This window comes from Sphaerodactylus townsendi, linkage group LG03 (genome assembly GCF_021028975.2).
Source record: "Sphaerodactylus townsendi isolate TG3544 linkage group LG03, MPM_Stown_v2.3, whole genome shotgun sequence".
In the NCBI taxonomy this organism is placed as follows: Eukaryota; Metazoa; Chordata; class Lepidosauria; order Squamata; family Sphaerodactylidae; genus Sphaerodactylus; species Sphaerodactylus townsendi.
The window spans coordinates 105,721,851-105,866,029 of NC_059427.1; the positions used below are offsets into that span (position 1 = coordinate 105,721,851).

General features: G+C 41.1%; 4 protein-coding genes across 6 annotated transcripts; 1 reads left to right on the forward strand and 3 right to left on the reverse strand.

Annotated features, from left to right (window-relative positions):
- Positions 1-23,372: 23,372 nt before the first annotated feature.
- MAT2B (methionine adenosyltransferase 2B) lies at positions 23,373-36,788 on the reverse strand. Of its 2 annotated transcripts, none has more exons than XM_048490674.1 (7): positions 36,601-36,788; positions 33,250-33,444; positions 32,165-32,279; positions 31,695-31,847; positions 27,053-27,246; positions 24,812-24,925; positions 23,373-24,280 (listed from the first exon to the last, which is right to left on the reverse strand). In XM_048490674.1, the coding sequence occupies exons 1-7, from the start codon at positions 36,628-36,630 to the stop codon at positions 24,110-24,112; spliced, it is 972 nt and encodes a 323-aa protein (XP_048346631.1). In that variant the 5' UTR covers positions 36,631-36,788; the 3' UTR covers positions 23,373-24,109. The 2 variants fall into 2 exon arrangements, with proteins under 2 accessions (XP_048346631.1, XP_048346630.1); XM_048490673.1 differs by lacking the exon at positions 36,601-36,788 and adding an exon at positions 35,689-35,866.
- A 7,336-nt stretch (positions 36,789-44,124) lies between these two features.
- Positions 44,125-77,465, reverse strand: HMMR (hyaluronan mediated motility receptor). Of its 2 annotated transcripts, XM_048490475.1 has the most exons (18): positions 77,345-77,465; positions 72,990-73,088; positions 68,017-68,105; positions 64,749-64,829; positions 63,627-63,815; positions 63,018-63,101; positions 61,197-61,297; positions 59,525-59,596; positions 56,448-56,626; positions 54,952-55,070; positions 51,856-52,070; positions 50,856-50,972; positions 47,979-48,137; positions 47,303-47,449; positions 47,073-47,172; positions 46,618-46,794; positions 44,837-44,999; positions 44,125-44,695 (listed from the first exon to the last, which is right to left on the reverse strand). In XM_048490475.1, the coding sequence occupies exons 1-18, from the start codon at positions 77,388-77,390 to the stop codon at positions 44,676-44,678; spliced, it is 2,157 nt and encodes a 718-aa protein (XP_048346432.1). In that variant the 5' UTR covers positions 77,391-77,465; the 3' UTR covers positions 44,125-44,675. The 2 variants fall into 2 exon arrangements, with proteins under 2 accessions (XP_048346432.1, XP_048346433.1); XM_048490476.1 differs by lacking the exon at positions 72,990-73,088.
- Positions 77,466-78,145: 680 nt separating this feature from the next.
- NUDCD2 (NudC domain containing 2) lies at positions 78,146-86,654 on the forward strand. The gene is made up of 4 exons (XM_048491742.1): positions 78,146-78,389; positions 79,995-80,043; positions 81,216-81,367; positions 84,509-86,654. The coding sequence occupies exons 1-4, from the start codon at positions 78,201-78,203 to the stop codon at positions 84,590-84,592; spliced, it is 474 nt and encodes a 157-aa protein (XP_048347699.1). The 5' UTR covers positions 78,146-78,200; the 3' UTR covers positions 84,593-86,654.
- A 1,269-nt stretch (positions 86,655-87,923) lies between these two features.
- Positions 87,924-99,012, reverse strand: CCNG1 (cyclin G1). The gene is made up of 7 exons (XM_048487342.1): positions 98,526-99,012; positions 96,460-96,723; positions 92,072-92,325; positions 91,452-91,530; positions 91,267-91,362; positions 90,462-90,656; positions 87,924-89,887 (listed from the first exon to the last, which is right to left on the reverse strand). Exons 2-6 carry the CDS (start codon positions 96,721-96,723, stop codon positions 90,465-90,467), a joined length of 885 nt encoding a protein of 294 aa, XP_048343299.1. The 5' UTR covers positions 98,526-99,012; the 3' UTR covers positions 87,924-89,887; positions 90,462-90,464.
- Between the last annotated feature and the right edge of the window lie 45,167 nt (positions 99,013-144,179).

Below are 144,179 nucleotides of genomic sequence, written 5' to 3' on the forward strand. Positions count from 1 at the left end.
TGGAAACAAGCAAGAAATTGAACCATGCAAGTTTAAGGCAGAAAGGAAAGGAAAGGAAGAAAACAGCTATACAATCTCTTTAGCAGAACTAAAAATATTTAATGCCTGACACGTTGTGTTTAATAAAAATAATGTGTAAAGTTGTATGCGTCATAAGAGTTAGTATTAGAATAGCACATGTAGTGTTCAAAGTGTTTCATATCGATCAACAATGCTTACCATAGCCCTGTCTGGAAGGCCATTTTTATTCCTATGCTTCAGAAGAGAGCTGAGGCCAAGAGACTGGCTTGCTTGAGGCCACCTGATGAGTTTATATCTAGTATAAAATTTGAACCAGTAACTTCCTGGATTATATCTCACCCTTTTAACCTCTGTGACATAAACTCAAAATATAAGGAGCAACTTAACCTCAACATATAAGTAGAAGGAGCAACTTAACCTCAAGAACAATGATTTACAGCACAATCTTATGCAAAGCTCCAACTATATATTGTAGAGATTCCAGCCTCCAAATAGGACCCTGGGGATTCCCTGGAATCACAGCTCATATCCTGACTACAGAGATAACCTCCTCTGGAGAAAATGGATGCTTTGAAGAGTGGACTCTATGGCATTGTACTCCATTGAGGTCCCTGTCCTCCCCAGGCTCAATCTTCAAATCTCAGAAGTTTCCCAAAATGAATCTGCAAAGCCTACCCTCCCATTTGCTGATACATTGCTAGGCATACTGGGAGAAAATGGCGCCCAGAGACATCCATTCTCCAGGCACAAACCCCCTACACCGGGGCGGGGCCCACCCCTGGTCCCATCCTCGAGCACTGTCCCCTCCTGACTGCCAGCTCCAAGCTGGCAGCTGGCAGTCCCTTCTGCCCTCTCCTCACGCTCCCTGCGCTTATAAAAGCAAAGGCCCTAGCACGGAGCCTTCCAGTTGCTTCTGTCCTCCCCAAAGAGAAAGGTATAAGGGACTGCCAGCTGCTGGCTCAGAGCCAGCAGCCGGGAGGGGACAGGGTTTTGGGGGACATGGGAGGGGGGGCGAGGCTTGGGGGGGTCCTCTGGCTTCCTTGGCCCCACCCATGTCAATGACAACATCGGTGCCAGAAGATGACAAGGCAGCAGGACTTCCTGCTGCCTTGCCATCTTCCTAGTCATGTGGGGAGGTGATTTTGCACCCCTCCACATGACCAGATTTGTGGCACCCAGGGACAGAGGGTACCCCCTGTCCCTAGGCAAATATGCCACTGAGTCAGAGGCCCTTTTCCCACTTACCTTAAGCCCTGCGCTACTCTCCTCAAGTAGCACGGGGTCCAGCTGCACTCCCCACTTCAGGGGAGGTGAGAACGCAGCCGCCCCAACGTTGCCTCTCTCTCGCCCCCTCAGTGCACATAATTCCTGGCGCCTTTTGAAATGGCGCCTTTTGATGACCCCGCGCAGAGCACTGGGTCATGGAGAAGCCGGGGCGCGTGCCAGGAATTGCGCGCGCTGGGAATTGCGCACAGCAACCTTCGGACAAAGGTAAGTGGGGAAAGGGCCAGAAGCATATCAGGGGGAAATGGCACCTGGAGACAGCACTTCTCTGAGCTCCCTCTCCACCTCCCTGCAGGCTGACTTCTGCCATCCCCAGGGCCTGGGGAGGGCAAAACCTGTGATCAACAACAAATAAATAATTGGGTGCAATGTACCTGATCAGGAAGATAAAGAACGCATTGCACTCCTGCTGCCCCCACAATTTAATACATGCAAAAGAGCAAACCAATATAACATGAAAAACTACATATATACTTATCCATCAACTGATTGCAAAGTGAATATGCAAAGAACAAAATGCACAATCACATAAGCACAACCACAATGTCTCTAAAGTTCACTGTACTGGCAAACAGTCCCGTGAAATTTCTGCATGTAACAATGCTGGTTGCTTGTGAAGCCTTCACATATTTCTTAAAGGGGAAATTCCCCAAGAGTTTCTTAAAGGGAAATGATTTTGAACTGAGTTGGAGATGATATTTGAGGTTGTTATGAGCAAGTGTAAGGACAAACCCAATGTCTCTAAAGTTCGCTGAGCAAGCAAACAGTCCCATGAAAGTCCTGCATGTAACAATGCTGGTCTCTTGTGTAGCCTTCAAGTATTTCTTAAAGATGCAATTCCCCAAAGATTGCTTAAAGGGGAAAGGACTGAAACTCAGTTTGAAGTCCTTTCCCCTTTAAGCAATCTTTGGGGAATTGCCCCTTTAAGAAATACATGAAGGCTTCATAAGAGACCAGTGTTGTTACATGCAGGATTTTCACAGGACTGTTTGCTGAACTTTCTTTGCATATTCACTTTGCACTCAGTTGATAGATAGGTATATGTGTAGTGTTTCATGTTATATTTGTTTGCACTTTAGCCAATTATTCAATTGTGGTGGCAGCAGATGTGCAACATGTTCTTTATCTTCCTGAGGGCAAAAGCCAGCCTGCACAGAGGCCGGGGGAAGAGGGAGGCGGAGGAGAGAGGGCAACAGCAGCCGGGCCAGCAACCTGCCAGGCGACCCCCCACCCCCATGACCGAAAGGCATGCACCTGGAGACATGGGCAGTATGCCTCTGCACTGTGTCATAGTGATCATTAGCAACCTGTGTTTGTGCTGCTGGCCAGCCAGCCATTCAGAAATTTAATAATACATATTTGTCTCTTTCCCTCTCCCCTTCAGATTATTCTTGCATTACTCCCTTCAGAAAACTTTGATTTCATTCTACCCAGATCTCAATTTTTCTTCCAACCCTTGTCACTTGGTCAAAGAACTCTTACAACCATTGTATGGACCACTGTCCAGATTGTAGGCCCTTTCCCCACTTACCTTAAGCCCCGCGCTACTCTCTTCAAGTAGCGCAGGGTCCCCCGGCACTCCCCACTACAGGGGCGGCGACAACGCAGCTGCCCCGACGCTGCTGCTCTTGCGCCTCCTCAGCGCGCGGCATCCCTGGCACTCCTCAAAACGGCGCCTTTTGATGACCCCGCGCAGAGCGCGGGGGTCGTGGGGATGCCCAGGCGATGCTGGGGACGCCAGAGATGCTGCACACTGAGAGTAGTGCTCAGCAAAGGGCAGCAAAGGTAAGTGGGGAAACATCCATAGACTTAGTTTAGAGATTTACAAGAGCTCCCTTAGTTAAGAAGAAAGATAGGAGTGCTCTCTCTATCTGATACAGATTAGGGTTTACAGTAGATTATATTCACAATTACACATAAAGGGTCATGTCTTTTCCAACTACACATGGCAATAATACTGTAGTGGGTTGACTGTACTTTGATTTATACATCTAGCTGGGACAGCACTGCCATCACATATTGCCAAAGTGATCTAAGGTTCTCCTTTCCCCCATGCAGGTATATTCTGCTGTGAACCAGGATGTTTACATGAAACGGCCAGTTCATATGATCCTTTTTTCACAAAGAAATAGAAAAATACCACACAAACTGATCCCCTGTACAATCAGATGTTCATGTGGAAGGCTTCATCTGCAGCAAGACCATCTGTGAGGAAAAAGTGAGGTGGGTTGTACTGCTGCTTGACCATTCTATTTCAGCAACAGGTGAATGTATAAACTGGGGCTTAACCTTTACCTTCAGCCTTCATTTCACTGAATTACCTTGGGTAATTTTCTTAACTCTGAGCCTCATGTACTTCATATGGCCGCTGTGGGAACAAAGTTGGATTAACCCAAAGCATGCTACTCTCAGCTGTTTAGTGAACGGATGGGCTCCATGGGGTTCAAGGTGACTTACACATCATCATTTAAAACATCACCATTTCAAACCACAAAATAAAATCTCACAAATACATAGGAAAACTTTGTCAGAATTTTTATTTATTAAGCACATGTGTTAGCAGATCTATTTAATTGTGTCTGGAAATCTTACAAATGTATACAATAAATCCTTTCTATGGTGCATCAAAATGTGGTTGCAAAAGAAGTCCATCAATAGCAGCTGCACTTGTTTACAAGGATTGTTCTTTCAGAATTCTACTAACCCTCAAATACAAATTTTTTTAAAAAAAAACTTTTGCCAAAGGTCTGCTCTCAATTGTATCTCTCGCTGAGCCCAGAGAATAGTCAAAGCAATAGTATACAGGGGGGGAAGGGAAGTAGACCAAATATTTCCTGAATAAAATGCTGGAAAATGTAAAGAAAATAGCCCTTAAAAGCATCTGGCAATCTTTCTTGATATCTTCGTGCACGCCACTCTAGCATCCATAAATCGCAAAGAAATGGCAGAGGATTTAGCCTTGTATCACTTAAGCTGCAGTCACAAAAACTATGCTTAAGCCCAGATCTTTCCATTTCTTTCTCAAATACTTGTTGTCATAGCTCAGAAAGATGGTTTCTGAGAGTAGCTGTGTTGGTCTGCAGAAAAACTGCTGGAGTCAAGTCCCACAAGATAAGCTTTTGAGAGCCAAATCTCTCTTTATCAAATGTGAAAAATGGTTACCCTTATTGTGACTTTCCCCTCCACTGAGGTTTAAAGCAGCCAGTGGGATATTCTGGATCAGGTACTAGAGCTGGGTAGGCTTATTACTCCCCATCCTGCAGCACCATGGCCCTGACCTATACTTCACCACCGCTCACCCACTCAAATGACAGCTTTTTAGGATACAATAAAATATCTGCTATTTGAACCCAAAAGCTGTCAGTTCTAAAAGTTTCTTAAGTTTATCAAGCATTTGGATGATTTGACAGCACACATTTTTAAAAAGAAAGGCACTATGTAAAAGTAATCTCAATCTCCACACACCATTTTTCATTTAAATTACTCCTATTCCAAACATCTACAATATCTTTTAATGTCAAGAAGCACATTTCAAAAATGGCTTGGATCCAGAAGATGCTTCCTTTGATGGGATGAATTTCCATCAACATATTGCAACTTTCTAACCTCCCTCTCCTGCTGCAACCAAAAAATGCTATTTCTGGTGACAGGGACCCCCACCCAGAATAAAATGAAGGAATATCATCAGTCAGTATCTGGAAGGAAGATCTGCCAAAAAATCGCACACACCATTCCATTAATGAAAATCATTGCTGGATCCAACCATAATGTGTGTGACCAACACCTCTTGGATAAACTACGGCTAGTACAACAACACAAAGTATATTACAAAAATCAAAACAGGAAAAATGCATGGCTATAAGGCAGAGAAAAAAGGAACATAGATTTGAAATGAGGGCTCTGATAATGAAGATTGATTTAAAATGCTGTCTAAAAGAATAAACCACTTACCAGATGTGGAAGACTAATGAATAAAGGAAAATGGCCATAATACAAGTTGCAAAATAGTTGTGTAGCACAACCCCTATTAATTTTTAGAATACCATTGTGTCATGACTGTTGTAACTTGGTCAGTTCCCAGTTTTCACATGTAAAAGTATCTTGGAACAGGATTAGAAATTGGAACTGGAGATGATATTTGGTATGGACTGTGCAAGCTAGTACATATTAAAGGAAACCGCAGACCAATTGTCCAGTGCAGACATAACTTAACTCAGATGTTTAGTGCTGAAAAGTCAAGCTGCATAGCCTGAGTCATTTCAAGCTCCATTCAGTGTTGATGGCATTTTAAAATATCTGCAACGCTCAGCTATGATATTCTGTACAAATACAGTCGATGTCAAAATGGTAATTTATGGATGCAATTACCATAACACTATAAACAACTAGGGTGAAGTGCACATGATGTAAAATATGGGCACATTTCAGAAAGAAAAGGCTGAATAAATTTGAGAGGTGCTCCTGTAAGCTGCAATTTGCAGCCCGGCACTCTAAAATGAGCCTTTTCACTGATTTGAAAACCATTGATTAATTTGAGTCCGATGACCTTGTTCCTTTAACACAACCAAAGTTTAATTTAGCTCATTCCAAGTGCCTTGAATGTGTCTTGCAGTGTCACGAAATAAGTGGCAGCGGGTACTGGATGTTTTGAAAGTGTCATCTGTTTTAATGAATACAAACACAATACAATGAGACATATCAAGAGAGGCTGGTTCTGAATGGTCAAAACTGCATCCTTGAGCAATGAAGAAGAGAAATGAATATTCTTCCTCAAGGCACTATAGACAGAGTGTGATAACAACTGTGCCTGTTTCAGTGCCCTGTTGTTCCTACTAACAGATTCTAGCGACAGAGCACTCCAGAGCACACACCATCATTACCTCATAACTAATTGGTGACAGAAGGAAACAGACAAGTGACAGCCTGACCAGGGCAGTGCAGAGGAATGTCACAATTATTAGCAGCTTGTAATCTCAAGGTTGCAAAGGTAAACTCAGCACCGCTGTGATAGAGGCGGGACACCTTCTCACTGAAAATTGCTGATTCCACTCCTTAGCATCATACCGCTGCTGTCTTTACCGCTCACTCTGACTTCCACTTGCTGCAGGGTGCAGCAGGAACTGCACACTCCAGCTCTGCCATTAGCAGGTGAGAGGAGAGGATAAAACAACAGTAACTATAGCAACACCAGCACAAGATTGGCTGTGTGTGCATTCAAGGCATCACAGATGGTTTAGGAGATGGTGACCTCCTTGACATATTAGGGGGAGGCTCCTAAAAGAGTGTGCAGGCTACACTTACCGGAATCAGCTAATAATCTCACACAACTGGATCTCACCTGAAGTCAAACACAAAAATGTCCATAGCACTGAACTGGATAGATCATCATTTCATTCAATGCATTAAGCTACACAATTTGTCAAGGCAGGATTGGTCCTACTCCAACATTACACATTTTTATGTGGGGGAAAACCCTTAGACATTCTTTTTTTCCATTAAAACTGTGTCATGGTGTCCTACTGTTTAATATTTCTACACCAGATTATGAATGTTTTTCCATTAAGTTTGGAAAGAGGTGACCTGAAGAGTCTCTAAAAATTATTCACTTGCAAGAATGTTTGCCAAATGACTGCCATGATTGTATGTAGTGAAACAAACAATCCACACATGTTACATTTTGCAAAGCTGAAATGAATTCTAGTGTTCAAAAATAAAGTGTGACCTTTTTTTTCTACCAGATTTAAGCATGATTCTAATGAGGCATAAACAGTCACCTAGCATCTCCGTTAAATGGGGCTGATGCCTGTACAAAGAAACAATTTGTGCTTAGCACACCAGAGGTGAAGAGTCCAGGAAAATGTTGTGTTAGTATGCTAACTGAGCATATGTAGCTGGCTTGGAATGGGTGGCAATGCAGTTTAAATGAAACTCACAGGAGCAAGTTCTTTTGACTCTCCAGCATCTTGTTTAAATCAGGCCTAATGTTCACTTTAATAAAAGCACATCAAACGTAAAAGGAAAGCAAGAGAGACTTACTAATTCTGAGCACCTGCAACAAAAATTGGCTTTATGAATTAGTTGGTTTTTTAAAGTTTGAGTATAAATTAAGAACAAAACATGGGTCCCTGAGCATGGTATGTTTTACAGACAATTTCCTCAATGGAAATAGAATGATTTGGGTAACAGCATATAAGATATGCATGGCCTTGAACTATGTTTGAGCATGTCCATAAAATCTAAAATATAGTCACTGGGTTTCTCCCTGGATGCTCTTTATGTGTTCACACCTAATGAGATCTTCTGCTCTTAAAAAGAAGGCTTCTGGACCAGGAATACCAATTGCTTTTGAGTCTGGCAAAAAAAAATCTAGTTCTCCTCTCCATCATAACATTTGACCAGATGGCTAAATATCTTGACCTTCTGACCAAGCCCTCAGCCCAGGGTCTTGTTAAGAGTAAGATGTAATGTTTTTCCATCCCCTGAATCTTAGGGATGCTATATATCGATTCCTCTTCAAGACAGAATTTGTCCATACTGTCAGATGCAGGTTAAGACAATCAATGATATTATTTTTGTATATCCGAAGTATGCAAATTATAGAGGTCTTTTGTGGCAATTGGTTTCCACTAACTCCTTTGATGGCCCAAATAATCTGAAAGTTGTATTTCTTTTAAACAACAATGATGTTGAAGTACTTGAAAAAAAACTGCAAAATTCATTTTGTGTACTCTGTTCCTGTGCTAATGCTATTTAGTTACTTGTACATTCTTTCTTGCTCTGTCTATAATCATACTTTGGTTTTTATATGCCTAATAAAGGTGTTTGTCTGTTCATTTGAGCATGTCCAAGAGCCATTTGAAATTCTTCATTGACTTCACAGGTAAAAAATTCTGCTCTTGATATTGATATCATTCTTATCTGATTCAATAAAATATTGTCGAAGGCTTTCACGGCCGGAATCACTGGGGTGCTGTGTGATTTCCGGGCTGTATGGCCGTGTTCTAGCAGCATTCTCTCCTGACATTTCACATCAGATCCTCTGAAGATGCCAGCCACAGATGCAGGCGAAACGTCAGGAGAGAATGCTGCTAGGACATGGCCATACAGCCCGGAAACCACTTAGCACCCCAAATAAAATATTCATGCATTTCTTTACTTGGAAGTTTTGTGCCATGTCTTTCTATCACTGAAATGACACTCAATATGACATGAACTTTTAAAAATAAAAATTTGAAGAATACATAACAAATCTGAAACAATGATCAGAACATCTAATCAACAGCAGCATACAAAAAGACACCAGTGGCACCTTTAAGACCAACAAAGTTTTATTCTTGGTACAAGCTTGCATGTGCATGCACACTTCTTCAGTTACTTCTTCAACATGGATATCCACAATAAATTAAAACCAGTAAAAAGAATACAACTGCCTACTGAAAAGAAGGGGTTAACTTCCCATTCTCCTGACCAAGAGAAGGAAAATGAAAGCTCAGCTCATAATATTTTTTCAAATCATTTGCCAAATAAATTGAAAAATAAAACCACAACTGCAGTCATATTTGTTTTCAATGTTAAACTATATATTTCTTGATAAATGTTTACAGACACACTTGTGGAAATGTCAGACAAGAAAAAAAATTAGGCACATGTCAAAGGGTAAATATATGTGGACATTCATGCTAACTGAAAAGGGCAGCCCCAATCAGGTGCCAAGCTGCAGCCCCATGGTTGCACCCAACCATTGCCCCCAGAGAGGCTTCCCAATGGTGTGGGGAAGGCAAAAAGTCGCCCCATCTCCGAGAAGCCTCAATGGGTTACACCACACTTAATGCCAGCTAAAAGGCTAGTCTAAGTGTGGGCTGCAGCCTGCTGATGTAATGCTGGCAAGGGTTGGGAGGGAGCCAACTAATGTCAGCTCCTCTCCCAACCCCACCCTACCCCCAGTATGTCAGCGATGGTGATGCTGGGATGTTGATGTGGCATCCAGCATTGCATACTAGCACCAGGGGCAGTGGCTGCACACTGACAGGATCACCCCTTCACTGAGGTAAATGCCCCACAAGGGCAAATCTGCCATTGTGGCTAGGGTGCTGCTCCCAGAGTGGATCCCCCCCCCCTTTGGATGGAGCTGAGAGTCAAATATGCAATTTTCCCATTATTTTCTGTAAACATTTGATGTCTTCAGCGGCTTACTGCCAAAAAAAATTTTTTTTTAAGTCAAAATTGAACTAAAATTCGAGTTTATTTAGCACAGAATTCCCAATATTTAAAAAGCCACAGAAATCAAATGTTATACGTGTAACATAAACATTTAATATATGAAAGCCTTTGGGTTGCAAACACAAAATAAGTCTTGATTTTTTTTTTGTACAATCTCTAAACATCTCACTATCAAAAACAGGGAAAGGGGAAGAAAGTAATCCCATTTATATATCATCCTTTGTGAAATAGTAGCTAATACCTCGCTGGTAGCTGCTTTGAATTTTAAAGTCCACTGCATGTGATTTCAGATTCATCAAATCTGGTAAATCTGGTATACACCAGTGCACAGTGCTTGCTTAGAGCAATGTCACACTTTCCATTTTCTGCTATGCAAGAAACCTCATGCAAGCTGGGCATATTGCCAGCAACAGAATGCTGAATATTCTGGGAGGGTGAGTGGCAACATTTATGTAATTGGAATCCATTTAGAGAGCAATACTGTGCCACTTCCTTCTTCAGGTTACATGAAAATCCCAGAAATGTGTTACACAATATTTAAGTCAAAGCAAGAAGCACCCAGCTTGGCTCTCTCATATCTCGGACTTTCAAATTCTTAAATTTGCCCTTTACTGAAAAAAAGTCAATGATTTCCCCAAGAAAGTTTGATTAGTTTCTTTTACTTTCTGTAATGAAGTGCCATCCTTTTTACACTTGAAAGGATCTTTGTAATAATGCAACATTGATCTTTGGAATACAGATGAGCTAACCTAGATAATCACGTTTGGTACTCAAAAGATGGGACACAAGCATATATGTAAGGTTCCAGTGCCATCAAGAGGATTTGCTGGACAAAGCAACTAGTCATTGTGAAAATGTCCTTCTAACAGTGCTCCCTCCCTCCTCTCTTTTATATTTTAGTTGATCTTTTCAATTCAAGGAACAGTGTTTATGATGTGACTGAAGATTTAAACACACTAATCCCTGCCAGTATTGAAATGAGCTACCAGCATGTACCTACTTTATGAACTAAAGATTAATATGGCATTTGAAAACATTGCTGGGTTTTTTAGTCTTATGCCACAGCCTCATGCCTAAAATTGTAATAATTTTTCCTGAACGATAATAAAATATTCAAAGAGGAGAACAATGGATATACTTTCATAAACTAGTCTATATAAGCAAAATGAGATGTAAAATTATTTTCCTAATTATATTTCTACTCCTTCGTGGTCTTTCATCCAAATGCTTGCCAGGATCAAGGTGGAGAGTGTATAACTGGCCCAAGGTCACCCAGTTACCTTCCATTGTGGAGTAGGAATTTGAATCTTGGTTCTGCAGATCCTAGTCTGAAACTTAAACCACTACACCACACTGACTCTCAAACAGAATCATAGAGTTGGAAGGTCCATACAGACCATCTAGTCCAACTTCCCACTTAGTGAATGATCAGCCTAAAGCATCCCTCACAAGTGTTCATCCAACCACTGCTTGAAGGCTGCCTAAAGAATCTCACCTTCCAAATTTCTTACTTCCTGTAATCTTCATTATTTCTTCCTTACTATATTCTTACTTCCAGAGCTACTACAAAGATGGGAATTGACATGTGAATGAACTATCCATCCAGTGGTATCGTTAGGTCATTTTAGACTCTGGTTTAAATTTTCCTATTCCTACCCTGCCCCCACCACAAAAGAGAAACTACAGCCTGCTTATTAGGGTTAATGCCCCCAAATCTGTCTCTGGTGGTGCCATTGTATCTATTACAGTTTTGTCCCACCTTCTATGGTGGAACTCAGGACAGCACTCATGTTCTCTCCTTCCTTCCCCTTACACATTTCCTGTAAGGGAGATTGGACTGAGAGAAAGTGACAGCCAGTATCTTCCAGTGTCTATCATTGCTGTGTCGTAATTTGAACATGAGTTGCCCAGGTGTTACTTTGACAGCCCCATTACACCACACCAGCTGTCCTCCCTTCCTAGTAACAGAATGGGTCTAATTTTTCACAGTAATATAGCAAATTCATATGGAGAGCTAAATTTTGACTCCTTCCCTCATAGTATACAGATTATCATGGCAAAGGAAAATGTGCTCCAAAACAAGAAAAGTATCTCAAGGTAAAGTGTAGTATTGTACAAATAAACTCTTATTTTTCTTTCATTCTGAAAAGTGTTTGTTATGACCCTGGTTTGTGTTCCAAAATTGATTTCTTTTATGCCCTCTGTGAGGGAGGGAGGCTGTAAAGGCTATGTATAGGTTGGCCTTCCCTCCCCCAAGATAGTCGGCAATAAAAGGAAGAAAGAAGAGCATGGCAGCAGTGGAAGTGATGCTCCCCTTTATTCCGCCTTCTCCTTCTCAACTTCTCTCCTCTCTAGTTCTCCCCTTCTCAGACTATCTTTGCTCTTTCTTCCCCTACCCTTATCCAACAACCTAGTCCTAGTCCATCTTTCTTTTGCCGCCCACCCCTATTCTACCAATCTATCCCTCTCCTTTTCTATCAACCTACCCCATTCTTACCACACCAGTCATGGCGGCTGTGGTGTCAGGAAGCTGTTCCAGGCATGGAGTGGCTTCCCTGTTCCAGGCCTCATAGCCCTACTGCAGGGATAATGGAGTCTGGGAGCTGCTTCCAGGCCTGAAGAGTCTCCCAGTCATCACCACTGTAGCTGCAATCAGAGAGATTCCCAGCATTTGCTGCCACCTCTGCCAGACCCAGAGTAACTCCCAGCAACCTTCACTACAGCCAGACCTGGAGCAGTTCCTAGCCCAGGGGTAGAACCCTTCGGCTCTCCAGATGTTCAGGAACTACAATTCCCATCAGCCTCTGTCAGCATGGCCAATTGGCCATGCTGGTGGGGGCTGATGGGAATTGTAGTTCCTGAACATCTGGAGAGACGCAGGTTCCCTACCCCTGTCCTAGCCTATGCCACTGACCTGGAGCAGCTCCTGGTGTTTTCTGCAAACAAGCCTGCAGCACCTCACTGCAGCTGCAGCTGCTTCAGGGCCCTGGCTGATTCTCTGCAGCAGCCACTGCCAAGTAAATGTGCTGTCAGCACATGTGTGAACAATACTTTTTAATTTGGAGGGAATTTAAAACTCCCTGTATATTTCTTTTTAACATTACACATTTTTCTGTAAGCCTGTGGGGTCCCCCAAGTTTGAAGAAAAAAAATTAGCATTAGTATGGGCCAAATCAAGGATTTAGACAAAGATGGGCCAGACTTCACTGTTAGATATATAGATGATAGGTTCAGTGTTATATAATATATACTATCAATAAACAAAATCCTGCCTTTAATGATGGACATCCTGTCCAGCTTCCCGATAGAGAAATAACACTCATATCTGTAGAAACCTGTAAACTTTGGACACTTTTGCCAAAATATAGGATTAAAGAACCTTCTGCAAAGTATCTTTATTAAATTGTAGCTTCCAGTGTCTTTACATTCCATACATGATGAACAAAGGTTAATTAATTATCTTCTGTTAAAGAATTAATCTAAGGTGTTAATTTTGGTCCCAAATTCATACATTAATGCCCATTTAAGATCCCCTTAATTGCAAAATCAAGGGGAATTCATTAGCCTCTCCAAATTGCTGGTCACGTGGGTTCATCCATATCTGAGATACATTGTCCTGGGCAGGAGGAGAAAGTTGTTATCCTACTGTTTGTGGCAAATGAGACAAAGAAGCAGAAAGGCTAAGGAGATTTCAGTTCCCATGAAGGATTGTCATCAAGACAAAATTACTGTTTGTGGGCCTGTCTTCTGATAGCATACTTGGAAGCCAGGATTACAAAGATTGCATATTTTGGTTCCTGAAATTCACTTGAAAACTGCACAATGTGATGTAAAAACACTGATATATTTTTTAAAAAAATTAAACATAGATTATTGCAAAGTCTCATGTGATCCTTCTTATCAACTGAATTATGTAATACAGTAGTAGTAAAGCCTACTGTAGGGTAAGAAATATAGTGGGCCTAGTTAGGGCAGTGGTTGAGGGCAGGTAGGGGCCAGGAGGGCTTGCTGGTGGTGAGGAGGAGGGAAAGGGGGCTTTTGGAGCTCCAGAGCAGTGGCGGCAATGTGCCACTGCTCCAGGGCAAGGACAGAATGTCCAACAAACTCTCCACCAATAAGTGTGTGAGTCGTGCTCCCTTATTGGTGAAGGGTTTGTCGTTGAACATTCCATTCCTTCGTGTTTTATTATTGGTAAGATGGGCAAGGCGCTAAAATATGAATGGCAGGGACTCTTAAGCAATTCCTACCTAACTTTCCACATAATTTAAGTGTAAACAATTTTTGTGACATTTGTAGTTGTTTATCCCTTATTCTGTAATTGTTTTATCAGACCCAAAACCAATCATCTACTCAGAGTATCATTTGTCAATCAAAATGGCAAATGAAGATAAATCACCTGTTTTGCTACTTCCATCAATATAAACCCACAAAGAAATAACATACAATATAAAATTTTAACTACCTGTCTAGTTCTACCTGCAAAGATGAAATTCCCTTGTGTTTTAATAAACGAAAAATATACCCAATGTAGTCTAACAAATGAGCTGTCTGTTCTGTGGCAGAGAAAAGAACAAATGCTTTGTGAGGCAAGACTGACCCCTTGTGGTACAGATAAAAAATAACTTCACAACAAGTGATAGTCTGCTTACACATTCTTTTTATATTTGTGATGCTTGTTCCTAATTTGTTTAAAACACAGTTATTATAGCTAACTTCCAAAATATAATATGGAGAAAGCTGATCAAAAATAAACACATACCCTAAGAAAATTTCTCTGCACATTTCTCTTTAATCATTGTTGCACTTGCCATGTTTTCAGTACCCAGAGACCTGTCAGTTTGGAGTTTATTCAAGTGTATCATGTTTTCTAGCATCTGTCTGAGACATGAAAGGTAGGATAGAAGCCCCTGACTTTCTAAAACAAAATGGATACCGTCCTAATAGAAGGAGAATTCACGGGAGGAAGCATCGATCACTGTTTGCTGTGTAATTTTAGAAAATAACATTTTCGAGGCGTTCACCAAGTTTCATTAAGATCTCTGAGTAAAGTTAGAAAATAATGGATTTCTAATTTCCCCTACTATTAATTCATATTTTGATCTCAAACGCCTCCTGCCATGAAATAATTAATTATTTAATTACCTGAAGCTGCTGTGGGTTCATGCTCAGAAGAACAAAATCAAACTCCCAGCCATGTGAAACCTTATCATGAAAGCATTCAAATTAGTCAAAGAAAAATACAGAGCAAAAATTCACCTAAAATGAGTGTATATTAAATAGCAACCCAATAAATGGAATGAATCCGCCAATGAAACTAGTAAAACCATGGCCCCATTTAACAGCATGCCCACTCCCAGGCCCCCTCTGCCACTTTGCAGTTTAAAGGTTTATCTTGATTCTCCATTTTTTTCTCCTGTATCTTCAATACGAAAATAGAGCTACTTGTTGGTTAGGAGCTTGTCTCCTTTCCATCTTTCACTTCTCAGAAATTTATTATACTACACTAGGGTTTATGTATCCAACAGAATAAAACAATCCCTTTTTGCCCCAGAATTCATGTTCTTGTTATCTACTTGCAGGGTGCTTTACATCTGGCAGACCTTGAAATGGGGGCTTATTTGGGTAACAACCCAGATTCTCCTTGGCATACAATCACTTTTTATTAGGCAGCTTTTTATTAAAAAGGCCTATTTAATCAATGTTTTGCTGGAATTCTCAATACTGACCTTTATTCACAGTAGCCTCTGGTTGCTTTGACTGATAGAATACTATTTTTGGTAGCCTCTGCTGTAGAATAGCAAGAGCCCTGAGCAATCTGGTGAAGAGTCCGAATTATGAAGGGTGTGTGTGTGAAACAATGTACAGGTAAAAGCACATAGTAAAGTATTTCCCTAAATACCTCAAAAACTGCCATAATGAAAACAGGAAATATTGCCCAATATTTTCAAAGCAGACCTTTCCTGTTGTGAAAAACTAAAAGAGTAGTTGTACTGTAGAACTATTGTTTGTTTAAAACATCTATGTTGCCTTTCCACCCAATTCAGGGTCTCCAAGACAGTGAACACTGCGTTTTAATGTTTTGTTCTTTTGTTCTTTTTTTGTAAAGAAAAAAATAATAACAATAAAAACAGTCAAGAGGTGTTCATCATAGAAGGATCTTCCTTTATGCCAAAATGCCATCAGTTAGTATAATCCGAGCTGACCAGTGTTGTTAGACATATGAGCTTACCAGTCAGGTGATTAGCTAGACATTTGAGCATGTATTTGGCAGTTGCAGATACAATTAAGCAACCACCTTCCACGATCCAGGGCCCATGCGCTAGTGAGATGGAATGCGGTGGCAAAACTCCCTCCAAGTTCTCTGGCCTGAAGCTCTTAGGATGCATGATCTTCTCTCCTGATCTCTCTCTCTCTGAAATGTCAGCAGTTCATTTACTTCTCAGAAAGATGCCTTCCATAATTTTTACTAGGACTGAAGCTAGGCTCAGCCAGTTTCTTGACATGTGTGTATGTTTGAGAGGAAAGACAACAGAGTATAGCCTGATATTGTCAGATTTCAAAAGCTAAGCAGGATCAGAACTTGGATGGAAGACCACCAATGAAGACTCTGCAGAGGAAGGCAATGGCAAACTACATACACTTCTCAATTGCCTTAGAAACCCTTTGCTGGGGTTGTCATGAGTCAGCTGTGACTTGATGGGACTTAACATGACAATTTCAGTTATGTCCTCAAATCAATAATATGTCTAATCAACCCATAGGTTGTTCTGATTATGTGTAGAGAGCCTTCCCACAGGTGATTTGAGATAGGAGTCTGTTTTGTGTCTATCATTCAAAATTTGCTCAAGCCTAATAGTGAGAGACATTACATCAGAAGAACAATTTATTGCAAATTCAAAATACAGCCCAGGGATTGTTGTTAACATTTTAACAAACTGCTCCCCTCCAGATAATGGTTCACCACTAACCTTTTAGAAACAGTTTCGTCTGTTGCTGCTGAATCTCCCTTCATTTATCTTTCTAAGCTTTTTCCCTTTTGGCTATCCTTGACCAAATGCAACTTCCATGTAGTCATCAGGCCTATAACCAGACAACTAAAGTAAGTGGTTTCCTAGCAGTTCAGCTATGTATCCCTCCCTACTCTCCCAAGTGCACTTAATGAGATCTCAGAACCAATACCAAAGACAGAAAGTAGACAAAAGGTCAGGTTTCTTACTTGAGTCAATGAGTAAGCTTCTGTGTAGCCTAAGGTCAGATTTCACATAGAGATCAACAACTGCCAATCACTTTTAGAGGAGGAAAAAGGCTATATTGGCTTGTTGTGCAGTAGTGAAATACTCTGGTAAACTTCAGCAGAAAGTGTATAAGAGTTTGCAGAAAGTATCAAAAATAAGTTGTACTCTAATCCAGTGTCTTTCAGGAACAGATGCACATTTTATATATTAACTAAAACTTCTGGGTTTGAAATCTCAGCCACATGTTATCTCCTGGACAAGATTCAAACCAAATCTTTGAAAAAGTTATTTTATCACTGTAGCTGAACAAAATTCTTATTAGACGGTAAAGTGCTTTTATGCTTCAGTGCTTTTTAAAATGGCCAGATTTTCTCAAATGATTAGTTTTTGAAAAACATTTTCATTGAACTCACAAGGATCCAACTTTCTGAGAAATTGGTAGAAGTTATTCCTTCATGACTTGGAGCTTGAACATTCAGAAATGGGTTTGGGTCTTTTCCCTTGATGCTGTTCTTGGTTTATCAGCTGTCAGCCATGAAGCAATTGGAACATATCCATATTGCTTAGGTTAAGCTATTACAATGTGGGCCAGTTCAAACTGACTTCTTTTCAAGAGCTTCAAGCTAAGCAATAAAGTGGAGAGATTGTGCAATTGGCTTTGAAAGAAAGGGAAAAAAGCCAAGGCCACCTGTGCTTTATCAGTAGATTTGTGAAAAGTACTGATACAAAGGGCATAAATTTGTAGCTCGGGCTATTATAACCACTAGATTAAACTACTCTTCCAATAAAACTGCCAAGATCTTATTACAGAGCAGAGAGAAAGTAGGTGCTAAGTAAGAATTAACATGTAATTTAATGAAGCTAAACTTTTATTTCTGTAATCTAAATGCATCAGAACAGATATAATACTGAAATATAAAGCAATTTGAGAACTTGTGCACCCAGATATTATCCATAATCATTTTTCCTTGCAAAAATTTCCTACCTGCCTCCAAATAAACAAATAACCAATAGATCTTCACTGTCTATAAAGAGTCTGTAAAAATTGCACTTAGGTACAAATGGTACTTGTACAGCAATTTTTTTTTGTGTGGGCTGGGGAATAGGATTGCACTTACCTGTGAGACACGATTGCACTTACCTGTAATTGATGTTCATCGAGGTCTTCTGTGCAGGCACATATTGAGACTACTCAAATGCAGGCCAGCCTTCAGATACTCTAGAGCTTCAACAATAGAGGGCACTCATGCTGCCGTTGGTCTCATGCACATTCTCTCTCAAACAGCACTTGACCAATGGCTACCATCCTCTCCCCTCAGTTCTGCCTAAGCCGCCACAAGATCTACCATCAAAACCTGTAGTGAGTCAGGAGGGAGGGAATGTGTACCTGCTCAGAGGATATCAATGAACATCAATTACAGGTAAGTGTAACCCTCTCTTCATCACTGGATTTCTCTGCATTCCCACATTGGTATTTTAGCACACTTACCAGTTACACCGGGGGACGATAGAGTTTACTTAAACACCGACTGTAGCACTGGCTTTCCCACAGTTGCTTCTTTTGTCTCTTCCAAATCCAGTGAATAATGTCAAACAGAAATGTCTACAGACAACCATGTAACTGCCACCACACCTCTTGAAGAGGAACCATTCCATGAAACACTGCAGATGAATGTATTGTTGAAGGTTTTCATAGTCAGATTCAACTGGTTGTTGTGCGTTTTCCAGGCTGTGTGGCTGTGGTCCGGTAGATCTTGTTCCTAACGTTTTGTCTGCATCTGTGGCTGGCATCTTCAGAGGTGTATCATGGAGAGAAGTCTGTTACACTCTGTGTCACTAGAGGGGGGTATCAAGGGGGTCAAAGGCCTGGATGAATGAGAAGGTTTTTGCCAGATGCTGAAACTCATAAAGGTTTAGTGTCTGGCAAATTTCAATGGGAAGACTGTTCCATAGACTGAGGTCAGCCACAGGGAGAGCCCTACATACTTCCTGCCCCTGCACCTTGGTGAGGGAAGGAACCACCAGGCGAGCTCCCCCACTCAACCTCAGTGTTTGAGCAAGTTCACATTAGTGTAGGTCAGTGGTGGCAAACCTTTGGCACTCCAGATGTTATGGATTACAATTCCCACCAGTCCCTGCCAGCATGGCCAGCTCCAGTTTCCAGGCCATCTTCAAGGGAAGCTCCATATAAAATGCATTGCAGAAGCCCAGACAGAAGATTACCAGAAGCACCATGGATGAAAGTAGAGCTGCTGGTAGGCATCCCTCGCCACTGCTGCCACCTGTGATTCCAAGGACAGGACAGAGTCCAGGAGCAATTCCAGATCTCATACCCAGTTGTTGGGGGCAACATCTCCCCATCCAGCAACAGGTGCCCCATGATCTCCTGGACTCAGGGGCCTGCTATCTACAGCACTTCTGTCTTATCTGGATCCAGCTTCAGTTTATTGGTCCTTATCCAATCTGTCACCAGGCAAGTGTCTAGTACCTGAAGTACCTCTCCTGACTCAAATGGAATACAGAGATAGAGCTGGGTGCCATCAGCATACTGATGCCACCCAACTCCAAAACTCCTAATGACCTCACCTAGCAGTTTCACATAAATATTAAATGGCAGGTCAGATAGTACTGAGCCCTGAGGCTCCTTGCAATGAAGCTCTCAGGGCTGACAGCATGAACCCCTCCATTGACACTCTCTGGAGCCTGTCCTGGAGAAAGGAAGAGAGCCACTGATGAACAGTGCCCCCCAGACCCAATCCCCAGAGCCATTCCAGAAACCATGGTGGATGATATCGAAAGCCACAGATAGATCCAGGGGAACCAAGAGAGAGGCATCCCCTGCCCCATTTAGAAGAAAAAGAAGAGTTTAGATGTATACCCCCTTTCTCTCCTGTAAGGAGACTCAAAGTGGCTTACAAACTCTTTTCCTTTCCTCTCTCCACAGCAGACACCTTGTGAGGTAGATGGGACTGAGGCAGCTCAAAGAGAACTGTTATTAGCCCAAGGTCACCCAGCAGGAATATAGGAGTGAGGAAACACATCTTACCATGACATGCCACTGAAGTTGCCAGCCATAGATGCAAGTGGAGCATCAGAAGCTAGATAGAACTACCAGACCACAGCCACACAATCTGGAAAACTCACAACAGCCAGCTGATTCTGGTTATGAAAGCTTTTTTAAAGTACCCTTGGATGCAATTCATTCGGTCCTGGGTATTTATATACTACCCTTATGCCTGTCCTAGGATGACGCTCCCTTTTCTCTTCTTGAGTTCTCTTTCTGCCAGGTTGAGCACCATTTTCTTTGCAAGAGAAAACTAAGGCAAAGTCAGAACTCAGTTCTGCCCTCTAACACATGTTAAAATTTCACTTTCCTGTCCCCAGATTGTTCTTACTCTCAACATAACTAAAGGCCCATTTTCTTTTCTGTTTAGCGTGCCGCACTAGACTAAGATCATACTGATCAATTATTTATTTATTTATTTATTTATTTATTTATTTATTTATATATTTATTATTTCGACTTTTATACCGCCCGATCCCCGGAGGGCTCCGGGCGGTGCACAACAAAAGATCAGAGACAACAGGAGCAAAACACACATACAATATAAATACATAGGCTCCATCTCATGTCAACACTAAAAATAACCTAAAACCAGCGTAAACAGATTAATACATAAAAAGCAGGCGTCCAACCTCAAATTTAAAACCTACCCCCAGAAGAGGGGGGGGGGGGACGGTAGGCCCCTCAATATGAGGGGACCCTGATGTAACAGCCCCAAAGAAACAAAGGCGCGGCAATAAGGAGCAGTGAGGGGAGCACCACATCAGCGGCCGGACACTCCAAAGAGCCCGGTGGAACAACACAGTCTTACAGGCCCTGGCGGAATCCTCACCCAGGTCCCGTGAGGGCCCGGGCAGCTGGAGGAAGGGTGTTCCTACCAGGCCGGGGCCAGTGCTGTAAAGTCCTGGCCCACGTGGAGGCCAGCCGCATCATCGAGAGGCCAGGGGTCACCAGCAGAGTGCTGGCCTCTGCTGATGCGCAGAGGCCGAATAGGGACGTCTGGGGTGATCGCGGTCCCGAAGGTATCCGCAGGTCCCAGGTCAAGCAAGAAGGCCTTAAAGGTCAAAACCCCACACCCTTTGAAGATGATTCGGAATTTCCGACCGGAAGCCAGTGCAGCTGGCTAACACACAGGCTGAATATGTTCTCCTAAAGGCCCCTCCTGTAGGAGAGCAAACGAGCCGCCGGTGATGCTGGACCAACGCTTTAACTTCCGAATCAAACGCGCTAGGGAAGGCCCGCAAAGCGAGTTAGAATGGTCTGGCCTGGAGGTGACCGTTGCATGGATGACAGTGGCCAGGGCCGTTTGGGAGAGAAGGGGCCAGCCGCCGTTGCCTGGCGAAAATGGAAGAACGCAGTCCGGGTTGTGCAAGGGCCACCTGGGTCTCCATTGAAAGAGACGAATCCAGGTGGACCCCCAGACTGCAGACGGAGGAGGTCGGCGCCAATGAGACCCCTCCTCACACCGGGCGCTGGAAATCCCCAGCCTCTCCCTTACGGCGGCCCAGCCAGAGGTTTGTACCTCCGTCTTCGATGGATTCAGCAGTTGCAGCCTGCTCTGTTTCAACCAACCAGCTACCGCCTCCAAACAATGCTGGAGAGCCACAGGGGCGGCAACCGCTCCCCCCCTCCATCAACAGAATGAGCTGAGTGTCATCAGCATACTGGTGACAGATCAGCCCAAAGCTCCGTACCAGCTGAGCAAGTGGTCGCATATAGATGTTAAATAACAGCGGGGATAACAGCGCCCCCTGAGGTACTCCGCAATGAAGCGGGCACCTCCGGGAGGCTTCATCCCCGCACCACACTTGCTGGCTCCGGCCCCGGAGAAATGAGGCAATCCAATGAAGGACAGTGCCCCGCACAATTATGCACAATGTACTTGCTGCGTGATGGGGGTGAATGTCTGTCGCAGCAGGATTTCTTCTATGGACCTGTTTGTGGAGCCCTGCTTTCACTTTCCATTTTCTCCTCAGCAAGCAAGACCACTTCTAGAATGACTTTTAATTTGCTTCGCTGCCAGAGCAGACAGATTTGCCAATGAGCACAGCTTTGACCTCGACATTTTCCCTCCTCCTACAGCCAGCCTTCTTGCTCCCTTGCGTTGCCCACCTTTCCCCTTGCCCCCACTCCCAAGTTGCTGGCTCCTTCCTGCTTCTCTTAAGTATTCATATTGAGATATGAACTTCCCTACCGGGGCCAGCACCAGCCCTTCCAAGCTCCCTCCAACCCTTCCCCATCCCAAAAGCCAAGCCAGCCCAGCAAGTCTGGCCTCAGCCCTCCAAAGCCCCCCTCCCACCACCCCAGACTCTGCAGGACAGTGGCAATGGCCTCCCCACTGGGCTGTGCCAAGCCATATTATTAGTTGTATGGATAAGCAGGAAGGGATAATTATTTGCGTGCTTTATGAATTTGCATGCTTGATGAAGCACAAACAAAAGGTTGTGCTTCTAAACTTTTCATCACATCCTGGATGCACATACCTGGTAGACAAAATATCTGTTACCTGAACTGGTGGTCTGCCTCCTAATAATTAATTTACCTCAAACGACTATAATGCTATAAACTTCACCCCCCAAAGCAGTTATTTTCTCCATGGTGGTCTAGAGCCGTGGTGGCGAACCTATGGCACTCCACATGTTCATGGACTACAATTCCCAATTGGCAATGCTGGCAGGGGCTGATGGGAATTGTAGTCCATGAACATCTGGAGTGCCATAGGTTTGCCACCACTGGTCTAGAGTATGTCTCTCTCATTGGAATCCCCCCCCCCCCCCAAATCTCATTACTAGATTATTTGGCTCTGATTTCCCTAGCATGCATTGGTCTAAAAAGTTGCTAAATGAACTAGGGCCTAGGCAATTACTGTTTTAAATACCAAAGTGGTTGTTTTTAGAAAAACACCTGGGAAGCTTTGATGGAATATCTATCCCCTAAAGCAAACTAGTACCTTTAAATACCTGGGAGTAATTTTCTGTGAGACTCTAAGATGGTCAACTGGCAACTATTAGATCTTCAGTCTTAAAGATGATGGGGTATCCTGAGGTTCTATTTTACCAAAGGAGGATTTTTAACAGATTTACAAGTAAGACTATTCCACGACTCCTTTACTGTGCTGAGGCGTGGGGCTGGAATATTCTACAGAATCCAGGGGAAAGGGTTCTGATTGGTATCTGTGATGATACCTGGTTAAGGAATCTTGTTTGAAAAAAATAAATGCACTTTCTCACACGCTCCTATAATTGAGGCTGTGTGTAGAAAGTAGTTCACAGTACTCCAGTCAGAGGGACTTATTAAATAGTAGTACAAATAAAAAGTATAAAGTGAAAAGCCTGAATCAGGAGTTAACAATAACCCTATGTAGTACTTCATAAACTGGATCTCTAGTCTCTTTGCACCATAGGAAGATGTTATATATCTTTTCCTGGTTGTGTGCATTGTGATGATTTAATTGTCACAAGACCACTTGCACAACAACTAAGAACCACGTAGGATAGTTCTATTGTCACCACTCTCCTCCCGGTGGAACAATGAAGATTACTATACCATGTGTTAACAAGTTCTTTATTGAGACCTCTCTGGTTCCTACAAGATACAAGCATCTAATGTAAACATAAGAAAAATGGAGGGAAAATGTACATAAAAGTATGCATTTCATGCCTCTGTCACAACAAAATAAAGGAACCTTGCTCTTCAGATCAATAAGTGTATATAAGCATGCACATGATAGAGAGGTATGTGTTGTGTACAAATATAAAGAAAGCTGTAAGAGTTTTGGAATTCAGAATAGGAATCAAAATTACACTTTACCTGCAAAAATAAAGCATTGCTTTAGGACACTTTGATCATAGCTCAAGCAAAACAAAGGACACTCCTGAGTTTCAATCACATTAGCATACTTTAAAAATGGTGACAAAACCCTGTGCTTTTGGCAATTAGGGAGACAGATTTCAAGGGAAATTCTGAATAGCAGAGGCAAATATACAAGCATCAACTCTATTTTTTAGCTATGAGGAAATACATCTTCATCTCAACAGTTACTGATGGCTGGAACAGTCATTGGTCACTGACTTCTTATGTCAAACCAGTAACAAATATGAAAAAAATCACCTCAAACAATGCTTTTTTTAGCCAGTTAGCATCTTAACCATTTCACTAGTGCAAGACCTTAGTTTTACCTGATTGAATTAAACTGGAAACATAGAACATTCAATACAAAACTATTATTTCCCGAACCCCTTTTTAAAAAGTGCCTCATTCCATAATACACTAAACTATTTACAAACTAATGGAAGACAGTCTGTCTCCACCTCTTGTCAGTAAGGAAAGGCCAAAGAGATTCCTTGATTCCAATTCGAAATGGAGTTTGTTGTCCAATGCCCAACATCTGTAGTCTAGAACAGTCAAGCTGAGCATTCCTGGGACGAAGAGTACCCACTACTGGACTATCAGTGACCTTAAAAATAAAGGACAAAGACAGAGTGAGACAGATACCCATATCTTTAATTAGAGCTTCTGGAAACAGCTCGCAATTACTTCATAGTATTTTCGAAGCACTGTGAACATTCTGCAACTCTAAAGAACCAACCATACATGGAGGTCTCTGCAAGCTCTTGTTCAGAGAAAAAGGCAGTTTCCAAAAATCACTGTACTCTTATGAGCATGAATATGCAAAAACAACAGTTAGAAGAAAATGCCACTTCTTGTGTGCACAGGTTAATTGAATACATACCCAATACATCAGTTCACATAACTGTAGGGATACATTTACAAGTACTAAAGTAAACGTTTAGGATCAATCTAAACTTGTAGAAAGAAACTCCAGTACACTATTTATCAACCCATCTGATGTAGAAAGTTCTCAGTTGACATGATACATTTTCAAACGGTCGTATTTTACAATAAGAGATGGAATACATGCAATATGTTCACCATTTGCAATTTTACTTTCTTTGTGTGTAAGAAAAGGATTTACATTCTTACTTACGGGTCTCAGGTGGCTACTGGGAAGATTGAAAACATCCGCCATAGCACACGCCATTTCATATTTAGTCATCTGTTCATTACCAGACCAATGGAATATTCCTTTTATGGATGGATCCTACAAAAATATATATATATAGATATATATATATTAAAAGATGCTTAGAACACTCTATATGTCTAAAGCATGCAGAGAGAAATGATATCCCAAAGCAATGCTGGAGAGCATTTCTTTACACTTAAAGTTCAAAGTAATTTCAAAACTGAGTCTCGAAGATGATCTTAAGTCGGGCAAGGTTATATGAAGTCCTTCAGATATCTTGGCTGAAAGCCACTCATGATGTGGTGATTATACTGCATGTATGAACAACTCATGAGCATCATTAACAATAGCATTAATGGGCATTAAGTTGTTTTTTAACAGGAAAAATGATGCAGCAGACAAGATGTTCCACATCACCTTTAAGCTTTCCGCTATGTGGAACTACATACTAATACTGGATATAAAAAGGGGTTTCAGTTCAGTTCCAAGCAAACACTATACACATTAAAAGTTACCCCTCCACATAGAAGGAAATAATTACAGTGCTACCTCGAAAATCGATGCCTTTGATAATTGTCGATTTCAGTAATCGATGATTGCCAGGCGCCGATTTCCGTACTCGAAAATTGTCGGCCGCCTCGATTGCACTTTCAGCGGCCGTGAGGGTACGCAAATGCCATTGCGCGTACGCAAACATTGTTGCACGTGCACAAACGGCGTTCGCGCATGCGCAAACAGCGTCCCTCGAAATATGCCGGTTTTGGAAATCGCTGATAATCTCCGAACGGAGTATTGGCGATTTTCGAGGTGCCACTGTATATTGCTGGCTCCATGAAAGACCCATCTATAGCCCAATATCTGTTATGGAGTATCACAGCTTAACTACCACTGAAGTCCCACAATGTATTGTAAGAAAACTGAGAACAGTTTTCTGCCATTACAAAAGTCAATTTCATATATTATTGCTCTGCGAATATACAGGAAAAGATCACCTAGAGTGTTGACTGTGACAGAATTTGTGGCCATTCTAATTTCTTGTGAATAAACAACACATAGGAGATGGCTTTCTAAGCATCTTTGATGCAACTGGAATTTATCAATCCAAGATAGCATCAGCATGACAAAAAAGTCACCAACCCCCCCCCCCCCATAAATGTCTTTTTATCAGTGCTGGAAAGAATAAAAAATGCTGAGTTCTCCTGCTTACTTATATTCAGTTTAACAGGAGGACTACAAACACAGAATGAACTACAGACCTTACTCATTTTGCTGAGGATTCAAAAATACTGCATCTCTGAACATTAATTTTTAAAACCTGATAAACTTGTTAATGTGATGAGAACTAAGGTTTCCAAAGCAAAGGACGGCAGCTATTACCCTTCACCTTGAAAGCAGTGGGTATAAGTAAGGAATTCCAAGTGAGGCAAACTGTACTACATGGGGGCAGGGGAAGAGAACTCTCAGAAGGACTGGCCTTTTGGTGGTGGTCCAATAGAGCAGGGGTCTTCAAACTATGGCCCTCCAGATGTTCATGGATGACAATTTCCATCAGCCCCTGCCAGCATGGCCAAGGGGCAGGGCTGATGGAAGAGTGGCCAGTTCCTCTGAAACATCTGAAGAACCATGGTTGAAAGAACTCACTGGCTTTCTGCAATAGAGTGTAGGCTGTGTACTCAGAAAGATAGGATGACTGCAGTCTCACATTCTCCACTGCTATCTAATTCTGTCCATTAACATTAATTCCCAACTAACAAAATTAACATTAATTCCCAACTGACTGTCAACACATCTAGTGCCTTGAAAGAAAGATGTGATCCAATGTCTGATCAAAAATTTCAATCCACAGATAGTTACCAATATACAAAGGCTTTCACGGCTGGATTCAACTGGTTGTTGTGGGTTTTCTGGGCTATGTGTCCATGGTTTGGTAGATCTTGTTCCCAACATTTTACCTGCATCTGTGGCTGGCGTCTTCAGGGTGTATCACAGAGAGAAGTCTACCAGACCACGGTCATACAGCCTGGAAAACTCACACCAACCAGTATTTCATAAGACATAATTTGACCATAATTTGATGTAACATGAAAACATGGTTCTTGGAGGTGTAACTGGTAATGAATGATATGTTGTGCTAATACATGTCCACTAGTAATATATAGTCTATAAAAACATTCAAAAGAATTAATTCACACACGTTCTCACCTCCATTCTTCTCTCTGCTAGTAGTCGGCAAACACTAGCTACATCCTTAACGTAGGTAGGAAACCTCTGCTGCCAGTGGTCCATGTTGGCTGACTTGTTATTGAACTGCACTTTATCAAACATAACTGTCACAGCACTCTCATCCAAGCTTTCAATCTCTCCATATAAAACAGGAACTCTAAGCACAGCAGCATCTAAAAGATTAGAAAAGCTTTAAATACACAGAAGTAGGTATTAAGAGATATGATGAATTTCTAAAGCCTAACTCTGAAGGGAAACAGAAATAAAATGTATTTGAGCTATGACAATACATATCACTCAGTAAGCATTGGTGAAGTGCACTTTCAGTTCATGTGGATGGAGACTGAACTAAAAAGTTCAGAATTATAAGTAATCAATCAGTTCTGAATTACACTGAAAAGTACCTCACAGTTTAACAGGAAAGATACTCAAAACAGCGCCCAGAGTCGTTTATGCCATGACAAAATTTGGTACAAAAATTGTATTACAGTCAAAGATACTCTTGAAATGAACCTACAGCCAATTAAATAACAAAGATATTATATGGGGATAGAGTTATACCCTCTGAAAATGTTAAATGTCACATTCCCCACAAAATGGATAATTACTGTCCTTTGGAAATGCAGAATAATTTGTGAAAAATAAGCAGAAATGTAGTAGTAATTGAAGACCAACATTTAAGGCTATTTTGAAAATTTTACATCCACTGTTCCCTCTGAGCAAGTAGATCCTGGAATAAGTTTGCACAGATTCATCCAGCACATTTTTTGCAATATTTTCATAAGTATAAAAAATGTAGACAAACAGGCTTGCTCAGGGGGAGAAGCATAGTTTTGCCAAGGAAGGTCTCAAAATCCTTCGACAACATCAGCAAAAGTACAGACAAGAATGATACAATAAATAGTATGGATTGGATCCAGACACTGCTGACCTTTTCTTTGTTCCCTTCCTCAGAGCTGGGGGGGGGGTGGGGATGGGGAGAGGAGGACCACAGGGCATGCAGTATACAGGATCATGAGGCCGCCCCGAGGAGGAAGGCATTTAAATCACCCCCTCCCTTCTTATCAGTTCAGGTCTGATGGTATGGCTCGACTCTTTGATGTCATGAATCCTACAACTGTGAGAATCAACTTTCTGGGGCTGGAAAAGAATGTTGAGAGGAGGCAGGAAAGGGAAACATTTGCATCCGTCAGTGCCTTCCATCAATGGATGCAATCTACCCAATCCTACTTGGATTTTACAGTCTGGAGGAAGATTACATCTAATTTCAATGCATCTCAAACATCAAAACAAAACAAATATTATAGCAATATATGTACAAATGTGCAATTCCCCTCTCTCCTCCCCAAAATTCAGCCCAGAATATAATTATGATGTGGCTGTTTGTTTTGGCTTGGATTACCACAATAGCTAATATTTTGATATTGCAGGTAGCAAGATAGAAAAGAACAAAATAATGGAGAAAGACTATGGCCGTTTCCCCACGGCCTCCTATTAACCTCCATACCGGCAAGGAATTCCGCCCGGCGTGGTAAGGCCATTCCGCGTACACGCATGCGGGCGGCCTCTCAGAGGCCGGCAACCGACAAGCGGCGAAATCACGCACAGAACCGCCTCTTCCCCCTACCCCGTCCCACTCACCTTGTCCCCGTAAAATTAAGCCTGCTGGCGATCGAAGCCCCACCGCCGCTGCCCTCCGATACTCCAGAGGTCGAAGGACGGCATGGTAATTCGGCATTTCAACTGCGCGTAGGCGACGACTAAGCTAAGTAAAGGGGCAACGAGACTGCGTGCATTCCAGCCCGATGCGGTTAAGCACAGCATCGCCGGGAAGACGCTTTCCCCCCCCAACAACAACCCTTTAAAGGGCTGTTGTTTAGGGCGGCCTGACGCCGCCCTGGGGGAGGGGGAGCGCAGTCAGGTGCGAACGGCAGCCTGGGGGCGGCGTTTTTACCGCCCCCAGGCCGTCGTTTTTGGCCCATGCGGAAAGGGCCCATGTGTATGCCATGCTCTTTGTAAATGTTATTGCTTCATTTTCCTGCACTGAGCCTCTCATTCTGTTCTACAATAACACCATACATTGCTGGAAGCCTGGGGTAAGACATAATTCTTACTATTCGATTAAAAAAATACCAAACAATTGGCCAACATACTTTTGTTTAAAATCACAACGCACTGAAAGTCTACATTTTAATAAGGAAACCACATCCTAAATGGCATGGTACAGCTTGTCTTGACTGATTGCATGAACAAATAAATGCACTGATTTCTCGATTGGATACATATGTAACAATGCTTCCAAGATTATGCTGTTACCATAACTGTTTCCAGTGATACCATGGTGACACAGTAGCACTCTGGATTAATTTAAAGAACGATCGTCAGCATGCTCATTTCATTGACCCCTTTATATTCCCAAAAAACATCTACGTACAGTATTTTTGGAACAACTTCAACAACCACATTTTACACCTTTGTTAGACCTGTTTTGCCAGCACATTCAATTTTGCTAACTTTCCCAGCTACTACAATCCTACAACAGATATTCTAAAGCATAAGAATCACCATGCTAGCTTAGACTAAAGAATTATCTACTCCAGTTACTCTATTTCCAACCGAGACCGTTTAAGGCCTCAAGAAAACCCACAAGGAGGCAACAGCCTTTCTCTCTTGTTTGACTCCAATATCTTGTTCTTCAAGGCACACCTATTCTGGAAATAAAAATTCCATCTAGCCATCTTTGATAACAGTCATTGATAACTCGTCTGACATAAATCCATCTAATCCCCTTTTAAACTGATAAGCTGGTAGCCATCAGATCTTGTACAGCAAATTCTGAAAATAGCTTATATTGTCAATTACTTTCTTTTAATCTGTCCCAAATACATTGCCAATCAATTTCAATCAATGTACTGTTATTTTCCCCCAATATAAAATGTATAACCTATATCATATCTCACTTTCATTGCTAACCTTTTTCCTAAACTAACAACCCATGCACACACTTTACCCTTTTCTTGTAGGAAATGTGCTCCATTGCCCTGGTCATTTCGATTGCCTTTTATATTCTTTCCATCTTAACGTTATTTAAACAGCAGCATTATTGAACTGGTTATTTTGTATCCAATTCCTTTCATTTCATTAACTGTTTATTATGGACATTTCCTATTGTTTTCAAAAATTAACTTTGCAGTGTATTTTAATTTTATTAACTCCTTCCTGGAAAGTAGGCAGTACATTTCTCACCCTAAAATTCTAACATGAGAGAGCAAAGAACAACAGAGGAAGGAGGGAGAAATTGAATCCTAAGTATTTTTTGTAAATCCTTAGGCTTGGATCCCACCTGTTTCCAAGGGCATAAGGATTTCCTCCAACTAAATGCAACTTTTCTACCTCCCCTTCCTACCTGATGTGCATCCCAAATCCTATTCCTAGGGATCCTTTCTCTCCAAGGAAGGGGTCATTTCAAGCAGTAGGAAAACTGCATTTAATGTGCAGAAATCCTTGAACTTGCAGAAATGTCTAAATTATAACAGACTCTACACACACATATACGTATGTTTCATTTTATAGCCGTCTAGTCAGTTGCGCCTGTCTTGGGCACAACAGATGATTAAATCAAAATCTGTCTCTTCTTGTCAGTTTCACAATTACCTGCTGCAAAACAAAATCATACACAGTCGTCAATAAATTTATTGTAGACATAAACGTTCATTTACCCAAATCAGACTGATGTCAGTTAAAGTCCCCATTATCACAACAATTTCTCCTCTAGTTACGTCCTACATTTTCAGCCATCTCAAGTTCTCCTTCAGACTTCTGGTCAGGGAGGTATATCTTTAGTTTAATACGATTTTTCAGGAGCTGATATTTCGATAAAAAGTCATACTGTGGAAGAATGCACTCCTCTAAGATTTTAGTGATCCTTGACATACTCAACAGCATGGAGTCCACTATACCTTTCCTACAGATTTTATATATTTGCACTTTACTTATTTTTCACTGCTTCAAGAAATGTGATCATTAAGAGCATATCTTAGAGCTCTCTAGGTTCATAGAGTTCACATTCTCTTGTTGTGATCTATCCCCACCACCACCCTTACACACATCAATCCCTCCTCTTACAGTTACCCAAGCCTCTGTCCCTCAGATGCGTTTTTTTTCTGCTGTTCCCCTTCTTAATTCAGCCTACTCAAATGACACCATCTCTCCAATTATCCAAGCAGCTTCTGCTCCTGCTCTGCTCTTTTAAACCAAATAATCATTAATAAGTTTTTAGTCGCTTACTATTTTCATTGGATTTTCCCTTGCGTGACAACATAATTTTTATAAATAAGGAACTGAGGTTGAAAGACTGATATTCAACAGTAAAGTGAATCCATAGCAAATACAGGACTCGTTCTCTGGGTTTTTTGGGGAAATTAATCCAAAACACTTCAGTTACTAAACATCTGCCTGTCCCTTGCTGGACAGACAACTCTCCTTTCAGCAGGAAGACTCAAAAGCAAGGCAGAAAACTTACTGATTTTTTCCCCCTGATGAAGTAATTTTAATCTGAAACACGAACTGGTCTCTTAAACCACACATGGAAAAATCTTTGCACCTACAAATATACACTTACCATCATTGTTTGCAAGAACTGCTTTTTCACCTTCCAGCTTAGTTTTTCCATAGAGATTTAGGGGATTTGGTATATCATTTTCTTTATAGGGAGGATTGGTTCCATCAAATACATAATCTGTACTTATGTAGATCAAAAATGCTCCTATTTTGGCTAGAATAAAAAAGTATTAAAAATATTTAAAGAAGCATAAATTCACAGTAATTAATCTCTCATCTTCAATTAGCCCATACAAAATTAATGCCTTCATGGATCAAACTAAGACCCATTTAGCTCAGAATTTTATCTGTGTGTGGCCTACCATCCATCTTCATATAAATACTACCCATCTTCAGCCCATATTTACATAGTTAAGTGATACATGTTTCTTCAAGAGAACATCTTCAAACAGAATTAGGGGAGCTGCTCATATTTGTAATTGCACACAAAATAATGATGCATCCTGATACGAGTATACATGTATATTTTACCTGCTTCTTTTGCTATGTTCCCTGAAGCAGCCACATTGAGCTGAGAAGCAGCATCTGGCTGACTGTCGACAATGTCTGGCCTTCTCTCAGCTGCACAATGTACTATCACATGAGGCTGAAAATTAAAACACCCATTTTGAATGAGAATCGAAAAAGCAAGAACTTGTACCACCTTGATATTCATCAACATTGTACAACTGAGGTGATATTTAAATGTGCATTGAACCATGTTAATTATGATCTATGAAAACTATATTGTCTTGCACTAAGTTGCTAGTTTATCTAAGATGAGCTCTGGCTAGGAGTTTCATATGGAGACCCTTCTGATCATTTTCATTAACACAAGAGACCCTTCTGACCATTTTCTGGTTAAAAATCTTGCAGCATTATTTTAAGAAAGTCATCCCAAATTTGATTTACAAGCAGTACTAACTGAAGGAACAGGTTTTTCCCACTAGTGTACACATATACTCCTCCTTTATCAACCAAATAAAACTTTTAAAATGGGCAAAGTGGGGTTTGTACATATAATGTTAGCCACCCTGAGCCAGGTTTAGGTCAGAGAGGGAGGGATATCAAATAAAATAAACAAACATGGTCAAGGAATGTTTAACTGATATGACTATTTTGCTGTATGAATTGTATAAAAGTTAGACAAGTAATCAAACATGCAAATGAAACACTGCTAAATAATAGCATAGAAATATACATTTAGATGTTTTATTTATAGCCCATCTTTCTCCTGAATTGGGACCCAGAATGGTTACATAGCTCTCCTCCCCTTCACTTTATTCCCATAACAAACCTGTGAGGTATGGTAGGCTGAGAACACACCATTAGCCTAAAGAAACCAACAAGTTCCCATGGAAGAGTAGTCATTTGAACCTGGTTTTACAAGATCCTAGACCAACAGTCTAACCACTATATCACGTGTGCTCTGCAGGAAGATGAACGTTATCTCACCAAAACAAGTTAATAAATATTAGAGAAACTTGATTACAAAGAGAAACAAAGCTAGTGAAGAAAGGGAGATACCAAGTCAACATAGATCTTACCCACTTTCCCTTTCATTTCACAATTCTTACCTGAAAATCCTGAATGAGATTATGAACAGCTGCAACATCCAGGAGATTAACTTTTTCAAACCTGGGTCGAGCTCTAGTGTACCCACAGCCAACAGCATGCCACGTATTTGCTTTGAATTCCTTATATACAGCTCTGCCAAGGAGCCCAGTGGCACCAGTAATCAGAGTACGTCTATTTGGGATATCAATTGCATCCTGTAAAAAAGAAAATCCATTAACTAATGCTTCTGTTTTCAAAAACATAATGGTCATAAAGTGACAAGTCCAACAGTACATATGGGTGGAAGGAACGTTGGGTTGATTTTCACTAATACTCCCCAGTGGCAGATCTGTCACTCCTGCCTACTGCTCTTCTTGCAAAGTTCTCTGTTCACTTGAAGGAGTATTTCAGGGGGATATTTTCAGCAGCAGGGGAAGAACTCATGCTCTGCAAATGAAAATCCCTTCCATCAGTGGAAGTTACCAATGTATACAAGCCATAGTATTGAAGATAACATACTGAATAACTGCAAAAATAGATACCTTGGCATATTATTAACAGCCAACATTTTGACTTCCAGCATCTACAAAGTAGAGTCCAGTCCTCAAACACTCATACATTATGTACTTTAAAAAGCACTAATAAACATGTTAAACTATAAACGGACATATCTGAAAAAGACTAAGCCATCTAACTACACCCTTCTGACTACAAACAGTATGTTTCTGAGGAAGGGTTTTAAGTCTCAAAATGAAAGGCTGAAATCTTTTTCATTAAAAAAAGTCTACTAGAAAAATCACCTTGAGCAACCATGCTGTTCTGCATGCTACAGTCTATATCAGCAGTTCTCAACCTGTCGAACGACCCTTTCACAGGGGCCACCTAAGGCTCTCTGCATCAGTGTTCTCCATCTGTAAAATGGATAAATGTTAGGGTTGGGGGTCACCACAACACGAGGAACTGTATTAAAGGGTCACGGCATTAGGAAGGTTGAGAACCACTGGTCTATATTCAAGTGGGTCTACTCATAAGCTGAATGAAACAGCAGAATCACCTCCTGTTTCAAGAAGCAAACTTGCTACAGCAATTTTCTTGAGATGTTAATCTTTAAGGAAATGTTTGCTTTCCAACAAGAAAATCCTGAAAGATGTTTTAAGGTGGGACAATACCTATAATTGGGGCCTACACAGTGCTGCTGCTGTTCCTTGGCCATATCCTGAAGAACAGCTATTGCAGGTACATTCCAAGCAGCATACTCTACAGAAGATAATATGAATCCTGAGTTCAAAATTCCAATTCCATATCAAAAATCAATTCAGACTTACAAAACTTGTAACAATCCTGTAACAATCTAAAAATTCATCCGATACTCCTCTGAATTCTTCATGTCTGCCTTTTTGGAGAATGAAGCCTTACGAGCAATGTGAATATTCAGGGATGATAAATGAGCCACAGTTCTTCAAATTAAAGGAATAAAACATCTAACAATATTGTGTTTTTCAAAGTCACTTGTATAACATGAACTGCTTTTAACAAAGCAGCACAATCACAGCCAAACTAGGAAGGAATACCCATGCTACACTTTCATCAAAGAGATTAACTCAGAAGCTAGCAAAACTAAATTATAAATTTATACAACAAAATAAAAAGAGACTTGTTGGAACTCAGTAATGGTCCATCTAGTCCAGTATCCTGTTTCACACAGCAGCCAAATATCAAAATTGATGGGGGTTGGGGGGGAGAGAAGGAGAGAGCGCCCAAAACAGTGTCTGTACTACTGCAACTGGGTAGGGCTAGCGAGGAAAGATATAAGCTAATTTTTTTTTAAAAAAGTAACCAACTACCTCACCTTTAGGTAAACAAAAATTAAAATATTATCCTGAAATATTTACTGCCTTGCCCCTCAACCATCCGGACTGATGAAAAAAAAAAGTTCTGAAGAACGTGAAAATTTGCCCCCTAGGGCACGAAGTTGCAGGTTATAACCGTGATCAATGGGCTGCCAATTATGAGGTGAGGTTCAAAACGTCGTTGTCAGCCTTTTTCCCACCCGCAAAGCAATCCACAAGTCACGTGGCCCTTGAAAGATAAACAAGCGACAGCAGGAAGTCGGCGGAGGTGCACAAACACGGGGCAGAGCCGACGAGGGCTGACAGACTGCTTCCTGGTCCGTTACCTCCGCAGTCAGCTCTGCGGCGCTTACTTCCGCGGCCAATTAGCAGAGAAGTACGGCGCCCCTAATTTCTCCCTTCCTCGAACTGACGCACTCATTTAGCGCAACTCTGGCTCGGGGAAATTCCCAGAAGAAAAAAAGGGCACGTGCAAAGTTGTCCTAACTGCGATTGAGGAGACGGGGCAGGGGAAGGGAAAGAGAAACGCGAGAAGGGGGCGTGGCCACCGTTTGTTTACCACGGACCAAGAGGGGAAACAGCGGAGGGCACGAGGGTCGCTCGCCTCACCTCCTCGAGCCAGCAACTGCCCGGCATGAAGCGGATCCGCAGCTCGTTCTCCCATCCGACCATCCCTTCGCCCCGTTAGCCACCGACTCTCCCCCTGAAGTATTAACTCCGGCAGCAGCAGCCTTCCCAAACCACGCCCACTCGGCGGCCGCAGCAACCTTTCAACCCGAGCGAGCTCATTGGCTCGTCCGCCTTGGAAGGCGAGGTTCAGGCGTGCGCGCTCATGGAGGCGGGTGTTAAAACCGTTATGATCAGTCGCTCATTGGCTGCGGTGGGAGCGTTGCTGAGGGTACGCTCACGCGCGAGCCCTGGGTTCTTAAAGGGGCTGTATGCTCATTGTATCACCGGGGTGTGGTTGTGAAAAAAAAGGCTAGTTTGGCGTTTGTGGGTGGGTCCTGGGGGAAGATTTTGTGTATGTTTTTGCCCCTTCTCAGCTGAAGTTCCTTTGTTCGAGCGTAACAGTAGCGTTTCAAAGGGATATTTTGTACACATATAGCTATGTCAACTTCAAAAGTACTTCCTAGTAAATGCGCACTAGCACCGCTGCTTTCACTTGTAAATACGCAGGCTCATCTATACCAGCATTTAAAAGATACCTCATTCATATTCACTCCAAATGTCAGTCTGACTCACGAAAAACACGGAGGGGAAAGAAGGTTGAGAGAGAGAAATGCACTTTCCGTGTTTTCCAGTGAGTAATCGCACTTTCCGCTTATATTCGTTTCATTCTATTCCAAGATATCAAAAGAGCTTTCGATGGTTTTTTAACGTATGCCACTTTTTTAAAAGGCCAACAACCCTGAATGACAGAAACCCCCTTGTTCACGTATTTAATGCGGCGCATTTGGAACTGGTGAAAATAACTTACGTCTTAGACTTTTAAAATATAGTCTAAATATATTTTAAACTTACCCAATTTCCTTGGAGCACTATCTCGGGCATTGTCACCGAGCCTCACGAAGCAACGCTGCAAGAGCCACAAATCTTGCTCGGGCTTTTTCTCTTCGTTTTGTTTCCAAAAGAGCCCAGGCGATGGCAAAGAAACAACGGTGCCTTTGTCGTCAAAATGCTAATTGAGACAGCAGGTCACGTGCATTTCTGGGGGTCTCCTGAGCAGCTTCTCGAATAGATATTTAGAGGGAAGGGGCTTTGATACCGGAAGTATGTCAGCGCCCTCTGCCTTTCGTTCATCCCTCCTCCATTTTCTTCTCCAGAAGCAGCACCGTATTGAAAGGATCAGGAATTAATAGTAAGACTGTGGGGTTCTTATTAGTTCCGGTAGTTTACATTTGCATCTTAGTTTTCAAACCCACCCCCAATCTTGCAACTTTTGGCTTCACTAATTTAAAAATGGTTGAGGGTTATGTGTTCTCAAGTTGCTTCCAGCTATAGCACCCCATGAATTAATGGCTTTCCTCAGGTCTTGCAAATAGTGCACTTGGCTACTGTGCTAGCTAATTGAATGCCATCCAACCTGGTCTTTCAGCACTATATCTTTTTTCCCATTTTGGACTGTTTCATCACAGGGTTTTCAAGTTATGAGATCATCAGAAGTAGTTTCCTATTGCCATTTTTTACTCAATCCTAACTACTGTTAGCTGAGGTGTCACTGCCATTACCTGTGATAGATCCTCTTCTAGTGTTTCTTTACACTACTATTGCTGCCCAATAGCTACCCTTCAAGTATTCTTGCACCTCCATCAGAATTGGAACCATCTGTCCTCTTTTGTTGATGTGGCCCTGCATTCCTGAAGGGGGTTGATGCATCTTAGCCTGGTGTCTAAACTGGGACCATTCTGCCTTGAGTGACTGCTAGTTTAACTTTTTGACAGTTCTTATAACTTATATTACTTTCAACACACACAGTCCCCATCACCAAAGGGCAAGAGGGTGGGCTATGTCTCAGAAGTACACATACATTTTTATATGTAACTATTTCCCTACCACTTTTAGAAGCTTGTACAACCACTGTGAGAGAGACCATGCCTCAGGATTAGAGCCTCTGCTCAGCCTTCAGGTCCCAGATTCATTGGTCCTGTATGAACTCAGGCCACTCTTTAAATATGTGCCTGCAGGGCCCTTCAGAACATATCATGATATGTAGATGTAGTTGTTACGGCCTTAACAGGGGTAAGGATTTTATTAAAGGGATTCTCCACCAGCTGCTAAAAGTGTAAACAGCACACATAGGATTTTAAAAGTAGCAAAGGGGAATGAACGCTCACGTTGGCAGCGAGAGGGGCCGAGAGGGGATCCTTTAGACTGTGTCTACGGGGAAGGAATTCTAGCAATGGATATTCCACAGAGAAGCAAGAGTCCAAATTGAATTTTAAAGTAGCATAATATAAATTTGTTTAAAACCTACGCCCAGTAAGACACAAGGGCAGCACACATACATTCAAGTTCCTAAGATATAGAAAGGTGTTAAAAATATAGATTGGAGATAGAAATGGAGGGGGGTTTTCAGGGAAATACTTTACCTAACGATTCTTAGGAGGGTAGAAGTAGAAGAGCAGGGATTCCATGCCAGCCTGAGGAACCTTAATGAAGGAGCGAATCCATGTCTCAACACTACAACAAGAGCACATGTAATAGCATGTTAGGGTGATTTGATCTTTTATACTCTTTTGCCCAGGAAGAGGCGGGGAACAAGTGAGTTTTTAAGTTTCCTTTTTTCTAAATTCTCACGGTTTTCCCATGCTGAAGCACTTGCTGGGTGAGCTAGTGGCGACTTTCTTCTATTGTTCTACAGGACAATAAGGAGTCAATTGATTACCTAGATGGAGTCAGGACTGGCTTTAGGCAAAGTAACTCTTACAGTCTCTGCCTTCGGTATTCAGATTTGAATGAACTTGATTGATTCAGGATGAGGTAAGTGGTTTTAAGGACGATCATGACAAGGAGGAGGAAATGCAGAGAAAGCAACCGCTTTGTTGCTTAGCAGCTTCCAGAAGAGATAAGGAAATGCTGAAATCTGATGCTGAGGTGGCTTTCCATATTCTTTGTTAACAGTATCTTTGCAAGGTGAGGTAATCAAGCATTCTAGTTACTCAAATGAGACCTCCAAGTTATGCTGGAGTAACTCATTATCTTAGCTTTTGTTAAAGTAGTTTTGACCTTTTGGCTGTGGTCGGAGAGTGATCATACAGCTTCCTACAGGCCTAAAATATCTCAACTAGGATTGGTCAGAGGGCTTACATAGTAGTGACTGCTGCTGTGCTGTGGAAAACCCTGTCCCTTGAAGCCCATTTTGGCATATCATTTGTATCATTTTGAAGGCATGCCAAAACTTTGGATATAGAGTTCAAGCTCTAAAATTGTTCTTAATAGTGATACTACTTTGTCTGTTTTAAATGGTTAATGATTCAGGTTATTGACTATACATTAATTGTTGTAAGCTTCTTAGCTACAATGTAATCTTCATGAATACATCTAAGATGTGTTCTGCAACTTGCACTGTATGACAATAAACATAATTTATAGTATAACATTTTTATTAAATCATGATATAACAGTGCAACTGAGACAAACTACAAGAGTTTAGATTTATACCCCACTTTTCTCTCATATAGGGAGTGTCAAAGCGGCTTACAAATTCCTTCCCTTTCCCCACCTGAGGTAACAAACCTCTTAACTAGGGAGGGAGGTAAAATATAAGAAACGCTTATCTCTTTTTAGAGAGGATTTATTTGCTAGATTTATATCCCATCTTTCTTAATCAAAATCCAAAACAGTTTACATCATTCTCTGTTTTTATCCTTATAACCATGTGCGGTAGGCTTTAAGGCAACACTTCTCAAACTTTAGCAACCAAGTTCCCACCATTTTGATTTGAACATTTTCAGACCTAGAGGTCCTCCTCCCCCTCTGGTACCCTCCCAGAAATCAACAGCCTCCTTATCACAGAACTGGAAGAGGTGGGAAGAGGTGGGAGAACTGCCAAATAATGAATTCCCAGTCTTTCACACATTGCTTGCAGCAAGATGTGAAGGCTCAATGAAGCTGGAGGCCTCGTCTCCCATTGTATACCATGGTGGTTGCATTCTAAAGACAAGGGATGTTTTTCTCCTCACCTATCCTTGGAGGATATTTGATTCTTAGTTCAGGGACATCTGGAATGCTCTTAGATACCCCATTCTGGAAAAAAAATGTCAAGGTGCTGTTTTCCTTTACCTCTCCTTTTTTATGAATGATGCAGTAAAGTACTTTAAAACTAATTTAGCAACAACCCAGTTGTGTCAAATTAGGTTGGCCCAAAGAAAAATCTGGAAAACTAGGCAAACCATCACCCCAGCACTTGAGTCTGAATTTTAACCAAGAACTTTTTTCCTTGATTCTATCTCACTGGTAAACAGCACCTTACATACAACTGTCCACAAGGATGTAACAGCCCATGCAGCTAGAAGGCCAGGAATCCCTGAAAGACTCCAAGCTTGGGAAGCATTCAGTACTTAACTGACTTTAAAAATGGAAGGATACACAACATGTGGAGGATGCAAGACTATTAACAGTATCAGCTGCATCAACTGCAACTTTATTATGGCATGAAGGACATACTAGATGGCAACAGAAGGGGACCGACAAATCTTATGGGGAAAAAGTTAGTTTTGATGCCTGCTCTTGGGTGCAGCATGCTCATCCTGAGAAGGTAGGGCCAACTACTTCTGTTGTAAACTGCTCTGAGCCATTTGGGGGTAGAGCAATCAATCAAGTCAAATAAATAATAATAACCACCAAAGCAGGACCTCTGAAGATGACCACAGTTGTCAAATAGGATCATAAGGAAGTAGGTAGTCCTTCAGCTACATTGGTCCCAAACCAAACTTAAAGGTCAACACCAGTGCCTTGAGTTGTGACAAAATACACAGCGGGAGACACTGTAGAGCAGGGGTCCCCAAACTTTTTAAACCGGGGGCCAGTTCACTGTCCCTCAGACTGTTGGAGGGCCGGACTAAAAAAAACTATGAACAAATTCCTATGCACAAATGATTGTAAAATGTTAGATTCTCTTACACCTTTTCAGCCTTTGCTGTCTTGATATTGGTCTATTTTTAGAACAACAGTGACCAGAAGTATATGTCCAGAAGTATAGGGTGGGCTCCAAATATCCTTACATTTAAAGGAGGCTGTAGCGAGAAGCACCTTCCCCTGTAAAAAAAAAAAAAAGCAGAACTTTCCCAATGAAACATTCCATCTAACCCAGGATCAGGTATCTTCCTGGGTTCTTTCCTGCCTAGCAGCCAGCGAAGCGATTAAACGCCAGCCTACCAGCTGGCTGATGCCAATGGGATGGTGGTGTGAACAGAAAAGCCTGCTGAGGAAGCAACACATAGAGAGTAGCTGGGAGGAGGAGGGAAGTGCTGAGGCAGGCGTTGCCACATGTAAGGTTTCCAACTCTGGGTCAGAAAATTCATGGAGATTTGGGGGTGTCATCATGTAACTGCAATCAACAGCCGTTGGGGCCGGTTCCTCCTCTCCCTCGAGCCCCCACTGCACATGAATGGAGCCATCGCCACCATGGCTGGCGGGCCGGATAAATGCCTTCAGGGGGCCACATTTGGCCCCCGGGCCGTAGTTTGGGGACCCCTGCTGTAGAGGGACCAAGAAAGGAATGATATTGTCCTATCATTCCACTCCTGTTAACACCCTGTCTGCAGTATTCTGCACCAACTGAAGTTTCTGAATACTTCTTAAGGGCAGCCCCATGAGGAGCACACTGCAGTAATCTAATTTTGATATAACCAGAGCACATACCACAGTGGCTAGATCTTTTCTGTCCAGGAAAGGCCACAATTGGTAAAAAGCTGGTAAAAAGGTATTGCTGGTCAAACTGTCACTTGCCTATCCAGCAGTAGGCTTTGATACAAGAATATCCTTACCATGGACTTGTTCCTTCACATACAGTGCAACCCCATCCAGAAAATGTGATAATTTAAATCCCAGATCAGACCTTACACCACCAGTAACACTTCCATCTTTTCAGGCTTATTAGTCTGCATCAACTGCACTGCCTCCAGCTACCAGTTCAGGTTTCTAATGCCTCCCTGTGATTAGCTGGAAGTGAGAGATAGAGCCAAGTATCATCCACATATTGGTGAAACCAGGCTAACTCTCCTGATGAACTCTTCCAAAAGTTTCCTGTGGATGTTAAAGAACATAGAGGATAAGATGGAACCTTGCAGGACCCCACAGGACAATAAGCAGCAGACACCCAGCACCACCTTCTGAAGCCTGCTGTAACCACCACAGAACAGCATGATCTGAGACCAGTTGTAGAGCAAGAGGAACTCCCTGCCACTGCGTGGATTCTGATTTGATTGGCACGAAGTACTCAGAGCCGATATTAAAAAAATTCTGAATTTTATTGAGAGGTGCACGTTCCTCAACAATTCCATCCCCGGGGAAAGGTTTAGCTAGAGCTTGCCATCTAAGTTGTTTTAACTGTTTTAACTTTTATTATGTTTTGATGTTGTATTATGGTTTATACACAGCCCAGAGCCCTTCGGGGGCGAGGCGGTATATTAAATATGATAAATAAATAAATAAAACATCAGATCCTCTGAAGATCCCAGCCACAGATGCAGGCGAAACATCAGGAGAGAATGCTGCTAGAACACAGCCATACAGCCCGGAAACCACACAGCACACCAAATAAAACAGCATTTGCAAAGAGAGCATATGGTCAGCCAATATATAATCAATACCACCAAAATCAAGGCTGACCATAACTTAATAGCCTTAAATGGTTAGTGATGGTAGTGTTAGCTTTGTTTCTTAAGAAGCAAGCAACAACAAATAAATTTATCTGAAGCCTAACTTTGTTACCTTGCAAACTAAACAAAGTAACTCTTTTATATGTAGTTAGTTTATTGGTTTCATATTCTAAGTTCAAGCAGAACAGTGAACAATCTCTACTGACATAAATACATGCATGCATAGAGAGAGCTTCTAGTCAACCCATATATTGTGAGGTCTAAATTCAACTGTTTTACTTGTCGCAGATAGAATGTTCACTCTCTGAAAATTTCTCCCAGCTTGCAATAATCAGGTGCAAATGATTTCAAAGGATCATTGGAATGAGCTACTGTTAGGCTTTTCTCCAGTCATAAGACTACATTTGTGAGGACAATTTCTCCTACAAGGGATGCAAGCTTCAGGCATTTTCTCCATGATATTGCGCTGTTCCACAATGTTCAGTCCAATTTTGGTGAGATACATTGGATGAGCTACAAGTTTCTTAGGATCTTGCCATAACACAGGAATACCTGAGGAAAATATATCAGTTGCCCCCAAAGAATGTACGCAGTTCTGTGACAGAATGTGTGGTTTGGCTAAAGGACCACAATGGAGTAAATTTAGAGCAAAACATGGCTCAGTGCAGAGCTAATTAAGGCTCTTTAAAATGCAAAGGAAAATCTGTAAAATACACTGGGAGTATAGCTGGGATGCTAGAACATCCAATATGTGAAGGTAATTACAATCAAAAATGTTAAAAGTACTTCTTAGTACTTTTAGTACTTAGTACTAAAAAGTACTTTAGTACTTAGTACTTAGAACAGTTGCCAAAAAGTCAAATGTGAATCATGAACAGAGTTATACTAGAGTATTTAAATAATCATAGCATCATAGTTGGATGGGAACATACAGGCCATCTAATCCAACCTCCTGCTCAAAGCCAGATTGGCTAATAGTATCCTGACAGGTGTTCATCATGAAAGGTACTTGTTACTTAATTGTGACATCCCGTGTGCAACTTCTTGAAAGAGGATTCACAACAAGTGTTTGGCTTGTCTTTACTTAATAACGAAGAAAAAGAGTTGGTTTTTGTATCCTGTTTTTCTCTACCATAAGGTATTTCAAATACCATAAGGTATTTCAAAGTGGCTTACAATCACCTTCCCTTCTCCCCACAACAGGCATACATTGTGAGATGTGGGGAGGGTTTTGTGTCTGAGGCTCATTCCACACATGCAGAATAATGCACTTTCAAACTGCTTTCAGTGCTCTTTGAAGCTGTGCGGAATAGCAAAATCCACTTGCAAACAGTTGTGAAAGTGGTTTGAAAACGCATTATTTTGCGTGTGCGGAAGGGGCCTGAGGGTGTGTTCTGAGAGAACTGACTTAGCCCAAGTTAATCCAGCAGGCTTCACATGGTGTAGTAGGAAATCAAACCCAGTTCTTCAGATAGAAGTCCACTCATCTTCACCACTATACCACACTGGCTTATACACATGGGCTTTCTTATATCTTATATTGACACTTTAATGATTGACACTGGCAAATTGAATTTTGACATAGTTTGGCTCTAATTGCACAAGGCTGAAGATACCTTGACTTTATAGAATAGCTATATAATTTTCCTTTCCCTATAGAACAGATAAGAACTGAAGCACTCTTAATGTTTTCAGAATTTTAAAAATCCATGATAAATACCAGTTTTTATTTTCATTTTCATTTTATTTTAATTATACACTTAAAATTTTTATTTGATTTAATCTTGTGTTAACAGTATATAAGCCAAGTAATGTAACAGAACTACAGGTTAGAGCTAGTTTTAAATCCCATAATAAAACTTAAGATGTTAGTGAAAAGATTGATCTATAATACAGCCTGTTCTTTATAATAAAAAAGCTCCATGTACCCTTGTTCTTAATTATTTACTAATGAAATAGCAAACCTGTTGACTACTAGCATTTAGCATCACCAAAATTAAACTGTGACTTAAGATTTCCACTAGTCCCTGCTACTAAAAGAAACAGAAAACATTTTTAAAAAATAGAAAGCAAAATTAGCTGGTTTTACTGCTCCAAGAAGGTTTTGTTAGGACAGGAACACCAGTCAGCTGAATATAGAAATCTTCATATACATACTGTCAAGTTCCCATACAGTGTGGTATCACAACAAGGGACTTTCTTCTTACATAATGGGTCTTGAAGCCTGCATGGCAGCATCTCAAGTGCGTTGATTCCAGTTCAGCACAGAGCACCTTAACTATTATTTCTATTACCTGTTACCAAGAAAGACTACAGTAAGTTGCCTGAAAATATGTGTCTCTTTATGATTGCTAAGGCGGAAGAACACATTTGAAAGAACATTTTAGCATTGAAAAGAACCACATCTATGCAGTATGTTTGTAGCCTTCACTCACTTTCTTTGAAAGGTGTTTTGGGATCAACATTTTCCTTAGTGGAATGCTGAAAAGCTTTAGAAGGATCAAATCGCTTGATACCCTGAATCCTATTCAGTTGCTCGTGGAGGCCTCCTTGTATTTGTTTTTCCTTTGCTAGCTGAGTACGCAGTTTTGATACCTCCTAAAGGAAAAAAAGCCCTTGACATTAAACTCCATGTAATCATGACAAAAATGGGTCCCAAATAAAAATCTACTTCATCTCATTCAACTGAAACTAAACTAGAAACATCACACTGAATTAGTTTATTAAGTAGCTGTTTGTGCAAAAGTTAATTGGTTAAAAGCATAGCCTAGCACCACCCCAACTCTGAACTTTATAGAATACTAGGAGGCATGCTGAATCCTTTAAAAAATTCTTAACAGTGATGAACAAGGCTGTAGACAGTTTTAAGCATGCTTAGGGGATCAAAATCTGGGTTCCTTATGCTGTTCCTCATCTTTCTCTTGTAAGTTCAGAAACTGCCTGTCACAAATTTGTTATCACAAATATTGCACAGCTCAGCCCATAGAGACATAATTTTCCTATTAGAGATTCTGGTTTATCTAATTGTACTTTCAGTAAGAAATTCTATGCCCCACATCCTTGTTTTTAAGAAAAAAGAAACTAGATCACATCAGAAAGTGTAAAACATTATTGCTTCTAACCTCTTCCTCACAGCATTAGCTGATTATATACTTCAAATCAGTAGATGTGACATTGCAGTCATGAGCTCTGAAGTCAGATGAAATTGTTAAAAACTTTTGAACAGCCTGAATAAAATTTTCTGCCATTATAGTACATAACTCAGGGAAATGGATTGAACTCTACTCCTAGCAACGTAATGCAAGCTTCCTACTCATCTTACCAACAATAAAGCACGAAGGGATGGAATCTCAGCCAATGAACCCTCCACCAATAAGGCAGCAGGACTCACTCCCATATAGATGGAGGGTTCGTCATTGGACATCCCATCCCCACCCTGGAGCCGCTGCTATTCTGGGATTCCAAAAAGCCCCCCCACCCTCCCTCCCACCCCAGCAAGTCATCCTGCCCCCTCTTGCGTCCCCCCACCCCCAGCAAGCCCTCCCATCCTCTCTTACCCCTGACCTGGGACAGTGGCACATTGCCACTGCTGCAGGGCTCCACAAGCCCCCTCGCCCTCCCCCCACCCCCAGCAAGCCCTCCCAACCCCTACCTACCCTCACCCCCCGTCCTATATACTCATATTTCTTACTTTATAGCAGACTTTATTGCTAGTAAGAACATAAGATGCCCATAGATGCCCTGCTGCATCAGACCAATGGTACTTCTAGTCCAGCATTCTGTCTTACACAGTGGCCTACTAGTTACTCTGGAAGACAAGCAACAGGGCATAAAGACCAAGGCCTTCCTGCTTTTGCCACTGTTGCCCACGCAATTTGTGGAGATCCTCCTGGAGCTCTTCACTGTTGGCTTTAGTATTCATCATCCTGAATCATTTTATGTCATCTCCAAACTTGACCACTGTAGTGCTTGCTTCTATTTCAGAACCACTTATCAACAATTGTACTTCTCTCCAATGGGAGAATTGTTCATATATTCATACTTTCTGCTTCAGGACATTTAACCAATTTTTAACCCATAAGAGGACCTATCCTCTTATCTCTTGAGTGCTGACTGCCAAGTTCACTTGGGAATCTTTGGTGAGGTACCTTTGGAAAATTCATCATGGGATATACTAAGTAAATAATGATAAAATGCTTAATCTATCAACACAAACCTGTCTCATCTGTGCATTTTCTTCTTTCAGCTTCATCACATGCTTGATTTTCTGCTTCTGATTCTGATGGCCTAGAAGCTTAGCATATGCGTCACTAAGTTTGTTTAACTCTTCTTGGGCAGCACCATGTTCATTCAAAAGTGCATTCTTCTCTGCCTCAAATGCATCAAGTTGTTGCTGAAACAGAACACTGAACGTATTGGACCACAATGACAACCAAAAAATTCTCAGTGCCTCTCCAGATTCTCCCTGCTTTTTATTAAGCATCATTAAAGACTGATGGAACTCCAGGGGAGGATGACTAATAAATCCAATGTATAAATTAATAGACTGTGTAATGCTACTAATGTTACAGGGAAACAGGAGAGGTCACCATTCCAGTTTAATTTTTCTTAATCATCGGAAGTCCTGAAGATTCCAGACTTAGAAGAAATGTGTGCTCAACATACACTAACCTGAAATGGTTTCACTTTATTATATAGTTCCTCATATAGCATACGCCAGGTTTTTATGTTCTCTCGGTAATCAGCTTCTGCTTTTTCTGCAATGGCTTTCCTAAAAAATAAAAAGCTTAAAATAGTTTTCCTAAATATCAAGATTTGTTTTAAGTAACTCGATCATCTTATTGTAGCTTCAGAAATATTTTGATCTTTGAAGACCCACACTATCACTAGTTAAGCCTCACCTTTCTAGTTCTAGTTGCTTCTTGAAGTCTTCATTTTGATCTTTTAGTCTTGCTTCTAAGGTGGCAATTTGTGCAATGCTTGATTCGTTTATTGCTTTAACTTCTGCTTCCCTTAAAGCTAATTTGGTCTGGGCATCCAACAGCATCCTGGGCAGCAGATGTGGGGGCGGGGGTTGGGGGGGAAACACACATTTTCATGTGATGGTTTTGCAAACCTCAAGACACACGAAATGCATTTCAGAAGGAAAAGCAACATCTCTTCTATAGCTGTATACATATTTTTGTGGCAACAGATTTCTAGTTCAACAGGATAGCCTTCAGTATGCAACTCATGGAACATAAGAGAGACTTCAATCGGCGAGATGAACTTTCGATTCTCAGCAAGCATAGAAGCTCATTTTCAATGGGCTAAGAATCAAGATTATTCATCCACACCTTTTGTTCCTTAGGTAGCTTACACTGTTTAAATGAACTGTAGCAAGCTGAACTAGCTCTTTGTCATAATGTGATATCATTATGAAATTAAATTAGCCTGACCTAAGCAGTCAGAAAAAACACACAGGAATATCATCTAGCATTGTGTTCATTTTTTCATTATCAAGGTTTGTCTCATCTTGAGCCAAGAGGAATGATGGGGTATAAATCAATAGAAGACAGCCCTGAACACCAGACATACCTTGCATATTCTTCCTGTGCCTTTTCTTTACCACGCTGTACCTCTTGCATCATCTGCATTGTGTGCTGAGCTGATTTGTTCATTTCAGCTAACTGGTCCTGCAGAGAAGTCTTCTCTTTTCTGAGGAATGCACATTCTTCAGACACAGAAGCTTTGTAACTAAAGAGAATGACAATATGTGCATTTCTAGTTGAAAATGTTGTGCTTTAGTAGTTGTCTAGCATTGTGGGAACGTTATTTGCTTCCCACTTTCTTTATGCTACATCCTCTCCTTGAGCACCCTGTCCCTCAGTATTAACTCCCCTTTCTGTCCCCTCTGGGCTTTCTTGAAGGAGAGGACAAAACACAACTGATTTCATCAAATTTCCATCATCTTTTTACCTTAAACTTTCATATTCTCTGGGTGAGGTTCTGATTAGCAAGGGTCTGACTTTTTATATACCCTTTTATATTTGGTTGGAGTATATGTAGAGCAAGTATGTGCAGAGCAAGTAACAGCCAACCAGGGCACATGGAACTTTGGGGTACTAGATGGAAGAAGGGAAGAGTAAAACAATTGGTTCAACTGCCAGTGGTGGCATTTAGGAAATCCCAGTTTGACTACTGCTGGAGAGGCAGGCTAATAAAATGAGGTTGTGGGGGAAAGTTAAAACTTAAAATCAAGTCTCTTTGTTCATGATAAAACAAAAGGGTCATACTAGGTGTCTGTTAAATGGTCACTAGAAATCCTAAATAAGGACCTAGGGAATGAAGAATGAACCAGGAGAACAATTTCTTGGGTTGTTTGAAAGTCTGTGTTCAAGGGTTGAAGTCTGTTCCATTGCTAAAAAAATGGTCTTTGTTACGCTTTCAATTCTTATATCCATTCCTGAAAAGGAATGCTGAGATATCACTCTGTAAGTAGAGTTTGGATAATCATTTCTCTTTTAATTTCCAGTAGTCTGTAATATAGTTAGCTGGGTTCTGATTTATTTCCCATTTACCTGTGCTTTATGTTAAGAGTTATGCTTAGTTATTAAAGACCTGTTCTCTTAAAGTACTGTTGGTGTGATCTGGTTGCTTTTCAATCTCATGTGTTGCCTGAGACACTTTACTGAACAAAACATCAGGTATTGAATGAATAGTGCTGGCTGGGGGATGGCTGCTCATACACTCTCACTCACGTAAACTTTAGCAGACCAGAACACCAGGGGAACAAAAGGGGGAGGACTCTAGTTGGTGGCATACTAATAAAGTATTAACTTCCAAGACCTACCAATTAAGAAAGCAAGAGTGTTCTTGGCAAAGTTAAAAAATACCATAGGCCAAACTCTCTCAGTTACTGTGGGCCAGGGAGGAAAGAAGGGGGTTGGGTCAGAGGGCAATTTATGACACTGCCAACCTCTTTACTTACATTCAGTTATTGGGATGACAAAGTATTTACAAAAGTATAACCAAGGCACTATAGCAGCAGATAGATCTCTAATACACAATCAATAGCTTACGGAACTATCAAATTAACCTTTGAAGGTTCCCTCAGGTATATCTACCATTAGAAGCCACTGAGTTTAGTCTATTGGAAAAGGGGTTAGTGACAATAGCAAATCAACTCCATATCACATTATTCTATTTACATATAATTTCAAAATCCCCTCTGCAAAGGGGCAATGTAATTTCAGAGCTTTGCATTGTAGGACTATAAACTACAAATAGTTCACCCTGGATTTATACAAATATTCCAAGTGGTGGTTCAAGGACAGTATGTTGATTTAAGCTGCAAGGCCAAAACATTTCTAGCAGTCATGATTAATTTGCCAGATTCACGCAGACCTCCATGAACGGTGTTCTCCAATGACCTTTCTATTTCCTGAGCAATATACAAAGGTTAAATGGGAAAGCTGGTGCTTTAGCCAGATAACACACTTACAGTGAAAACAACACCACCCAAAGAAATGAAGCACCATTTCCTTTTGCTGCAATAAATAAATTTTGCTTTCCAATAGAAATTAAAATATTTCATTATTCTAAATTTTAGAACAACTACTGATTGGCATGTGAACACAAGACATGCCATTAGCTGACCCATGGGTGGACTGGGAGGCAAAAATGGCCTTGGAAAAGAGCCCCAACTCACACACATGATAAAGGAGAAGCAGATATTTGTCTTCTGTGTGCAGGGGCTGCTGCCCCATGCAGCTTTGTCCACTGGTTTGAACCCACCCACACTTGATAGGGGTTGCTGGCTTATGGTGGCCCCCATCTGTCTTTCTTGGGACAATGACTCCCCTCACTTGGGACTGGGATGGCCACCCAGGGGAAGCAGCTCCCCCAGGCCATCAGCCTCATCCCCACCCCAAATGTTACCTTGTGTCTGAATAGCAAAACTGTACCTGAGCTAATTCAGGACTAATAGATGTTATCTGCCCTCTCCACTATGAAGAGAAATCTGGATTATTTTGATTGCCAGGAACAACAGGTACTGCAAATCAGCTTAAGACATACGTTTGATAATTGCTTCCTCACTGAAAAAGGTGCCTTGCTCTTTCAATCTTACCTCATATAAAGTGTCATTTTCTGTTTTCCCAGCCCTCTTCTGTTTTCTTGGTTTGCAACATTTTGACATTCAAATTATGTAAACCATTCAAAGTGCTAAACAAATAAGTTTTCTGTCCTACTAGAGGCAGCTTCTGTCAAGTCTTCAAGCAAACAAAACTCTTGCTATCTAAAACAAGGTGAAAAGGCTTATAGCATTAGTCTTTACAAAGTGCTAGATATCAAGATATCCAAACATAATAATTCTGCAATAGTCAATGGATGGAACCGAATGCCATGTATATTATTCAAGGAAGAGTGGAACAGAAGTTCAATCTGCTTTTTTCCATATAAAGCCTTACATACGTTTCAAATTCAGTGATAATCTCTCCAAGTTTGCACAATGTGTTGCTGTGCTCTTCTTTCACCAGTGCAATAGCAATTTTGTGCACCTCAGACATATTCGCTAACTCTGTGTTTTTCCTAAGAGGGGAGCAGGAAAAGGCAACATTAATTCAATTTAAAACTCTCCAAATTAGCAGGTAACAGCTCAATATTTCTTTCGGTTCTGAAAATTAATGCTTTCTAGTGCTGGCCTCTAGATCCCATACAGCTCTTCAAAGTTTAAGTACCACATTCCTCTTTCAATATAATAAAAATTTGATATGTATGCTGATAAGACAGGTACTTATCCTCAGTTTAGATGTTGTTTGTGTATCAGACAAGCTGTACCTAAAATCAAGCCTTTTAGGTACTATGTAAACGCTTGTTTGCACAAAGAGAAGGTAGAATTAAAGTAAGAAAAAAATCTAATCTACTAACAGGATCATGTCAGGTACATGTCTTGTAGAAAAAGAAAACACTAAATTCATAGTATGAAAAGTATTATTTAGATTTCAGTGAACACCTTTATTATTAATTATATAATAAACATAACATCTATAATTCAGTAGCACCATCCAAATGGAAATTCATTGTAACTTAAAGTTAAGAAAAACTGAAGATATAAAACTTGTGCACCTTATTAATAAAATAACTGCCAGAATGTGTATTTCAGCTCATAAGCTATTATATTGATTATACACAGTCCTTTTCACGTAAGAAACATTTAAACTTTTCTACAAATTACTTCTAATGCAACTTCAGTTTGTGGAACTGTGTGACTGAATGCTCCTTGCTTAGATTCCTTGTACACAGGAAGCTAGATGAAAAGAAGAAATGGTTCTACCATAGACTTCCACTCACAAATTTTGTGTGTGTAGGAATTTTTATTTTTGTGGGAAGCATCCCATCAGCAGCCTAAAAGGATACAACCCAGATTGATTAATTTACTGCTTACAAGAACAATTGAATCCAAGTTACAAACCCTTGTAGTTTTGCTCGTAGCTGTACTAGCTGCTCAGTCTGAGATTTGTTCTCTTGTTCCAGGTGCTTCAGCATCTTCTCAGCTTTACCTTCTTTAGTGTGCAGTTTATCCAGCTCATCCATAGTTTCCCTTAGTTCTCTCTCTAGAATTTGCTTCTCTTTAGTCACCTCTTCTTGGAATTCAAGCAGCTTCTGATGCGTTGCTGCAGTAAGATCCTGAAGTGAAATCAACAACACAGCAATATGATCAAGTTTTCCCATCTGTAGTAATAATCCATTGTCAACCCTTTTATCCAGAATAAACCATTCAGCACAATCCAAAAACATCAGCATCAACAGAAATCCTCATTGGACACTTCAAGAATCATTATAAATTTGACTGAACAGCAACTTTCCAGTGACAAAACATCCATCCTGGCCAAGGGAGGCAATTTTGCTGTTACTCCTACCAGAGTTCCCGTGGAAGACATCATTACTAATGTAGAATCAGCCATTCGGCATCTTCCAGAAGAGGAAGCAGAGAAACTAAGAGGAGAAACAGCAGAGGTATTAAGAAAAGCAAAACTTCCCTCCAGCAACATTACACGAAAAGAAAGAAATGCCATTAGGAATCTCAGCTCAGATCCAGAAATCATCATACTTCCAGCGGACTAGGGAAATGCCACAGTAATCATGAAAACTGAACAATATAAGGGAAAAAAATCAGAGAACCCCTGGATTCCATAACATACAAAAACAAGATTCAACCAGGAAAATCACTCGCCAAACTGTCACACTGATTAAGAACTCCTCCATTCAACCAAACACACACCAACTACTCTGCAAGTCAGAAGCTTTTCCACCCTGGTTATATGGTCTCCCAAAAATTCACAAAAACTCCAAACCCACTCAGACCTACTGTTAGTGCAATTGGTTCCCTCACATATGAACTGGCAAAATTATTGACTTCACAGTTACGAAGCGACATTGGACACACAGTTACGAAGCCACATCGGATACACACGATTTGTGGATGACACTTTTACAATTATGTTAAAGACTCAGCCCATTTCATGGAAAAAAATAGCAATCTCCATCTCAACCCTAGCAACAGACTTATCAGCTTTGATGTTGTCTCACTGTTCCAGTGAAAGACACACTCGCACGCATTGGCTGGATTTTTCCAAACAACATCACAGCTTTGTTTCAACACTAACAACCAGCTACTTCCAATGGGACAAAGATTACTATGACAGATGACAGATAGCCATGGGAAGTCCCCTCAGCCCGGTGATAGCCAATTTTTACATGGAACATTTCGAGAAATAAGCCCTCAAAACAGCGCCCAGAAAACCCACAACTTGGTTCCGATTTGTGGATGACACTTTTACAATCTGGAGCCGTAGCAAGGAAGAACTGCTGAATTTTCTGGACCACATTAATGGCATCCACCAAAACATCCAATTTAGCATGGAAACTGAAAAAGAAGGAAAACTGCCTTTTTTAGATGTCTTGGTCTTTCATAAACCCAACCATCAATTGGGCCACACAGTATACAGAAAACCTACACACACAGAGACCGGTATCTACATAAAAACTCCAACCACCACCCACAACAAAAAAGGGGTACAATCAAAACTCTGACAGATCATGCAAAACGTATTTGTGAACCTCATCTCCTCCTAGATGAAATCAATCATCTAGACCAGGGGTCTGCAACCTGCGACTCTACAGATGTTCATGAACTACAATTCCCATCAGCCCCTGACAGCATGGCTGATGGGAATTGTAGTCCATGAACATCTGGAGAGCTGCAGGTTGCAGACCCCTGATCTAGACTGGGCTCTTCAGGCTAATGGCTGCTCCACAACAGAAATCAGAAAAGCTTTAAGACCAAGAGAAACCCAGAGGTCTGAGGAGAAACAGACCCCCATAGGAAAAATATTTTCACCATACATCAAGGGAATTACAGATCAAATAGGAAAACTGATGAAAAAACATAACCTACAAACAATCTTCAAACCTTCCAGAAAAATACAGCAGATGCTACACTTACCAAAGGACAAGTCCCCCTTACTTCGCATACCCTGCAGCTGTAGAAATGTCTACACTGGAACTACAAAATGCAGCATTCAGACTCATATTAAGGAGCATGAAAGACAATGCTGGCTTAACTATCCTGAAAAATCTGCAGTAGCAGAACATGCTCTAAATAAAACTGGACATAGCATTTTATTTGAAAACACTGAAATTCTGGACAACTTGGAAGGTTACTATGTCAGTCTACATAGGGAGGCCATTGAAATCCACAAACACCAAGAAAACTTCAACAAGAAGGAAGATATTCTTGAGAGTTAACAAAACTTGGCTACTAGCATTTTAAAACACCAGAATCAAAGGCCAAGGTCATGCTAGATTCATGGACAATGGACTCCACCTAGTCACAGGGTTTGAATTCACTAAGACTCTGAATGCAAATGTGAATCACGCCCTGGACTGAAAAACCCCACCTGCAATACAATGCAGTCAACCACACCTTTGCATAACCCTTCTTACTGGACACAGTGTGTAACAGACTTCTCTCTGTGATACACCTCTGATGATGCCAGCCACAGATGCAGGCGAAACATTAGGAACAAGATCTACTAGACCATGGCCACACAGCCTGGAAAACCCACAACAACCAGTTGAATCTGGCCGTGGAAGCCTTCAACAATACAAACCATTCTTTGCTTAATCAAGGTGGGGAACAGATCAAAGGCAGTATTTATACATTCCTGTCCATTCTCTTCCAAAAACTGAATCTAGTCACTTTCAGAACATGGACATGGATACTATTTTGGAAGCTATTTGGATGCTGTTTCCAAAATAGCACTTTTAAAATTATATCCATTATAAAGCAGCCCAAATCACCAAAACAAATTGTGGTGGTTTGGTTCAGAGACATCAGAACAAACCTAATAACCTAAAAGTCATCCTTCAATGACTGTTGAGAATGATCTGTTACTATGTTCCCCCCAAAATAAGACAGGGTCTTATATTAATTTTTGTACCAAAAGATGCATTAGGGCTTATTTTCGGGGTAGGGCTGCATAGTGTTTAACCTCCCATTTGTTACCTTGCAGGCTCCTTTTTGCTTCTGGCATTCCTCTCGTTGTAAATTCAACTTTTCTTTCAAGCACTGAATTTCAGTATTCATACTTTGCTCTTTTTCTCTGTGTTCAGTTAAAAGTTCCTCTAAAAGACAAAAAATGTTAATTACACAAAACTAATTGAATTTTGTCTTAGATCTTTCTAATTTGCTGAATAGTCATCATTCCTTTTTTTAGACTCCTGGATTGTTTCTATGTCCAAAACGCATATAACAAGCGGGGTATAAAATTGTCTGCTTGTAGTCCCACCCCCAGGTTCTTTCACAATATGATTTTTAACATTCCACTGGCTTGGAACCAGTATGGTACCATCATTTTAATCTTCCTTGTAATTGTAACCAATCTTCCTTGTAACCAAGACAACTTTATGTAAGATCTGATACTATTTCTAAAGTATTAGATTTTGTATTTCTTAAACAATTTTTGATTTGGACAAAATACAATTTTTAAAACAGTACATTTTGTAAAATATCTTTTAAAATACCCAGTACAGAAGGTTGTTTGCTTTCAATAGAAATCTGGGAAAGGGATGAGTTAGCATAGCATTTTGCTAGAAGTATCTTTGAGCATATAACTACACGCACAACCCCATCTCCTGTTCAGCATCAATTTAAATACACGGGCTGACTGTATAATACCTTCATAGGAGGTAATATGGTGCTTAAATACAACTGTGTGACAAAAATAAAATGTTCTGAATCTTCATAGGGTTAATAAATCCAGTATTTTTATTATTCTGTGAGAATGAGCAATGTGATTATCTTGTAAATCAACCCTGGCTCCATTTTAGAGACAGGGAGCCAAACCAAAAATAATTTCAAGCATAGAAATATTTCAATACACAAGGCCAAAGCTGTCCTTATTAGTCCTATTGATGGCGTAGGCTAATCATGCAGCAAAATAAGACCTCTAGCTACCTGACAATAAGTTAGTATGTTGAATACTTGGCAAGCACAGGCAGAGCAAGGGGAAACTCCGCCCGGGATGCATGATTGCCACAGCTGCAGTGCGGCCTAGGCCCCGCCATGCCCTCTCCATGGCCTGGCCACACCTTTGTTGCGGCTTCACACAGGGCGTCACACCCTACCCCACCGCATTGGCACTACGCCACTGTCACCAAGTTAGGCTTTCAAGGAAAAACTACGCATGTAATCCACAGAACATCACTGCTTTATGCTAAGGTTATTAATAAATAGCCTATAAAATGTATTCCAAACCATTTAAAGGGTTGTTTCAACTATCTCACTACCTGACATGGGCAAGACTTTGTGTGCCTAAGGAGCTTTTAGTCAATCTCTTTGTGGAATCATTCATACTTAAAACAGTAAGAATGTAGATGAATTCAGATAAACAATGCTTCAAGAGATAAAACTGTCTCCTCAACTGAAATGGCCCAACCGCAGGAGTATTATACAAAGTCTACTTTAAGACCCCGGTAATATTGAATGTATTTTTGAGTCACCTTTTTGCTGTTCAAACATTTTGCATTTTTCATGCAATTCATTAATTTGTGCTGACAGCGTAGTTACTGTAAGCTGAAGAGAAGTCTGCAGTTTTTCAATTTCCTCATTCTTTGCTTCTATTATTTCCTCAAAATGGGCTATGTCCAGCTTGTATTTATCGACTAGTTCCACAGCATTGCTGTGAAGGAAAAACATGAACATACAAGTTTTATCATTAAAGCTTAAGTGAGACAGATTTGCTGAGACACAGTAAGTAATACTGTTAAATACAGAGACATGAGCACTGAAAGAAATTTTTCAAAATGGCAATGGAAATTAGTATTTTTCTTCATCTATTTGAAAATATATATAACAAGTCTTACTTTCTTTCCATTTTTAAACTCTAATTAGTCTTCCAAATTAAACTTTGGAAGAAGAAACCATGTGGACACAACAGAACAGCTGATCACGAAAGACCTCTGTATAAACTGCTGCAGCTTTTCATTTGTAATCATGGGGGGAAATCTTCAGATCTCATCTGGTAAGTTATTAGCTGAAAATTGCTGAAAATCTGATCAAACAAGGAACTGGTGGTGAGATTCACATCCCAATACACAAGCAGCAGAGAACTGTTCAAACCAGAAACTGATGTCCTGAACTACCAGCTGCTGCAGAAATTAAAGGTTTTAGTCACTGCATAGACGGAAAAGTACACAGTCCTCTCCTTTCAATTATTGATAGTGTGCCTTTCTCACTGAGATTCAAGGAGGGCACCTGTGGCTATCTGCAATCCTCTTTGTTGCTTTCCCAAGCATAGAAGCTCCTACAATGCTACCAATGCTTTTATTAAGGCCAGCATACTTATGTATTTTGAGCATCTTGATCATGGACTTGCAGCAAGGTTTGCCTTCAATTGATCCAGAGGATTTCCCCCCACAGTGTGTGCTTTAAATTTTACACTTCCCTTTCCCCTGGTTCCCCCCCCCCAATCTGCTGCTGCTCTTTCCTGTCAGCCATTCCCCCCACCTTTTGATAGGATCCTCCCCACCCTTTGCATTAGTGGACTTGCGTTAAGGCAAAATAACGCAAGCCAGACTGATTGTGTGCTCTTTCAATTTTGCCTAGTATTTACAGGTGAAACTCTAAGGCAAGGATACACTGTGTCTAAACTGCAGGTATATTTGCCTTTAGTTTCACTCACAAATAACTAGCCGAAATTGAAAAATAGCACACAATCAGACTGGCTTGTATTATTTTGCCCTTACACTAGTCCACTAATGCAAAGAGGGGGAAATCCTTTCAAATATGGAGCAGGAGGGGGAGGAAGAGAAAATGGCTGACAGGGAGGGTAGTTTTTAGCAGTAGTGTGTGGAATAAATACAACTGAAGATATTAGGGGAAAAAACAATGAGGTGGAGGAATGAAGGTGTGTTGAATTATTTCACAAGTACAAAAACTGAAGGGGAGCGAGTGAGTGAAATGAGTGGAAAGCTGTTGGATGAAATGGAGCAACAAACCCCTTTGTGGGGGAAAGGAGAACATAACTCCAGGAAGGCATAGTGTACTCTCTGAGTCACGTTCCTGGTGAAGCTTAGAAAAAAGACTGCGGTTTGCCCACATTGGGAAACTCCCACCTTTCGTTCACCTGCAGTGGCATCAGTCCAGTTGCATAATTGAAAAATTGTCCCCAAGGAAAGGTAAGCTTGGAGGGAAAAGAAGCCCCATGTGTAAATGACCACTGTCTTCTAATACTTCCAGAAAACCCATATTTATTAAGTTTGTTCCAAAAGTGTCAAAAGTAGAAAGTGGCCAACACCTGCTGTAAGTTCACAGCTGATAGCATAAAATTGTCAAAATGTAGGCGAGGAGAACACTATGGTTCCTTATCAGGTGGAAAAGTGAGGAATGAACAAGAAAAAAAGTATATTGCCTCTTTAACAAATTGAATGCCATTTACCTCTGTGCCACAAAAAACTGAATGTCCATTTCTACACATTAAGCCTGTTAAAGGAGCAAGAAATTTCTTCTCCATGTTGTTGACTATCCTGGTTATTAATGAAATAAACATTTATTTTCATGCCCTGCCCTTTTCCCCAGTCGGGACTCAAAGTGGCTTGCATCATTCTCTTGTTCGTCTTATAATCACAACAACCCTATGAGTAAGTTAGCTTGAGACGCTGTGACAAACCCAAAATCACCCAGCAAACTTTAATGGTCCAAGTAGGAATCTAAAACTGGGCGTTCCAGACACTAATCTGACATTCTTAACTACTACAACATACTAGCAGATAGGTACACTAGCAACCCAAAGCAACCCACTAGACTCAGAAACATCTGAGCAGCAGTGACGTAGGAGGTTAAGAGCTTGTGTATCTAATCTGGAGGAACCGGGTTTGATTCCCAGCTCTGCCGCCTGAGCTGTGGAGGCTTATCTGGGGAATTCAGGTTAGCCTGTACACTCCCACACATACCAGCTGGGTGACCTTGGGCTAGTCACAGCTTCTCGGAGCTCTCTCAGCCCCACCTACCTCACAGGGTGTTTGTTGTGAGGGGGGAAGGGCAAGGAGATTGTAAGCCCCTTTGAGTCTCCTGCAGGAGAGAAAGCGGGGGATATAAATCCAAACTCTTCTTCTTCATCATCATCTTTGGTGGAGAAATAGCCTTTTTATCACATTTTGCCTTTTGATCTGCTTTGGCCTCCCCGTCCCATACTACCAAAGACAGCTTCAGACCAAACAGACACCTGTCTCATTGCACTGCAAGGCAAATACAATTCAAGAGCGGATCAAAGTCTCAAAGCTCCTCCCATTCCAGCTACCACTTACAATAGTAATCTGAGATTAAGCTCTTCTTTTTCCATTGGTGAAAGTTTGAGACATAATTTATGAGTTAATAATGTCACCATCATATATGCAAGCTGTGGCTTAAAATATATCTTTTGGATGACTAGCTTAATTTATCAGTTTAACAAATGCACAGTTATGCATAATTAGGTATATTTAATCTTAAGGAAAATATTACCACAAACGTTTGAAAGGAAAAAGCCAAGTACTTTACCAGAGAAGGCTTGGTCTCAAGCTACAGAGATTGGACTTACCTCAGTTCTACAACATATTCCAAAATTTTATCTGAATCACATTTCTCTTCAGTGTACATCTCAGTTGCTATCCTAAAATAATAATAGCATAGAACTAATTTTACAGACTATTTTTAGAATATTAAGTGAATACAAAAATGAAAAAGAGCTTGCAAAAATGAATGTATGATTCAGCTATTCAATACAAGCACCAATTGGAAAATACATATGATAAAGTATTACTGAAAAAAATTGATGTTATAATTGATTTCTCTCCTAGAATACAAGGAAAATCAATTTTGTATAAGCCTCATGTGACAGAGGATATTATTTTGAATAATAAGATTTGGCACTCAAAAGGTTTTTTGAAAATACAACTTAAAATAGTTTTATTTATATTTTTATTAGCAATTCTTTATAACAGGAAAAGTAGAGTATAACAGAATAACAGAACCGAGAAGATTAAATTCAAGAGATATATTGTACTTTGAAATGTGTCAAGGAGTTTCACACACAAATGTTCGAATCTTTATTTTCTACTGAAAAGGCTTTCTCTTGCCAATCGCTGATTTGTTTCTTAAACACGTTTCTTTTACACAGTGTTTCCTTACTTGTAGGAGTTAGGAACATTAACTTACTTCCGCAGTTTCTCTCTTAAACTGGCCTGGGATCACTCACTTAAAAAGACTAAGAATAAGAGTATCTGTGTTCCAAGCTATAACCCAGGTGATCTGTTTGCACCTTATATTTATTAACTCCTTTAAGTGAATATTTCCTAATTGGAATCAGTTAAGACACTGTTCTGTAAAATGTACCAGTTTAGCAACTTGGTATGTTGCACAACCTCAGAGAAGTAGTAACACACCAACTTTTGTTGGTTTAATGCAGGGTTCAGTAATACAGTCACGAATCAAGAGAATGGTTACTACCTGTATTATTGCCTTAGCTGGCAACAAAGGCCAATTCTCATAGGCAGATAACTGGGAATATTGTGTACACATGGGATGCAGTATACCCCCACCTCCAACCACGGTGGTTAGAGCTCAGGTGCCATTATGCCAGGCTGCTCCCTTCTAGCAGCAATAGTCGTGTTGTGTGGGGGGGGGGGGCGGGGTTGGGGGAGAGGGACAAATGCAGCCATCATCTTCTCTGTTTTCTTCTTGTAGTGGCAGCAGCTCAATTTAAATACATGGCATTTAAAGAGCTACAGGGCAGAAGGGGGTCATTTGGCTCATCACCCCCTTCCAGTTAAGCTGCGGATCTTAATGTACTGGTCATGGAGATTCTGAAGGAGCTGAATCTCTTTTAGTGCAATATGAAGACAGTTTGTGGCACCCAAACTCCCTCACCAAGAACATTCTCAAAGTGATTATATGCTCAAAGCAGCAAGAAAGCAGATACCTAGTGACCTTTAATAATAGGGTGTCTAGTACTTCAAAGTTCCTACAGGCTGTCCAAGAAAGTTTGGGCTCTTCCATCCTGTTTGAAGGTATTCAGCAGGAGAGGACCCTAACCTGGAAACCGTCCTACTCCTAGCCCATCCCCCACAAAGGGAGGTAGGAGCAAAAGGTGGCTCTTTTTATCATTCAGCAAAACAACTGTCCACACTACCTGTTTGACACCCCGCCCCCCCAATATTTATAATCTGCTGCTTATTTTGGTCAAATAAATGACATTTCATGCATTAACTTACAGCTGTTCTTCCAGTTGTGCTACTTTTTCCTTTGAATGCTCTAAGGTTCTTTGGACAGTCTGCAGTTTCATCTGCATATCTTCTTGCTTAGAGACAGCTGCCTAAAAACCCAAATAAAAATTATAGCACATGGAGACTACAAATTATTCTTTATTGAACATAATCAGCAAACCTAAGCAGCTCAGTTGAGACTTAAGACCCATTTTATTCAAAGGGGCTTATTCATAAGGACTACAGCCTTAGTTTTGCCAGTAAGATGTCTAGCAATAAACTGAGAAGTTCCATTACATTCTCCACAACAGAAGTCCTACTTTAGTAGTTTCAAACTCTGCTTCATTGATACATTGAAGACAACTAAGAAAAACAGTGATTCCTTTGAAATGTGTTGTTGGAGAAGTGTTTGATGGACAGTGTAGAGTCCATCAAAAGGACACGTGGGTTCCATATTAAATCAAGCCTGAACTCTCCCTAGAAGCAAAAATGACTAAAATGAGGCCATACTTTAGTCATGTGATGAGAAAATTAAGCAATGGAAAAGACAATATCATGCTAGGAAAAATTAAAGGCAGTAGGAAAAGAGGAAGTCTCAACATGAGATGCACTGATACAATTAAAAAAGACATAGACTGCAGTTTGCGACACCTGAAGAAAGCTATTAACAATAGGATGTTGTGGAAATCATGAATGGAAAAAGAAAAACCTTCCCCATGGGAAAAAAACTCCTGGCCCCCAGTATAAGTAGATTTGTCCTCCTTGTTCCTTGTATGAGTAGATTTGATCTCAGAATCGGGGGTTTCCTCCCCTCCTCCATGTTCCTGCATACGGAGAGCTGCCATGAATTTTGAAAGCAGGTATTAGTAGTCCTCAGCTTAAAAAAATCTGGACTTTTGCTCAGGAACCTCTGAATCATCCTCCTCCCCAAACTTCTCCTTCAGAGAAGATTTCACCTTCCTCCTTCTCAGATTCACTATCAGGAGAGGGTGAGGGGTGTAGGAGAGTTATTGTGGGGGTCTTTTTAAGGCTTCCTTTGTGGGCCAAGGAGTCTCCCCCTCAGATATACCCCCCTTTGTTCGGGCTGGCTTCTCGCCTGGTGGGGGAAGAGAAGGCCTGGCTCAGACCTCTGGAGTCCAGCTCTAGGATACCTTGCTTTATGAGGTACCTAACTTTTTCCCACAAGGCATCCCTGACAAATGAGAAAAAGTCAGAAGGGAGCGGTGGGGGGTGCACTGGTGCTGTGATGGCTGCTGCATCTTCTGCACCCTGCAAAGCATCCATTGCTGGTGTGCTAGAGGGGTCATCCGAAGCTCCCACCTCCATTCATCTCCTCCTCTGAGAGAAACTCCTGAGTCTGAGCCCTTGTACATGACTCAGGTCTTCTGACCTCTAAAGCTATAAGGCGCAAAAAAGATGGGAGGGGTTTTTTTTGCTGTGGCTAGAGCCAGTGGGTGCATCGTTCTTCCTCTTCAGCACCAATGAGAGCAGGGAAAGCAAGGAGAAGAAAGGGTATGAAAGGGTTTAGAGGTTTAAATCCTAATAATTTAGGATTAGAGACAGAGAAATTAAGTGTAAATAGAAGGTAAAATAAAATAAAAGAAACAGAGTAGCTTAGGTTACCTGGCTAGCTGCTTCTCCCCCTGAGGCAGGAAAAGAACTGGGGAGCTGAGGGTGATCCCATTCCAAACAGGAAGAGGAAAAAAGATTAATTTCCTGCCTCCCCAATTGAATGGTGGAAATCACCCTCAAGATGTCCTCTAGCTCAGAGGAAAATGTACTATTTAAAGTACAGCAGACAGCAGTTTCAACCACAGTACTGTAACTGACCTTCTTTGCATGCATCAGATTCCTGAGCTTCATTAACTCCAAGCATAAATTGTTCATTTTCTTCTGTGTTCCATCTTCAGAGAACTTACAAAGAAGGAAAAAAAGATAAAATTATGCTCAAATATATATCTTCAAGTCAACTTCAAAAACCCTGTAGGTGGAACAGAATTTTAAAAGTTACACGACAAGACCCAGACAAAGAACCTATACATCTTCCAGATTACGTTTAGAGATGTTTTAGTATGTAGTTCACTTTTCAGGGAGACAAGTGGTGTTCATAAGTGTATTGTATGCAATACTGCCAAATAAATGATTACTCAGATTAGAGAGTCTAAAACAATGCCTGTTTTTGAATTATAACCACCCCCACCCCCAAACCAGCATTCAGGCATAACAAAAGACAATACCATCAAGCAATTACAAGTCCTCACTATACTAGAGCCACCAGGACTGGATGATAAAGAAGAGAGCGAGAAGAAATGCAGCCAGTTTTTATCTTCAAAGTTGAGAAAGCCTTAGGCTTGTGAAAAGACTGAACACCATTTGTCTCAACACGTCATTCACAGTCAGACATTGTTTAAAAACAATCCAAACAATAATCATGCAAACCTTCGTTTTTAACAATTCGTTGGTCCTGGTCAATTCCAGAAGCTGCTTTTCCAGAGAAGCAACAGTTGCCAAGAGAGAGGTTTTTTCCCTAATGGCAGCAGACAGCTTTGATTCCAATTTTGCAAGGTCTTCCTCAAGGGTGTGTAGTTTTTTATCCTGCTGGCCACGCTCTCCAACAAGCACACGGATCTACAATAGCACGCAAGCAATCTTTAAACTAGTGTCACAGAAAGGAATTTCCCATTCTGATAGCTGTTAAGTGTGCATAAAAGTCTTCTACCATAAATAACAAAAGCAGTTGAATTCTTGTTGTTAGTTCTTAAGTCCTCATGAACAAAGATGCAACCCTATTCTGAAACTTGCATGCAAGTTCTACTGAGCAGAGTGAAGCTACAACGTGAAGTACAACTTATGACAGATATCAGAATATAAGCAGGCAATTTAACAATTATTGCTATTTTAAGACCCCCATGTAGATATAGGCTAAATTCCTCTTGCATTGATAAATTCTTAGTTCAAAAGTTCACTTTACCTTTCATTTACCAAAGCTTCATTTCAAATAATGGGGTAGAAAGTAGGAAGGCAACTCACAAGCCTGCTGCATGACGAAAACAATAGGTGTCTTACATCAGTTAAGCATAGCCTGACTAGCCCAGGCTCATCAGTTTGGAAGTTAAATAGAATTGGCCATGCTTTGTACTTGGATGAGAGACCCATCAGGTTAGACCAGAGCTGCTAGACAGAAAAACCTCCTCTGCTCACCTTAAAAAACCATGAGGGGCTGCCAAAGTCTGTTGTGACTTAAAAGCACTGAATTATTTACCGGTAATTTGTATCAGTTAAACTAGAAAAAGCTGATGGCTGAAACATACTTCAGAAGAATAGAAGAAAGTCATAATATCCAGGGATCTGTCTTTCTGTTCTTAGGCTGCTACATGAAGTAGCACAGTAGCTTCCAACAAAAGACATGATGGTTGACTTGATACAGCGTGAACTGGTTTAAATCCTGTTGTGTCACTGACTAATTTTAATAGAATTAATCATTTTGGATGTCCATGTGGACATTGTAAGTTAGCAGCAATCCACTTAAATAAGCCTCTTAGAAAGATGCAGTGCACCTACCTCTTTTTCCAGTTCTTTCTGCTTTCTCAAGTCTTTCATCAGGGTCAAATCCTTTTCTGGCTTTATTCCTGAGCTGGTTGGCTTCACATTAAGAGAGGCAAAGAAACACATTTGTTAAAGCAGTTGCAATTTGATTTACCTAATCCTAATGGTAAAAACTAAGCTAACATTTTGAGTTACCATAATGCAGCTTGTACAAATGAAGAAGAGTTGTATTTATATCCCACTTTCTCTCCTATAGGAGACTCAAAGGGCCTTACAAACTCCTTTCCCTTCTCCCCTCACAACAAACACCCTGTGAGGTAGGTGGGGCAGAGAGAGCTCAGAAGAACTGTGACTAGCAGTTCTGGAGTGTACAGTCTAATCTGAATTCCCCAGATAAGCCTCCACAGCTCAGGCGGCAGAGTGGGGAATCAAACCCGGTTCCTCCAGATTGGAGTACACCTACTCTTAACCACTATGCCACTGCTGCTCCTTTTAAAGCACCCTCCCATTTTACTTATTATTTTTGATAGAAAGATATTTTTACACAACGCTGGAACTTGTAGAAATTGTTTTATTTGGTCTATGGACCAACCAAATTCATTAAAAGAGTATACTGGAAATTCTTGTTTCTCTTCTGAGCTCCCTCTAGGACAGTGGTGGCGAACCTAAGGCACATATGCCAGAGGTGGCACTCAGAACCCTCTCTGTGGGCACGCACGCACAGAGTTCTTCGTGGGGGGGCGAGAAGAACTAAAATGTGATCCTGGGAGTAAGCTTGGTTGATGGCAATGGGGCTTGCTTCTGAGTAAACCCTCCTAGGGTCATGATTCATCATTCGAAGCCTTGCACGGTTGCTTCACCAAGCTTACTCACGAGTAACACGCACCTCAGAGCCAACCGTTTTTTCTAAACTAAAACCTTAGTATTCAGGTTAAATTGCTGTGTTGGCACTTTGCGATAAGTGGATTTTGGGTTGCAATTTGGGCACTCGGTTTCGAAAAGGTTCGCCTTCACTGGTCTAGGAGGCTAAATGGAATCTGAAGCACATTCCAGTGATAGGAAAAAATCAAGAAGTAACATTCCATAGTATTGAAAATATAAATTTGTGAAAGTTGGTCTGGTGGAGTGATTCCCCAATTGTGAACGCATTACCACTGAGAATGCCATTGTGAACACACAGTCAAAACAGAAGATTCATCCTGGGTGATTCCAGTGGCATAACTAGGCAAACTGGAGCCCTGGGCAAAACCTGAGTTTGATGCCCCCCAGGCGCGTGCCCAATGCAACGCGCACCCCCCTTGTAGGTACGCCCAGTGGCGTATCTAGGCAAACTGGAGTTTGGCGCCCCCCATGGGCAGCCACCCTCCCCCACTGTGACCAAGCAATGATTTTTTACACCAGGTTGTGTAACATTATAGAACATTATAGAACATGCCCCAACTCATAAATCTGAGCACAGCAATGGGCCATGCCACGCAGCAGAAATCATTTTTTGAAAACTTTTTCAAAATGCTTTCAAAATGTTTTATTACTGCTATGAAAACATTTTATGGTGTTGTATTCAGTACCCCCAATTGGGGGAAACAGCATCACTTTCAATGATTCAAAGGAGAATTTGGGCTCCTTAGTTTAAACAAATGATGCTGGAATCCACCCCCAAACAGCATCATTTTCAATGGTGTTTAAACTAGGGAGCCCAGATTCTCCTTTTAAATCCACCTTAAAGGGAGAATCTGGGGTTCCCAGTTTAAACAACATTGGAAGTGATGCTATTTTGGGGTTGATTCTCCCCCACCCTGAAACAGCATCACTTGCAATGTTTAAACTGGGGACCTCAGATTCTCCCTTTAAATCTATGTCAAAGGTGGGGGGATTTAAAAGGAAAATCTGGGGAAATTTGGGAGGTGCTTGCTGGCAGGGGTGCAATTGTTAAGCTAGCAGCACCAAACTTTCAGGGTATCTTTAGGAGACTCCCCTAATGATACCACCCAAGTTTGGTGAAGTTTGGTTTAGGGGGTCCAAAGTTATGGACCCTCAAAGGTGTAGCCCCCATCTTCTGTTATCTCCCATTGGAAACAATGGATGATGGGGCACCCCCTTTGGGAGTCCATAGCTTTGGACCCCCTGGACCAAACTTCACAAAACCTGGGTGGTGTCAGTAAAGGATTCTCCTGATGATACCACCCAGGTTTGGTGAAGTTTGGTTCAGGGGGTCCAAAGTTATCGACCTTCAAAGGTGTAGCCTCATCTCCTATTAGCTCCCATTGGAAACAATGGGGGATGGGGCACCCCCTTTGGGAGTCCATAACTTTGGACTCCCTGAACCAAACCTCACCAAACCTGGGTGATAACATCAGGAGAGTCTCCCAAAACATCCCTGTAATTTTGGTGCTGCTAGCCTAAAAACTGTGCCCTCTGCAGCCAAAAATGGAAAAACACTGAAAATACAAAAAATCCCACAAACAAACCTGCGCCCCCCCACAGGGCTGCGCCCAGGGCAACTGCCCACTTTGCCCAATGGGAGGAACGCCTCTGGGTGATTCTGCATATTTTTCTTCCAATTCACTTATTCCCCCCCATCCCCCATATACTGCTTGAAGAATTTTTGCTGGCATTAAAATCAATCACAGGTATATCATAGAAGTGTTATAGCAATCTACCTACCACCATTTTTTTAAAAAAGCCCACTATGCTGCGGGGAGGGGGTGAATAGTGAATGCAAGAAGACTAGGAGAGAAAATGGTATCAGATGTGGCAGAGAAATATGGACGTCCAAACATCCCTGTTTGTATTATGAAAAACTGGCTTTGACACCAATATTTGCAAAATCCTAAGTTCTGGAGATGTTGGAGCAAGCTCTGGGAACCCTGGCAGGAAAGAGGAAGAGCACAGAGGGACAATGACTTCATGTTGCTACTTCAACAAATAAACAAAAAAACCACTCCTGTTTGAGAGCCAGGAAAGAGCAAGACCACTCTTGAAAGCAGTCTCAGAATTGTAGTTAGGCAAATTAAACTCTCCAAATGCCATGTTCTGTGAAAATTTGAATTTTTAAAAACCTCATTAACAGTTGAAACTCATTTATAACTGTACTCAGGTTTGTCTTCCCAGATTCACCTGTAAGCTTGGCTAGTATTTAGTGTTAGACGTCTTAAATGTTTCTATGTTATGATAGAAGAAGCTAGATCTGAACACGAAAACAGTTTCTGTAACTTGATACTTGATCAGAAGAAATGTCATTTTACACATGTATATGTTTTAAATACTCAAGTATGAATCTTACTTTGGAACCAAGAGACTGCATTTTTCTTGCAGTAGCTGGGGAAGGTAGAGGTTTCATGTTGTTGGGTTTCTGCTGAATTCCTATGTCCCCTGTTAAGAAAACAAAGATTTCTCTGGAATGTCTGGTTAGAAAACTTTTTATTGCTCTTTCCCAATTAATTTAAAATAGACTGCTGAAGAAACACACAGAATCAAGTATAAAAGGAAAGATATTATTTACTATCTATATCAATAAAGTCTACACAAGGTATAATCAGAGCTCCTTCCTCTGAGAGACACCAAGCATCATGCTGTTACATCAGCCTTTTATAGACAAAGATTTTTTTTTAAAGCATATATCACAATACAGTCCCTCCCCCATACATACTCCTATCAAATGTTTTAATACTCCTTCATTATTCATTTTGAAATCCTCATATTTCTCAGAGACAGCTCTCCATTCCACCATATTAGTTTAATATATAACTGGTCTCTCTCTCCCAACACAAAGCTGCATTCCCCCCACCCCCCCACCCCCATCAAAGAAGGCAGCTAGTTAAGACACTTGGTTTATGTATCAAGATGACAACTCCTGCATTCCAGGTTCACAGAGAGACGTCTCCAAAGTGTATCTCCCCTTTAGAATAATAGAGGAATGTAAAACCACAGACAGTCTATTCAATATAAAAACTTTAAAACGGTTACAAAAATTATTTTGTTTGCATTGTAATTATACTGAGCTACATCTAATGTGAGTGCTTTCATATATTCCTAAGTAATTATTCCAATATTAATTAAAATATAAAAACATAATTACAATGGTATTTTAAACTGAAATTCCTTCAGCCTTTGACCTATTTCTCCTTAATGCACATGTCTACCTTCATAGCCCATTAATCTAAATTATGTAGGCTTCTAAAAACATATGAAATACACAATTGATGATTTAAAATATGTAAAAGCTAAAACTATATTTTTAAAAGATACAATATCCATTTCTAAAATCCTTCTCTCTCGCATTCCTTCCAAAGAAGCTCTAACCTTTGACACATATGCCTGGTGCCTCACATTCCATACTTAGCTGTTCTCATCTGCTTCTACTGGCATAAAGAGAGAGGAACCAACTTTCCATTGATTATATTGGTTCTACATATTCTCTTATACATTTAATATCAAATATATATATTTTATGCATAATCTCCCATTGTCACAGGAATGAGTTTAATACACTGCGTAAATTTGGAATTAGATTTAGAAAATGCCTGTATTGTTGATAGTTGGATGCAATCCATATTGTGATTAAGTGCATAAACTGGATTTCAATGACTACATTAGAATCTAAACTCTGCTTTAATTATTTCAAGCAGGATAAGTAAATAAAGAATACTGTCATCGATTTTTTTCCCCTTTTAAATGAAATATGCCATAGAATACTGGAAAAATATGGCACAGTTTATACTTCATCTCAGGGGGATCACAAAATGCTTCTAATTCTGTCTTTTATTATGAGAAATTTAAAATTATTAACTAAGATACTAACCTCCTCACATTTTTACTTGCTCTCTAAAGGCAGAGCACAAGGAACACTGTTCCTCACCAACATGTCAGCCAACCTTTGATTGCAGGAAGAAGTATTAGCTAGATATGACTACCTGAGAACAAATTTGCTTGCAATCAAGCACTGTCATTAACCCCATACAAAGGAGGGGGGAGCAGTCTGTGGGAGCGGCATGCAGCTGCACTGGCAAATTTGCCCTCCCCCCGGGCACTTAACTTGGTGAGGGGGATGCAGCGCCAATATAACGTGGCATTCCCTAGTCACCTTAGCGAGAGGGTGTGCCTCTCTCTCACTCAAGCATCTGCTAATTGCCTGTGCCATGAGAGACATTTTTCTTTACAAAATTTCTAACTGACAGAACAGCTCTTACTCAGTAACTTTTTACAGAACAAAAATTTTAGTAACATGGAGAGGATGTGTAAGAAATTTCTATTTCAGTTTTCCCATGTATATTTTTTCTAAGAAGCTGTCTAAATAGATTTTTGCTACTCTTGCATAGCACTTGTCTGTTACGCAGGGCAGTATCTCTGAAAGAAAAATGAAATAACCTGTTTTTATGTCATGAACTAAATAAAGAAATGGCACCAGAGGTTTTTAAAGTTAAAACCAGAAATTGAAAGATTGTATTTACAGGAACAAGTTTAAAAGAGCTAAACTGGCAAAGGGTTAAGGAAATACACACACACACACAAAGCAAGCAAGCAAGCCTTTATTGGCATAGAACAAAGCAAGCAAGCTGGTTTTAGAGAGGCTACTATGTACAAGATTTGGTTTGGTAACTTTTTCAGTTGATACAAATTGTGGGGATGGGCCATAGGTCTAAAAATTGTATTTGATATTAACGAAAAATGGATATATAGAACCAAGGATTGAAAAAGGTTTGCTCTCTAGAAAAGGCTAGCATGTCAGCAGTTACACACTGATCATGCAGGCAAAGGAAATATATCTATAAGATCTTGTCACTAAGGGCTAAAAGACGTGACAGAAGACATATTTTATAGCCTTGTTTTTCAGAACTAGATATATGGGATGCCAACGTGAAATAAACATAACAATAAAGAAATCAACTGTTAGAATAGAAAGAATTTGATTAGTTAATTGAAAATGTGTTTTTTTATATTTTAATGAACACTGAAATTATGAGAGATTTATATATACTTGTATTTTACTATAATTCTATTCTACTAGAATCACATAGTATATTTATCAAAATCATTTTTAACCTTTTAAAGTGAATTAGGGTATGTGAAATCTTTCATCCTGTGTAAGAGAACTGACAAACTTAGGAATGTTGGAAAACTGGTTATCTTTGAAAACCCAAAAGACAGAATTCAGTTTATTGCAGCCCTTTGCATATGGGCAGGGAGACATGAGCAGAGGACATGCAGCTTTAGTGTGACACGAAAGAAATAGGCAGGCCAGCCAATCAGATTTTAATGCTCATGCAGAAAACATGTGTATGGGGAAAATGATTGTATGCGTTACTATGCAAGTAAGATTATATGACGTATGTACTCTTTGTATCTATAAAAATGAAGTCTTTTTCTGGTTAAGGTGTGTCTCTCGAGAGAGCACCCTGTGTGTGAAATACCTATTTGTGCACAGTAAAATCTATCTTCTTTTTGCTTAAAACTTTGATTCTTGGGTTTCTTTCCTTGAAAGTCTTTATAAAACCCCATTTCACAGGACCATACACTGGGGTGTGGCCTGACAAAATTACCGACAAACCAGTATCTTTGTTCCTTCCTGATGATTCTGACACTAGACAAAATAAATCTGTTACTTCAATATACTGTATATACTCGAGTATAAGTCGAATATAAGTCGAGGCACCTAATTTTACCACAAAACTGGGAAACTTATTGACGCGAGTATAAGTCTAGGGTGGGAAATGCAGCAGGTATGGGTAAATTTCAAAAATAAAATAGATACCAATAAAATTCATGAAGGTATCTCACTGGTTGTTAGAAAAGTATAAGCCATGGGGGGCTTTTTCAGCATTAAAATGTGCTGAAAAAGTCGACTTATACTCTAGTATAAATGGTAGCTGTTATGGAGTTCTGTTTGGCTATCTAGCTCTTTTTCTAAAAAATCTTACTTTTCATCTCAGATAAGTACTACATACACAGTTCCTTCAACACTAACACAAAGACAAACTCTTCCTTTGAGTATCTCTCTCATATGGTGCTTATCATAAAAGGATAGCCACTCTCCTTGAGAAATCTCCAATCCTCTCTAACACCCCTTCTCTCAGAAACTTAACTGCTTCATATCTGAGTAGGGTTCTTCTCAGAAAAAAAACGAAGCTACTGATGTGATTAATCAGTGTTAATTTATTATGTTTAATTCCAGGAACTCTGGTACAGATTCCTTTACTGAACTCTGCCCTTCCTGGCACTTAATTCGGAGAAACACAGCCCACTCTGAACTGGCCCTCCACTTCCAGAGAACACAGCTACCTCCGAACTACTATTCACTCTGGCCCCCAAAACAGCACTCCCACCCCCCAAAACTCCTTGTTTTCAGGTTTTATAATGCTGTGCAGCTCTCACAGCCAATTCCATGGAGTACTAAGTTAACCCTTCAGGCTCTGAACATTCCACTGACTGTATAAATCTAAGTGTTGTATCAATTACAGCCAGCGTCCCAGCTGCCAGTGTAGTGGGGGTGGGAGCCAACATTATGTGGGCAGACGGCACCACAGAGTTATACCACCAAAAAGAGTGGCATATCTATTAAGCCCAGTGGGGGCTTCTCAGTAGTGGGGAGGCTTTTTCACCTTTCCAGCCTCCCTGCGCCGCTGGAAAGCCTGTATGGGAGCAGCATAGACTTGCTCTGGGGATGGGGCTGTGCCTTTGTTACATCTCCCTGCTGATCTTTACTCACGTGTCTCCCCGCTCCCCCCACAAATCATGATATGGTGTGTTTTTTCTTTTACAATGAAAACAAGAGCTCTGATCTGGATACAGCCCAACATGATATATAGTAATAAGTGTTTTAAAAACAAAAGGAAAAAAGAAAGAACAAAAGAAAACAGAAAAATATGTTTAGTACTAGAAGCTTGATGATTAGGCATTGTGAAGGCACAACAAAACAAATATTAATGATAAACGGAATTAGCATTGCAATAAACATTAAGCATAAGCCTCACTCACAAACAGAACACAATCCGAGTTGACACTGAAACAAACTGCAGCTAGTTTCCAAGTAAATGTACATAAGACTGCAGCTTGAGTAAAAAAAACACTTCATAATATGTAGATATCCAAGATTAATCATACCTGATCAAAAACACAAGGAGAGATATGAACCAATGCTTTACATGCACAGATTACAAGCCCACTGGTATTATTAAGAAAACAGAAAAAGCAGCTAAATGGTTATTTATTTATTGGGAATATTGGCCACCTTTGCCATTTCATTTTTGGATGACTTACCCATCTGCTTTGTAAATCGTTGAGACTTATCAAAAGACACAGGTCCTTTTGACATGTCTGCAGATTTGACATCATAAGAGCCTGGTGGTGGGGCACAAGCTGAGGGGGAAGGAAATTGAGTATTCACCAGAGTTAGAGATTTAGTTACAAATGTTTCAACATTACATTTATGGATAAGATACAGTTATAATTAGCAAATCTTTGTGTTCCTACATTGCTTTCTTAATTTATTTTTGTAAAGCTTTTATTTATTTAAAACATTTAGACCTTACTTTTCTACTTTTGTTAATTGGAATGGTGTCAGGAATGTTCTCACACAACTGCTACAAGTAACTACTTAATAGGACTCAAGACATCATTGCTAACGAATAATAAACATATTGGGTTGCCAATCTTCAAGTGGGGCCTCGAGGCCTCCCTAAATTAAAACAGATTTTCAGAAAAAAAACACACGGTTTTGGAAGGCTCCACCTTTTTCCCAGCCTCTGCACTCGCCAAGCCCTCCAGGAATTTCCAAAACCAAAATTGACTAGAGGTTTGATTGTTTTAAACATAAAGCTGGGAATCCTGAGAGTCTATCACATATTGTTACAAATGTGCAAAGATATTCAGCTGCGGAATAACAGGGAAATCTGTGGTGGTGTATAAGGGAGGAACGGCTGTTCCTAGGATCCAGGGCAAGGCAATTCTGGGGACCTTACTATGGAGAAGCCGTATTGCTACTTGCGCTGTATTAGCAGCCGCAATGGGGAAAGCCACCCATGCCTATGAGGCAGGGGCGTACCTAGGCAAACTGTAGCCCGGGGACAAAACTTGAGTTGGTGCCCCCCCCCGATATGGGCGCCCCCCCTCCCCCACCAAGACCAAACAATGATTTTTTGCACCAGGTCATTTCTAAATCATCATTACATCATAGAACATGCCCCAGCACAGCAATAGTCCATACCACTCAGCAGAAATCAAACATTTGGACAATTTTTTCAAAATGCTTTCAAAATGTTTTATCACTGCTGTGAAAATGTTTATGGTGTTATATCCAGCACCCCCGATTGACCCCAGCATGGAAACACAACACAGCAAAAACTGCCAGACCATGGCTAGTTGGCTACACAACCTGGAAAACCCACAACAGTCAGGTGATTCTGTCCGTGAAAGGCTTCAAAGCTCCTTTTGTCAAAACCATGAAACTGTATGTTGTATCTTATTCTTGAGTGGCTGGTTCTAATATTACACAATCTTTGTTTCAAGAATGTTCTGCAGACTGCAGATCAACCTTTTTAAAATTTGTCTGCCTTGAATAGACATCAGCTATATTGGATGCTCCTGAGTTCTATGGGAAAGGAGGGGGTAGGAATTCTGTGCATCAACTCTCTTTATATATAAATAATTTGATCAACCGCTTTTATGAATAAATGGCCACAACTCTCCTAAACACCTATGTGGTCCTCTCTCTTCCTTCACATCCTTCCCCAAACCTGAGTTTCTGAGTTTATTCTTTAGTCATTCAATTGAGCTGACCTCTTATTTCTCCCATTTCTTCTCTCTCTTTTCCCATTGTCTATATGATTTTTAGTCCGCAAGGCAGGAAAAATAATTTTTAATTATTAATTTACTCATTTTACAACTCCTAAGTTCAAAGTGGTTTTGAAGATAAGACAGTATAAAATAGCAATGAAATCCTTACAATACAATCACACAACCTGCAATTAACCCCCCCAACCCCCCCAATCATCTTGGAGAACATGACCGCATCTCATTACCCAGCTTCTGTGAAGCACTATGTACGTTAATGGCACAGTATCCATAACAGAAATTTGCCTGGTTATTCTCAGCTTCATTTATTGCCCTCACTATCATCATAAGCATCATTTTGGGACAACTGTATATCATTTTATTCCTGTGGGAGGGTGAGATGCAGGTTTAATTTTGCTATGAGAGTTTGCTTTTTTGGAGAAGAAGCTAATTGCCACCAGTATGGTAGTTCTTTTCAGAGGCTTGATTTTGCTGGGTGAACTCTCTCAGCCTCGCCTACCTCATAAGTGTCTGCTCTGGGGAAAGGAAGGGAAAGGAGTTTGTAAACCATCTTCAGTACTCCTTACAGAAGAGAAAGGCAGGGTATAAATCGAAACTATTCTTCTTCAAATGATTTACCAAGTCTCCCTGAACAAGATTGACTTTTTTCCTTTCACATTGCAGGAGACAATACATTAAAAAGTACAGGAGTCTTATGGAAGGCCAAGCTGGCAATTCTAAACATCCTACTCCAGTTGCATTTCTCATTGTCCTCTATTTTATGTCTTTAGGGAGCTAGAAGCACTGGGTTCTATTGGGGGATTTTAACTCCCAAATACACACATTATAGGTTTATCAGCAAACTTGAAGGGTTTTTTATTTTTTATTTTTAAAAAAGGCTTGTTTATTTATGGCTCCAGGTTTTAGATTTACATATACACATATTTGATCATGTTGAGAATTAGCTATATTGATGACTGACAGGCCCACACACTAAAACTCTGTTCATAAACACAACAATATCAAAAGCCTAAATATATTCACCAATCATACTGCAAACTATACCAACAATTTTCAGAAAACACCCTCTGAAATAAAAGAGCTGTACAGGTCCTTGTAAAGCCTAGTATGGAAGCAGTATGCCACAAGACCTCTGGAAGGCAATCCCGTAGTGATGGTACAACAACTGAAAGGACCGGATTTTGTAGCAGAGGCTGGCCAAACTAGCCATAAAGAAGGCAGAATCAGATCTGGAAACAGATCTGAAAAGATGTTTATGCTGCTGCTCTACCGTTTACATCTGTCCCCTCAAACAGCAATTTTCAAATTGTTGTTTTTCAGATGTTTTCTGCTCCTGATTCTAACCCTCAGTTGTTCACAGAAAACAAAGAGGGCTCTTCCCCCACCCTCACGACACAAGTGTTAAACATTCTTATTGTGAATTAAATGTTTCCTTAATACCCTTCAGTCTGCTAAATATGCAAACTTTTCAATGTATACTGCTTCTGGGTAAAGCATGGGTCTGGGTTAGATTCCCTTCACTCTCACCTGGGTGCCTGCATAACAGGGAGGGGATTTAATACATATCCAGTCAGGTAGAAATTCAACAGGAAAAGCACAGCAGCAGTCAACCTGAACTGCTGGATTTCTACCTGCCAGGCAGAAATCCTGTTCAGGAGAAACCCTGCCAGAAAGAGAACAAGGCACCCATAACCATAAGGATCGACAAAGCGGGCTGCTCTTGATTAACAAGGCAAAACAAAAGCTCTCTGCCTCGGCCCTTTCAGTTGATGCACCATTGCAATGCAATGACCTGTGCCAAGCCTTTTCTCCCCTTTCTCTTCCTTGACTCTCTTCCTCATACCCATGAACTCCCGGGTCGTAAGGGGAAGCTTTTTAACTCCGGCACCAAAACAAGCCATCTCCTCCATGGTGGCTTCGACTGACCAACGCTGGCCATGGAAACCAGACAACCATGATGGCGGGCGGGCGGGTGGGCGAGCGGGGGGAGATGAGGGGGAACAACGGGCCAAGCCAGGCTACCCTCCCTCGCTCTGTGCTCGCCTCTGCTGCTGGGCCGCCAAGGGTGCATTCGTGGAGAGGGGCAGCAAAGTGAGGTGGCGAGGGGAGCCAGAGATTTCCTCGCTCGCCACCTCACCAGGCGCCAGCAGCCCGCGCTGGCTGCCCCTTTCCACGAAGGCGCCCTTGGCGGCCCAGCACCAGAGGCGAGCACAGAAGGAAACGGGTGGTCTGCAGTTGGGGCGGGCGGGCAAAGGAGGGGAGGCCGGGGCCAAGCCAGGCTACGGGAGGGAAGCGGCGCCCAGCGGGTGGTCTGCAGTTGGGGCTAGCGGGCAAAGGAGGGGGGCGGGGCCAAACCAGGCTACGGGAGGGAGGCGGCGCCCAGCCGGTGGTCTGCAGTTGGGGCAGGCGGGCAAAGGAGGGGAGGCCGGGGCCAAGCCAGGCTACGGGAGGGAAGCGGCGCCCAGCCGGTGGTCTGCAGTTGGGGCAGGCGGGCAAAGGAGGGGAGGCCGGGGCCAAGCCAGGCTACGGGAGGGAAGCGGCGCCCAGCCGGTGGTCTGCAGTTGGGGCGGGCGGGCAAAGGAGGGGAGGCTGGGGCCAAGCCAGGCTACGGGAGGGAAGCGGCATACCCCTTGTCCCTAGGACGGTACGCCCATAGTATGGGAAAAACACCCAAGACCCCGTCGACTATCCCATGGACATTTTACATTTGCACACCGGAGTGCAGCAGACGAAGAAACACTTTCCCACTGCACAGCCAAAAACGGCAGCCTTAAAAAGGAGGAAACGAGACCAGGCAACCCTTCTCCCTCCAGTTCACTTACTTAGCGCATCATTGAAGCGCCTGAGCGGAGCTTTTGGGAACGACATGAGTCTGCAACAACCAGGCGACTAAGAAACGGAACGAATTCAAAAGCCTCACAGGAGGCCGCCCTCTTAAATACTTGCCCAAACCAGCCAATCAGAGGACTCTGACAACCAGATGTTCCACCAATCAAAGCTTCTGATTTGGGGGGGGGGGGGGCCCAGAAAACTGAACACAGACAGGGAAAGTGATTTAAAATAAACATTCGTGACAAATGTGTCTTTTGTCGCCGCTTTGGCGAGGAATTGCTAACAGGCAGGAACTCTGAAGGACCATGAATATCAACAATTTTAAAATGGAAATTGTTCAACGGTAATTCAGTAAGAACACTTTAAATATGAATCATTATAGGGAGAAACTGCCTTTTAAAGGTTTTTAATCCGAAAACCATCCGGGAAACAAGCACCGTCTAGTTTAATTAAGACTGCAAACCTTGTCTGCAGTTTAACAAGGCTACCAACTGCAGGCTTTGAGGCTCTAGCAATATGTCAGAAGCCCCCTTTTCTCCCAGCCTCTCCCTCCCCCGCCCCCTTAACACCCGATTTGATGAAGAAATCTGGGGGTAACTTGGAAGCTCAGGTCACTTTGCGATGATTTAGTTAGCACTACTTTTTTTAAAAGTTCTGCTAAAACAGGTGGCGAAGAACGGCGGTAGTGTACTAGAACCCGCCTGCGCTGTCGTTGCTTTGTGAGAAACTGGCGGAAGTAGGACCGGAAGTCGCGTCTCTCTGATTGTGATTAGTTCCGGAGGACGGAGGGGGTAAAACCCTTAGCGCGTGCGCGTTTGAGATAGCCGATGATCTCGAGTTGGCGGGATGTCTGTGCATTTCGAAGAGCGGAGCGGGCTGGTTCCATGCGCCACTCCTTGGGGCCGGTGGTACCAGACCATGGAGGAGATCTTCATCGAGGTCAACGTGCCTGAAGGGACCCGCGGGCGGGATGTGGAGTGCAGCCTGCAGAGCCGGCATTTGGCGCTGGCCGTGGTAGGCAAGGATGTGCTCAAGGTAGGGAAGGGGGTCAGAAACCAGCCCGATTCGCAGAAGACTTGGCATCACAAGCAGTTGTGTTGTAATGTGGTGTGGTAGCCGCGGGCATTGTTGTTATGTATTGATTAAGAATGGCAGGATAAACAGAACTAAGTGCCTGAGTTTCGCTTCCCTGGTACACAGATTTAGTCAAGTTCCTTCCCCGCGGTTGGATTGGACATAGGGTTACTATGGGCCTTTCCCCACTTAATACTTACCGTAAGCCCCACGCTACTTGAGGAGAGTAGCGCGGGGTTCCTCCTCCCTCCCCACGGCAGGGGCGGCCACAGCGCAGCCGCCCTGACGCTGCCGCTGTTGCACCCCCTTAGCGCGCGGCATCCCAGGCGCTCTTCCGAACGGCGCCTTTTGACGACCCCGCATAGAGCGCGGGGTCGTGGGGACGCCTGGGCCCGCGCCTGGGATGCTGCGCGCTGAGAGCAGCGCACGGCATAGGGGGGATGGAAGGGAGTGGGGAAAGGCCTGTATACCTTACTGTGTAATATGCATTGTGAGCTAAATAATCCGAATTGGTTATCTTAGACTGATTCCGCACAGCATGTTTATAACAAGTTGTATTCATTATAAATGAATTCGTGTTATCTTATAACGAATGCAACTTGTTATAAACTTCATGTGCGGAATCACTGTCATAGTACTTGCCATTAGGATGGCGCTATTAGCTTACGATCTGCTGGGATGTAAGTCTTGGTGTAATTCTCAGTTCTGTAGCAGTCTGCCCAGGGGTCATTAGACTTGTGGGATTTTTTGAAAGGCGATAGAATGGCAGTTTCTCAGTAAGTTGCATTTTCTCCCTTTGTTAATATGAGGAGATTGATATTGCATCATTTACTCTATGCAAGAAGTGAAAGGAGATAATGCTCCAAGTACACTGGTGAGCAAAGCAGTGTTAAATATCATCCATTTCACTTAAGTGGTTACCCCAAATAGCTGGGCTGCCTGCACTGTTTCAGTTTTTGTTCTCTTGGGATTCTTAGTTTGATTAACTGATTCAGGTGTATCATGGTTGCATGTTAGATATATAGCAAATTTTAGTGTTATCATACATTTCTGCAGTAGAATCTATTCTTTCTCTGTTGTTTCTTCCAAAATCCATGATATGTTTATGAATAAAATTGATGTGATGTTTCTCATTCATATTCATCTCTCATTTTTGACCAAAGCCTGGCAAAACTCAAGTGATTTTTCAGATTTCTTCCTTTGTTTTTTATAAGTTCAATTAGTAGGAAGTTGTCTGCTGTCTTATATCGATTCATTACAGCTGGCTTGAAATTCTGCTTTGTAAATTGAATGGAATGGGAAACATGAAAAGCCAATATAGAAAAATAAACTGACTGGGACATAAGCTGATTATACACATGATCCTTATTCCAAAATTTAGGCTGCAGAATTAGGCCCCTACTCTTGCAGTAGTAGATAAAATGAACCAGCTGACAATTGAAAAACAAAAAATATGATTTACACCCAACATTAGCTTAGGAAGATTGAACAGGATTGAACAAATTAGATTTGCTGTGAAATACAGATCCATATATATATTAAATATAGTAAAATATTTCCTCTCAGGGTAAACTGTTTGATTCTACAATAGCTGATGAAGCAACGTGGACATTAGGTAAGCATTCTTAAATTAATTTTCTAGGGGCAACTTTGTTTGTGGCTAATTTTTCTTCCACTAGCAAGTTATTTGCTTTATTAAAGTTACATGGATTTTTAATCTTGTCAGTGAGCATGCTTGCTACCCATGCATGGATGAATTCCTAGGGTTGAAAAGTGCCCTGTGTCTACCTCTTGCCTTTCTCACGAGGGAAGGCCAGGAGAATAGGACCCTGACCCAGACGTCTGCCCCTGTCCTGTCAAATCATATGAGCTTCTGATCTGGTTGGATGGTGATAGAAAGCACTTTACATATCATATAAAGCTGTTGTGCTGTCTTTATGCACACTAAGGAAGGCGGAGGTATGGCGAGAGAAACAGGGCAGAGTGGCATCTGCAGGGAGGGATTGTCTCCATGATGCTCAGATTACAACCATGAATGAAGTTTTGGAGTGAGATTTCTTGATTGACTTGTCATAATATTGACAATGTTGAAATCAGTATTATTAGGCTGTGTCACATCAGATTTCAGAAGTGTAGAGCATAACTAATAGAACATGCATTGGCTTTAGAAAAATAACTGGAGTATGAAGTTAAATAACAGTAGTCGTTCAGAATGTGGTAGCTAGCTGCATGAAAAGTGGGATCCACATTCAGCATAGCTCTTAGCTATGAAACTCATTGGATGTTTTGGGGGAAGCAAATCATTGTATTCTGTACTGGTCTCACATTCCTTGGACCTGACAAATATTGCAAATACCTAAAATGTGATACCATGGTAAAGCTAGAGAAGGAGGATCACCTTCCTGTCCCTGCCCTCCCCCCATTCATTAGATATTCTCCTAAACTTGTAGTTCTTCAAAAAACTCGTATTTATTATTTATCAAAGAAGTAAATCCCATCTTTTTATATCCCTGTCACTAGAAATCGTGCCTGAGTGCATAACTATTTCATGCAACTATATTGCTTTGCTATTGTGCTCGATTGTCTTTGAGGTAGAACTGGCTGTCTGAATCCTCATAGTACTAGAAATGCACTGCGTTGAGTACATAAATATGGCTGGTAGTACTAATTAGAAAGAAAAAAATGGTTTTGACTTTGCTGGTCAAAATATAAGAATTTCTAAAATTGAAAAAGAACCTTCTTCTGTTGTCTTCTCTTTTTTACCACCCCACCCCCACTTTTGTAAAGAGGACCAGAAGTTAATACGAATTGTTTTAACCAAAACCAATCGTGACGCTGGAAACTGTTGGAGTTCTCTATTAGAGAATGAATTTGCTGCTGATCCATGGGTCCAGGACCAGATGCAGAGGAAGCTTACACTGGAAAGGTTCCAGAGAGAGGCAAGTCCACAGTAACCAGTTCATGTTAACTTCATATGTAAACTAGAGAAATTCTTTATTACCATCATCACATATGCTAGTTCTCACCCAATGCAATTGTTTAGGGTGATTTGGTTGTTGAGTGTCCTCAGGAATTCGGCAATTAGCTAGGAGACATTTGCACACCTATTACAGAAGTGTTGCTCCATTGGGACATCCATCTTGTTGCTCCATTGGGACATCCCTGTCAGTGTTGATACAGTTAGCAAACTGGAGACCCTTTCATCATTTTCAAGTCCCATACTGGACCAATTCAGCCATGTCTTCCAGCTTAATGTTGACAGGTTCTGGTGTCTGTGAAGCCTACCACTCACTGGTTAGACCCATGCCTGTCTTGGCTGGTGAATACTAGTGGAGACGGGGTGTGGTCCCCTCTGAAGGACATTATCTATCTGTCCCTGAGATCACGGGTCTTTCTGGGGTTGAATGTATTGTCGAAGGCTTTCACGGCCGGAATTACTGGAGTGCTGTGTGGTTTCCGGGCTGTATGGCCGTGTTCTAGCAGCATTCTCTCCTGACATTTCGCCTGCATCTGTGGCTGGCATCTTTCAGATACTAAGAGTGCGACACAGACTCTGGCATCGAAAACTAAGCTCACTGAAAGATGCCAGCCATTGCTGCAGGAATAAATGTCAGAGAGAATGCTAGCAGAACACGCCATACAGCCCGAAACCATACAGCACTGCCTAAGCAGGAAAGAGATAGTAAGGCTGCTCTTGAAAAAATCATCACTGGATCCATTTGATCCATTCAACAACTGCCCAGTGTCACATTATCTGTTCCTTAATAAGGTAGTTGAGAGAGTGGTTCTGGAACAGCTCCAGGCTGTTCTGGAGAACAATTTGGCTCTGAACTCATTTCAGTCCAGTTTCCGATCTGTCCACAGGACAGAGATGGCTTCAGTCATCCTCACAGATGATCTCCAGAGACAACTGGACCAGGCTGGGTCAGCACTGCTGTTATTTCTTGCTTTGACAGGAGCATTTGACACAGTTGATCATGATCTTTTGACTCACCAACCTGCCAGCACTGGGATACGTGGGACAGCCTTACAGTGGCTGATCTTATTTCTCCAGGGTTGGTCACAGAGTAGTGCAAGGGAAGAGGACATCACCACATTGTTGGCTCGTTTGTGGAGCCCCACAAGGGTCAGTCCTCTCACATATATCTACGCTTTCTTGCCCACTTGGTCCATAGTTCCAGACTGGGTTGTCAACAGTATTCTAGTGACTTCTAGCTGTATCTGTTAATTGATACATTGGCCAGTACATTGGCCAGTTGCCTGGAGGCTTTGGTGAAATTGTTAAAACAGAGCCAATTGAAAGATGGAGGTCCTGAGGCTGGGCTGGGAGGACTCAAGACAGGGAAGCTTCCAACGTTAGACAGTGTACTATTAACACTTATATCGGCCATTAAGAGTCTGAGGGTGATCCTGGATTCCTCCTTGTCTATGAAGGCACAGGTTATGAAGATTGCCAAGTTGGAGCTTTATTACGTTTTCCAGTCTGGGCAACTGGTACCCTACCTGTCTCGTTGTGACTTAGCCACAGTGATCCATGCAGTGGCCACTTCCAGACTAGACTACTGTAACTTGCTAGTTCAAAAGGCAGCTACACATGTCCTTAAAGGGGTGTGTGGTGAGCACATATCCAACTGGTGCTTTGTCATCTGTACTGCTTCCATGTGGAGTACCGGATCATGTTTACAGTTTTGGTATTAATCTTTAAAGCTCTAAATGGTCTAGAAATTTCATATCTGTGGGGCCATCTCTCCCAATATACACCCCAAAAGAATGTTCGATTTGCAAGTAAATTACTGGAGGTCCCTGGCCCAAAAAATGTCTGGCTGTCCTCAAGCAGGATCAGAGCTTTCTCAGCTCTAGCCCCAGCCTGGTGGAACACTTTTTCAAATGAAGCCCAGACCTTGTGTGACATTGCAGTTTTATAGTGCCTGTAAGGGGCAGCTGTTTCACCAGGCCTATGACTGAGGACAGCAAATTGGCCTCCCTTTCCCTTCTCCCTCTTTTTTATTCTTAGTTCTTATGTTTTGTTGTTGGTTCTATATTTTGTACTCGTTCATTCTCCCTCTGGTTTGATCATTGTTGGTAAGTAAGGGGCCTTGACATTGCATTGTAATGGCTGATTTTGATATTATGCTTTTGTTGTTGTAAGCCACCCTGAGTCCACTCTGTGGGGATGGGTGGCCTATAATCCCAATAAATAAATGAAATAAATAAAAGAGTTCCTATGTTAAGAAAGTAATGTGTGGATGTTCATGCAGAATGTAGCTACAGCTAATGTTTTCCTTGCTTTGGAAAAGTATGAAGCATATCAGCTGTGCCATTTAGAATTTTAATATGTTAAAAGAGGTGGTTATTATCCCACTGAGTGACTGACACATGAATAAACAAGAGCAGGGTTGATTTAAATCACAATTAAAATCACTAATCAGTAAGACTAGATGTATATAATGGTTTTCTACCTGAAGACTTATTCTTGATGGTATAATATTAATACCTTCAACCAGGTGAAAGCTTCATTTTTAGAATAACTTTTCTAATTAGTTTTACAGTTACATAAAACATTCTGATTTGATTATACTATTGGAACTACATAGATACTTTTGAAATTATTGCGAGATGAACTATCTTCAGTTTCAATCTTGCATTTCTTTGTTGTATTTTTTGTCTTTTGCATGCATGCCTGCTTTATCCATAAAACATTCCCAAACTGAATCTCTTTTATGGGCTGCTGCCATTATAGATTTTCTCCTTCAGGGAGAGAATAATACGATAAGCCTCAAGCTATGTACACAAAGGCCCCAAGACTTGTTGGGTATTCTGTTCAAAAGGTTTTACTTTCATCTTTATTGCTTGCCCTCCTTCCTCACGCTTAGCTCCTTGAGTAAATCTATTCCACTTGTGACAATTGAACTTCTTGAAACTTGGCACTTCAGAATTAGGGGGTTTATTCCATGTATATAAAGCACATAAAGTGATAAACAACACTGAATATTACTCTGATTAATATGCTTACAATTACCCCATGGCTAATACATTGTGTGTGTATAAAAACATATGCACTTTCTGTGCTTACTTTGCAGAACCCTGGATTTGACTTCAGTGGAGCAGAAATCTCCGGAAACTATAGCAAGGGGGGGCCGGACTTTTCTAATCTTGAAAGATAGCCAAATGCCTTTAACTGTGTTTCTTGTAAATAAGGAATAGTGTTATGAAGGACTCCGATGCAGCCAAACAATTCATTTGTGAGACTGGACTTCACAATGGCTTACTCCTTTTCTGGACTGCTGCCTTTGGTAATGGTTTTTATTTAAATGGAGTCACGAAAAATAAACACTTATGCATAAAAGTCTGTGTTCTTTGAAAATGATTCTGCTTACCAAGATAAAGCACTAGTTTGTTTGATCCATTAACAGAATTAAAGACCACAAGTTGCATAATTCATTGAGCTGAAGGAATAATAAACAATATTCACAAATGGTCTTAACTTGTAGTTTGACAAAGCTTTCAATGTGACAGGTCATTAAAACTAATTTTGAAATGTGCCCATATTTTTTTAAAAGGATAAGGCACTGAAAATAGGTTTAAGGATTATGCATTTATTTGTATCCTGCTTTTTTATGCCCTGACCTGGTTAGTCCAGGCTAGCCCAATGTCATCAGATCTGAGAAGCTAAGTAGGGTTGGCCTTGGTTAGTATTTGGATAGGAGATAGCAAAGGAAGTCCAGGGTTACCACACAATCTGGCTACAGCAAACCATATCTGAAAGTCCCTTGCATTAAAATCCCTGTGGGGTCATCCTGATTGTCTGTGACTTAACAACACTGTCCACCACCACCACATCCTGCTTTTTTCCCCCATTGGGATTCAAAGCTGTTTAGAACATTGTTGTCTTCCACTTTCTCACAACAAAAACCCTATGAGTTAGGCCACACTGATGGGCCCAAGATAACCCAGTGAATTTCTATGGCAGAAATGGGAATTCAAGCCTGGGTTGCCTAGGATGTTAGTCTGCCATTTCTGTTCACTGCACTAGAGATCAGAGAGAGCCTAACCTCAGTTTGCTCAAGGATGTGCAGAAACACCTTTCTTTTTGGCATAAGTGTCTTTATCCTCTTGTGCCAAGCTTCCAACCAAAAGGAATCATAATTAAACTGCATTTGGGGACAAGGTAATCTAGAATTAATATATTAATGTCTTAGGCCTTGATCTAGAGGAGGAGTCCCCAACATGGTACCTGCAAAGTGTTTTTTTAGGAATTGATCAGGGCCAAGTAAGGCTTTTGTCCAGGGTGGCTTCTGATTTATTCTTGGAGATTTTAATGGACGTTCACATTTTTTAAAATGTTGCTTAGGCGAAGCTGCCCCCACAGCAGAAGGATCTGCACTATGTTACTGATATTAAGTGTGGCTATCATTTTGTGTTTGGCTTCACCTCCTGAGGCTACCATTTTGTTGCTGCGCCCACCATGCCATGTTTAAATTACATCTGTGCTGGCAGGCTAATGAAGGTTGGGAGACCCTGTTCTAAAGGTTATTTGCTAATGCAGTAGTTCCAAATGCAACTTCAGTATTTCTCCCTTTCACAGGAACCGCATCCATGACAGTCTTCCATGCCCAAGAAGATTTCACTAGGGCAATAGCCCTAGTGCTTCAATGCCAATTGTTTTGCACCTAGATCGAGCTTCAAAAGCAGCTTGCCCATGTAGTTGGGAGCTGTTTGAGAAACGGAAATCCAAAGCTCTCTTGGGCATGTGAATGTAGTTATGTGATATGCCTGGATTTTGTCCTTTGCACATCAAATTGCAGGGTTTAGCTGAACCGTGAGAAGTTACATTCAGAATAAACTAAATGTTTCCTGTGCAATACGGAAATTATGTGTGTTTTAGTTGCACTTCTTTCTGAATAATAATAATCATTAATTATATTGTGTTGTATTCTTTTGTTTACGACTCACATTTCAGCTGTATATACAAACAACCGATTGAATAAATTGTAATTTGTCTGATTTTTATCCCCTAATAATGTATGCTCAGCGTCTATAATTGCAATGTCTTTTTGTTACTTAATGTATCTTAAGCCTAGTATGCGAAGAAAGTACTAATTTTCTTGTCTCAGGATTACATCTCAGCTGCCTCACAATGAATTAGCTTTTACCATATTGGAAGTTTAAAGTGCCAAAACTAGTTAGTATAAAGTTTTCAGATTAAAATACCTTTTCTCAAAACAGTCTGCAATGATTCACAGCTTGTTTTGGCTACTAAGTTGTCACATGGAGTCATAGCTTGTATATACAGTTGACTAACCATTTGTTATAATTTAAAGTTCCAAGTTCACTCCCTGGCTTCTGCAGTGAAAAGGAGCTGGTAATGGGGAAGGCTTCTGGGGCCTAGGAGAACTGCTTCTAATCTGAGTAAATAGTACTGACTTTTATAGGCTAATGATTTGTCTTGGTATAAGGTAGCTTTGCATTTTTATGCGCACAGACACTACATACACATACCCTCAATAATTCACTTGCAGGAAAGTTTGAAATAGAGGGAGTTGGGAGAGAAAAATAATTTACGTTACCTGAGAAGAGCTTCTATACTGCACCTGCACAAAGTAAAAGGTCAACTGTCTTATGCGAAACATGTCAGAGAGCAAGTCACTGCCTGTTCTGTTAGTAAAAATCCATAGAGGCAACTTCACAGCGTGTAAATTTAATGATAGTTGAGAAAATATTTCTTGCCTGCCTGGTGCATGTAAAATACTTCTGGAAATGAGAAATATAAATAAGTGGATATTACAGTACATCACAGGTAAGTCTTAATTTTTAAATGGCAGTGTTGTGCTATGTAAATACACATAGGTGATGGTGAGTGCAAAATTATTTTCTCTTGTCCATTATTCATTCAGAGCCTGGCAGTAGCCCCCTCCCCCTTCTAAGGCATATTTGGCCATAGTCCAGGTCTGTTTCCCCAGTGGCTGTCCCATGCCTCTGGAGCAGCCTCCAGGAAAAGGGATGGGGCTCCTATCCTCCAGACTAGACTGCACACCATTTTAGAAAGTTTTTAGGACAGCCTGAGTGCGCAGAATGGTGGTGGGGATGTTATTTTTAGCCAGATATTTAATATTTTTTGAAGTGTTTTCATTTTGTTAGCTAACTTGGGTCTTAAGATACCCAACAGTACTGCAAAAATATAAACATTTTATGTGAGAACAAGGATAACTGATCTTTTATTGTGAAGGCGGGGATGAACAGTCATGTTTCATATATGCAGTTTTCAGTTAAGTCAGTCATTGAGATGGTGATTTGAACAGGGAGAAGTGCTTACAAAATAGGCAATCAGGAATATGCCTGACTCTTATGGCCAGTATATGGTATTAACGAATATTTTCCTACTCTTATATTTCTAAAGGTTGAAAGAAAATAGACATTTTTCCTTCTGTAAGAAGAGAAGTAGGTCAAAGGATGATTAATGCCACTGCATTAATACAAACAGGCGAGGGATGCAGATTCCAGATGTATCTTAGCCATTATGCTTTTATTGATGCAAAATGTAAGACAGACATGTCCTATTTCATTTCAGTAATGAGGGAAAGGCATACTTTCTACTTCCAAGACATAACAGCATTTCTAAGAACCAACTAAATTTCCTTCAACATTGAATATATCTTCTTAAAATCAGGTGAAAGGCAGAAGTCAAGGAAATACCTATTATGTAATCAGCCATATGAGCACTCAAACAACATGGCAAAACACTAATGGATATGTTATCCTTTTTGGAAGGAAATCAGTTTAAATGAGGTAGAAGAGTTTTTAATTGTGCTGAGACAGAACCAGACATCTTTTGAGGTGGACATCTGAAGCAATCACAGCAATTCAGTTCAAATACTTTATAGCCTTGGAACACTGTTAGTTCTCATTCTAAGACAGAATGAGCTTACACAAGGGGAACAAACTTGAGTCCCCTGTTTTAATAATTTCCCATGGACATTGGAACTGGCAGTTTAACATAAGGTAGTTGCATCATCTAAGGAAGATGAGCAGGATACTACATGCTTAAAGTAAAGCTGCTGAGGAATGAATAAATGATCCAGTTAATTTATCAGCGGGAAATTAAGAATAGGAGCAGTTGCCTCCCAAAGTTTCTTAAATAAGTTAATTAAGACAACTGGTGGGAAAGCTACCACTAGTGGTAGTTTAGCAGAGTGGCTGGAATGATTTAGCACAAGGTAAGTTCAGACCATGGTCCGCAATTAGTTATTTCAAAGTATTCAAGTAGTCACACCTGCAGCTTCCTTTGCTCCCATAGCCATTTGAATTCACTGAGACATAAATGGCCCAACTTACATATTAGCAGTCCTGCCTGGTTTCTATGACCTAAAATGTTCTTAGCTAAACCCATTTCCTGCTCACGACGGCAGTATGTATCTAAGGCTTAAGTACCCATTTCTGAAATGAAAACAATAGCAGCAAAGCAAAATGCTAACTAAAATGACTTTTAAAAAACATATACAGCTATAGTTCTTGAAAGATCAATCATCTCATCCTTATCCAAAAATAGGAAAACAAACTAGGTTGGCACTGTCAACTGACCTTTATTAGACCTATACTCTTTGATTCATTTTTGTAGTGAACACCATAGTTTCAAGTCCTTTGAAGGGAACGAGGGCTCCGTAAAACAGCATTTACTCTTTAGCAGAACTCATAATCAACCTGGTGTTCGTCACATTATACAAGTCCCTAGAAAGTTTTTTTTTCCTTTTTGGTGAGTCCCTGAGGTTTCAATACCCTGTGTTGGTTTTTAACAAAAATGTTGGAAAAGATAATAAACATGACCATTTAACTGAGGTTTTCACAATACCCAGTGCTGACACCAATTATTTAAAACAATCCCGTATTGCTGGAGCAGTTGTCATGCACTTCAGAAAGCTGGATGATGGTATTAAAATGACATAGTCTATTACTAGGGGCCACCGATAAGCAACTACTTGTCTGACAAGATGAAAGCTCTTTATACCACCCAAGCCTGTAGTAGTACTATAAAACTGCCTTGTATTTCACTAGTTCCACCATATATTTTGTTCTTTTCTCCAGGATGAACTTGTAGCCAGTAGATACTCCATGAAATACTGTCTTGAACAGAAATGCTTGGGACCAAAATCCTGTTGGTATTTTTTGGTGTTTCCATAAAAGTCAGAATAGAATAGAATAAACAGTAGAATAGCTGGCACATTTCAATGTTTTTATGCTCAGACATCATTCCCTGTTCTCTTGAGGAACCCGATAGAGGAACAGTCCCAGTGTAACATGCTACCCAGTCAATCTCTCAACTAAGAGGTAGCAATGCATGGCCACAGAGTCATGAAATGTTGTTTTCAGCAGAGCCAACCAATAAACTCTCTGCTTCAGTATGAAGTAGATCTTAGTCCTTAAGGATACATACACATTACTGATCACTCCACTTTCTCTTCCATCTAGTCAGAAACAGAGAGAATTAATTAGTTGCAAAACAAAAATGCATTTATGTTCACCAACACTGCTTACACTATTCTTTACTTGAATGACAATTACATAGATGGAGGTAGAGATGCACGAGTTTACATCCCCATGCTTCATTCTCACATAACCCATGTATTTGCAGCAACTGTTTTCACAGAAGACAATTACATTTCTTATGTAAAGGAAAGAGTACATTATTATTCTTTGCATTCATTAATATGGGATGGCTGCTTTGACTAGCACTTGATTTTAGAACCAGTGCCATTCTGCTGCTAACATTTAAACACAGCTATTCTGTCTACTCTTGTAGGGAACAGAATGAATCTGAATGAATCTGCTTAGTGCTTTTACTTCCAAAACAGATATACTCTGGGGACTACAAGACTGTTAACAGGGTTAGAAAAAAAGGCCTAATCAGCCCTGGGATGTATAAATGGCAGATTTTCAAGCAGTTCAGGACTAATTCCAAAACAGTGTGTAAACGGGCAATTGAACTAGTTGAAACAGTTTAAAGGGAAAATCCCAAAAAGACATTTCTCAAGTACTTACTGTTTAAAAATCAGTTTCTGGTATAGTAGGAAGATGAGCTATTCTGTAGTAGCTGTGCTTTAGTTGTCTTACTGTGCGAACAGACACAATCCATTTCAACTTCTGAGTATTTGGTTTGGAGCACTTGCTTGAGGAATATTCTGTGAGGCACTTTGACACCAGTTCCTTCCAAAAGGACAAATCTCTGCCATTTATCTGCAGAAGGCAAGTTTGGAAGGGAGAACCAAATAAAGGCACCCCAGGAGAAAGCAAAATTAAGACAAACTAGCTGGCAAAGTCCAGGGATCAAATGTGCATCTAGATGCAAACTCTGACTGAATTAAATGGATTCCAGAGATATTAGCGGATTTATTCTCAAACAGGTATCTAAGCCAGTTTATTTCATTATCAGTTTCAAGTTTACCCTCTGGAAACTATTGCTAACTGTTCAATCACAAAATGTTTATTGTTAGCATAATTTTGTCCCAAGGCAATCAATTCCCACATCCTAGTACAATTCCCACATCCTAGTACAATCTGCATTTCAGAGACTTTCTAGAATATTACCTAGACAAATAAAACAAAGCTAGAGCACTCTCTAAATCTCAGGCAGAGAGGGTTTTTTTGTTAACACCTGATACTGAGGTTTTGTAGCCAGAGACTAAACATAGGGCCCTCTGCACACGAAAGAAGTACTTCCTTAAAGATACCAAGCCGATTGTCCAATAATGGAAAATATTGGAAAGGGACAATACAAATCAGCTGGTGGAACTGTCAAAAGGATCCACTCATTTGTTTGTTACTTAGGAATCTATTCACAACTTACATTGGAATGTACTCTGAAGCATTCCACCATTTCCATCAACTCCAACAGCTTTTCTTCAGCTTCCAGTGCTATTATTGAGAGTGCCAACACAGACGGCTGAATGACAGAAAGCAATTAAGTTAATAATTGATCACATCAATTTTCTTAAACAATTTTTTTCAAATACTCTTCACCAAATATCTTACCTTTGCTTTAGACAAAGCAATTCTGCAGTGGCATGCTTTAAGTTGGGCTTCAAGTCTCTCAAAGCTAAAATGCTTTTTCCTATTATAAAAATGAGATACGCAAGTCACACATACCAGACACAAACTACAGGGTATTTGCTGATTACTAGCCATAACAGTTTATTTTGAATTTTTAAGACTATTTTTTAAAAAAATATTTGTGAATAAGAGCAGTCAAAAAGACTTGAAAACTCCTTTAGATATCTTTAAAGGATACTTGTGTACACTTTAGTTTGGACTATCAAGCTCAGAAATTAAGTACTGGGCAGTTTGGACCATGTTTAGGATCAGCTAGCTAACATGAAAGCCCGACTTAAGAAACTCAATCTCAAGAAACTAGTGAAATAATCCGGTTTCTTTCTTCCCTCTCACTTTAGCCGGAACAATTCTAGAATTAACTCTGCTCGCTGCTTAGACCAAACTATTAGTAGTCAAAAGTTTTCATCTTGATTAAGTTGTTTTACTATGTGTGTATGGGTAATATTTATTTTCAATTTCTGTTTAACCAAGCACACATTCTACATCACCTTGCCTATAAAGGAACCTGAAGTGTGAGACGTATTTCAGAAAGTTAAATGTACCTCTCATTGCTTAGGTTTTCATTCAGTACTGAGTGATAGAGTTGTAGAAACAGGAAAGCAGTGGTTACTTTTGGTTTCCCACATAACTTCTTCAAAAGAATCGCCTCCATTCTCTTCAGGTCGGAAACTGTGAACCGATACTGACTTATTCGAATCAGATCAGCAGCTGGAGGAACATTTCTATTTTCTTCCGCTGCTTTCACTGCCAAGAAGAAGCAGCTTAGACCAACACAGCCTAAGTGTTTGGGCTGTACCTAAAAGAGAAGATGAACTTGAAATCCAGTACAGATTTACACAGAGATATTTACGCATTTAATGTTTAAACTTAAATCCTAAGTACCAATGAATTCAACAGGACTTATTTTTAAACAAGAATGTATAGATTGGGCATTGACTTTTATATCAATTCTATTTATTTGTGGACTAGCGGGGCCCGGCCACATGTTGCTATGGCTTATTCTGGTGAAACAGGAAAGTAATAGTAGCAGCAAATCAATTGCAGAGGCCAGCAGTACATGCTCATGGAAAAGCGCAGGCTGATACTGTGCAATGTCATTGATGTGTGTGACCGCATCCTCCCTCACTTCTCGTCCCTTGCATGGCACCCCTACCTCCCTCCCCTTTCCCTTTGCTAGAGTGGGTGGGTCATATCCAGATGCTGGGCCCCCTCCCTCCCCTCCCTTGCATGCCACTCCTCACTCTCTCCCCTCCCTAACTTCTCTTCCCTTGCTTGCCTCCCCCTCCGTCCCTTCCCTCTCCCACCCTCTCTTGCCTTGCAAGGCACCCCTCCCTCTCCTTCCCGTCTCCCTCTGCTAGGGTGGGTGGGTCATATCCAGATGCTGGGCCCGCTCCCTCCCTTCCCTTGCATGCCACCCCTCACTCTCTGTCCCCTCCCTCACTTCTCTTCCCTTGCATGCCTCCCCCTCCATCCCTTCCGCTGAATGTGTATGAGAGTAGGTGTGTTGTGTGGTAGTAGTGGGTGAGGCACAGAGAGTGAAAGGTACCTGCAGGTAAGGGGGGAACCCTACCTGACATCTCACATGGCAACGTGTGTATGTGTTTCATGTCCACTCAAGTTATTGTCTATGTACTGTTTTCACTGCTCATATCTGGCCATCTGAGCGAACATTCTAAGAGCACGAACATTCTAAGGGTGACAGTTACACACAGGCAGCTTCATGGCCTGGTGTGCCAGGAAAAAGATGTTTTACCTGGCTCAGGTGTGTTGTTTGACAGTAGGAGGTACGTAAGGACACAGTCGGGGGAATTAGTAAGTGTCTGTGAAATTTTCAAAGCATTTGGGCCTGCAGGTGCGGGGTTATTCTCGAAGCAACAAACGCATGGTTCCATTTTTATATATATAGATTAAGATGCAGTCAGAAAAAGCTATGAAGCTTATATTATTTCATTTTAACATTCAAGTCATCTAGAGTCTTTTTGGTCATTCTCCAATCTGAACAGTATAAGAGATTTTGAACTGGAAAGTCTGCTGCAATATCATATGTTATTTTGGGGAGAAGAAAACAAAACATAGATGTTGAACTACTTAATATCCCCAGTCGTGCACCTTCTTCTATATATTTGAATACAGACAAATCTTTAGGCAAAAACCGTGAGGTCTACAAGTAGAATGGAATATCTAAAGTTCTTTCCACAAAAAGTTTAAAGTATAGTTTTATATTCATCAGACTCATGCTGGACCTTCTTTGTCATAGAATGCTCCGCTTGGGTCCTAGTGCCTACCTAGTTCTGCTCCCCCTCCCCACCTCCCATTCACCTTTTGCCATCCCTCCTTCCCCTTTATGAGGCTGGGAGTGGGATGTCACCTGGTTCTACCATAGCGTGGGGCTGGCTGTGGGCAAATTTGACCATCTGCAGCTGTTTGGCACTCCCTCGCATTCTCCTGCTCCCCTAGCCAGCCAGCCAGCCAAGCCTCGCTGTCACTGACACAGCCTGAAGATTCCTCCCTCCAACATGTTCCTGCTCCCCCTGCCTGCGGAGCCTCTCTGCTGCCGCCTTGTGGAGGATGGAGGATTCCTTCCCTCGGAAGGTTCCTACTTCCCCTGCTCACCAAGCCTCGCTGCCACTGCTGCCTCCCATCTCATCAGCAAGGCGGCCTAAAGATTCCTCCCACAGTGGATTCCTGCTCCCCCCTGCCCACTAAGTGATGTTTAAATATGCACAGAATAATAGTTATAAGGCATTGTTTAAAAAAAGGAATAATTCCCACATTAATTCGAGACTATTTTCCAATGTGGAAACATACTATTTCCTCTACAGCACACTGATTCCACTTTAATCTTTTAGTGGAAGAGTATAGTTGCTAAAATATTCTATTTCAATGCAGAACAGAGCACCAATTGTTTGGAACTTTCCCTCTACTTGTCCCACAGCACCAACAGACACATTTATTTCAATTTTATCCCACCTTTCATGCTGCAAGGAGTTGAGAGCAGGATATATAGCCTTCCATTTTGTTACAACATCCCTCCAAAGTACAATAGTTTAAGGAAGCAACTGGTTCAAGGTCACCCAGTGAACTTTATAACCGTGTTGGGATTCCAACTTGGTTCTCCCTAGTCCAAAACAGGGATAGATCCTCACACATAACCCCAGTGAACTTCTATGAAGAAGATACACAAGTGTGCACAGATCCAGCAGCAAAGATCCTGGCTCAATATTATCCATGTAGTTCACATGGAGGAAAATGCTTACTGGAACTTCTTGCCAGGTTTTCTTATTTGCAGTCAGGGAGAAGATGCTGCATATTTACTCCTACTATAACTTCTACTTTAACCAAATGCCCAACATAGCTGTGCAAGAATTTAGATCACCTGCAGTATCTCTAGCACAAACAGCCAAAATAGGTATGAGGGTAAGCAAAGGTACATAGACCATGTCATGTTTCAAACAACGATCTCAAGTTCCCACTCGTTTCATGTGTAACTTTCTGTGACAAAGCAAGTACAAGATAGGGAACATGAGAAGCACAGCATAGCTGGTAGGACTTCTCTATTGGTTTCAGTGCAACACAAGCATTGAATATCCATTTATGGTCAGCATTTATTTTGATGCCAGAAATGCTGCTGCAATTTTTATGTATTTATTTATTGATTATATTTCTATACCGCCCTCCCCAAAGGCTCAGGGCGGTGTCCATCAGTGATAAAACAATTTAAAACATCATAATATATAGTTTACATAAAATAATACATAAAATACCAAAACTACAGATGGCTTCAACCCCTCCCTCCCCCCTTTATATACCCACGGGAGGCCAGATGTTCTTATGGTGGAGTTGACATCATCCCGGCTGGCTAAATGCCTGGCGAAACAGGTCAGTCTTACAGGCCCTGTGGAAACTTTGTAAGTCTCGCAGGGCCTTGATCTCACCTGGAAGCCTGTTCCACCAGGTAGGGGCCAGAGCCGTAAAGGCCCTGGCCCTTGTAGAGGCCAGCCGGATCGCCTTGGGGCCAGGGATCACCAGTAGGTCCGCCTCCGATGAGCGGAGGGGCCTAGAAGGGCGATATAGGGAGAGACGGTCCCTCAGATAAGCAGGGCCAAGGCCGCGAATGGCTTTGAAGGTCAATACCAAAACTTTAAACATGACCCGGTACTCGATTGGCAGCCAGTGCAGTTGGTATAGGACCGGCGTAATCTGGTCCCTAGCTGTTGCCCCAGAGAGGAGCCTGGCTGCCGCATTCTGTAGGAGTTTCAATTTCCGGATCATGGCTAAAGGTAAGCCCGCGTAGAGCGAGTTATAGTAGTCTAATCTAGAGGTGACCGTGGCATGGATCACTGTGGCCAGATCGGAACGGGAGAGATACGGGGCTAATTGCCGTGCCTGCCGCAGATGGTAAAACGCTGCCTGGTCTGTCTGGGTGACCTGGTCCACCAATGATAATTTTCAGAATATTACTCACACTAAAATCCTTGTGAATAAGCCAGTTGTCCAAATGTTTCGTTTGAACATTAACATCAGAATCATAACCTTTAGCATGACGTGAAAACCCCCATTTTCTCGCACTTTCAAAAAGTCCAACACATGTCATCCAACACAAAAGTGATCAGAGTGTCAATGTTCAAAGTTCAAGGCACAAATACATATTTAATTATGAAAGGAAGTGTAGGGTAGAACTTTAAGTACTTTAAGTATGCAGCAAAGCCTATCAAACACTCTGCTAACAGAAGTGTCTGCAAAGATTTCTTAAACAGAACAGACAAGCAAAAGATATGTTTCCATGCCTGTTAGATGTGCAGCAATTACTCCATGACTTTACTCGATATGATCTGCACAGATAACTGTTACATTAGAGAGCATCTCCTTCCAGTTAGAGACTTAGAAGGCAGTTTAGCTGAACAGCTGTACTCATGGTTTAAAAACTCACCTTCATTTTTGATAAAAACCTGTCTAAGTAATTCACAGCAAGAGAAAATGTCTCTGTGCTAAAGCCAAAGAAGTGAATTAAGCTAAGCAGGTCTTTCACTTCAAAGTCTCGCAACTTTGCAGTCATCCTGAGTCCGTTATCATGAGCAGATTCAATTAGCCTCAGGCCCGAGAGTTTCGGCTGACATCTTAACTCCTGTTCCAGTAGCATATTCAGCTGATGCAGCAGTTCTGGAGTCTCACTTGTTGCAAGCGTTTCAATCATCTGAAATACAAGACATAGTTCAGAATGCTTACAGCAAAAGCTTTGATAAGCCAAACTGCACAAGGGTTATATTTAATCCTACCACCATTTGCAAAAGGGCAAAGAATGAGAAATCCTCTAAACTGACAGAGCAGTAAAGGCTATAAAATACAATTTAATCATTGATCTTTGTTACCATAGCAAATGGTACCATAGCCAAATTTGCTGAGCTGAAAAAAAATCATGGAGGGGAATAAGGGGAGTGAAGGAAGGAATTTGTAGGGAAACACAAGTAGGTGGCAGAGAATCATGTAGCCTTCCCTGCCAATTCTGCCCTGAAAATCCCCTTCCCCTCAGTTGGCTTACTTCTTATTTTGGATCCCACCTGATGATCAAACTAACTGAAGGCAGACTGGGAAAGGGGCATCCACAGGGGTGGATCAGTGGATGGGGGGAGAGGGAAGAGTACACCTGTCCCAGACATTAATTTTCCCTTCCATGTTCCCCACAGCCCTGCAGTGGGCTTTATGAGGACTTTCTCTTTTCCTTCTAACAAGCAGTTCCACCTCAAATCTTGTACAACGCAGGATTAACTGAGCCAGAATGGACCCCAAGTGGCACTAAATAATTTGTACCAAGAATGTGAAGGTTTGGAATACTGGGAATTTGGCAATGCTTAGAGCTCATAGAGATTGTGAGATATTTCTTAAAATATTTAGAAAGCTTTGCTCTAAAGCAACGGTTCCCAAACTGGGGCACCCCCCGCCCCCGGCATACCCCTGGCCCCAGAGATACATGCCACAGCATTCAGGGGTATGTGAAAAAAACTACGTAACAGGTTTGCTATTATGGGAGTACATTTTTAGAAAAACGAATTGCCAAGGGGTACACAAGTGAAAAAAAAAAGATTAGGAGCCATTGCTCTAAAGCAGAGAATCCCAACATAGAACTCACCTGTCTCAGTTTCGTCACAAACACAAACTCTCTTATATGTTTTTGCTTGGAAACCTCTGCCTTCAGCCACACCTGAAGCCAGCCTGTTCCTTTAAAAAAACCCAAAACTAAATAGCGATATCTCTCCCAAAGCAAAAAGGTCACTCCTCCTGCCACTATCATATTGGCACAGGAGATGCTTATTAAAAGAAGACACAGTAGATACCCCATTTGCACGTTGAGGATGTGCCCTGAAGCAGCAACTTCCATAGTAAGAAGACGTCTGGCTTGGAACCTCCCGATATTTTGTTATTAATAAATTCCACCCCCCACCCCCCAATATGGCAATAATTTTGTGACTGGCCCTCTCCTCCATGGCATCTACTACCCTAACTCAAAATTTCAAAATTTGGATAAGCCTGTTCTATAAAAACCGTAGATTATCAATTCACCATCTCAGCTTTTTTAAAAAAAAATTATTTTACACTCCATGAGCGTAGCATTTTTAGATCGAGTAGTAAGAATAAGCAATACTAAGAATGGAACTAGTGGAAGTTCTATGCAAGCATTTCCAGTCCTATCCTAAAGGGGAACCTCCTTTTGGATCGCATTCTTCTTTTGCAGTAGACGATTTGCAGTGGTTCGGGGCAGATGCAGATCAGGAAAGAAGAAGGCGTGTTTTTACGGACAACTGCCACAGCAGCCATCGATATACATGTCTGGGCTTGCCTTTCTATAACTTCCTCTCCCTGCTCCAGCCCGATGTGACTATCACAATCTTCAAAGAGGATCCCTCCGCTAGCCCCGTCCTTTCTGCCATCCCTCCCCACGGGTCAGCAGTGTCTACTAATTCCCATTCATCCCAGGCAAACACATATCCCAGTACGTACCTTATGTTCTGAGTGACTGCTGCGGAGAAAGGCTGATGGCCCTAGGCTAAAATCAGACTATTTTAAAAATAAATAAATAAATATTATAAGATCATTAAAACAATTCCAAATACATTAGCGTCTTTTTTCTTCCGCTTAAGCAAACCTGTCCATAGGGCTTCACTAACCAACCAGCTCTCCTGTCTCATTCTCCCGCTCAGCTAATCTTCGTTACTACTTGTTGGCTCCACCCCTAGTTTGATGGAAAAGTTTCCGCCTCCTCAGATTTACAGAATACAGGCTGGGGTCATAGTGTAGCGACCCCGATGTAAAAACTCTATGCAAATAAAAAACGAGTGCACCAGGAAGAAAAGTTCTGTCACCGTCCGTCACAAGTGTCAGTTTCCTTCGTTACAGAATTACAGGGCAAGTCGGATGACTGTCCACGTTGGTTGTAACCTTATTCCAGATAGGAGATAACAGGAATGCACTACGTTGCAGAGCTGCACCATACACCAACCCGGCAGTGGACCCTCCCTCTCTACAAAAAATCACATCATCCCAGGCTTCAGATAAATTAGTCCACTCTATCAGTTTCACCAAGCATGGCCAATTGGCCATGCTGACAGAGGCTGATGGAATTGTAGTTCCTGAACATCTGGAGAGCCGCGAGGTTCGTTATTTAGGATCAGAATTTCAGGAATCCATACTCCTATCAGCTCTACCAGCATGGCCAATTGGCCATGCTGACAGAGGCTGATGGGAATTGTAGTTCCTGAACATCTGGAGAGCCGCAGGTTCCCTACCCCTGCTCTAGATTGCTTGCAGGGGTTCCAAGTCTCCTCCCTCTCTAATCTTCAATAGTGAGATAGTGTTGTGTGTTTCTCAGAGTTACAGAAAATAAATATAAATAAAATACAGTTGGTTGCGAAACAAATTCATTAAAAATAATTTCTCCTTGTTGCACAATTTTTAAAGTACTTATAACATTTTTTTTTAAAACCACACGTTTCCCATACAGTACTAAACATCTACTTTTGTTTCCTTTTTTTTCTCTAGGGAGAGCTGGAGGTATAGGGATATTTATTTATTTATATTGCATTACATTATATTTGTACCCCACCTTTTTTCTGGAAGACTCAAGGCACACCAGTGTAATGATAGTCCTAGATTTCTCTCCTCTAAGGAAATTCATTATTAGCAGTCTGAGCACAGATGTTCATGGAGTCAAAACAAAATAAACAAAGGAACGGGCATTTTATACTTTCTCATTGCAATGGGAGGAGACAAGGGGAAAGTGTAAGTTGCACAAATTGTAGGAACACTGAAGGGATCCATTTCATTAACACAGCATGATCCTATGTGCGCTTTACTCAGAAGTAAGTCTATTTGAATTCAGAGGTGCTTTCTTCCAGGTAAATGATTACAGACTCACTGGAGAGACATTTTTAAGATGATAAAATTGTTTTTATCCATGCTAAAGCAGCAATAGGTAGAGCTATCAATCCATCTTTTAAAATATTCCATAAGGATTGATCAGTTACAAGGTACCTGTGAACACAGAGCAGTTCAAACTGCAATTACATGACTTATATGGAAGGGGAAGGGGGTTCCCTCCAAACACTTTCAGGGCAATCCTTCGGGCTGCTGTGGCTGTGGTGGTCAATTGCTGATGCAAAATTGATGCTGCTGGACCATTGCTGATGGACATTGCATGGGGAGAAATAATAATGCATGCCCCTCCTCAAGGGACAGCAGCAGAATAAACATGCTAATAGCAATCCCAGCAACACCTGCCAGTCAGTCGTAGGGCTGATGGCAACATAGCAAGCAGCAAAAGTGGGGAAAGGATGGGCTGACTTGGAGATCCATGATTTTGGCAGTGGTTTTGGCATAACCCCTCTATGTTGCATCCATGGCAGCAACTCCCTTGCATCTACCCAGCGTGGTGTAGTGGTTAAGAGCAGATGCACTCTAATCTGGAGACCTGGGTTTGATTTCCCGCTCTGCCACTTGAGCTGTGGAGGCTTATCTGGGGAACCAGATTAGCCTGTGCACTTCAAAAAATGCCAGCTGGGTGACCTTGGGCTAGTCACAGTTCTTTGGAACTCTCTCAGCTCACCGACCTCACAGGGTGTTTGTTGTGGGGCGGGGGAGGAGATTGTAAGCCCCTTTGAGTCTTCTTACAGGAGAGAAAGGGGGATATAAATCCAAACTCTACCCTGGCTCCCCTACTTTTGCACCCCAAGCTGTGTGTTTTATTAGATACCAAGTTCATGTGGGGAAGCATGGGTCCCAGACACTGCCCCCTGTGCTACAGCAGCCACACATCCTTGGACCGCCCACCAGCCTGTCCTCCATTGCAACTAGTGGTGTGTGTTTATGAGAAAGGGTTGGGGCCAACATGTGGGGTGAGACTGAAATGAGCCACGGGGTCCCTGCTATGTTTTGCAGCTGAACAAAACAGGAAGTCCAGTAGCACTAGGAAAACCAACAACATTACTAACGTCCATCCCTGAGTGAGAGCCTACCCTCTTTGATGTGTGAAGGGGGTAGCCCTAAGGGAAGTCGCAGGTATCTGCCAACTATTTCTGATCTGGGTGGCTTGCGGCATCCACAATCTGACATTAGTCACAGGCACTTTGCCTGTTTTGTAGATTCCCTAGTCTAGGAGCACAGAGGCAGATATTTCAGGCTGTCTTCTGAATAGTAAGAGCACACATATAGAGAGAGGGAGAGAGAGTTAGGAGATATGAGAGACATCAGTGTCAAAAGGGTCATATATTTTTATGTTAGTAAAAAATGATTCAGGATTTGAGATCTCTTAGATGTCTGTACTTAAAAATAACTCTGCAGCAGTGGGGGGCGGGTGGGGGGGAGAACAGAGGCATAAACCTGACTGTTTACGCGTAAAACAGTTTAAATGAAACCAGAGCCAAAGCTAATTGGGCCATCCAACATTACCTTGATGTATCCCATTCTTTGAAGCATATCCCTCCCCCCTGCTTGTGGATCCTGGGAAAGGAGGCAAAAATCACTAACAGCCTTATAGTCTCCTTTCTGTGCGGAGCCCAGTGAAAATTATAATTGTCTGTAGAGCAGACAGACTCCTGTTTTTAAAAATTTTAAAAATTTAAAAATTTGCTGTTTTTAAATGACATTTATGATAATTATGTTTTAATGATTTTATGTATACCGTTTTATGTTGTACACCGCCCAGAGCCCTCTGAGGATGGGGCGTTATATCAAATAAAAAAATAAAAAATGAATCCTTTGTGTGAGGGATACAGTCTTTGAGAATTTCATCCCAGTTGTGTGTATAAGATTGGAAAGTTAAACCCAGAAATATATTCCCCAGTGAAAGTAATGGAAGCAATTATTTGACTTTCTAGAGCAACTAGCTTAAATTGTGAACCTAAGCACCCAAAACAGTTTTTTTAAAAATGACAAAAAAGTGAATCCAAATCATTGTTGAACACTGATCAGTAGAAACAGTGATACAAAGGAAAACAGTACAAAAGGTACAACATTTTAAGATACATCCCTTGAAAGCATTTTGCTCTGCAAAATAATATGGTCTGGGACTGGTAAAGACTGCTGACAGTGCATACTGTGTACTCTTTTCCAGACTCAATTATACAAAATTAAGCCCCAATTTTTCTCTTTGTAGAATGATCCTTTCTTAAGCATCCAGAAAGGGGGTGGGGTGGGGTGAGTAATGCATCAATCAAACAGCTGCACTCTTAAAGTAGTAGTTCTATAACCAACAGCTGTTGATTGCATATAATTCAGTCTTTCAGCTGTTGAATGCCATTTATGGCTTTCCTATTTTATAGCTGAGAGAGCATTTGCACAGATGTAGTTTGCAATTGAGCGCAATTAGGTTAAAAATTACGCATACTTACATTAGTGATTTTAGCTACTGAACTGAATTGTACATATATGAAAAACAGCATAGGTTAGTAATTGATCTAATTAATGCAGAAAAGAAGTAGCACAATCTTTTGGAAATTTCCACTGAAATGGAAGAGAATTGTATAAGATCAGATGTACTCTTGCACAACCACCATTCCTTTTAATTCCAACAGGCCTCCAGAAAAATGTCCCTGTCCCTTTAATAGGGGCAGACAGCCCAATCCAAAGTGTGTGTGTAGGGGGGGGGGGTGGCAGTGCAGCAGTAGGGAAAGGGTGGGAAAACAAGGGGAAAGAAACCACCTCCTGAAAAATCCCACAGGGAAGTCTGACTTACACCACACTTTTGGGTGACATAAGTCAGCTCCTGGCATAGGAAACATTCCTGGGCCAGAAGTCCTTTGAGAGATGACTCTCAGTCTCTGCCCCTGGGAAAGCCCCTGGGATGCTGGTGCAGTTTCTGCAGTACAGGAACAATGGCATGGAAGAACACTTCCTGGTTCCTGCGGTGTCCCAGACCTAGGGTAAGTCTATCTGCACCAGCCATGCCACTTTGTACAGTACTAGTGGTATGGGCACCACAGCAAAGCAACCCTTCCACCCTTTCCAGTGCAGCTTCAACTCTTTCAAGTACCGTAAGTAATGTCTCACAAAGCATCTATTAAAAGGGCAGGGCATTTTTTCTACTGGCCTGTTAGCAACTTTGTTAATGTGACATGCTCACAATTGTCCCCATATATTTTACACTTGATAGTAATATGCCTTCCCCTACAGATTTCTTTGGACTATATATTTAAATATAATTTCTACATTTACAATACCATATGTGTAAACTGTTGTTTTATAGTTGTTCTAAAAGCGATCTTAATTATTTTATCACACCTTATTTGTGTGCCTCTTTTGCATAACAAATGTATAATTATTTCCTAATAATTTCCTGTATGCCAATTGTTGTGCTCTACAATTAGCCAGTCAAGTAATGATTTGTGTTTAAGAGTCAATTGTGTAAAAAGGAAAAGTCGTTTTTGCCATTTTAAAAACTGGGAAGTGTTCTCTACTTTTAGCAACTGTGCTCCCATCTATGAACAAGCTCTTTCACAAGTTTTCTTTAAAAAAATGTACACATAAAGGGTACTATCCAGTAAAATTTAAAGTAATCACAGTTCCCATAAGTTTAATGGGAGAAAGTTTATTATGTTCTGTATTTTCCTGTTGAAAAGAGTCTGGGCTGGATTGTTCTGTCCCCCTTGTTCTGGTTAGCAACATTATCAGAACATGCTGCAGTGAAGAATGCTAACCTAGCGTAGCCTTCATGTGTCATAGATAGCTCTCAGCTCTCCTACCAGATATTCATTTGCATAAAGATGCTAATATTTTAACACAAGGATCTTTCCTATGAAGAACATGTTCTATCACTGAACTGTCCTAAATTTGAAAAAAGTGTTCTCTGAAAACTTAATAGGTACTGTTAACTTCTGTAAAAAACTTTGGAAAAGAAATTTCAAGAAAGAACTAAAATGCCTCACCCAGGTGAAAATGCCATAGTTTACATAGACATACAGCATATTATTAAGGAATTTAGCATTACTTTTTAGAGCACATCCGTTGGACTGTTTATTGGGTCACGTGAATGCGTGCAATAACCTTAGAACTATACAGTATTTTCTTTAAATATATTTTATTGGTAAGTTTTTTTAAAAAAAACAACATGAAGATGAGCATCTTTCTCTCTTTTATTACTAACTGTTGACATCTACAAATCAATCTACAATGGAGGGCATGAGAAGAGAAGCTGATAAAAAAGTTGGCTGCTCTAATTGCATTGGTTCTGCTCATAGATTTTTGGTTTGGTATTTGAGATGCTGATCTCTGGATTATGATCATGATGACAACAAGATTGACAGTCCAATCTAATGATACGTAAAACTAAATCAAACTCATTTTCTTTGAAGCAAATTCTATACCTGACCTGTTGATAAACACTTTTCTAAAATAAATAAATAACTGCATCAACTGAATAAATATGTTGGAACAAAGACATTCTGAGATCTGATCCTTACTCCAGTTTACTTGCAAAAATGAACTTCACTATTCTTTCTCCCCAGTTGTGCTTATTTTGCTAGCCTTAGTTCATTTCTGAGCATTCTCTGAAGTTTTCTTTAGGAGGCCATATCTGTTCATGAAATTAAATTTATTGCACACAGATTGAACCAATGTATGCATGTTGGAATCTGTAGCCATCTTCAGAGACGGTACTTTTCAAAGTAGGACACAGGGAATTTAAAAGTCTAATGTAATTCCTTGCACGAAAACAAGGCTGCAACTCTTAAATTTATTTTACCACTGAACTTTGTTCACTTGTAATCTAACAAACCTAACACTAAAATACTTTACTATACAATCTGAACCATAGTTTCAAGGGGAGAAAGTGCCACAGTGCAATCCCGGAAGGGGGGGAGTACATGGCAGCTGAGGATGGCGCCACAGTGGTACAGCCCTGTCACCTCCAAAGAAGCTCCACGTGGCGCAGAAAGGGCAAAACCAGAGAAAAAGTCCCGCCCCCCGGAAACCCTGTTGAAGCAACAGAATTGCGACATGCTTTTTCATGTTGTGACTCTGCTGCCGGTATGGGGGGTGTTCTAGGGCTGAAAGCTCTAGGAAGTTGACTACTGTTGGCTGCACCTTGGGGAATACCCCATGACCGTCCACACCCCCACCAGTGCATGATTTTGTGCCCAATGGAGGCCATCTGAGTCCAGACTTCCAGGTTCAGGTGCTGCAAAGTCGCACAGCATCCTGCCCCCAACATATTCACCCCCCAACGTCATATTTGCCCTTTACTCCAGTGAAGTTGGCATCCACGTCAGCGCAACCCTGCATCGATTCCACAGTGGATTTGCCCCCACCCTACCCACAAATTGGGCACAGTTAGTGATCCTATGGATCTTGATTACTGACTCTAGAACCACACCCAGATGTTTACTTCTTACTTTATTTCAGTTGCCTTCTTATCAAAACATAAGCAGCTTTTAAAATACAACTGAGTGTAGACAATTTGCCAATCCAGTGAAGGCAACTGCAAAAAAAAAAGTATGAAGGAGACTACAATCTGAGAGAACATGAACTGCGTCTTCTTCGCCATTTATTTTGTATTTACAGCTGAGTGCTATTAACTAAATACAGGTGTTATCTCACTCCCAGTGTGACTGTTATGACTTCAGAAACAGCTCTGTGTGACCTACAGATTTATCACTCTCAGAAATGCTCTGGGGTTGGCTTAACAATACAAAAAAGATATCACTTGGAAATCAAGTTCAAGGTAGCAGCTGCCATTCAGTTCTTCTATTTACAGCCAAGTGCCTCGGACTCCTTTTCACTTCTCTCCCCTACACTTGCAGTATTTCAGCGCCAGCCAGTTATTCAGAAAAGAAAGATAATGCTAATAGTGAGGCAAAGCTGCCACTATTTGTTTCAAAAGTATTGTGAAATTTGTTAGACAGCAACCAATAATATTTGGAGGCAACGAATTAGTCACTGCATTTAGTCTGAGTTAATACAGGCAATTGTTTATTCTTTATTACCATAGTGTTCATGAAACCAGCTGGCAAATAAGGTCACAGTTCAGTTAAGCATTTAGAGGTCCAATTTATTTTCAATAATTTTGGTCCCATAAGCTGGTGTTCGCAGTCTGTGAAGTGAGGCAGATGTCGTGGACTAATAGCTTCTTAACAGGCCAATCCATATCACAGAGGCAGCCAGAAATGATGATGCTGCCATGCCACCCTGCTACCTCCAGAGGGCTTTCTGGAGACGTCAGGAGGGAGAAAACAGAAAAATCTTCCCTACCTCCAGAAAGTCTTCCACAGGACTTTCCCAATGGACTTATGCCACACAAAACACTGCTGTAAGTCCAGGAGTGGGGCACAACTGACCACAAACCCCGAGGGGTTGCCAAATAACATCTCCCTGGGAATGGCCTGACACTTCCTCCCAACCTCTGTTTCTGATGACGGTACAGCCCCACCATGGCTGGGACTCCTGACTTTTGTGGCAGAATGGCTGTGGGGTGCCCAAATATAGTGCCTTCTGCTGGCACATTTGTCCCTTGTGCCAGTGGGGTGGGCACCACCAGCAGGGACGTAGGTATAGATTTTTTATGGGATGGGTTCGGGGGCATGGCCACGCCTCCCAAAATCCCGCCCTCGCTCTCAGTGCTTATGAAAGCAGCTCTCTGAGGCCAGGGAGGGCAGACTCCCCTGCCCCGCCCACCCCCCTCCACCAGATGGGCTCCCAGCTGGCAGCCGGCAGTCCCTTCTGCCCTCTCCTCTGGGCAGAGGCGTAGCTATGGGGAATGGAGTCTGGTGCAAAATCTGAGTTTTGTGCCCCACCCATGGGCGGCCGGTGTGATGCTGGAATCCACCCCCAAACAGCATCATTTTCAGTGGTGTTTAAACTAGGGAGCCCAGATTCTCCTTTCAAATCCACCTTAAAGGGAGAATCTGGGGTCCCCAGTTAAAACAACATTGAAAGTGATGCTGTTTTGTGGTGGATTATCCCCCACCCTGAAACAGCATCACTTTCAATGTTTAAACTGGAGACCTCAGATTCTCCCTTTAAATCCATGCCAAAGGGAGTAGATTTAAAAAGAGAATCTGGGGAAATTTGGGGGGTGCCTGCTGTCAGGGGTGCAATTGTTAAGCTAGCAGCACCAAACTTTCAGGGTATCTTTAGGAGATTCTCCTGATGATACCACCCAGGTTTGGTGAAGTTTGGTTTAGGGGGTCCAAAGTTATGGACCCTCAAAGGTGGACCTCCAAAGTTGGTTCAGGGGATCCAAAGTTATAGACCCTCAAAGTTATGGACCTCCAAAGTTATGGACCCTCAAAGATGATACCACCCAGGTTTGGTGAAGTTTGGTTCAGGGGGTCCAAAGTTATGGACCCATCTCCTACTGGCTCCCTGGAAACAATGGGGGAATGGGGCACCTCCTTTGGGAGTCCATAACTTTGGACCCCCTGAACCAAACCTCATGAAACCTGGGTGGTATCATCAGGAATGTCTCCCAAAAAGTCTGTGAAATTTTGGTGTTGCTAGCCTAAAAACTGCGCTCCCTGTGAGCCAAAAACTGAAAAAAACACTTTAAAATACCAAAAAAAACCCCACAAACGGGGGCGGAGCTTTGGACATGTAATGGGGGGTGTTAAACCCAGGAACCTCCTCCTTACCTACATCCTTGACCACCAGGCACAAGACTGTACTGGCTTGCTCCATGGGTAGGTCACCACCCTTCCCTGGATTGAGCTGCCTGCCTCCACCCATAGATGTAAACAATGCCCTTGATATGAAAAGACTGCTTTCAGATTTCTGTAGTGTAAGCCCATAAAAGCTAAAGGTAATGAAACAATTAAATCCAATCTTTGCTATTAGGCTGAATTGTTCTATATTTTGTAGTCTACATACTATTCACTGAATAGGCTTTTTCATACCTGTAATCTTCCCAGCCCAGTTTAGGGCTGTCAGCACTGGCTTGGCAAATTTCTGGAGATTTGGGGGCAGTGCCTGGGGGAGGTTGTGGAAGAGAAGGAGCTCAGTAGATTTGTAATGCCTCAGAGTTTGGTCTCCAAAGCTGCTATTTTCTCCAGGCCCCCACGTGGAGGTTGGTAACCCTTTACTCCAAATCTTTGGTGTTGGATTCAATTTTTTTAAAATTATACTTTGTAATTTGCTTGCCGATTGACTGAATAGTTCCTATTCACATTTTGAATCTTCTTGAAGTCCTAGTGAGAAATGTAGCCCATAAAATGATGATGATGATGGTGGTGGTGGTGGTGGTGGCAAAGTCTCTTAAGGACAGAATGTAGTTGTTAGCAGCAATTCAGGTCCCAAAGTAAAATCTAAAATATCAGAATGGGAGTTAAAATGATTGCTTGTCATGTTCCTTATATTAGTATGCAGGTAGGATGTTAAATTAAGGGTGGTTTTTGTTTTTTAAAGAAAGCTTTAAGGAAACATCAGCACTGCTTTTCATCAAGGGTACAATATGGAGAGCAGGCCAAACAGTTTCCCACAAGCCCTGTTTTTCACTATAAGTAATTATCCCTCAGAAGGGTGGAGCACCTATATTTCTGACCTACTCACTGGTTGTATACCAAGAGAGGCAATTCATATAACCGTTTAAATATATCTGTATGTTTGGCATGTATGTGAAAGCTACAAATCCTTTTACTTGGAAAAAAAATGATTACCAGTATCCATGTTAAAGAATGTAACTGAAACAAATACTCTGAATATTTCCAAGAATGCATCCACCGTGAATTTGTCTTTCTGTAAGTGAAATCTCTGTTTCTGTGAATTTAACTCCAGGGGAAATGTGAAATAATGGTTTCGTATCTAATAATGCTTCCCCAGCCCATCCTGGGTCATCAGTCTTTCAGAACCCTTGAGTGTACACCTACTTGCCAAGTCTCTAATAGACTTCTGGTGTTCAATAATATAATGGAAATCTGTTGCTTTTTGGGAAAAGAATCCCATTTGGTAGGAATGAATGACAAAAACAGAAATCAGCTTTATATTCTATGTCTATATTTCAATGATTCTTCTTTATGACTCATCTTCACAGCAAAAGGAAGACTCATCTACATAATCAACACTTGTGCAGGGATTAGAAAAAATGCATTGCCTTCTAGGGTGAATTTTTCAGATTGGCTCTTGAAACCCACACAGTCCTTGTTAACAAGAGTTGCAGGTTCTATTTCTAGTCACTAATAAATGTTTTCTCCTGAGGCCAATGCTTAATAGCACAGGCCATTTCAGAGGAAAAGGATATTTTTAGTGTTTCTGTTCACACACATTTCGTTATGAATATTTATCATGAACTAAACTTCAGTTAATTCTGGAACCTGAGGAATGGTTACCAGATGGTATTTTTTTGTATCTACTATTTGGAACATCAGAGATGCAGCAAATAGATTTCCACAGGTCTGCCAATGAATATGACATGTGACAAGCCAAATGAAGCCTCCACAGATAGAGGCAGTGTTCCCCCAATTGTGGGATGCTAGAAGCAGGTAATGTCTATTGTATGACATCCTGCTTGCGGAATGCCCTGAGGCATGTAGTTACCTGGCTTCTGCGGAGCCAAGGGGACCTGCGGAGCCAAGGGGACCTTGGTCTATTCCAGAAAGACAATTCTTATATAAATGAATCTAGCAGGTTTAAGATCATGCTATCAAAACAAACTATGCTGAATAAGCACATGTGAATGCTTGCCTTATCCAATATACTTTTATCTATGTATTAAACAGGGGGAATAATTTTTCTCCTGAAGCTTTTTGTCAGGTTGTTTTTCAAAGGTTTGTTGCGTGAATGGTGGGAAATAACCAGTGTGATTTCCATTGTAAATTTACTTGTTGCTTATTCTACATGAGAAGTTTGTGGATCTGGTCATGCTGTGTGGTATATGATGGTGATTAAAAACCAGCTACAGCCAGGCAAAATAACAAGAAAATTTGGGATCTGTGGTTGTGTGATATGTGTTTCTCAAATCCTTTTTGCAGGAGCAACAAACAACTTCCCACGTTGTAGTGTATGTACAAGCAGGAACCATAGGACAAACAGGTATAATATTAGCTGTCTTGACTCCACTTATATAAGTAGCATGGTTGCTGCTACCAAACTGGCACTATGTTTGGCTTCTATGGTGCTTCTTTAATTAGTTCATGTGGATCAATCATGAAGCACATTGGCACGTCACCCCATGGGACTATAAACAACCTGGTGCTTGCCCAGCGAACTGACTACCTTTATTTTTTACTGGTATACCCTTGTAATGTAGCCAGCCATGGTGAAGCAGTACAATGATGGCAACCACAAGTCTAAAGTACATATGTAAACCAGAGATAAATTTAAGTTGGCCAAGACCATTGAATCATCAAATTATCTGAAATAAAGACATAGGATGTAAACTGATATATAATAGTGTTTGCACCAAACTTCTTTCTTTCTTTCTTTCTTTCTTTCTTTCTTTCTTTCTTTCTTTCTTTCTTTCTTTCTTTCTTTCTTTCTTTCTTTCTTTCTTTCTTCTTTCTTTCTTTCTTTCTTTCTTTCTTTCTTTCTTTCTTTCTTTCTTCTTTCTTTCTTTCTTTCTTTCTTTCTTTTAGCAGTTAGGCTTCTGTAAGCTAGCTATGAGTAATTACTCTGTTAGAAATGCCAAATTATGAATATGAAGTAGTGTACTAGAACAGGAACTCAAGACTGTAGACTCCCTAGGGGCCTGCCTACACAGCCATTTCAAACCACTGCAGCTATATTCTTTAGACAGCCCATGCTGACTTCCAGCCATGTAGCCATGGGCTAAAGTTGGTCATGTGGATGTTGACACCATGCTGACAATCAGTGCAAACTGGCCTTCTGCTGTCTGATTGCAACTATATTTTGATTGAATGTAATCAAGTGTAATGGGGCTGACTAAAATTGTGTCTGCCACTGGCTGAAGCTGTCACAGGAACAGACGATCATTCCGAGCTCCGGGATGTCCAAGTGTACTTTGATTGCTTGTTGTGTACAGAGTTTCCAGGACTTCTTTGGTAAGTAGGGCCTGCGGCTCCTTAAGGAGGAGGAGAGAGATGTGGTTATTCTTTGTTATGCTAGTGGATTGAGCAGAACCTCGTGGAACTGGATGAACTTGTGATCTTATAAAGAAAAAACAATCTGACACATCTCCTGAGGTTATTAAAACATTCAGCTACATATGTGATGCAGTCCTGAATGGGACTGTTCCTCCTTAGAAATGCGCACGGGAATTTGCTTGTCAGTAAGCACCTCACAGCAGACTCTTCCTGCCAAAGCAAGTCTGTCAGAAAAGGAATCTGTTAGGTTTTTTCCTGATTTTCTAGCAGGCAGAAAGAGATTAGATGGGAGGGAGGTACTTATCCTACGTGGCTTCTAAGGTGATCAAGGATTGTACAACTGGCAAAATGAAATGTCTGAACCACTGCTAGGTAAGGTAAGGTAAGGTGTGCTTACAGATAGATTACATACTCATACTGAGTTAATCTATTGACCCATCTAGATCAATATTATCCATTCTGAGAGGCAGAGAGATTTCCCAGTGCTGTGATTCCTTAAGTGAAAATCTCAATAACTGAACCAAGGGTTTTCAACAAGCAAACATTTGTTCTACAACAGAGCTTTTCTCCTCCAAAGCCTTGTGATAGATCTAAATACATTGGTTAGTGCCATAACTATGTTTTCATTTGTGGAATGGTGCTTCTGTTGCCAGTGGGAGGGGATGATACCCATGCTACTACAGATCCCCCGCTTGGCCCCTAGTGTTGCCCATGGAGATTCCCGTGAACCTTGAGAGCAGAATTATAGGGGCTCAGTAGGCTGCAACAGTAAGTGAAAAAGACCTGTTTCACAAACAAGCATTATTTGTGGTACTTTGGATCCAGCCATTACTTCAACAATTCCTGTAACCTGTAAGACAGGTCAATATTATTATCATCCCCATTTTTTTTAATGGGACTGAGTTTACCTAATAAGATTATGGAAGGATCTTTCTTTGAATTAGGGATTTTCTGGTCCAAAGCTTAGTAATTTAGTTTTTGTGTCACAATTATTGTATAATACAACTGCCTTTTGAAACACACTTAAATAAAAATAACTTAATTTTTAAAAAGTATCCCGACTGTGTGTTTTAAAAACAACTCAAATATGATGACATGCAAAGGCAGTTGGGGTCCTGCACTTCAATAGTTTTGTCAAAGAGTGTATTTCACCCAATGCAGCATGTCATGCAAGGATGAGAAAAGCTGAAATTCCTTGTCATGTGGATAACAATACCTATCAATCCCTAACAATGTCTATCTGTGTTTCATAACACTCAGATTGAGAGAAAACTGTCCTCTGCTTTTTTCTTCTTCGTTTTCTATCCCTTGCCTTTTTCTATTCTGCCTAGAGATGGCAGCATTATTCCAGCCTTTGGGTTTTCTGTTTGTTGGAGGAACAATCAATCTAAATTTAGGCAGAAAGCACTCTACAGAAGAGTTCAATAAACATTGCACTCTTGTTCTTCTCTATCCCACACAGAGTCTTGACATCCACCTCTTTGGAGTCCTCCTATAAATTGTGACAATAAATGTTCCTGGCGTTCTTAAACCAGGTTCTGAAAGATATACAGCAGGCACGAGGCTTTAATTAAGGGGACTGATTTCTCACATTCTGCTCTGGGTACATGACTCTTCAAGGTGTTTACATTATTATTAATGGATTGTGGGTACAATTTAAGAGAGCTTCACAAAATGTTTCAGTTTGTGAAACATGACTCCCCAGAGAACAGCAAAGAGCTGAAGTGTTTTGAAGGAGATAGTTCTTTTAAGTAAAAGGTGACTGATGACTAGAAATACAGTTAATTCTAGTGATGTATGTTACATCTTTTGGTGTTATCTGTCCCTGAAGAATAGCTGACATATTAGGAAGTTGAGGCTGTTTTTTTAATTGCCTTGTCCATTGATCAGGATACAAAATTAAAAAGTGAACAGTATAATACGGTATATAGTTTGTTTATTATTTGTTTCATTTAGCACATTTTAATCCCTTCCTCCAAGGGTGCTTCCGCATTGTCGTGCTCGACCTGAGATCAACTAGAGTCCGACCCGAGTCCTCCGCACAGACGTAGCGTCGGACTCGTGTCTGACTCGACTCACCTCCCTCTCGCCATTGAATTTCTCGACTCTACTGGGGAGTTGAGTCGACTGGCGGACTCATTGGTTGCACTTCGCTGGCCGAAGCCGACGGAGTGCGGAATCTCCGTCACTCGACTCTGCCATGTAGCCAATCACAACTAAGTATTTCGCCCATGCGCAGAAGGGGAGACTCGTGGCGGCGCGAAAAGCTTTGGGCATGCGCAGAACGGGGGACACAGCAACCAATCGGAACGCAGCACAGGGAGGTGGTCCCGCCCTCTGAGCTCGGCTCCGGAGACACGAGTCGGCTGCTGTGCGGAGGAACGGGAGGACTCGGGAAGGTCAAGGTAAGATTTCACACACGGTAAGTCAAACCTGAGTCGACTCAGTAACCGAAGGGCTCCAAGGGAGCCCAGATTTTTTGCTTCTCTTTTTATCCATAAAACAACTTGTAAGGTAGATTAGGATGAAAATGGGTGACTGGCCCAAGGTTACCCAGCAAGCTTCTGAGGCAGAGTGGGAGTTAAAAACTTAGTTTCCCAAGATATTAGTCCAGCACTCTAACCACTCTACAGCTCTCCTAATTAAATTACTAGTTTGGCCTTTTGGAATTTCTTTGGCTCTTCGGACAAAGTGTTCCAAGATGCTAAATACTAAACAAAGAGGTTTATAAGTGTTATCCCAGTATGCTTTCCTTTTCTGGAATATACTATAAAACATGCTTTTCATGCAATTTTGGTATGGTTGAGGGTTGTATCCAGATCTGTGTGCCAAGAACTTAGAGTAACATGCATTAAGTTATTGTCTTTCATCACTGCAACCTCCCCATGAAGAAGGTCAGGCTGAGAGGCTGAGAGATTGTGACAGCCACATCTAAGCAGCAGATGTTCCTGTGTCCCTCTGCAGCATCTGGCAAAATGGTAGCATGAAATATAAATAATGGAGCATCCCAGTGGGACACCTTTAATCCTTTAACAGCTCATAGCTGTGACATCAGGAAGACCTCTGACAAGTATGGTATATTTCCTAGCAGTTCTGTGCTTGCTATATAGCAAACCTTGAAGACTGCAAAAAGCTGAGAACTGGCAATCCTAAATGAAGTGCAGCTACATTTCAAAGTTTGGGACACTAATACATGTGACATCTGACAAGGCTGGACAACTACCTAGGACCAATAGATGTTTGCAGGGCTGACCTAGTTGAGCCAACAGGTCCATTTCTGTCCCAGATTCACCCTTCACTGGTACTTACACACTGTCCAAGAACCAGAGAGAGAGACTGGTTGAAGAAATTACGAATGTGATGTGAATGTTATTCTGTCTTTGGGCAGGAATTTGCTTTTAGTATTCAGGCATCCTCTTTCTGAAATAGCACATTATTCATGTCACTTTTACTATGATCTCTTCTACTCACCTTTCATGGGGTCTCTCAGTATTTAGGAGCAGGGATGGTTTTTGTGATTGGAAAAAAAATTCAGGATGGGACCTTAGAATTACTGTCATCTCCCTACTGCCACACAAGTGGTGACCTTGCCCTGTGCGAGGTAATAAAAACTGCCATTACTAGAAGCCAGCTGTTTGAGCCCTAGACATGATGATGGCAGGATCAGTTATAATAACGGAAGATCTCCAGACACTACCTAGAGGTTGGCAACCCTACTTCCCAGCATGGGGACTGGGGCAGCTGCCCTTGCTGTCTATGGGCTAAGGCTATTTTAAAAATATTGGAAAGAGTAATTTACAGAACTGAGGAAGAGGCATGCTAGAAGAAGGCAAGGGAAGATCTCAAGCACTGCCAGCAGAGTCTCAGTACAATAAAGCAAATTCTTTGATTCCCTCTCTCACTGCAGCTAGAATTATGCTCGTTCAGATTTATTGACCTGAGAGAAAAATTAGGAAAACTGTCCCCTCCCCCACAGATGAAAAAGCCATCCCGTTAGAGGAGTTGCTGCTGTGGCGGTAGAATGGCATCTTAGGATCCAGGCCTCTATGCTGGGGTTCACAGAAACCTTGATCTGATCTTTATTGTTGGGTATACATGGATTCATCTCATCCTGCTGAGCACAACAGAAACTTAGCACTTGAATTCAGTGTGGGCTGAAGGAAAAAAAATAGGTTAAAATAGTCAAGCACACAAGCCAGGCTGTTTCCTCTCTCTGTTTTTAATTATCTTTTATGCTTGCTTTCATTAAGTCAATGATCTTAATTTTAGCAACTGATGATACTGCATCTGGGGCAGGGGGAAGTTCTAATTTGCTACATCTGAGAGCCCTCTCCCTGACCTAGAACATTTAAACATGGATTTAGGAGAACATGGCACATTTGGGTGGTAATGAATATGATCATTTTTAGCCACACCTTATGTAGAATACAGGTTTTCACTTCGTCATTTCAAGAAATGAAAACAAATCAGGTGCATTTAATGTAACCCTGTAGAAACATATACTGTTCAAAACCCTGTAGAAACATATACTGTTCAAAACCCTGTAGAAACATATACTGTTCAAAACCCTTCATGTTCTTAGCATAACCTAAATTTCTTTCTCCAGCTTTTCCTTGGAGAGCTTCATTTTCTGAGAAAGCCCAGAGGCCTGCAGAACCAAGCAAAAAGCAGGTCAATCAATATTTGTGCTGAAGATAAAAAGATGTAACTTCTTTAACGCATGTCAGGATGACACAATTGAAAAGTCATTGCATTCTGTGCTTTTTTTTTTGCAACTGGCATCTTTGGAAACAGGGTAATGCTGACAAAAAGTTCTAAATGGTAGGAGTTTATGATAGCATATTTATGTGTCTAATACCATGAGCTCCTTCAATAAGCAGCCATAGGTAGCATAATGGATTTTTGTGTAGTTTTCCTCAAACTTTTTGAATGGAGTGAGGTTATGGGGGAAAATTAAGGGTTGTGGTTTTTTTTAGCAAAAGCATTACCAATTTCAGTCCCTGTCTGTAGTCTGTCAAAAACATCAGCTAGGCTGTTCAAGCGGAGAAAGAGAGGAGCCAAACATCTCGTTCCTCCAGCAGTTTCTTGCAAAATGCCTGTACAACAACTGGGGTAAGAGGTGAGGACCACCAGATACTTTTTCTGTAGTAGCAGCAGATCATTTTCAAAATCCTAACACTCATGCCTGTCTAGTGAGCTTTGCTGGTGATGTGTTTGAAAATTCAACCTGCCCTGTGCGCAATGCCCATTTTCTCTAGAACAAAGCACCATACATGGTTGCATTGCTGATGTGTTTACAGTTGGAAATGAGCAGAAGTCTGAGCGCACTGGCATCTGCACAGTTGGCAGAATTCATTTGCATAATGGCAGACTGCCAGCAGCCATTGTGTGAATATATTCAGAACTGATAGCTGGGGGTAATAAAAGTTGTAGTTTTCATAGCCGTCCAATTCAGCTTGAGAGGCGGTGACAACTACAGTTCCTATCAACCCTGATTGGAAGTCATTCTGGCAAACTTGGAAGTTACATAAATGACCCTGGTTACAGCCTATTGAAGAACCATTCCCTATAAGCAGCTGCCTTGATCTGGATGGCCCAGGCTAGCTTGATCTTCTTAGATCTTGGCTGCTGAGCTGGGTTGGCTGTGGTTGGTATTCGGATGGGAGACTTCCAAAGAAATGTTAGTTTTATTTTCATATATATAAATCTGGCAATTTAGCACAAAGCCTATTGTGTGCTGCAAAGCCCATCTAATATGTGTGTGCTCAGGAACAAAATTAGTCGAAGCCTTTTTATATATTCAAACTAATGCACTTCATTTACTAATTCCATTTCTGGTTAGGATAGAGTAAATACAGTTTCCTAACCTAGTCTAACTAATTAGGATGGAGGGAGTTATGGGACCTTCATCTTGCCCTCATGGTTACAATAGAATGTGCATGTAACTGGAGGTGTGAGAAGAACAAAGGAAGGAAGTTAGTTTCCCTGAGAGTAGCATTCTACACATCAAAGGAGGAGGGAACATTCACAAAAGCTCAAATATGCTTGAGAGTTTAACCGGAATACTTGTTAAAATCTTTAGAGAATGACAGTGCAATCTAAACAAGAGTTACCTTCTTCTAAGGCCATTGAAGTCAGTGGGCCTACATGGCTGTTCCTCTGCTTAGGGAGTTCATTTATAATATATCTTGAACCCATGGTTAGAGAGTCTAAGCTGTAATATAGTAGAAATGTCTATTGGGGAATAATAGGACCAAATTTTCTTTTTCTTAGTTCAGGAGAGCAATATATATATACAACCTCTTGTAAGATATATATACACACATATATATACACACACATACACACACACACACACACATATATATATATACACATATATATATACACACACACACATACATATACACACACACACACACATACATACATACATACATACATATATATATACACACACACACACACATATATACACACACACACACATATATACACACACACATATACATATATATACACACACACACACACACACACACACACACACATACACACATATATATATATATAACAAATTGTTTTTATAGCCCAGCTTATCTCAAAAGCTATTGAAAGGAAAGAGGGGAAGTGCTTTCCATGAGGATATTTAGCATTAGAGGGGGATACTACACACCAATTATACCATGTTGGCTACAACAAAATTATGTTGAGGGAACTGTGGTGATGATGGTATATCTAATAACAGTTCTTATGAATTAGGGCCTAACTAGATGTGACCCTTTCTACATGAACTCTTACAGATAACTCGATAATGCCATGTCCATATGATTGTGTTTGAAGATTTTTGCTCCTCACATGTAAGAAGAAAAATTGGGGGGGGAGGGGGGAGAAGAAAAATGATATATTATTCTGCCACGTGGAAAGAAGAAAACTGGAAACCTTTGTAAATCTCTCTTCAAAGTAAGAAAAGATTCAAGGGGGCAAAGGAAGATGGAGGCAAAGGAAGATGGAGGAAGGGAGAAAAAAAGACGGCACATGGGTAACTTACTCCACAAAAGTCATGCCATAGTATGGCTGAGGTGGGCGGGTGGGGGAAGAGGAAGAATAATGACAGGAACAGTGGAGATGTGCCTGGCAAATGTGACAGTGGCAGCACTTTGCCCTCTCAGCAGATGTGTCCACAACCATTGCTACCCTCTCCCCTCTGCTCAACCTGTACTTTGCTTTCAAAGATGTCTTTGAGGGGAGCTACTTAAATACAGTCCTTTTTCCTCTCCTCTCCTGAATTATTGTCAAAAAATTCCTACTTTCTTATTTCCAAACAACAGAAATATTTCTTATGTTTTCGTCCTGCCAAAGCACAACTGCTTTCCTTCTAATTTGGAATACCAAGAACCTTCATTCTAGTGGCCATAATCAGATAGGGGTGGTACTTCAATTTCCTGCAAGTGTTCATGTGGAAAATATGTCCCATTAGATCCAAAGGCACATTAGGGTACTAGAAATGCTCAGTGTTAGAACCACTGGTAGCCACTGGATTGGCTAGAAACATAGCAACAGCCTCCAGTCATTTAATCTATTTCCTACTGTTCCTCCCAAAAGTTCAGAAACACATTCATGGTTTTCGCTCCTTTTGAACTGACAACAACTCTGTCAGAGGGATGAAGCTGAGAGTGACAGGACTACAGTCACCTGATAAGTTTCACGACTGAATGGTGATGTGAACCTGGATCTCCCAAGCCCTCGTCCAGCACACTAGTCACTACACCATGCTGGCTTCCCTTAACTCCTTCATTTCATTCTGCTTACCTTTTATTAATAGATGTCTTCTCTAGTAAACAAAAGATAAATCAAATTATAGGTGATAAGCAGACTTTTTTAGATTGTGAATAGAAAGTTGAAATGCAAATGACAGAGTTAGTTTGTTCCTTGGACACCTTTAAACAAATGTGAAATGCATAAAGTACTTTTCCTCAGTCAATACTGAAGTGTTGTAATAGGGTTGGCAATTTCACTTCTCCATTTGTTATCAGATTGAGAACTTAAGTAATAATGCTATCAAATAAACATCATTTTTCTTTGTATTGCACAAAGTGAACAAGAAGTGAGCTATAACTTAGACTGTGATGTCTTTGTGGATAATAAACAATTTACATGTCTGACCAATGAGAAAATACCATTTCTAGCTAGAGACTCATCTGGGGTTGTTCAAACTCTCCTCCTCTTTAAAAAATGACCTACAGGAATAACATGTGTGATTGAACACATCTCCAATCCAACTTTCCAGCTTTTATGAGAACTGCAAGGCCAATATTGTTAGAAGTGTGTTCAGATGACTAGCTTTAGGGTCAAATAACTCATTATATTATGCAATACATAATATTGGACAAATTGCTACATATTTTCCATTGCCCTCTGGGGAACAATTTACATGAAAGAGAAGTAGGGGAAAGAGAATACTGAAATCTTCTAGTTTTCTCCTGAAATTGCTTCCCATAAAATTTTTATCTCTTTGGTGTTCCAGACCTGAGTTTATTTTACAAATAGAGTTCGCTGTAGAATTTTGTGTGGTGGTGATGGGGGGCAGCTAGAGAGTAAAGAGTGATTTCAGAAACAAGAAGAAGAAGAAGAAGAAGAAGAAGAAGAAGAAGAAGAAGAAGAAGAAGAAGAAGAAGAAGAAGAAGAAGAAGAAGAAGAAGAAGAAGAAGAAGAGTTTGGATTTATATCCCCCCTTTCTCTCCTGTAGGAGACTCAAAGGGGCTTACAATCCCCTTGACAAAATGACAGAAGCAAAAAGGGCAGTCACTCTTTCCACTACTAGTTTCACAGCAAATTGCTCTGTTGTAAGGATGTTTTGGAGAGGTGATCATCAAGTTAATGTTGCATCTGGCTAGTGTGTGTAACATATAATTTATTCATGAATTTATTGATTATGTAGGTTATAGTGGATGGCCACGTTGGTGTTTATTGCTAATGTTATCTAGTCTGTATTTATTTTATTTTTTAAAATAATTATATCCTGGCTTTTTGACAAGTGCAGAGTGGATCATAACAAAATGTATAATATTTTTGTATGAGATTTGTAGTTTTGTAAACTGCCTGCAGGGAAATATCCAATCAGGTCACTAATCTTTTCTGGAGCATAGTGGTGAACAAGCATGGCCAGTAAAAAAATATTGAAAGAATTTTTAAAAAAATAATCTTCCAATTTCATTCCACTCATGTGTATCCATATATCATAATCTGTAGTTTTCAGTCTTCCACATAGATGAGCAGCTAAAATACTTCCTGTTGTTGCTATCTAAGGGCTTGAAAAAAAAATAAACGCTTCAAGAAGGTTAAAAGTAATTTGTTTTGGAAGGAAACAGAACACCCCCTCCCCAACTGCCAGCAGTATAATACTGAAACTTGGCTTCTCAGATACTACTGACTATTCACAACACGTCCCCAACAGAGAACAGACATTAAGATTGGGAGCAGACTATTGAAACACAAAGAAAGCAGAGAAGCTGCATCAACCCTGTTGCTTGGTTTGGCTGCTGTCTTCTCTCTCCATAAAGGAGGATGGAAAACAGGTTGAGAACGGAACTTTGAGGTGAATTTTGCCTGTAGATCACCTGCCAAACATTCAAAACTGGAAAACAACCCATGACCAAAAGAAGCAGTAGCAAAATGCTCCCTCTCCTTAAAAATTCCCTCTGGAGGGAAAGAAGAAAGAGTGAGAAGGAATGTGTAGAAGACTGGAGCCCTGAGGGAGGAAGAGTGGTTGAACATTTATTTATTTTTATTTGAACATTCGTTTGAACATTTATATCTTACTTTTTCTCCTCACTGGGGATCCAAAGCAGCTCACATTATTTGCCTCTCAATTTTGTCCTCACAACAACCCTATCAAGAGATTGCAAACACCCCCACCAATGGGAAGGTGTCTTTCTGATAGGGAGAGGATCTGCAGTCAGGCATCAAGGGCCCTGGCCAACCGTGAGGGATATGAAAGTGATGGCCAGGCAGGGAGTAGTCAGAGAGGGCATTCTCCCACTGGCAGTGGATTCTGGTGATATCGCATCCCCTCACCAGACTGCCAGCGGGGCAAATGAAATTGCTGTCCCAACCTCTGCGCAGTTGGACAAGTAGGGAAAGTGTAGCATGGCCCCATGTCAGGAAATGCCTGTAGGTGAGCCTACCACACCTTCTTTCCTGGGAGGTGCCCCCCAATGCCAGCGGTTGAACAGAATGAACGCCCATGCTAACATCCACATCTGTCCAGATGCCCTGTTTGGAGGAGTCACCTACAAGGTTGGTTGAGACAGCTTGTGTGGGAAAAGCACTGGTCTGGGAGCTCAGGGCTTGTTTGGGGTGCTCATGCCCATGTCGGCAGTGTTGTTCGAGCTTGGAGGTTCCACTCGCAGGAGATGGGACCCAGGACCTGTACAGTAAAGGGAATCGCCATCTGATCAGATGTGCATTTTCTAGAACCATACTAGGAGACAGGTTTCTTTTCAATGATTGCAATTGGTGCATCAGGCTGGCATCTGGCAACCTGTCCAGAAGTACTGATGACTCAGAATACTCTTACAGAAAGCAGGATATCAAAACTCAGAAAGCACTGCTGCGCCTTCACTTTGTCCAAGAACCCCTTCACATGTGAATACTGGAATGATATGTTGCCCTGGCATTGGCATGACTGCACCATCTGGGGGAGGAAGCCTGTCAGTGGTGTGGTTGGGGAGGAAGAACTGCCTTTGACCACCTGGCAGACCATTTCCCTGGGTACATGCTTCCTATACCAATACAGCTACTTTCTGGGCCTACTGATTGCCATGCGATGGGGCTGGTCATTCCTGGGGGGAGGATTAGCTGTCCTGGGGGTCTTGGTGTGTCTTTCTTGGGTATCCTCCCCCCCCTTGAGTTTGGACTGTCCCCTGGCCTTCTCCTCATCTCTTTCAAGGTACAGAGGCTGGATGGCAGCTAGGAGCTCATCTGCCTACTCCTGCACCTCTCCACTAATGGGATGGCTTTGCCGGCTCTCTCCTCCCCCAGTCTACTGCCCCCCCACTCCAATGGATGGCAGCCATATTGTCCATCAGGGCACCTGCCACACTACCTCCACACTGGAGCACCTGCATTGCCATTCCAGGTCTACAGAGTGGCTTTTTGCTCTTCCACTCTGGACTTGGCTACGGTGCAGCAAACTACTTAGCAGGCAACTCAGCTGTGTCATTGCTGCACCATCCCTGGCCATCACACATATCTCCTCCCCTCCAATTACACTGTCCATACAATTCATGTAAATGGGGAAGAACAGAAGGGGAACATGTAACTGTTTACCAAAAAGTATGTATAATTCTTTTCAGTTCACAGTTTCTTTGCAAAGAATGACTATTTATTAGAATGAAATAGTTGTATGCATGCCCCAGGTATGATTAGCAGTGGTTCTTTTTCTTTTAAAAGAGAAAAGGGTTGGTGTTGGACCTGTGTTGACAGTATTGCTATACATTATGAGCTATATTAAAAAGAAACAAAAGCTGATGCCTTCCCTACTATTTAACTTTGAATGAACCCAAGATCCATGCTGAGAGCCTTACAAAATTTCATCACACTTAAATCGCAACAGGCAACCTTGAGTATACCGACAAATTTCCCACCCCTATCTCAGTCTTATGAGATATACCCACATAATTGCCAATGAATCAGAATTCAAGTTCTTAAAAGTATTTGCAGATGCAGAACATCAGAAAAAATGATTGCAGTAAATCAGCTTTCATGAATATGCATCTTATTTCTGGTTAGAAACATTTGCCAATAAATATTCTGAACTATCTAAATTAAAAGTACAAAATTATATAGCTTGAAAACAATGTTCTTTCCTTCCTTTTCTTAAAAAAGTACAAAGTACATCCTTCGTGCCAGTCTTTCTAAAATTACTGTGGATATAATCATTCTCTAGATCAAAAGGGATTCTCCTTTTCTATGGTGTGTCATAAATAGCTTTTAGATTAATTCATTGGAAAAAAATAGATCCACTGGGGTTTTTTTAAGCAATGGATTTATCCCACCCACACACCCCTATTTCTTATAAGATGACTAAAAAGAAGTGAAGTCATCATTATGGGTCACATTCACATACATCTTTTTTAATACCATTCTAGCTCAGGGATCCAAGAGTATGGCCACTTTTAAGCAAATCATTGCTGGTACTATTGTTTCTTTTAGGGACAACATATGTGGTTACCCTTAATAATAGCAATCCCTGAGACCTGGGGGGGGGGGGGCATTTATGATCATGCTGGTTCCTTCCTTTTAACATTGCCATAGGAAAACAACTGACAAATCAATATCTATCTTCTATTTCCTATGTGTGCCACATATCTGTAGATATCGAAATCTGTGCATCAGGCCACATTAACCCCAAACAGATTTTTCTGCAAACTTTGGGCAACCTGTAAATTTGCAGAAAAATCTTAAAAAAATAAAAAAGTAAAATAGTGTTGTCCATGCATGTGTATACAATACACTTTCTTCTTTAGTAGTAGAGCCTGGAGGCAGCAGCTGTTACAACAGTAGAGCCTGGCTATGGCAGAGCTCAGGAGTCATTCCCAGACTCAGCAGTAGCAATAGTGGATGTCAGGAGCTTCTCTGGGCTCAGCCAAGTGACAGCAGACACTAGAAGAGGCTTTGAGCTTGGCTGCTGTGGCAGAAGACACTGGAAGCTGCTCCAGGCCTGGCAGCAGTGGTGTATGTCAAAACAGGCTCCAGGCACTGTCACAAATGCAGATACCAGAAGCACCTCCAGGCATGGCGTAGCGCCAAAGGGGCGTACGCCGGTGCAGAGGCATGGTGGGGGCATGGTAGGAGCATTCTGGGGTGGGGGCATGCCAAGGGCGCAGGGCGTGCGCGTGCCCTGGGTGCAGTTCCCCCTCACTCCACCCCTGCCTACAGGCTTAACTGCTGCAATGGAGGACACCTGGAAAAGCTCTGGGCTTGGCTGCAGTGGCAGCAGATCACAAGAAAGGGTCCAGACCCAGCCACTACAACAGAGGATACAGAACCATTCTGGGCCCAGCCACTGTGTCAAGAAGTACCACACTGAACCCCATGCACTAGAAAGTTATATGCGTCTGTCCAATGGTGGGATTCAAATAATTTAACAACTGGTTGTTTACAAGCACCATTTTAACAACCGGTTCTGCCGAAGTGGTGCAAATCTGCTGAATCCCACCACTACATCTGTCCCTATCTAGCTTGTACCTAAAGTGCATAAATGGAGCCTTGCTGCCTCCATGTTTATGGCAATTTGTGTCTGGCCTAAGCTAGTAGGACATAACAAAGACTACCTGCTTCCATCCAGAGAAGCTGCAGACCCGGACTCTTGTGCAAAGTTTATGCTGCTGGGAATACTCAGAGACAACCCAGAGCAAAGCAGGTGATTATTATTAGTATTTTGGTTGGGGCTTCCCAGTGATATTGGAAAGTTCCTACAAGGGGCTATGCGAAGTGGTATTTCATGTTGCTCACATATGAAGATCTGAACACTTTCCTATAAAACTGAAGCTGCTCAAAGGAGCAAAATGCCCTCATTTTTAATTTGTCCTGTTTTATTCTTCCAACTCACTCCAACTGCCATCAGTCTCTTAAACTTTAGTTGTTGAATCTACCAAATGCAGCTTTTAAACATTTCTTCCCTAATGATAACTATTATGAAGGGAAGCAAGATCCAGCTCAACTAGCACAGGGGGCAATTAGACAGAAAAGGCCAGCTGACAGTAATTAGCCTTTTTCAAAATATGAGAGGGCATCATGGGTGTCCTCAACTTTTTGTTCTCTGGCTCACTGCTCCTTTCCCCTGCTAAATTTTTGTAGCATTGAGATAATTTTTCAGAAATAGATTTTTGTCTGCAATAGTCAGACTTTAATTTTTTTTTAATGAAGTTAACACTTGATAATTGGAGGAGAGGTCCTCTTATCCTTCAGTCTTGCAGTTTCCTCTAGGATTGAAATGATATCGGACCAAGTTCTTAATAATTAAATAATGTAATACCTGAAGCAGGACTTTAGAATGTAGTCCAGCTTCTTTGCGACTCTCCTTTTTCCCTGATGTCCTTTAGCCTTGCTTTAAATCAATCCATAGAAAGGTCACCGTCAGGATTGTGAATATGAAGATTTTAATGCCTTCCACAGTGTTGCAGCCCTTGCTTTTCCACACATGAACCTTTTTATATTTTTTTTATTTGCCATATAAATAAATATGGAATTAACCTGTGAATAGTTTGTCAGGCTCAGGCTGAATATTTTTTTTTAGTTATAGTTTTCGTTATATAAACAATGTAATAATAAAATAACATCACTTAGAAATGTGCAGTGAGATCATAACAGATTTTACTCAGATCAGAGTAAAATGGTTTCTGGATTTAAAAAACTACTAATAGTTGCAATAACTTAATAAGAGTTGAACTTTTAAAAAAAGCTTCAGCCCTTTCAAGCCACCCCAAAGTCCGGTACCATTAGGCATTCAGTACATGGAGAACCCTATTGCTGACTGAAGTATGCAGGTAGTCAGAATTGTTTAATTCCACTTGAATCTATTTTTGACCTCAGATATACTTTACTATTTTAAAGGTGGACCAGTGAATCAACTGCATCCATGAGATCAACGTCTTGTAACTCCATTCCTTTGGTAGGGACACTATATAGTTTTCATGTCTCTCCTCTGGTATTGTTGCAAAAGCCTCTAAACTGTTATAATCTAGTCTGCTGATGATAGAGGTCAAAAATAGATTTACCTGACACTTTATCTCATTAAGTCATGTTCCAGTCTCTTAATGTTACTTCCCCCACCCCCAACAGGAAAGGGGAAATATCTTGCAATCAGCTAAATGAGGATTTGCTTCTCAACATGAAGCAATATAATTAATTGGTACACTAATTAGATTGAAATGTGAAATAATTGAGTGATGAGTAATCTGTGCAGGGGAGAAATGAAGTAAATTGGATTTATTTTGTTGTACTGCTCAATAGAAACAGGTTTCTTGGTTAATTTCAAATTGTTGGTCTGTTATTCAATAGGCTGCATTGTAAATAAATGTTTTGTTGTGAGGACAAGGCAAAACTAAAAAGGAAAGACTTCCCACTTCTGGTAACACACTATATAATTATTTTGGTCTGACTCTGTTCCATATCAAGGACTATGGGTCTTTCTTTTCCTGTTCCAAGGTGCAGCACACTGCCACCTGTGATACCTGAGCCATTGGTTGGCCATTGCCAATACATGCTATCATGTACTTCCATATTTTTATGGGCAGTTATGAAAACCAAACATTTGTCTCTTACAAAAAAAGACCATTAATACATACAACTACTAAGCTACCCTAAACTATATAACACGATTTCAGTCATGAAATCTAGGCCCTGCATTTAAAATCTTGTTATATTCAGTTATTGTAACAGTAATAATGTATGTACTCCCATTTTCTGTGTATGTACGCAAAACATTTGGTATTAATATGTGAGTTTCCAACATAGGGATTTAGATTCTAATGCACAGCTAGATTCTACCACTTCATTATATCTGACAGACAAACCAAAGATAGTTTGACTTTACACAAGTCATGATCTGACTGAAATTGTAACAGTGGGACTGCATAGGTGGAAGCGAAGGCAACATTAGATCCTCAGGCATCCTGCCAAGTAACAATGCATAAATCAAAATGAACACAGCTTGACTTGCAGACCTTAGGAAAAGTTTGTCAGGCTTTCAGTTAGAAAATAAACAATCACTATGACGGCAAGCCGAAATGTCTGATTTCCAGGCTGAATGCCATAGTACCACTTTCCAGTCCATTTCAAGCTAGGGTTAGATTTTAAACAGCTTGGGAGCAGAGCCAAAATAAGGAAAGACAAAATATCTGTGCAAGTGCTGAACTGAGTGTTGGTGATGTTCAGTATAAAAGTTTCCATGTGGGAGGAAGGGAGCCCGCCAGAATCTTCAACACATATTGTTGTGTGTTTCCACAGCCATTGTTTCTGCTATTGTTGTTTCTATGCGCTGTTTTCTTATCTTGAAAAGTTTTTTTCATCACACAGTCCCATCCCTCAGAAGTCACATAATGAATGTGATGACTTCAAGGTGCCACAGCTACTCAGATATGATTACATGACTGCCCTGTTTAGGAAGAAAAAACAACAACCCTTTTATCGATTGGCCTCTTTCTGAAGCCAGTGGGCACCATTTTTTTCAGTATTGTTTGGATTCAGGTTTATTGGACCCGAAAGGTTTTGGGAAATGGCAAAAAAAGTTGAATACCCATACTGGTGAATAGGAGTTTTCAGATTTTTTTCTGGATATCCAAATTTGGGCAGTCTTGCACACCGCCTCAGAAATTGAAGCTTTGGTGCTGTGGTTGCTTTTCATCACTGGCTCTCCTTTCCCAACCTCCCACTTCTGCAAAGAAGAATGTTAGGCAGAAACAAATCTTGATGAACTTCATTATTTCTGGCACTCATTTGGTTCTGCTGATTTCTCTTTGGCACTTCCTTTAATTCCTCCAGCATCTTCTTGGTCCCTAGGGTGAGCTCCAGAGTTGCAACATTCTTCTCCCCAAAGTTTACTCCCAAAAGGCAGCTCAGGCAATGCCTACTGCTGCTGTTGGGAAGGCTCAACAATAGCTGGAGGAGGGGCGACCTGAGCAGCAAACTCCTGCCCACAGCCAGCACCTCCAGTCACCTGTTCAGGTAGTGCCACTCCATCTGCTGCCTCAATAAAGAGTGCCTTGCAGGGCTTCTTCATTGCACCAGTCCAGCCAGAAGTTGGATAGTGGAAGGCAGCTGAGAAGCAGACCTCCTCTTAGATGGGTGTGGGCGGGAGCTGCAATCCTCCCCTCCCCTCTTCTAATCTTCACGTTTGCCCCCCCCCCCCTTGATTTCCTTCCAGTCTCTCATTGTACCCCCAGGCCAAACTCTCACTAACCAACAGAAGGAAGTTAAATACCTAACTACCTGTCCTGCACTGCAATCTAACAGACCCAGAAAGCTTTTTAAAAACCTCCCTCAAGAAAACTAAGGTTTTGTTTTGTAACAAGTCACTTAACCTGACCTTGCTTCAAAGTATTATTTATTTAGATTTGTTTAAAGAACAACTGCCTAGTGTCTTTTTATTATAGAACCTGTCTAAAGTTAACGTGCAACTATCATGGAGGTAGAATGTTAAAATAAGAAAAAGTAACTCCACTAACACCCAATCCAGTGTGTGTGTGTGTGGGGGGGAGGGGCTGAAGTGACTCCTGGAAGCAGTGAGTTCCTATGCCAGCGGAAATGCCCTCCCTGGGGCACTTGCTCTGATGGAGGGGCAAATCCACTGACAGGTGGCTGGCACAGCCTCCTGGGGGATGCCCCAACACAGCACTAAGCACTGTATCAGTGTCCCCACATTGCCACCAGCCCTACCAGCATAGCAAGGGTATTCAGAAGGTGTATCCGGGGTGGAGCCAGCATTGTTTGGCTGCCACTTGCCTTTGCTCTGGAATCGCAGAAGCCCCAGACTCCAACCTGAGCCACCCAAAAGGGTGGTGTAGGTCCATGGAGCTTTATGGAAGACTTTCTGAAAGTGGGGATGGCTTTTACTTTTCTGTTTTGCCTCAACATGCTGCTGAAAAAACACTCTGGAGGCTCCATGATGGCAGCAGCACCATTACTGTTCGCCGATGCCTCCCCCTGTGATATTAAACATTTGGGTCTCCACCTGCTGTCCCAGCTACCACTCAGCAGGGTGGCAGGCAAAACAGTATAGGACAAAGAGTTGTCACACCACTGGATGTGACATAACATGTTACAATTCCCCAAATATCTGTGGCCTGGTGGCATTTATAGTTGAGGGTAATGGAGATGCTATCCTCATGCTCTCTGCCATGCTGCAGTGGTGATGTCTGTTGCAATATGGAGCATCTAGTGCATAAAAGAAGAAGCTCCTACAGAGCAAGCATATGAGAAAGCCAGCCAGATGGATACAATGGGCAGTACCTTCTATTAACAGCTACAAATCACATAAGTAAATAAAAAAAAATGTTTGCTTCTTTTCGCCCTTTAAGGCTTCCTGTTTCTTCTCTTTTCCTTCTGTCAGCCATGTAGCAAGGATGTTTAACTGATCTCTCTTTCTATCCAACAATGTTAGTTCCTCAATACATTGCTTCGTATCTTTAATTGTCTTGATTTTATTGCGTACTAAATAATAACTCTGCTGACAGTTTCATTGTCAGCCTTGTGGGCCACAGGACATTGGGTCTGGCCTAGATCTAGAGGCACCTAATGCAAGACTGTTTGCCAGAGAATGGGGAAGGAGAAGGATATTCAGATGCACATCGGAATGCACACTGTTAAAGTAATTCAGTGTAGCTGTTGCAGATGCTGAAACAATGCCTTTCTTTCAATGAAAGAGCCTTTAGATAATAATCCCCATCTTCAGCCTATTGCAACTAGATAGGGGCTGAAGCGGTAACTGTGGGATCCTTTACATCTTTCCACAAAATGGTGATGTATATATGATAATTTAAGTAAACCCGAACTCACTTCTATTTGGGCTAGAAATAATTCATGTAGAATTATATCACTTATATCGTCAGAACAGTTTTGTGCCTTTTCATAAGAGGGACAAAAAAAAATCATTAGAACTTCACATGTAGACAAAAAGGATGAGAAAAATGTATTTTGCACTTGCTTCTTTTCCCTTCTGTATTAATATTTTTTAAATGCCTAATAAAGGTTACTGAACTGAACTATTAATATTTTATTTATTGTATATTTCATCTTGCTCTTCTCCCAGTGGGAACCCAAAATGCAACACAGTTTAAGCATATTTCCATAAAACACAGTATAAATACAACCAAACAATCATAACTCATACTAGGCTGTCCACCAGATCATTCCCACAGGCCAGTCACTTCAGCATGTACCCCCAGGCATGCCCAGGTTTTGTAATGAAGATGCTGGGTACGCTGTCATATAATTTTCACCAGCCATGATCACTCATAAGCTGAGTCTTATATCTCTTTGCCTTGCCATTAAAAGGTGTTGGAGAAGTGTCAGGGTTTGATTTCCTTCTGCCTTGTGGCCACTTTTGCATATGCACAGTAGTTAAAATAATTAATCCACAGGATCATGGATGGTTGAATCAGGTAGAAGAAGAAGAAGAAGAAGAAGAAGAAGAAGAAGAAGAAGAGGAGGAGGAGGAGGAGGAGGAGGAGGAGGAGGAGTTTGGATTCATATCTCCCCCTTTCTCTCCTGCAGGAGACTCAAAGGGGTTTACAATCTCCTTGCCCTTCCCCCCTCACAACAAACACCCTGTGATGTAGGTGGGGCTGAGAGAGCTCCGAGAAGCTGTGACTAGCCCAAGGTCACTCAGCTGGTGTGTGTGGGAGTGTACAGTCTAATCTGAATTCCCCAGATAAGCCTCCACAGCTCAGGCGGCAGAGCTGGGAATCAAACCTGGTTCCTCCAGATTAGATACACGAGCTCTTAACCTCCTATGCCACTACTGCTAGTAGGAGAATGACAGTTCCCATTATCCATCAAAATGCCTGCACATGACATAACATTGATAACACTGACTTAGAAGAACATCATCCTTTTTTTTCTAAAAACAGAATTTATTTACAATAATTGACTGACAGATTTGGTCACTCATTCTTTAAACAATTGTCTGCAAATAGGTGTGTGGTCCCAATGGATCTGGCCCAGGGAATGGAGCTCTGGTCGGTGGTGTAAGAATGTGTGAAATGTTGCTGACCGCACTGTACTGTTTGAATATGTGGAAATCTACCAAACAGGCTCAAGCTGTTCATGAAAAGTCAAGTTGCCTGAAAAAAATGGCTCCTTGTGTGTGACTAGCAAGCAGAGTGTGAGCTGAACCAGTAAGTACTTGAAGTAGTTCTATGGTAGAAGACAAATACCGGTAATAGTGGAATAGTCAAGGTGGGTTAGTTTCCCCTGATCTTTTCCTAATAGTTCTGTATCAAGGCTGCTCAACTGTCAGATTTTTCTTCCACTGAGTGTCACAAGCTTGCATTTCGAGGTTCATTCCTTCCTACCTGCTTTGCGATGAGTCGCTCTTAGGCAGTCGTCAACACATCAAGCTTGGACAAGACTGAAGTTTTTATTACATTTACACTATATTTTTAATGAAGTTATCAGTAGGTAGGCTATTCGTGCTTCTGACTGACATGACAATTCCTCCCAGCTCTATTTAATTTAAAGTAGTACATTAACATTTTCTCCTTCTCCTCAGAATTCAATTACATTTCAACCTAAAAACTTTTGTAACAGTCTAAAGAGCATAATGATTGATTCAAGAAAGCTTTTTGACTTTCTGTAGAACCAGATATGCCCAAAGTGAAGGTATCTTAAATAATGCACTGGGCTCTCATGTAATTTTAGCAGATCATCTCTGGAATAGATAATTTGGGAACATTTTGCTAAATGAATGTACTCTTCTTGACTCTTATGGTAAATCAAAAGTGAGGATCTATGTAGCAACCAGTTTTGTTTTGTCCACTTGAACTTTCCCCCCACCCCTGACCCAACTTTTGACCCATCTGTTCAAAGGTTTTTTGTGTTATACAAAATGGTGATGTATATATGATAATTTAAGTAAACCCGAACTCACTTCTATTTGGACTAGAAATAATTCATGCAGAATACAAGAAGCAAAGCAACCAAACTACACTATTAAAATAATAAGTTATTTCAGAATACTTCAAGGATGGCTTATACAATGAAATACTTGAGACTGCGGCCAATTCTCATTACTATCTCAGAGCCTGCAACTTTCACATTTCTAAAACTAGCTTTCAGCACTGCCTGTTTGGGAGACCATATTGACCAATCTAAACTCTTTGGAGGAAGAGGGTTTCCAATGTTTCAAGTTAAATAATTTCATGAGGTAGATGCTTGTGCCGTAGAGACACATTTAAGATGCCACAGTATTACTGGTTATTTTACTAATAATAGATTAACCATGGTGGCCCTTTTTAGTTGCTGAGGAGAAGACTCAGCCCAGAGTAATTTCACCAAAGATCCCTACTGAATTTAGCTTGATTATTATGTGGCCTACTACAAATGCTTCAAATCAGAGTCTCCGCTCTTCTCCCCCACAAGGTTTACTTTATTAAAAATTAAAATTGAACAAGAGTTGGCTTTCATACTCTACGTTTCTCAACCTGTAAAGAGTCTCATAGTGGCTTACAACTGCTTTACCTTCCCTTCCCCACAAAAAACACCTTGTGAGATAGGTGAGAATTGTAACTAATGCAAGGTCACCCTGCAGGCTTCCCAAAACTATAGGTTCTGAAGGGGTCCAAAAAATCCCAACTAAAGGTCCTATACCTTTCGACAGACCCAACAGTTTTAATATGAGAACAATGCTTTTTGGATTATGATTTTATTATTAGATTAAATTGAAATTAAAGAAAAGTCCATTCCCTTATGAGAACATTTTCATGTGATAAAACCTGTAGCCCACTCTTGGTTGAAATATTTTATATGCTTTATATATTCATTTTTGAATTCCTCTTCATCAGAAAGCAGCCCATTTTGTAATGTCAAGCCCTGCTTAGAGTCGAAGGTTAATCCTTTAGCTTTTCAGACAGTGTTATGTAGATATTATATTGATACATTTAACTATTTCTGATAAATGTTAATGACTGCTACTGCCCTTATTTTATCTTCATCTTCCAATTTGGATCAGAAGCATGGCATATACCATTTTCCTGACCTGAGATGCACTCAGGGGGGCTATTTGCCCCATTGTACAAATGTTACATTTAGCTCTTAAGTACACACACAGACCCCATACGGAGTCATTTTGGGTCAGGAAAATAGTGCTGTGGAAAGCTGAAGCCTCTTTTCTCTATGTACCATAATTCAGTCCAAATCAGGCCTGTGTGCATACAGGAAGTATGGAACTGCAGAACAAGTTTCTCTGTTTGACTGGGGACATCCTTAGGGAAAAGGTAATGAATAGTCGCACTCTTAAAATTCCTTTTTCCTCAAAATAAGGTCATATAGTTAGCAACCTTTTCTCCTTCCATTTTGACAAATAGCCACACTAATCAATATGCAACATGTTTCTTTGTAACTAAAGAGAAACATTTTTTGTTCTGGAGGAGAAAAAGCACTTAATTGAAAACTTTGTAAAATTTTAGGTTTTAATAGCCCTGTTCTTGACATTTTTCTATGCATAAAAGCATATTGCTAACATATTAAGTTAAAGTGATCTTAAAGTTCTTTCATATGTAGATTTATGCATCTCATTTTTAAGGCAGCTTTTTCATTATTTAAGAGTATACATGAATTTTGCCTTGGAAATAAGATTTCATCTCATCACTTGTGCTGTTCAGGATTTACAATTTAGGTGATTTAATGAGATAATTTAATGAGGTTTAAGATTAGATGTCATCATTTTACTGTTACCAGTCAGCGTTTTATTTCGTTAAGCCTCCAGATGTGCTGTCACTGTACTTTGCACCTGGATGTGGTAGTTTGGGATTAAAATCCATGTGGTTCTTCAGGTTAAGGAGTTTTTGACCATTATTTTCAATGAGGAATGTATGTGAGGGTCTGAGACATCTGTTTATAAAGAAAATGACACCAAATTCATCCAGAGGACAGTCCTCCCTCTACTCTAAAGGCCACCTAATGTTCAAGCAGATTGAGCCTTGCGAGGATAGGGTGGGATATAAATTAAATAAATAAATAAGCAATGGAGTTTGGTTCTACAGAGGCTCAAAGGAGGCGACTCAGTGCTGCCACACTTCTCTCTACTGATTCCTACAATGGAGAACAAGCATCAGTCTAGCAGAAGAGCTCCAGCTGGCCAAGGCATTAAAAATTTGTCCACATCCATTGTATTTTCCTTCTTACAGTGATTAACAATAAGAACATTTTATATTTTTATTGAAAACTCTGCATTTGCTGTCCTTCCTTGTAGTGGTCTGTTTCTTTTCACAAGGTGAAAATTATTTCTTCATAGAACTTCCACCCTCCAGTCTTTTCCCGTTGATCTGCCATTATTTGCTATGGAGAAGCTTTTGGGAGTGGGGGGAGGGGGCAGAGTGGCTGTTTTTCAACCAAACATGAACAAAATGTTAATGGAGTGGGTGCCTATCTTCTAAAGAATCCACAAGTTTAAAGCAAATTGCAAAAAGTTGTCAAATTCTACAGCCCTTGAAGAAGCTGCCCCAATTTCTCTATCTTTCAAAGAACAAAAGGGCTCTCCAGTCGCCCACTGGAGGGAGCTTGTTTCTCTGAAGCTTATCGCCAAATGTGATTGACTGGGAGTGCTCTGTGCTCCTCCCTTCCAAGAATCTGATTGGAGTGAAGAAATGCCATTTTTCAGGAAATCAGTGGAACCTAAGAAAAATACATGTGGATATTGCTTTGCTGGTAAGCACCTAAAGTAAAAAAAAACAAACTCAAATTGTTCAGGTAGAGCAGTTTGGTATACCAACAATCCTGGATTTGTATTCTCATTCTAGAAAATCACTATGCTGACCCAAACCAGCAATTTCCATGTATATCTTCAGCTCAGTAATTTTGCTAGGCACACCTCTATATTCTATTATAAAATATACTACTGAGTTACTCTTTGAAATCCAGGTCAGGCTGTAGCAAAGTTTTTTTTTCAGCTGGACATAATTAAGAAATTTTCTTTCCTTCTACACTTGACCAATCTGGTTTTGAGTCTTGATAACTACATTTCACTCTATGTAAGGCTTTCCTCCCCGATAACACAGAAATTCTAGCTGCTGCAGAATGCAGTTACTCATCTGAATAGGAAAATTTGAACATATAACCCTCTGTTGAAGTAACTGCACTGACTTCCAATTTGTTTCCAGGTTCAATTCATGACGTTGCTTATTATCTTTAAAGACCTTTGTAACCTAGGAACCACTTATCTGACCACTTATGTCTATTTGGGTATAAATCTATGAGCAAAGTTAAATCTACCCAGCAATCTCTTCCCTCTCAGCAGGGCAGCTAGACTCCACTACAAAGCAATATACCTGGAAAAATGCTACAAACTGATAGCTTTTAGAATGGCATGTAAGACCTGTTTCAGTGAGTCGCTGCAGCTGTTGGTTACCTAGGTACTGTTGTTATATGTCTGACTGACTTCTGTGTGAGTAACAGGAGGAGGGAAGGCCCATGGTATGACCTGATCTTCATCAGCTACTCGGAGCATTTTGTAGAGAGGGAAGAGTATCTTATGCATGTTCTAAACAAATAGCCATTTGGATTATACTCTTTGAGATGGTCTATTTTCCTGTTTCGATATTATGAAGTCATTGGCCTGTGAATCAAAAAGACTTGGAAACAAAACTTTTTCTGTAATTGTGCAATTTTTTTAATGATTATATAAGATCAATAAATTTTCTTTTTTTAAAAAGAGAGAGGGTCTGTTTTGAGTCTAAAAGGCTACCAAATAGGAAAGAGGTACCCAGATAACCCAGCAGTTTGACTTTTACTTGCCTTAATTTGATACATGTATGTGTGGTAAAATGGTGGCAACAGTTCTGACTAAAAGGCCTGTATTAAAACCTTTGATCATGTGTGTAAAGTCACCTCAGGGCTGGGGCTGAGAAGGATGTTGGCTAAATGTGATTGGTCCCTAGGTCCATGACAGTCTAATGAAGAGAATCTTGAGCTTGCAGTGGGAAACCATAGCAACCTTCCACTTTAGAATGCAAAGTATATAATCTATCTGTCCTTCAGTAAGTATTTTGTAGTCCAGAAATAGTCCTTGCTTAATGTGAGAATGGAAAAGGTCAGGCAATTGAACCCAAGTGACTCTTCAGTCTTAGAGCATTCTTATGTTGTTTGCGTACATGTTACATAATTACAGTCTGGACTCTGCTGAAGCAAGACACAGGATTGCTGGATTTTTGCTATTTAGAAACAACTAATACCACCTGTTTTTACATTGGCAACAAAAATTATTAACATGTGAAGAAACGTTCTTCCTTCATTATACTTTTTGTTTCTCCTTTCTTTTTGTGGCATCCTTTTTAAAAATTACAGTATTGTGTGATTGGAAGCATTCTTGTCATTAGCTTCTTCACTGTCGTTTTATTTAGGTATAAATAACTCCCTGAATGCTCAGTAATTATATAGTATTGAAGATCCTTGACAACTTGTTAATGCATAAGTGCAACTGGCCAGAACCATCAGCTTCTGTACTAGAGAACTGCAAAAGGTCAATGAGACAGTTTTATTGCTAGTCTTGGGGAAACCTTCAGCATAGTGAAATCTATGGCAACAGCTGCATTTAAAAAAGCCTCATGTTTTGAGGGTCAGAGTAACATTGATATTCCAGATGTCTGAATGAGTTTTTTCAGCAGAACTTTTAACAATACCATGTTTTAAAAGGCTAAAACATCAAGGATCGTGCAGAAAGTCAAAGGAAGGAAAGTGTTTTGCAGAGCAATTAAAATGTTTAAAGGAGACTTGGTTCTGACCTTGAATGCCCATATTGGTAGGTTTCAAAAAATATTAAATCCATCTACATTTTTGAGAAAAGACTGAGTGACATAATTATCATTGTGCACACATGCAAAACCAGAAGAATAAGTGGGCATTAAGTTACTCTTGAAAATTTCTCATTCCAGGTTTAGAATTGCCAGGCACCTGAAATTGTGATGTGAATAATGAGTAGGAAGCAACTTGCCAAAGATTTTTCTTGCTTTTACAAAGAATATTTTTATCATACAGTGTTAGTTTTTAAATGGATACAATATTAATTGGTCTGCATTTAGTATGAAGAATATTCAGTGATCTTGGAAAATTAGAAGGCATACACCATCAGTGCAAATGGTTAAAATTCCAAATATGGATGGCCTTATGCAAGCAATTTGCAGAAACGAGACATAAAAATTGCAGGTATAATTTTGCTTTCCAATGGGGGGAGCTGTTGATACATGCTTTCCCCCCGTTTAACTCAGTGCTCATTAAACACTATGAGTTGCAGTATATTTAAACTAGGTGTTTCAGATAGAGTTGCAAAATTATTTCTACATATAATTCCAGGGCTGAGAAGTACCAGAAAAGACGGTAAAGGAAGATAGTTTTATAAAAAGGATTCAGATTTAACCTCCCACAAAAATGATTTTCAAGTTCCAAAAGAAAATACGTCAGCTCACTGAAGGGAGAAAAATGTTATCACTTTGACAAATAGAGTAAGAAAATATGCATTTGAAGTTTGGAAACTTTTTATCTCCTTCAGATAATGTTCTCAGAGTTGAAGATGTATTTTCTGCATGGCATGTGTTGCATTTAATATTCATTTGGCTTATGGAATGAAATAGAGTATAATTGTATTTATACCCCACTCTCCCCAGTTTCCTGGGCTTACGGTGGCTTACATCAATATACAATATATGTAATCTGAATTAAAATCACCTTAAACATTAATTAAAATAAGCTATTAAGAATACACATTTGAATAATAGTAGCTGTCAAGGTACCATAAGTGTCCTCCTGGAGGATGTTCTAAAATAGCAGCTGGGCCTTAATAAAATGACAGGGGTGGGAGCAATCCCCAGAATGTAGAAGAATGGAGGGAAGGGATGCCAGCATGAAGATTTTGGTTGCTGTTGCTGTCCTTAACCATACGCCTGGCAGAACATCTTTGTCTTGCAGACCCTGTGAAACTAAGCAAGATCCCACAGAGTTTTCCATCAACTTGGAGCCAGGGCAGAAAAAGTCCTGACTATGGCCGAGGACAGCCAGTAAGTCACAAAGATGGCCCCAAAGATACAATGGTCTCAGATTGTTTAGTCTTTATAGGTTAGTACCAAAACGTTTAACCTCATCTGGAATTCAATCTGGAGCTAGTGCAGCTGGCAGAGAACTGGTGTTATATGAGTTCTCCCTGTCAGGACCTGCACCACCACATTCTAGAGTCTAGAGTAGACCAACTACAATTTCCAGAGCAGTCTCAAGGGAAGCCCTGGGCAAAACAAGTTGCAGTGGCATAGGCCCAAGGGGACAGGGGGGGTCAAGTGACCCTAGGGACAACAGTGTGTGTGTGTGTGTCTGTGTGCGTGCATGCGTGCGTGCGTGCAAAATCACCCCCATGGAGCCAGACTGCAGGGAGGAAGGGGTGTGGCTCAGCGACCCTGAGCCTCGCCCCTGAGCATGCGGGTGGACACGCCCAAAAGTGTGTTGACCACGGGTGCCATTTCCCCCCGATATACTTCTGTGCAGTGGTCTAAACTAGAGATGACCATTTCATGGAATACTACGACTAGGTTGATCTGAGCCAGGTAAGGGGTCAGTTGCTGAAAAAGATGAAAAATGCTTTCCTGACCTCCAGGATCACTCCTAGACTCTTTATGGAAGGAACTGATTCCAATTGAATTCCATCTACAGCAGGAAGCTGGACTCCCTGGCCCAACCTTTCCTCAGGTCAGCCACAGGACTTCTCTCTTCAACTGGTTCAATTTCAGATGGCTGTGCTTTAACCATTTCACCACAGCCCCCAAACACTTTATCAGATTTTCCAGGATGGAAATCCAGCTGGCCATCCATTGACAGATAAATGTCATCTGCATATTAGCCCCAAACACCTGACTAGCTAAGCAGGTGGGGGCACATATAGACATTAAAAATCATTGAGTAGAGGACTGCCTCTTGCAGGACTCCAGGTACCAGAGGGTAATATTTTGAAATCTTTTCCCCAGGCACCACCCTGTGTCCCCAGCCTTGGAAAAATGAAGTCAGCCATTGAAGAACTTCTCATTATAAGCCAATGTTGGCAGTGTCAACCATGTCAAATGCTGCTGAAAAATCAAGCAATAACAGCTGTCTGTGGAAGTCAGGGCAACCAGCACAATCTCCAGGCTGGAAACTGAACTGAAATGCATCCAGGGTCATTGTGTCCTCCAGGAAAGACTAGTGGATCTGCGCCAGTCTTTTAAGCACCTTACTAAAAAATGGCAATTGTGAGACTGGGATCAGATGGATCCATATATGTTTTTTTTTTTCAAGGATGGCTTCACCACTGCCTCCTCAGAGAGGGTGACTTAAAAGCAGTGTTGAATATTGACAACTAAGTTCTTCCACAAGTTCCTCTTCATCTTCTCCTGGAATGTCACAGGATGGCACAGATGTATATCACATTCAACAAGTCTCCCTTTTTTCCACCAAAGTTTTGACACCACTATCTCCTTTAATGTTTCAAGGAAGACCCCTGAAGTCAGGGACATGTTGATAATGTCATCCAGGGAAACTCATACCCTCCCTGCTCTGGCCTTGACCAACCAGAATGGGTAAGGATCAAGGAGACAAGTGGTTAGCTTCACAGCCAACAGGATCCTTTCTACATTGATTGGGGAGAGTTGTCTGAAATAATCTAATACTGAACCATAGAATGCCCAAGGAGGCTCTAGATCCCTCACTGTATTATAAATAATGGAGAGGTCATATAGAGTAACAAAATTTTATCTGCAAAGAAGCTTGCAAATGCCTCACAGCTAATGGCAGAATTTCTAACATATTGATGTAAGGGATGTAAAGGACTGAATTACCTTAAACAATTTTGCTGAGTGGGAATTCATGGATGCAATGGAGGCAGCATAATTATCTTTCTAAGCAGTCTTCATTGCCACGTCATAGGATTTCATAAACACTGAACAATATGCTATTGAGGCTTCATTGTGAGTCTGCCTCAACCCCATGATGTACTAGGGGGCTAGTCTGGAGTGGGGGCAAAGAGGACATGAGAACCAGTCCTGTTGATGGCTTTCTAAAAAGTGGCTATGCCAGTCGTTTGTCATCTTATTCAAGGAATTGCTGGGAGGTATTGGTACCCATAGAGCATTCTGGAAACCCATCGGTACTATAAGTCTCTGAAGACAAGCATAAAGCCACTTGACACTTATGCAGGAGGGGGATGGGAGGCAGAAACTGGCCCTGAGGGTGAAATAGTCCAAGAGATCAGATGGCAAAGATCAAATCCAGGATATGGCCTGCTTGATGTGTGGGACCTGATACAAATTGATGATACCAGGTCCAAAGCCAATAAGGAGGATGAGGCAGGCTCCTCATGGACATTGAGATGTTCCAGTATCATCAACCTAGGGTATCTCAAGACCTACTCATAGACTGTGCCTGTTATATACTGCATAATTAACAATGACGGTGCCGTGGCCTTGTCTAAGGAGGCCTATTTTAAAAATTTATCTTCAAGAATGTCTGATTAGGATTGCACTGTAAATTACAGAATTAACTGGGACAAATGTAATTGATGGCCACTATTCATCATTAGCTACTAGCTATTTTAGCTACATGGAACCTACATGTTCTAAGACACTATACCGCTGCAATTGATGAGTGGTTACAACAGTGGGAATATTTGAACTCTGCGACTTTTTTATAAGCATTTGGTGGAAAACTCTGGCAAAATAACTGTTTGATCCACAAAACTCATCTGGGAAAGTGGTTCACCACCAGCAAGAAAATGTTTCCAGAAAGAACATGAGTGGATCTGACACACTGAGAAACTCCCTGTGAACTGCTACTAAGCACAGCTCTGCTTTTCTTAGCCTGATGGTTATGTCATGAACACATTCTTTTTGGGGGGCTATCTAACAGCTCATGACATAAGGAAATTGTGTCCAGTTACCTAAGCTAGCCAGTCCTTTGTCCACCCAAGAAAAGGGAAGAATCTAGAAAAATAAAGAGGACTTAAAGCAATTTCTTTTTAAGGGTTTTATTACAAAATAGCAGGATAAAAAACAATCATGGATGAAAAAATAAAAGCAGTCTCTCTTAGGCCCTCAGTTGCAGGCTCTGCCTCCCTCCAGAATTCACTCCCATTTTCTAAACCTAAGTCCATGCATAATCTCAAAGCATCAAGGATAGTTTTGGCTCTTGAGTCAGCAGTAAGTACATAAAAAGTAGCAGCACAGCTGTCTCTCGCTGAAGACCATCTTGACCACTAAGCAGTCCCAGATATCTGGTTTCCAAGAAGACAGCCAAATGGGCTAGCTGATTCACAGGCTTGCTTGTGGCTTGAAAGCTGTCGTGATAGTTAGACTATGACAACTAGTATATGGTAGATCACAGAGTCTGAAATGCAGATGTGACTCACACATTAAGAGGTTGTGCATTGCTCTTTATGTAACATTAACAAAGCATAAGTCAGAACATTTAATTCAAGTAATGACAAACACCAGCCAGGTTGAAAAGCATACCCTAGAAGCAGAAACAAATGGTACGTTTAGTGAATCTGTGAAGTAGTGGGTGAAAATGTGTTACTGGCAATTTCTGTGAGAACTCAAAGAGAGAAATATTTAATAATCCCCACCCCCACCCATTTTATACTGGTTTCCTGAATAACAGGTCTTTGGGAGGTTCATTGCCCCACTGTGACCATTAAACCACTGAACACCTGTCCTACACCACCAGAAAGCTACTGTTAATTTGTATTAGTTTCTTCCGACTGGGGTTTCTTTCTTCTTCTCCTCTACACTCCTGTCAAGATCTTTTTTGCTGTTTTTCTGGAAGCTGTTTTTTTATAATATTCCCACTCAGAATAGTTTGATGTCCAAAATGGCTGGTGCTGTGAAGGAAATTTCTCCTCAGAGATCTTGATGATCTGGGAGGGAATACTAGAACACCAAATATATGGAATCAAAGTGAAAATCAATATAGAACAGTCTAATGGTTCAAAAATCCATTTTAAAGTTAGTGGCAGATTAAAATATTTATCAGCAATCATCCCTTATATCAGCTCATAATCAATTTGCTTCCCTTCAGTCCAGCCCAATTCAAGTTTGCATGGGCCATTTCCCCACTGAGAAATTAAAAGCCAGATACAACCAGGTTTCAAAAGAAACAGCACCTTTTCATCACGGTTTCTCCCTCTCCACTGCAGCGTGTGTCTAGTGAAGACTTCAATGTCTATCACGGTTTCAAGCAATGCAGCATTCCCCATGAACGCGCGATCTGCTCAGTGGCTCTGTTCTTCCTCGTCCTGATTGGCTGTTGTGTTGTGTTGGGGTGAGAATTTTTTTAAACTTTTTTTTGCGCAGCTACATCATTGCTAGATGCATAGATGGAATTTCCCCACCTATGCGGGGAGCAGCTTTCTTCTGATTGGCTATTGTGTTGGAGCAGGAACGATAGCTGTTTTTCGCACACAGCTATGTTTATGCGTGGCTTCAACATTTTCTAAACTCTTTACCCATGCAGTTTCGTTGGCATGAAAATCTAATTTCTGTTTACAATTTAGAGTTGGCATACAAGTCAAAACACATTTCCGCATAGCCACATTTCAACGTAGCCGTCACTGGCACGAAGCAAAAAAAAAAGGCTGCATGCGCTTCACGCACAGCTCACTTCGCTCTGATTGGCTGGAAGGCTCCACGTCACTCCCTACAGCGGGAAAATAAATCTAGATTCTGTAACCTGAACCTCCCCACCGATCTGGCTTCGGTGCATGTTTTTTTAAAAGGTGCACTTCTATGCATTTTTCTAAAAAACACGTGATAAGGGGGAGAGTGCGCGCCAGAACCGGGATGAATCCATGTTTGGCAGTTAAGCAGTGGGGAGTTCTTGCTGAAACCTTGATATTTCAAATGAGTGTCATGCGATTAATTGACTGTGGGGAATCGACCATTGTTATATGCACTTCGAAAGGATCTACTCTTGAGAAATTGTGCATAGGTTTAGCTCATGGACTTGGATTCCAGTACTGAATGCCACATGCACTTTAATGGGGAATGCCCTGATTTTGGTTGATTTTTTTCTTTTATAGTCATAGTTCTTTTTTCTACAATTGTGGCTTTATAGTCATACTGAGCATTTTTCAGTGCCACAATCAAGTGCTGTACCAACAGCAATAAGGGACAGTGATCTATGGCATAGGGTGAGCTTGAACTGCAAAAGTGTAAAGTGGGTAGAGCTGAAATGTTGCTAAATATTTGAATGTCTTTCATTTTCCATGACTTACCTCTTGAAATTTGGAAAGAGATTTCTGTCATTTTTAAATGGACATTTTAAATGTGGAATTTGGAACAAATAACTCTGAAATCATTAGACTTGTTGGCATCTTTTGGTAGTTTTGATTTTGCCAGATTTAAAAGATGAAAGCTTTTAACATTGGATGTTTCTTCCCTGATTGTCTTTCAACATAGGCCAAAACTTTTTTAAAAAATTTCAGGCAGCTTTTAATATCTGAGTATTTTAACAACTGAGAGTTTTTAAAAGTGAGTTATTTAGGGTATTCTTGTGAATATGTATTGATATTTGCTGCTAATAATGGTTTTATTGTTAACATGTTGTTTAGAGAGCCAGCATGGTGTAGTTGTGATGAAGAGTGGTGGACTGTAATCTGGAGAACCGGGTTTGATTCCCCACTCTTCCACATGAAAGATGAATTCTTATCTGGTGAACTGAATTTGTTCCTCTGCTCCTACACACGAAGGCTGCTGGGTGACCTTGGACTAATCACAGTTATTCAGAACTCTTTCAGCTGCACCTACCTCACAAGGTGTTTGTTGTGGGGAGAAGAGAAAGGAGTTTGTAAGACACCTTGAGTCTCCTTACAGGAGAAAAAGGTGGGGTATAAACCCAAACTCTTCTTGAAGAAAAACAAGTAGAAAAGGGATGGGGATAGTTGCATGGCTCTCTTTGAGTTTACACAGAAATTGTTAGTAACACATTTCACCCAGTACTTCACAGATACACCACACTGGCTATCTAAACAACAACAGGGAAGGGGAGGATCCTCAGTACTTTAATTTCACTCCAGATCCTTGCCAGTTTTCCTTTTGTGCCATGACTGCCCTGGTGCCCAGGCTGATCCTTAGGGCACCAGCAATGAATAAAAAGTGATTTTTATATATCTGGAATTTTCTCCAGGTAGGCAGGAAAAAGGTCATCTTGTCTGTGCACATAAATATCAGTCCAGAATCATTCTGAATAGTGTGAGCTTGGGCTACACATTCTTGTTGGATGGTATGCCTGTCAGGTACATGAGTCACTCTCAGCTATTGCTGCCACAGGAACAGATACCTAAAGGCACTATAGGGGAAGGGAAATGAAAAACAAAGAATAGTCACAGAAATCACAGTGCTGCCAGAAAAGA

Bases quoted from the DNA above. Each gene is read 5' to 3' on its own strand.
- MAT2B (XM_048490673.1), bottom strand. From the start codon at position 35,751: ATGGTCGGATGGGAGAACGAGCTGCGGATCCGCTTCATGCCGGGCAGT. The intron at 32,280-33,249 runs GTAAGAATTGTG...TTTAATTTTCAG, and splicing joins ATCTCATTCAGGATTTTCAG to CCTCATGTGATAGTACATTG. The intron at 24,926-27,052 runs GTGAGAACGTGT...ATATTTTTGTAG, and splicing joins TAGCAGAGAGAAGAATGGAG to GATCCATCCATAAAAGGAAT.
- HMMR (XM_048490475.1), bottom strand. From the start codon at position 77,390: ATGTCGTTCCCAAAAGCTCCGCTCAGGCGCTTCAATGATGCGCTAA. The intron at 63,816-64,748 runs GTAGGTGCACTG...GTGCTATTGTAG, and splicing joins AGAAAGAACTGGAAAAAGAG to ATCCGTGTGCTTGTTGGAGA. The intron at 45,000-46,617 runs GTTTGTGTTGAT...TTTTTCCTTTAG, and splicing joins AAAATGCACAGATGAGACAG to GAGGTATCAAAACTGCGTAC.
- NUDCD2 (XM_048491742.1), top strand. From the start codon at position 78,201: ATGTCTGTGCATTTCGAAGAGCGGAGCGGGCTGGTTCCATGCGCCACT. The intron at 78,390-79,994 runs GTAGGGAAGGGG...ATTTCCTCTCAG, and splicing joins TAGGCAAGGATGTGCTCAAG to GGTAAACTGTTTGATTCTAC. The intron at 80,044-81,215 runs GTAAGCATTCTT...ACTTTTGTAAAG, and splicing joins TGAAGCAACGTGGACATTAG to AGGACCAGAAGTTAATACGA.
- CCNG1 (XM_048487342.1), bottom strand. From the start codon at position 96,723: ATGATTGAAACGCTTGCAACAAGTGAGACTCCAGAACTGCTGCATCAG. The intron at 92,326-96,459 runs GTGAGTTTTTAA...CTTCTCTTTTAG, and splicing joins GGTTTTTATCAAAAATGAAG to GTACAGCCCAAACACTTAGG. The intron at 91,531-92,071 runs GTACATTTAACT...TTTTTATAATAG, and splicing joins GAAAACCTAAGCAATGAGAG to GAAAAAGCATTTTAGCTTTG.